Consider the following 144,179-nt stretch of genomic DNA (forward strand, 5'->3'; position numbering starts at 1 on the left):
ATGAAACACACAAACACACACGTAATCTGCCGTGAACACAGTTGGGATCAGTCATAGCACACTACGATCCTTCCAGCCTCGATGCTGGGCCGCTCCTCTTGTTACTGAAAGAATTTACAATTTCTGCCGCTACTCGCCTAACGGCGCTGATAGCCGACTCGTCCGTTCTTGGCGATGACGCTCCTAAACCACGTGAACCACAATTCAGAGGCTTTTGTTGTAAGTATTTATGTCTCTAAAAAAAGGTATGAACATTGCTCATTTCGGTTTGTGTCACTTTTACAAATTAGGTCCATTAAGTGTGGAACTACAGGATGGAGTAGATATGTACGGGACGAAGGTTTTGTACAGATTCCATATTAAATGGGAAAAATATCATGAAGAACCTTTATGGTTCTTTTACCTTCTTAATTTTTGTTCTCCACTGTCCATTGTATGAAGGCACGCATTGCATGAAGGCTTACGATCTCGTCACTAAAGATTTCAGATTCAAGTTTGGCAGGACTACCCCGAAAATGCTAACCAGAAACTTTTCGAACTGAGATAGCAACTCGGGGTCAAGAGATTCAAACATTCAATTCAATTCAATTCAATTATTCTTTATTGAAGGACGAAGTTCGGCGTGCGGCTATTCTGCCACCTAACCCCAATGAATAATATATATTACATACTAAAGACATGTAACAAACGAACAAAAAAGACAAAAAAGAACAAATACAAAAGTGAGCACAAAGGCTCGCTTACACACAAAAGAAAAGAAAAATACACAAAGGATAAAATATGTAAATATTTTTAATGTACGAATAAACTATGTTCAAGGATTGGCGATATGTAAGGGGGAAAGTAAAGAAGCAAAATAAAAATGTGTCTTCAGACCAAAGTGACGGGGCCCTCGAGTCTATGAAAAGCAATCACTGCACATTTGTAGTGACACGATGAGAATACTGCCTAGTTCTAGTGACACAAGCGATAAGCGACATGTGCAACTTGTCGATATGAAAACTTGCATTTGTTTCTAAAGGTTCGCTTCCAAGTGACAAGTGTCGCTTGTTGCTTGTCCTCCTTGCCTTGAAAACTACCTAAAATTAAATGAAACTGGGAACAGATCGTCCGAATGTCCTTTCAAACTTGAAAAATAATCCTTCCTTTTTTTTATTTTTCTGCCTAATCAGGCTCGTGACCACTTCAGAGCCGAATCGCTCTGACCAACCGCGCACCATGGTACCAAGAGGACATGATATTCGGAACCAATCCTGCGCTGCAGAACAAAACCCAACTGCATGTACCCCGCCTGTGCTTTTTGCCAATACATCTCCGCGGAATAGTCACGCTGCGCTCTGTGGAAGCGAACCGAGATTGGAGCATCGTCCAATGGCAACAAATCACTCCCATTATTTTATCAGATCCGCGCATCACATGCACGCTGTTATGCATCCGCCGATAACATATCACCGCGCGAGGGACGCTCATACGGTTCGCGCAGGGGGGCAGCGCTGAAATGATGTTGGATTCCCAGCGGAAACGGTTGGTCAAGTTCATGAGCTTAGCCAGAAACAACTGTTTATTCGACATCTGAGCACTGCATGTTTCCAATTAACCCCATTGTGTTATATCGCCATCCGATGGGCTGTGTATGGTTTCTGCGGAGCGGGATGTTGTTCGGATACTGTCCGCCAGATGTGGCCACCATCTGATTTCAAATTGAGTCAGCTTGCGTTTAGCGTTTTCATTCCCTGTTTGCTTTGCTATTATTCCGGAATGTAGAAATGCGTTTCCATGCGACATTTAAACCACAATTGGTAACGGATCAGACTGGCAGACAATCAATATTATCTAAATTCCTATAAATTACAGTTCTACCAAAAGGAGAAAATCTCTCTGGCGCTGCAGTCGAGGTTTCAAATCTACGCCAGCGGCGGGAAAGTGAATGATGCTGTATGCATTGTTTGTTACCGTCCCCGACTTGCCAAATTGTGCAGGGCTGTCAAACGTTCCTTGCCTTCTTCTTTGTTCACAGTTTCAAGTGTTTGTATATCGCGGAGGGGAAAAACCGCACACAACGTAAGTAGAGACGTAACAATTAACGTTGTTAATACAGGGTGTCCGGCTTAAAAGTATAATAAAATAAAAATTAATAACTTGGGAAGTAATTGAGATATTTATTGGCGGTTTGCTTCTACAAGTATGTTAGCTCAAAATGTTTTTTTTACATACCTAATACACCTCGATATGTGTACCATTAGTGGCGCGACAGACATCTAATCTGTATTTCACTTCTCTCCAAGTGTTTTGGAGCATTGCAGGCGTAACATTAGCGATAGCTGCACGAATGCGATGGTGTAGATCTGGTAGATCACGAACTGGTGTCTGGTACACTTGATTCTTGATAAACCCCCACAGAAAAAAATAAAGTGGCGTAATGTCTGGGCTTCTAGGGGGCCAAGCAATCCAGCGATCTGGGAACTCATGATCCAAGAAATCCCTCACAATGTTCGCAAAATGGCATGGTGCGCCATCTTGTTGAAAGATCACTTCACGAGGAAATTGTGGCACAACATACAGCTCGAACATGTCGATGTACGTTCTTGCATTAACCGTAGGCTCCTCGAAGAAGAATGGGCCTATAACCCTGTCCTTCAACAATCCACACCATGCAGTCACTTTCGGAGAGTCACGTTCCCACTCCATCACTGCGTGGGGGGTTCAGTTCCCCATATGCGGCAATTGTGCGTGTTTACCTTGCCGAAGTGTGAAATGTAGCCTCGAATGAATCGTTTTCATCAATTTTTGCCAGAATTGTCTCCGCGAAGTTCTTCCGTCGTGGCCTGTCCTCGGGCTTGATTTTCTGACGAAGATGCATTTTGTACGCCCGTAGGCGCAATTTTTTATGGACGACATCGTGTACTGTCGAACGAGGTAACTGTAACTGCGATAAAAGATGTATTTTGTCTTGTGGAATCCACACGTTGCCTTGGGGACACTATCGTTTAGAAAATAGTAAAAATTGTAGGCAATGCAAATGAAAAAAAAAACTTAAATAACTATAACTAAAATAAAAAAAACTTTGACTGTCTCAAATTATCACATACACAATAAAGAACTAGCAAGGACAATGAATCTCTTTGGTTTCCGAAAGCAAACAATGGAGACTGTACACCGCAAGGCAGATCATGAATTTCTACCTTCCATGTTATCTAAACTCAACGGCCTGTTGATCAATCAATTTTCAAAACGCTGCTCTTCTTGCTGGAACAGGGACGATTTCGGATTCGCGACGATCGACGTGACGAGGAAACCCAACGACGGAAAATACAGAAACAAAATTAACGACTTTCAAAAACGTTGCAACGTTTTTGAAAGTCGTTAATTTTGTTTCTGTATTTTCCGTCGTTGGGTTTCCTCGTCACGTCGATCGTCGCGAATCCGAAATCGTCCCTGTTCCAGCAAGAAGAGCAGCGTTTTGAAAATTGATTGATCAACAGGCCGTTGAGTTTAGATAACATGGAAGGTAGAAATTCATGATCTGCCTTGCGGTGTACAGTCTCCATTGTTTGCTTTCGGAAACCAAAGAGATTCATTGTCCTTGCTAGTTCTTTATTGTGTATGTGATAATTTGAGACAGTCAAAGTTTTTTTTTATTTTAGTTATAGTTATTTAAGTTTTTTTTTTCATTTGCATTGCCTACAATTTTTACTATTTTCTAAACGATAGTGTCCCCAAGGCAACGTGTGGATTCCACAAGACAAAATACATCTTTTATCGTCGTGCGGATCTAATGCTACTTTCCTAACTTCGTTTGTTGTAATCACGTGGTCTACACTTTGGATTCTTTGTTCTATACTTAGTATCGTCGATTGTGAGTAAAGGCAATCGATGTAATCGTGGAAGGTGAGTTTGTTCTCCACCGTATTCTTGCCCACACCTTTTGCTTTCTTCGTGACGCTACTCTCTGTTCTCATGGCATACATCTTCGAACGCAAACCCGCGAACTCGACAATAATATCACCGTTACATTCATCTTTCAGTTTACCTAGGACTTTTTTGTTACGAGATGGAATCCCAAATCTGTTGGGTTGAGGATACGCAGAAGTATCGAAATACTCAAGCATGGAAGGATTTTTTACGTCTTCGTATAGGTTAGGTGTTTGTATGCTGTAAATGAAGCTGTCGGTGTCCGTGTACAAAAGTGATATCTTATCATTGTAGAAGGGTTTCATCACGTCGTAATGAAATTCGAACATGTAAAGTTTCGACAAGTCGAGAACCGTTGCGCCAACGTAAATTGGTTTTCTGAATTTCATCAATTTTATATCTAGATTGAAAAGTGCCAAATTCTCGTTGTAAATTTTTCTCGACTTGAATCTAGGATCGGCTATCCACTTCCGACATTTATTCTTATCGGAAATTAATTTCACGTCTACGTGCTTTCTAACATTCTCCATGGTCTTTCCGTACACCGCATTGTTCATTAATTTAAAGAAGTCCTTGTCTAAATCAGAAGTGGCAGCTGTTCTATGTTGTGTGTTAGTTTCTATGTAAGGTCTTAACCACGTGGAATGTTTAAACTTCAGTATTCTTCTAACATTTACTATCTGAACACCCTTCCCAATCAAAAACCGGAGATTCTTGTAGTGGACGACGTATCTCTGTTTAGGGTCCAATGTTAACAAAAGCTTGTCCTGAACCGAGTCGGGTGGACATTTGATTTCGGGAGTCGGAGGCAAATCCGAAAACGTGTCGTGCAGGTGGTCGGAGAATTGGAGATCTACCTCTGCGAAGAAACCACACTCGCTATCGTCGAAATGAATAATATCTATCGAAGTGGGATCTAACCATTCGAATCCCCCGTAAGGAAGTTTCTGAACCATGGCATGTCCGTAGAGATTATTAACGTCGGCGTAGAAGATGTAATTCGATGCTCGATTTGAATCGTAATCTTCTTTCATGTGTACGTTATTAGCTTTTGCATGTCTCTGTACGCATTGCACCATTCCACCTCGTATCCCTCTTTCGATAAATAGCAACATGTCAACATCCGATATCAGTTCCAGCTTGACCTTTGTCTGGAATAACATTGCCGACCACGCTAATCCCGGTAGGCTGTAGAAATACGCTGGATCTAATTTATAAATATTCGTTGCCGTTTTCCTGAACGCTTGAAAAACATCCGCAAGTATCGTCACGTCTAATTTTAAGTATGCGTCGTGGTAGTCTCCGAGTGTCCTACATTCTAATTTCTCCCACATGAGTTGCGCGTGTTGGTATTCTTCGTCCGTGATTCCTTTCTCTCTGAGTCTGCTGTAAAATTCTCTTGGAAGTGGGAGAGCGTCGTCGTTAAATTTAGAACCATCACTAACGTATTCGTAAGGATAAATCCCTTTACGTCTAACGAGTTCTATGTCTACGTTGGGAAAACTAGCTCTAGTTATTTTAAATTGATCGTCGGTGAGTTTGTTCGCTAAAGCATCCAGGCTGGCAGAGAGAAATCTATACGAATCCAGGAAGCGCATCTCGATTGTTGTTTTCGTTCCCGGAATCGACACTTGCTTGCTGAGACTAATGTAGCGTTCTTCATTCTCGGCCAAGACACCTATACGTTTCGGATCGTAGCCAAGATGTCTCACCAGGTGGTGAAAATCATATCCGCTTCCGTTGTGAAAGAATATGGGGATGAATTTAGGTTTCTGGATTTTAAGATTGCACGTATTGCAAATTCCACCTATGTAGTTTCCGCTGAAATGATCGTGGTGGAATATTTTTTTGTTCTCATCAGTGAAACTTTGATCACATACCGGACACACCTCAGTGGAATTGTAATTTTGAAGTTCATTTTCAGTTAAAGGTGCCATCGGTTTTGATGTAAGCAGTACGCTACCAATTACCTCAACCTCCTCCACCATTTTTTCCAGGAAGTGTTCGATTACATTTGGCCCACGGTATATATATGCTTCATTTATTTTATCACGTCGCACAACAACATAGCCGAAACTATTAGGTTGATGAAGCTGGTACGCCGTTGTGGAGGAAAGTTCGGGATCGGGTTCGCAGTAGGAGAGTGGTTTGAGGAACGCCTCGAAATCTGCGACGATGATTGCGGGATGTTCTAACAATGCCTTGTGCATTTTGAATTCTTCGACTTCGTTCGTTTCGGGCATCAACATTCTAGCCGGTCTGTTGTCACCGCAATATATTTTATGTTCGACAAGTTTATCGATAGCAATTTGACGTCCGGTGTAATTTCGATAATTGAGTTGTTTTCGATCGTCGAACGTGGTTAGGCATCTCGGGCAAACTTCGATGCAATGTTCATGCTTGGTTGTTTGGCTTCCTAGTAATCGAGACATTGAACGAATTAGCGTGTAGTGATGAACATCCTCGTTGGAAATGAGAAGGAGATTTATTACACAAGCATCGTCATCGTCGATATCGCTTATCCTGACAGGATGCACGAGATATTTATCTGACGTAAAGGAATATACATTAATAGCGATGCGTTTTCCTGCACGATTTTCGAACTTTGTTATATCCGACAATGTCACCGGGTATTCGATGTCAGACATTACACTTTCAAATTCGGACTCGTATTGCTTGTAATGATAAATCCGTTCTGGATTATTTTTGCAATGAACAGGATGCAGTGCAGCCAACACACACCAGAGAAAACACTTGTTATCGCTGTTCTGTATATTTAACACGGCCCTCTTGTGTTGAATGTTCGGTGGAAGAGGAACGTAGCTAGATGCACGAAGAGGCGAGAATCGGTTCACGTAAACGGTTAACGTGTGAGGACTTCCACATAGAGACCATCCCGACCCTTTAGCCTCGAAATCGTCATGTTTCTTAACCAGCTCGTTGGAAACTTTATAATAGAAGTTGTCCAAATTTTCGACGTCAGCAAAATAAAGTGTCTGGTTTTTTGTACAATGATAAAAAATACTCGTTGTGCCATCGACTTTCTCGTATTCGGAAAACAGAACAACGTATACTTTTATAGAGTTGTTTTCAAGTTTATCTTTCAAAATATTTAGTACAGATGTTTTCGTTTCGTCCAAGAAACTAAGAATGTCACGGCCTGGTTCTGACTTAATTGAAAAATCCTGGAGTTGGTCGTTGAATGCAGATCTAATTGGTTTGCGTTCATTGGATAATTTAATTTGCTTGGAAGTGGAAGCTTCCGTATCTGCATTATCGATTTTCCTTTTCGATGCTTGTCCGGTCGATGGTTTGCAAATTTTGAGGTGTTTACTTAAATTTGTAATGCAGATCATCTTTCCGCATCGAGCACAAGGCTTAGAAGATGACGAACAATTAATTCTCGAACCTGTTTCGCTACATCTTGCCCTGTGTACCGATAAATTGTTCCTTGAGATTAGCTTCCCACAAGTAACACATTCAGTTTTATCATTTTTACGATTGAAACTGGTGGTGGATGCCATTGCTTTTTCAAAAATCACAGAAATCAAAAAGTCTAGTATATAGCGATACAATTTTCAGGTATGTTATTTATATAGAATTTTTTGAGGTGAAATAGAAAATGCACGATCACGTCAAAATTCAATCTGGTCGAAATTACTATGAAAAACCACGTGAAACACCTTTGAACTTGAAATAATAGATGGTATGTAGCTTCAAAAAAAAGTTAAATACCTATTTTTTTTTACAAAAACGAGGAGCGCTGCAACAGGACGTCCGTACTCTTCGGCTGCTCTCACGCCACGTTAGATATGACTCATCACATTACGTCATAACTTGTTGCAATATGTTGTGTAATAGTTTACTCCCTTATAGTTAATACAACGAAGAGCATTAGATATGAGTCATCACAATATTACGTAATAACTTGTTGCAAAAACGTTTTGCAATAGTATACCCTTATAAGTAATACAATTAAGAGGTACTTAATATGAGTCATCACAATGTTAGTTACATGGTTCTAGTTAGGATGATGATTTTTTTTGGTTTGTTGGATAGGGGTTGAAGAAGACTATTTGTTGTAGTGACCACAGTATTGTTTTTTTTTTTTTTTTTTTTTTGTGTTTTCTGTTCTCTTACGAGAATTAATATAAGTTGCCATAGAACCCTCCAATTCATGACTTAGGAAAAATCTGTTTGCGGATTCATCACGTACGCCTATACGTGAGTAAAATATGAATAGAACCTATGTTCGGAAATCCAAAATGGCGACCGGAAGTAGGATTATCTTAGAAACAGTAAGACTTAGGAAAAATCTGTTTGCTGATTCACCACGAACGCCTATATGTAAGTAAAATATGAATAGAACCTATGTTCGGAAATCCAAAATGGCGACCGGAAGTGGGGTTATCTTGGAAACGGTAAGACTTAGGAAAAATCTGTTTGGTGATTCATCAGGTACACCTATACGTGAGAAAAAGTATGAATAGAAGCTATGATCGGAAATCCAAAATGGCGACCGAAAGTGGGGTTATCTTGGAAACGGTAAGACTTAGGACAAATCTGTTTGCTGATTCATCACGTACGCCTATATGTAAGTAAAATATGAATAGAACCTATGTTCGGAAATCCAAAATGGCGACCGGAAGTGGGGTTAGGGGGCCAGGAATCTTAAAAAAAATATTATTTGTTTGTTTGTTTGCGTCACAATATAGGCGTGCACGCGCGTGTGTGTGGCACATCGTTCCCGAGAGAGAGGTTTACAAAGGTCACGATATACAAACATTTGACCGAGGCTTGGAAAATTACGATAAGGTGCATTCATCCTTCAAGAATAAAAAACTGCATTATTTACTCATCACGTTGTGTCAGCGCAATAAATAAGGCGCTGAACGTAGAGAGAAAATAAGAGTTTTTGAGGTTTGGTGAACCTCAATTAATAAAAATGAGTTTTTGAGGTTTTGGTAAGCTCCAAATAATCAAAGTGAGTTTTTGATGTTTTGGTGCTGTTTTCTACGCTGTGAAACATCGAAAGCGCAATAAATAAGGCGCGGAACGTGGAGAGAAAATGGGTTTTTAAGGTTTGGCGAGCTCCACCGAGCTCCACCGAGCTCCATTTTCTGTTGCAGAACCGGTCCACCTGCACTACTAGTTATCTTAGAAACGGTGAGACTTAGGAAAAATCTGTTTGCGGATTCGTCATGTACGCCTATATGTAAGTAAAATATGAATAGAACCTATGCTCGGAAATCCAAAATGGCGACCGGAAGTGGGGTTATCTTTGAAACGGTAAGACTTAGAAAAAATCTGTTTGCGGATTCGTCACGTACGCCTATACGTGAGTAAAATATGAATAGAACCTATGTTCGGAAATCCAAAATGGCGACCGGAAGTGGGGTTATCTTGGAAACTGTAAGACTTAGGAAAAATCTGTTTGCAGATTCATCAGGTACACCTATACGTGAGAAAAAGTATGAATAGAACCTATGTTCAGAAATCCAAAATAGCAACCGGAAGTGGGGTTATCTTGGAAACAGTAAGACTTAGGAAAAATCTGTTTGGGGATTCATCATATACACCTATACGTAAGAAAAAATATGAATAAAACCAATAGTGTTCGGAAGTCATGCAGGTTTGGACGTGACGACGCAGTTCAATAACATAGGTTAGACCAAGAAAAAAACCTTGGTGATTTTATTTCGAGTAAAATGTTGGCAACACTGCGAGAAAATAAGGCTTATGTCTTACAAGAGCAAACTATTAAGTCAAGCCTCACCGAGCCTCACTTCGAGCCTCACTTTCGGTTGCAGCTCTGTCTTTATGGTTCTACTCTAAAGTAGGTCAAAGCACGTAGAAGCTCTCGTGTAGTTTAGCACGGAAAAAAAAATGAATAGGTTAAGTTATATCACGTAAGATCGTGGCATTCGTACCAAGTACAAGTGGGAAAAAAAGAAAAAATAGGAAATTTTACAAAAACATCGCTAAACGCTAAAACATCGACAAAAATTTGTCAAAATATGTCAAAAACTGATTTTCAATTGATAAAAAAAAAGGCTACAAATGCATACCTACCAAGTACGAGTGGGAAGAAAATGAGATGCGGTGAAAATTGCACTGAAAAATCGTCAAACGCTAAAACATCGACAAAAAATTGTCAAAATATGTCAAAAAGTGATATTCAATTGATAAAAAAACACAATACCTACTAAGTACGACTTTGAAACGGCCAATATACACGATGTTTTAAGGCCACTTTATGGACAGACAGTTTGAAAGTGGCATTCGAACCACTATGTGTGCCTCCCGGAATCCCTTGATTGCAAGGTGACGACCTTATGACATCGAGAATGTCCATTTATATCAGAAGATTCACAATAGAGACTTTATATTATCCGTGAAAGAGATTAAAATGCACTTCTATTGTCAGGGATAATGCGTGGGAATTCCTTGTATCACCACCCCGAGTTACTTCGCACTTTGACCATTTCGCTATCGACATAGCCAAATTACTTACTATATACGTTCGCCCATGCCAGATTCCATCCAATACCTGACCGGTTGACTTACTAAGGTCGCATATTTGTAAAATCAGGATAATCGTGAAAATATTTGATTGATTTCGAGTGTTAAGTCCACTTTATGCAGAGTAAGGCTAACCGGGACTGGACCTACAGTTTTAAAGTGGGATCCGAACCACTATGTGCCTCCACAGGGAATCGGAGCCGGAATCCCTTGATTAAAAGGCGACGACGCTACCACTGCGCCATCAGGGAGGCCAATTCGTGAAAAGAGGAAGATGAACAGAAATACGGGATATGGAACTGAAGCTGATATAGAGGTATAAGGGATGACCCTTTCCGAAGATACTCACATGTCAACCTTCCTTCCACGTAGTACACCATGGACTACATTTTACAGAAACATGGCTCTGGCGACTGGACTCACGGCAAGTATAATCAATCCTATGTGAGACCTGTGTTGTGTGCTGACCATTTGTGTTTGTGATTGTCCTTTCATCAATTTAATTTTATCACAATTCATCTATATCTTCACGATTAACCAAACGTGGCAGAAAACTGAAGATAAATATACCAAATCAATCAATCAATCAAGCTAGTATGGAAGATACCATTCCGATATTCAACTGGATTTACTGAGGAAAAGAAAACAATAAATAAATTAATAAAACCCCTCAGTAACGACCGGAGGCATGATTCGAACCTGAATCGTTCAAAATACGAAACTGTCACCTCACTCGCTCACTTGAACTTGTTCGCTAACTCAGAACCAGAAGGAAATGACGAACAATAGGTTTTAAAACCTGAAATTCACATTATTTTTGCAGTTTTGGAAATCCAATTACTCCACATTTTTATATCTCCAAGGGCCTTTAAAAGGTTATCTTTAAAGCAGAAATTCCACCCCTGTTTCCAACGGCAAATAACTAGGAGAAAGATAAAACTTGTTACCAGGAGCTGAAATACAATATATCAAATAGACATGCAGCTTTCTCTTCTTCCGAAAGAGAGAGGAAGAGACAAAAGGAATGCGATATATCTGTATAGAGTTATAATTGCAGTTGGAAATTTATTACTTCACAGAGTGGGATTCTGGGCCAAGAGGGAGAGACTTTGTGTTATTTCTCCAAGTTCCGAGAGCTTCTCCACAAGTGCATCTATGAAATATATGACGTTTTCTTTATTAGAAACGTTTTAAGACTTGACGAATTGCATTTTTCCTGATTTTATATTTCATTTCATTTTTTTCTCGTTTCTCATTTTTTGAAAAGTGAACATTCTCTTCTGTCGCTACTCATTTTGCCGAACCAATATGAATTTGGGAGCCTACCAGTGGCGTATACTGGTTTAAGAACCTGGGCTATCGCACCCTATAATAGTGTTCTAATGGACAAACATTTGCTGGTGGGGGTGTTTTTGTTTTTTTAACTCATTTGGGGTGGCGGGTTGAAGTGATGTGACTCTGTGATTAATAATATATACCTCATAAATAAAACATGGAAATGTACACTGTCAGTAAGGAAAGGATTTCAAGAATTTCATTCTTATTTGCATAAATGAGAGGCCCATATTGTGAAATATTATGTACGCCTATATACGAGAATAAAAATAAAATTTCAACCTACCTATTTTCACGATTTTAAGTTCGGGTACTCCTTGTTGGCGCAGTGGTAACGTCGTTGCCTTGAAACTAAGGACATACAAGGAAATTCCACAACGATTTGGAGCTTATCGTCATTCGTAAGCCGAAAAGACAGCTTCTTAATCATGTCCCTCATTTCAGTTCACTACACAACACAGCACATATCATTCACAAAAATACAATCCACTCAATACTGTATTCACACGCTGCCTCTAAATAAATTCCACGCACCAAGACCACTCGACGCGATCTAGACTAGAACTGGTCCTTGTCATTTCGGTAATTTTTAGATGCACTAAACCATTCCCGCTCAGCCAACAATTTTCTACTCCCCAGTGTATCTCGAGTTGCTTGAAGGTCAACGACCTCTTTTTCAACTCTTCTGCAAGCGTTCAATGATGTTCTTGTTCCTGCCATGTGACACACTTTCCGCTTGCCTGCGATATTTTGGTTTCAAAATTCCCCATTCCTTGGAAAATTACATGCTGGGAAAAATTGGTTTGCAACATTGACCCAGACTGTTGAGGAAGTTCAGATGGTTTTCCCCCCGCCATATGCAACCCTGTTCTCTCTCCTGTAACAGTTTCGCTCCACAATTCCCCGATCCTGGGGAAATAACATGCTGGGAAAAATTGGTTTGCAACATTGATCGGGTGCTCTTTGTGGTAGCCCTGTAAAGCTTGCCCATTACCTCCGAGGAGTTGCCCGCCGACGGTCCAGCCGTCTCGCGAATTCAAAGAAAGCGGCCAATGTTTCCAACTCCTCTAAGAAATCAGGCTCATCTTCTTATTGAAATGAACAATTTTATGCACATTTTCTGATATATATTTTTTTCTGCATTTTATTCACTGAGTCTGGGCTTCGCAGATAGCCTAGGTAGCCCCGAATATACGCCTCTGGAGCCTACATATTGATATAATAAAGACTTCGCCTTCGACTAGAATGCCATTGGTTCAGTCGTTAAGGACAGTACTGCACTGGTAGAAATTACCGTAAAATTTACAATATTCTATCGTAGAAAACAGTCTGACAATTTGCAAAAACGGGAAGTAACTGTTTCTTATTTCAATATGAATATTTTATAATGATTATAAATTCAATGAATTAGGATAACTGTGATGTGGCCGATAATACTTTAAAAACAGTGATGGTTATTTTTACAGCAGTTGGATAGCAACGACAATTTACGGTCATTTACCTTCATTGCTTCAATCAACTTTTTACAGTTTAGAAAGAAAGTGAAGGTAACACCACCTATCTATGAAGATGGTGCTATGAACTCCGTGCTTCTGACAATAGTGAGTACTGTTATTGAGTTCATAATTAAATAATTTATTTTGCTTATGAATTTTGTAATCAATAACGTCCTTAATTTATAAATTTAAAAGGACAGAATAAGTTCGCACAGTTTCTGATATCAGTACAAGAGTTATATTTAAACCTAGGCTGAGAAACATCCCCAGAGACAGAGTTTGATGCCAGCAGGTGCGTCCCTGGATTGCGAACAAGAAATTTTGGCTATCTGTAACAGTCGCAGACAAGCATCAGCAAGATTTGGAGGAGGCAGATAAATATTGGGTGGCACCTTTATTTAGTAAATACTGTACACTGTACAACATAGCAAAGGCACTTGCACCCAAATACTCCAATATTAGTATTAACAAAAGAATTGAGGATTGCAACGGTCTACTCAGGTCAGACATTGCAGTAAAATCTGCAGACAATAAATCCTGTCATATAATTCACATTGCTGTGCCGTTTGACAGCAGAAAATAATCGTAGTTGAGGAACTCTCTAATCAAGGTTGGCAAGTCACCTGCGACGCTATTGTATTTGGGGGCTCTCGGATCATGCGATCCAGCCAATGACAGTATTATTAATGCATTGGACATATAAGCAAGAAATATTCACGGCTTATGAGAAAGTTGATTGTTAGTGACACTATTAAGTGGTTACGTGATATATTCATTGAACATGTGACTGGGGCAAGGCAATATTAGGAGGGATAATTCTGAGAAATTTGTTCGAATTATTTATTTATAATAGGTACTAATGCTTCTGTTTTATTTTTGCACCTGTATATTTGAATGTTTTAAAATCTATTAGAAAACCTTGGAATTTTTATACTTGCCTTCCTGCCTATGACTGGTATTTTTTCTATCTTGATCTAATGATGTTTTTACAATTTTTAAGCAACACTGATTTGTGTGGGTATTTTACTACAATTACATTTTGTTACTTCATATTTTAATGTCATATAATGTAATTTTTTCAACTATCTTATCTTATTCTAAGACAGTTTATGTTTACCTTTTCTGTCAGTAAAGTGTTATTATGACAATGTGATTCGATTATACACCGCATTACTTTGTCTTATGCTACTACTTGTTGCTGTTTAATTGTTTCTAAATGTACACCGTGTCCATAAATATACTGTCATACTTTAAAGTGGTATTACGTCGCTTTGGATAATCGTATTTAAATGAAATTGGTGACATTTGAAAGAAAAAACTCAAATATTTTTGTGCATGTCAACAATGGACACCAATATCAGCAATGGACAACAATGAACGAGATCAAACATAGAAACTCAAATAAATTCACTCCTGACAACAATGGACAATGCGGGTTCATTGTTGGATATTTAGCAGGCAGGCAGGTTACATATGAATGTTTTCCTTTAAAATTGTGTTGTTATTACAGAAGATTTAAGAACGTAGTTGGTGTGTTTTAGAGTGGCGTAGCATGGACATTTCGGGTGGGAACGCCAAGTCCGAAGGAAGAGTCGGCCCTTTCTTGCTTAATAATTTACTTATGGTATTAGTCGCCACAGGTATTATTTGCCTGAAGTAAGCTGGGTTTTCAATAAAACATCATCATTGCATGTTTTAGCTAGAAAATTAGATGCCTCACTATGCCACAGATGTTTTGAACTCTGGTGTTCTATACCTTTTTTTTATATCTTTCTGCATGACGCAAGTCATTAAAAACCTACCTGAATCACAAGCGCCTCTGCACAACAGTAGACATCATTGTTGTGGGCGATCCAACTACTGATTTATTTGGTTTATTTTATTTAGCTTTTCTACCGCTTTTGGTTAATTGCGAATATGAATATGAGTGATGATATTGATGAAGGGACACTGACAAAGAACACCCGTGCTCAAGCCGTGATTCGAACCAGGGACCTCTGTCGTCTTGGCGCACTGTGAAAAGCAGAGTGGATGATCCAAATATCGTACACTCTACTGACGTAACAGTGCCGATTAGTAATTCAGACCACTGTTTATTACATCTTGAGAATTCTGATAAACATTTTAAAATAATTTTCTCCAGAGACCATTCGATGTTAAGAGTTTTCAAATGAATGCTAAACATTTCCATTCACACAATATTAAGTACAGTAGAGCGTCGATTATCCGAACGTCGGTCAACCGAACGACCGCTTAACCGAACTGTGTACTCGCTCGCACCTGTTATTCTCCCACCCTACCGTCCATCATCCATGCGTATGTAATATGTACATATTTTTGTTTAATAAACTGTACCACATACTATATATTCCTACTAAAGTTGCCTTTGTACGTTACTTTGTAATACTTAAAGAGATGCCTGTTTTTATGAATAAATTTACTGCACAGTACTTCTTTTTGGCAAATAAACATGTACAGTTCGATTATCCGAACAAACCAGTTTTTCGAACACCCATGTCCCCCAATTACTTCGGATAATCGACGCTCTACTGTAGTTAGATAATAACGAAAAATACAATAAAAAAATAATAGTTTTGCGGGTTAAGTGGTAGAGCAGCCACAGGCTGAATTTCTACCACGAGGACTTCACCAACTTACTTGACAAAAACTGTGTTGATCTTTTAGTTTCTAATACACATCGCTGTTCGTGCGATAAATTATACAGTGCAGTGGCCATTAAGAAGCAGTATATTTGAGATTGGTAAAGTTACGTCAGTCAATATTGCGTATTGTAGCATCACATAGCACGCGTTGCATGAGCGCGAAGAGCGAAGAACGGGTAGGAATTCTGCCGCTGTCGTCTGCTTCAGAAGGCAGGAAGGGTCACATGAACCAATCACGGTAGACCTCTCGTACGTGGGCGTAAGAGAGGCCATTTACGCACGTGCTGTAGAAATCGAAGCTTTCCCTCCAGAAAGGCAGCAAGGAATATAGAGTTCTGTACGCCGAACCTGCTCGGCGTCCGGCCGGGAAAGGCATTGAAAAGAGATGCTAGAACGAGTGTTGAGAGTGGAGCGTTGCAAGAGGATCGCGAAAAATAGCTATTATAATGCCATGAAGGTCAAACATATATGAAATTAGTCACGTTTACTTTATAATCACAGCATTTAAGCATTTTTGAAATTTTAAATCTGGGAACGCCGGGCGTACGGGCGTACTATAACGCTACGCCACTGGTGTTTTATCATTCCACGCAGAGTTTGGTGACGATTCAGCGTGCGGATTGAAGTGGTTATGGCGACCCCACAAGAACGTAGTTGGTGTGTTTTAGAATATCATTCCACGCAGAGTTTGGTGAAGGTTCAGCGTGATTATAGGCGAAGGTTTCAAAATCAGGCTCCTTCACACACGTCAATTTTGAAGTGGTACCGGGATTTTGTGGATCGTGGCTGCATATGTCATCAAAGGAAAGGCTATTCAGGGAGACCATCTGTCAATGCGGGAATTGTGGAACAAGTGCGGGAGGCATTTGTTCGTAGTCCTAAGAAGTCTGTACGTAGAGCTAGTCAGCAGTTGAACATCCCTAAATCCACCGTATCTAAGATCCTGCGTACGTGACTGAAGTTTCACCTCTAAAAACTGCAATTAGTGCACAAGTTGAAACCTGATGACCCTATAAAACGGTTAGATTTCTCTGAACATTTTATGTTACTAATGGAGGATAATGTAAATCTGTAAGGAAAAATAATTTTCAGTGATGAGGCAACATTCCACTATGGTGGAAAAGTGAACAGACATAATGTAAGGATTTGGGGGAGTGAGAATCCACATGTAATTTTGGAAGTTGAAAGAGACTCCCCTAAAGTGAATGTATTTTGTGCCGTATCGAAACGTCAAGTCTATGGCCCATTTTTCTTTCGAGAGGCCACTGTGAAAAGTCCAGCTTACCTTGACATGCTCACTGAATGGTTATTTCCACAATTGGAAGAAAATGAAGGCAATACATTTATTTTTTACTGGCATTTACATGTTTGGAAACATCTGAATGAACGGCTTCCAGGAAGATGGATTGGACGTGCCGGAAATGATGATAATGTCTTCTACAATTGGCCGCCGAGGTCACCTGACTTGTCGGTCTGTGACTTTTCTTTATGGGGTTACATAAAAGATTGTGTCTATGTACCCCCATTGCCTCAAAACCTGCAAGAACTGCAAATTCGCATCACTTCTGCAATCCAGTCCATCCCTGTGGATATGTTGGAGCGTGTGTGGCATGAATGGGAATATCGCCTTGATGTCTGCAGGGCCACTCATGGGGGCCACATTCAATGTCTATGAGTTGTAAAATAAAATATTTGAGTTTTTCTTTCAAATGTCACCAATTTAATTTAAATACGATTATCCAAAGCGACGTAATACCACTTTAAAATATGACAGTATATTTATGGACACGCTGTATTTTTACTTAATAAAATTATTTTGTCCAGGCTGTGTGATCATTTAACATAGATAATATGAATATTATGGATGTTCTACTTATTTTACTTTAGCCAGACACTGTGGCCGTGTGGTTAGCACATCACGCTGCGACACCAAGGGTCCCGGGTTCGAATCCCGCTCGGGCTTGGTTGTTTGTGAATGTCAATTCATCAATTTCATCATTTCTTCACTCATCCCCATCTTCGCAAATTAGCCAAGAGGCACAAAACGCGAAGTAAAATAAACTCAATCAATCAACTTATTTTAATTTTGTTTCGTAATAATATTGTAACCTATATGGATTACTATTATGAACCTTTTTGCATTATTAATTGTTGAGCGATGTAATGGCATATGTAACTCAATGCTTATGTACAGACGGGATCAAATGAAATGTGCTTCCCTTTTCCTACCAACTCAGAAGCGAGTTGGAAACTCTTCATTGCTCCTGTATAGATAAGAAAGTGGGGGAGGGCAGTAGCAGACAAGGCCATCACGCAAACTTGTTTCCAGCAAGCTTTCTGTTGCAGTCTTGGCAGTTTGTGGAAGGATTTTGTGTTCCTATCCCGCCGCCCCTCTCTCTTTCTGTCCCTCTTTCTCCTTGTGTTTGTGTGTGTATGCGTGTGTGCGTGGGCGCCGACACCTGTTTCATTTTAAGTTTGACGTATTTTATTGCATTGACTAATCGCTGTTGTGACTGGGTATGAACCAGGTTAGCAATGGAGACATACTGAAGGATCAAAAATACAAAAATTCATGGCATGAGTAGTTAGTAGTAGTAAAGGTAAGGTAAAGTTCCTCGTCCGTATAGAACCGTGCCATGAAGGCACATTTAGGGGATGTGTCAGTAGGGCGCCGCAAATTCTCAAGTTCGACCATTTTGGAAGTCAATGATCAGCATCACTCTCCAGCCGTTTATACTCCCCAGGGATGTAGTAGAAACGAGAAAATATTTTTTTTTACATTTCGCGTATGTGACAGTATTCTTTGGATATTGTCTTGGAAGTGCCTGTTAACATCCTAATTTTGTTTAAGGATAAAACTGGCTGAAGGCCGCGAGTGTTCCTGAGAAGTAATGAGCATATCACATAATGCCCAATAGTTTGGCTTGCGTTTTTCGAAAATAATAATAATAAAAAAAAAAATATACAAATCAATTTTACGAATGCTTACGTCATTGTGACCATGGAGTGCATTTTGCACACTAACGAGGATCTGGCGTCTAGATATAAGGTCAGTATAATGGTCTGTGGGGTTTAGACTGTGTCCTATCCATCTACGTTTTTAGTTGTCCTTTCACAACTTTCATCTTAACACACCTTTCATTACCCAAAAGTGGAAGAAAAGCGAAATAAAATAAATAAATAAATCGGTCATTGTGTCCCTGCGTTTTTAAATTTATCACCATGACCGAAAATTAATGTTTCACTGATGTAATGCATCACTATAATCATGTTTGATTTGATTTGAATTTAAAATTTTGGGTGCTTCAGCACCACGGCTATTTTGCACCCGTCACATTATACGGGGTCCATCCCCTTATCGTTACATATAACAACTCTAACGTTGCATAACTAAAATCATAAAATATTAAAATCTTCTGACTTTCGTTAAAAGCTGAGGCTGTAAAGGAGCACTCAGCACAAGTAAGGACAAAATACAGGGCAACACAAACAAAATTATACTGGCTATGGGGCCAGTCGCCAGAGCTTCGTTAGTCCGCAGTCCAGGGTGTACTGCGTGGAAGTGAGGTTGACTATTGGGTGCACTACGTGGAAGAAACACCCCTTACATCATGTGAATTATTTTCCGTCATCATCGTTTGCATAGACTCTAACGCTGTTGTCCTTAGTGTAATTGATCTTATTGTGTGGAAGTTTTGATGTAGGCAAAATAATGGTTAGCAATAAATCTCAATTGATTGTTCGAAATTTAAAATATAATAATAACTCCGAGGTGACGCATATTAACTGTTCTTAGTTCGATGTCAAAGAACGATTTTTCCTATACATTAAAAAGGATTCCGGCCTCCGTGGTAGAGTGGTTAGCACAGCTTGCTTAATGACCGGCCTTGGCATTGTGTTCGTTGTGAGTGTCGCTTCATTAATTTCATCATTTCATCGACCATCCTCATCGTCGCGTTTAACCAAAAGTGGCACCAGAAGAGAATTAAAATAAAGCAAATCAATCAATCAATAGAACATAGGGTTTCCGGTTTCATAGAGCAGAATGCAAAGCACTCGGTCATGAAGGCCCTCAAAATTGAAATAATAATTGCAACAGAAAACCTGATATTAGAGTATTTGAAGAGTTTAGGCATATTAAAAATTTACGTCAACCAACAACAATTTCACCTGTATTGTGTGATATATGGTTCTGCCCTAACAATTGATTGATTGATTTGCTTTTATTTCACTTCGCTTTTTGTGCCACTTTTGGCTAATTTGCGAAGATGGGGAAGAGTGATGATATGATGAAATTGATGAATGGACACTCAGAAACATTCATGCCCAGGGCGGGATTCAAACATGGGACACCTGGTCTTGTGTATGGGACCGGTGGCCATCCACCGTCGTGAGGAAATTGGGGAGCTACAAATGAGTAGCGTGACGCGGTCACGGAAACCTATAACGACTGAAGACTTGTCTTGCTGACCACACGTCACCCCATAATTCCCACCTCGGCAGGTGGAAGTGAGGTCGGCAGTCGGTAGGTAGGACCTGGCCTTAAGGAATGTTGCGCCACGGGTTATCATTATTATTATCATCTTCAAATAAAGCAATAAATAATCGTCGCATCCTGTTTCTCAATCCAAAGAGAGAGAGAGGCTTGGGGGGGGGGGGGGGATAGGAACACAAAATCCTTCCACAAACTGCCAAGACTCCAACAGAAAGCTTGCTGGAAACAAGTTTGCGTGCTGGCCTTGTCTGCTACTGCCCTCCCCCACTTTCTTATCTATACAGGAGCAATGAAGAGTTTCCAACTCGCTTCTGAGTTGGTAGTAAATGGGAAGTACATTTCATTTGATCCCGTCTGTACTTGTTAAATTTTTATGTGACTTTTTACTGTTCAAAGAACTTGTTGATTCTCTTATTGAAGATTAGGCATACAAGTAGTACTGTAAATGTGCATTCTACCACACCCCTAATTTTTTTGACCTCTAAGAAAATCGCACCAAAACCTCAAGAACTCACTTTCTCTCCACGTTCCGCGCCTCATTTATTGCGCTGACGATGTTTCACAGCGCAGAAAAGCAGTGATGAGTAAATGCACTTTCTCATCCTTGAAGGATGAATGCACCTTATCGTAATTTTCCAAGTCCGGGACCAATGTTTATATATCGCGAGCTTTGTAAACCTCTCGCGAACGATGTGCCACACACACACACACATATGCGCGTGCGTGCCTCTCATTATTTCCGTATTGTGACGCAAGCAAACAAACAAAATAATAATTGTTTTTTTTTAGGATTCCTGGCCCCTATAACCTCGCCAGGGTGCGTGGTGCCCAACCAAAAAAGTAAAGGTTCTAACGGCTGCGGTTATAGATAACCAAACCTCTATAGAGTTTCACGTGTTTGTTTTTTTTTCTCTCAAACTTCCATGAAACTCTACAGAGGACCTCCGTAATGCATGCAACGTGTACTAACGACTCTAGTGTTATTTGATGTTGTAATTTTGGATATAGAGTTTTATTGTGAGATAGATAAAAAATTATGTTTATTATAATATTTTCTTGATGAAGATGGAGAATATGTGTGTGTTACAAATAAAGTTGCATGCTTTTTTTTCTAGTGTGTGTATGTGTATGTGTTTTTGATGTTCGACAGCATCTGAAACGATAAAAAAAAAATAATTTTATTGTTAATTTTCTCATGTAAAAACAACAAAAATTTTGTGCAAATTCTGTTTGTCTCGTGCTATAGTGCAAAAACTGATGAAAAAAAGAGATTGTAACTGATAACTGATGAAATTGACATTGTAACTGATCTGAACTAGTGAAATTCGTATTGTGCGATTGTAGGAGGAACGACAGCGCTCATGTGAAAACGCTGAAATAATAATAATGTAAATGGATAAAGCGCTTTAATTTTTCCCCGAAAAAAAAGCTTAGAATTGACATCCAATTATATTTCCAAGTTATCAAATTGACAAGACACAAAATCGATTCCCATTGAGCATTGCCAAGTAATTGTTGTGTGTGTCTGTGTGTGTGTGTGTGTGTGTATAAACTTATGTCATGGCCTACATGGTGCTCAGCTCAACATACGATTCCATACAAAAGTAGACATGAGAAGGTGCTTTCCGTGACGGCTACAGAACCAATCGAGTAATTCCTCAATGGAGCACGTATTTGCTCTCGTGAATTAACGGAATAGGTGTTACCATGGCAACAGAACACGATGTAAATGACACAGCTTTGGATTCAATATCGGAGAGGTTTACGATTTTTCCTCCTCCATATACGTGTGTGTGTGTGTGTGTGTGTGTGTGTGTGTATATATATATATATATATATATATATATATATATATATATATAAATTTCTACTTCGTTAATTTATCGAAATCTGGACCGAATGAAAAATATCATTACGTGAACATTGCTCTTTGGCGCAGCTGTTTTTTTTGTTTCTTTTTTTTTTTTTACACATGAACATGTTTCACAGCTAATAACAGTGTATTTTTCAACCCGGATGCAGGATTTGAGTTCATTTTCTACCTCCGTACCGTCACATGACGATGATCGGATGCTCCGGCAGCTAGGATTGCGACCCATGTTCTCATGTAAAGCCTTGGATCCTGGATTCATCACCGAACCTAATCTTCTTTTTGAACACGCCGATGAAATGCGGCATTCGTAACATGAAAAGCAAATATCAAATCCGAACAGTACCTGCCATATTGTTTCGAAGAAGGATTCGTAAAGCCAGAACAATGATTGTTAATTAGTACTGCTGCTTTTAACGTTATTAGTAACGGCTATTTTTCAATTCTAGTAAATATTTTCTTATTTTAGCACATGATCGATATGATTTTAGCACCTAAAAATACGGACCCTAGCTTCATTATTGCTGCTACTACTACTATTTAATATCATTACTATTTGCTGCTATGTCTTGTGTCTGTATAGAAGCCGAGACATCTTGTACCAAAGGTCAGAGCACTAATAATTTGTTTCTCTATTTACCTATACCTGTATCATTCTACTTTTCGTGCTCTCTTTTTCCTCAATTTATCTTTCTCTCGCTGTCTCTCTCTCTCTCTCTTTCTAGGGTCTCGACGATGAGGTAGTGGCAATTCCGTCGCCTTGTAATCAAGAGGTCACGGGTTCGATACCCGGTGGAGGCACATAGTGGTTCGGGTCCCAGTTTAAACTGTAGGTCCAGTCCCAATTAGCCTATCTGTGTATAAATTGGACTTAAAACAACTCCCCTTCTAACTCTACCACAATTGTGGACATTTCTTATGCAGGCTATTGCAATGGATAACAGGGCAAGTTAAATCTCTTTCTCAATGGCCTTTTACCCACCCTCGCCACCTACTAACAACACCTCCGTGCTGAAGGAGATATTGGAAGAACTGCGGAAATAACAACTCAACGCAAAAGCACAACCAGTTTTAAAGAGTAGAAAATAATTCCCCACAGACCCTCCCACCGCCGCAATTATGACGAACCAAAACTATACAATATTAGAAACATGATTTGCATGTGTCACTCACAACAGTGGAAGAAAATCAACGGAAACAGAGAAGTCAGGGCAGATATTCCTGTCCCTGCCAACTGACAGGCCATCGTGCTATTGGACATGCCCTAGATATGAGCTTACTTGATTGACGTAGCCATCTCTATGACATGATAGGAAGCTAATCAAGTGCAAGCTCAATAGACTAGGACTAGGACACCCATGATGTCATACGATACGATTCATCTAAACTACAAAAGTTTTGCTTGTGTTACCTTTGTGAATCTGGTATCATCGTATCTTGGCCGCTGAAAAATGTGTCTTCATACAGTACGCTGCCGCGTGTCTGAGCCTTAACTGCCTGATATTATCTTATCGTTGCAAACTTTAGTTTGTCGAAATTTTTTTAAAGTCCACTTTTCGCTCAGATAATTAATCCAATTTATGCACAGATAGGCTAATCGGGACTGGATCTACTGTTTAAAGTGGGATCCACCGGAGATCGAACCGAGGGACCCCCTTAATTAAAACGCGACAGTTATGACTGTATTCCAGACAATGGAAAGTTAGGAAAATACCATCTAAATCGGAATGGCTTAAATAATGCAGAACAAGATGCTTCGCATCTTTTAACTAAGATTACAACACGAGCTCAATATCCGCCTTGTAATCAAGGGGTCTCGGGTTCGATACCCAGTGGAGGCTCAGATTGGTTCGGATCCCACTTTAAACTCTAGTTCCAGTCCCGATTAGCCTATCTGTGCATAATTTGGACTTAAAACAACAACTCAACTCAACAACGAGCTCAATAGTTTCCAATTTCAACCGTACCTGATTTGAAAACAATAGTTATTTAAATGTTATTTAAACACAATACATATTAAGGAAACAATGAATGCAAAAGTTGAATGTAAATCGAGTGTAATGTCTAAGATGTAAGTATGGTTTGTAAGCTATGATCTTAGTCAACCTCCCTTACTTGTAGAACACCATGGGATACATTGGTGCAGGCTAAAGATGCTCCCACGTCTGGAACCGCGGCTGACTGCGTCAGAACTTGTGTTCTTGTCCTGTGTGTTTGTGTTCATCATTGTCCCTTCTTCCATCTCATCTTATCACTATTCATCACCATCATCGCGATTAACCAAAAAGACAGAAAAGCGACTAAATCTACATATTCAACACTTAAGTCGATTTCGACTGTGCAGTTATTTTTAAAGCATGTGTGTCTGTGTAACTTTTAATTGTACTTTAGTTCATCATCTTTTGAATAGGCTTACATGCTACTTTAAGGAATTAAATTCAATTTAAGTAAATCAACTATGCAACCTATCCACACACAAGGGAAGGCTGTCTTGTTATTTACTGACAGGTCATATGCGTTGTTTAAAACGTAGAAGTATGTTTAGTTTATTTTGTAAACTGCAGTTAAGTTACTCAGAGGAGACGGAAAACGAGACTATGTTACGCCAACACATATTTTAACGTTTGGGAGATTTAAAATGGAAGGATACTCTTCATGTGTTATGGCGTCAATTCTAGTAGATAATGCAATTTTAATTTTACAAAGTGGTTACTGACTAACCTGTATTTTTCGGTCACCAAGAGATTGTTGTTGGGGACATTGAGAGGTGCGGGATGCTGATTGTGTACGTGGAATTTTGGCAAATATAATGAAGTAGGGAAGTTCAATATTAATGTTATTGTTTTTTTTTAACGTGTGAGATATAACCTTATTGAACGGATATTAGTGGTAGGAGAGATTAATGATAAGCGGGAGAACCCGTCCACGTCTGAGGTGGTCTCATAGTAGGCCCATTAAGTCTCGTTTTTCGTCGCAAAGAGAGCTTAGGGTCATTTTTACCTTGACAAATGGCCAGAGAAACGTCACAAGCACCTTCGTCATTCAGGGACGAGACGAATTTGAATTTGAATCTGAATTTAAAATTTTGGTTGCGTCAGCACTTTGTCTATATTGCACCCGTCACCTTATAGGGGGTCCAGCCCCTTACCATAACTAAAATAACAAAACTGTAATGTCGTATAACTGAAATATTAAAAAGGGCCTCCCCGATGGCGCAGTGGTAGCGTCGTCGCCTTGTAATCACTTGTCACAGTGGTTCGGATCCCACTTTAAACTGTAGATACAGTCCCGATTAGCCTTACTGTGCATAAAGTGGACTTAAAGCAACAAATCAATCAATCAATCAATGACTATTAAAATATTCTGACTTTGGTTAAAAGCTGAGGCTGCAAAGATGCACTCAGTACACACGAGGACAAAAAAACAGGACAGCACACAGAATTATACTGGCCATAGGGCCAGTCGGCAGAGCCTCGTTAATCTTCAGAATTCAGTCTAGGTGTACTACGTAGAAGGGAAGTTGACAAGCGGGCGTACTGCGTGAAAGGTCACACCTTACACCCCCATAGACAAGACGAATTGGACCAAGTTTCACTACTGGCTCATATTACATTAACCCCTTGCTCTACTTCAAAACACTGACAATTCGCCAGTTGCCTTAAACGTCTATCACCGTTATATAAACAAATATCATGTTTCACAGAAAATGACATAAATACCAAGAGACCAGAGAACAAAGACCGTTATGAACCAGTCATGTAACAATAACTTTCTATTCAAACCAGATAAAAGCAATAATTACAGCCTCTACTAAGATAAGAATTTTGTAAAGTGATATTGTCTATAAGCTTCCTAAATAAGCAAGTCGATATAACCGGTATTGTTTTAATTGGATGCAATCCATCCAATTCAAAACACGATCTTTCTCTTCGCCGTCAAGTTTCAGATTTCTATTCAGATTCCTGAATGGTCAACTATTCACTAATGAGCTCTTTTCCTTCTCTATACCCGGATCTCACGTATCAACAGTATTACTAGAATTTCATTTACATAAAACACTACCCTCACAACAAAGGTGACCTGCTTATAGGTTACAGACACTCTACAATTAGTAAATGACGCGCCAGGTTCATTTCATGCACAGATAGGGTAATCAGTTGGACTTACAGTTTGAAGTGGGACCCGAAAGATTATGTGCATCCGCAGGGTATCATTATAATGAAGATTGCTACTGCCAATTGTTTTACTCCCACCGATAAACAGACCGATAGATTGATGTAAAACATTCTAATGAGATAACGTAGAATTTGGTACTTCTTTCTTTGTCGACAAAATATTATGTATGTACCTGTGGTAGCGTCTGAATACCGGTATTTATCTAGATACTGAGTGGTTTCATGTCGAGTCTAGCTTGCTCGATGGTCGAACTCGTCAAGTTGTCGACTTACGATCTCGCCACCAAAGTACCCGGGTTCAAGTTCCGGCCTGGGCAAGGGGGTGCTCTTTGCCATTGTCCTTTCATTACTTTCACCTAATCATCACTCATGTACATGGTCGCAAGTGGTAGAAAAACACCTGTAAATAACAGTTGAGTATAAAATAAATGGATGGATTTAACGGCAAGATTTGCATGGTGAAGATTTCTGGCTGAAAATATATTTCACATTTGGATGTGTATAAACTTCATCAGTAAGTCTCCATTTATATTTTTCTTATTTAATGTTGCTTTTAGGGAACCTTTTGCTAATCGCAACGACGAGGATAAGTGATGATTAGATTAAATTTACGAAGTGGCTCTAAAAAGAACACCTATGCGAGGTCTGGAATCGAACTCGGAACCTTCCATTGCGAGATCGTAAATCAGTCACTCAATGCTCTTTGTTTTTCAAGTAGTTCTTTGTCTATTTATATGAGAGACACATGGTGATTAATAATTCCCAAACATGATATTGGTATAAGGTTCTCGTAATCTAAAATCTCAAGAACATGACCGTTGATACAAGTGAATGTTGCAACTGCAAGGTGTGCATGGCAAAACTTACCTTAAAGAAATTCTACGTTCCTTGTTTATCTATACTTTTACGCCATGAAAATTAGTTTGATGTATTACTGAAAGCGACGGAATTCTGCTGAAGTTTCAGAACCACATGCAAGAGAGAGAGAGAGAGAGAGAGTAACTACGATGTTGACATTTAATACTCGTTTGCGTCAGTTCACAGAATCAGATCTATGCAATATGGGCTGCATACCGGTTTCAGAGGATTTCAAGGAAACTATTCTGCGAGTGACGAGAGTTTCTTGCGGTTAGAGTGATCATTTGTCACTTTTGAGGGCTGTGATAGAAAGAGGCCGTGTTGGCTCTTGAACCAATCAAGGAAGGTTGGTTACCATGGACGCGACTGGCGTTTTGTTTTGTACTTCAATGCCAAGCTTAACAGGGTTTAGCAATAGGAAAGGGAGTGTGTAGCTTAACCTTTAAACGCTTGGTTTCAAACAAGACCATGGGTGCACCCAAATTATGAGCTCCGGAAGACTGTGATCAAACGAAACCACCACCACGTGGCAGCAATTAACACGTCATATCTTGAAAACTAGAGATGATAGTTCAGTTCTATTTTGTTCGTTTATGCGTTAAGGTATAACATACTGGAATAAAAATATATATATATATATATATTAATTGCTAACATTTATAACAAATGGCATTTTGAAAATGTCGATTTTTCACTCCAAATATTATGCTGCATAACTTATGAATTCGCTGATATGCGTACTTTACCGTGTAATAATGAAAACAATAAACTTGTCCACAGCGTGTGGCAATTTAGGGGCCAGCGGCAAATGTACAGTTTTAAAAAATTACCGAAAATTTACGATTTTCTAACATTTTTTAATGTTTTGCTGTTTTTCAAATTTTGGGGACGGAGATTACATGTCCTCGAAGAGTGGTCTTTTGTCATGAGTCTCTGCAAATTTGATCCATCCAGCGTCCATAGAGCCGACGCTAGAAGCGATTTTCGGATTTTTTTCTCGTAAGATGGCAACACTGTTCCCTTATACATTGATATTACTTTCCCCTCTCAAGAAGTACCAGCCCCTGATTTCAACGCAACTTGCATGGTTGTATGAATGTACGTACCACTGCTACATACTACATTTTCCTCTCACTTTGGTCTATTATAGTGACCCGAGGGGCGCCGAATACGATTTTTTTGTGTAAAGTTTTAATTGTCTTCTTCATCTTCCTTTTACTTTCGTTATTGTGGGATAGAATGTACAAATTTCACCTCCGCTAAGAGTCCTGTCATTTTGAAAAGCGCGCGAGTGAAGAATCCCATTTGAAGAGGCTAAAACCCGCTTTAGAAGAAAGCATTTACTTAGCATTTTTTCTTGTCATTTGTGCCATGACCAAAATGCTATCGTGTAAAGTGAGAAATGTTCTGGCATTTCAGATGCCATGGTATTTCTCAAGGATAGGATCCGTTCTATTTCCGTAGCACTTTTCGTAGCATAACGAATCAGAAGCGACCTCTAGGTCGCGAGTACAGTTGTAATGGCGGCCGCGTGAGATGTAAACAACGTATCACGTATCACTTATAATATATATAAACACGATAATTATTCAACCTAGAGGAATTGCGCTTCGTATTAAATGGTTTTAGGTAGAGAAGCATGGCACTGATTAAATATATACTTTACAACGTTTACTGTACACGTATGGAAGAATATTTTAGTTTTTTCAATTGTAAACACCGTGCACTCGACATATATGGTGTAACTCGATGTGCCTATCGTGCTGTAAGTATCATACAATGTAATCTCAACAGCTAACCGAAATATTCCACGAAATGCTTACGTGTAAAGTGCTATCTGCTATAAGATTTTTTGAAGCATTTACATAGCATTTCTGCTAGCAAAAATGTTAAAGGAAATGCTTTCGTCTAAAGACGGCTTAACACACGAGAGAGGCTCCCGTCGGCCTCCTCCACATTCAAGGGGAGAGCCAGTTGCCTGGACGAAAGGTGGTTTCTGACTGAGTGTAAAGCAACAAAGAGACAACCTTGGACCCTCCCATTTTTAACCGAAAAGTCTAACTCTGTTCTTTCGTTGCGTGGATTGTAGTTGTTGCCGAGGCACCCCGATAACGTTGCAGCCACCATGAAGATCGTTTTCTCCAGACCCTATTGGACCGTAGATAATAAGAGAGGTGCAAGTTTCCGCAGCAAACTTGGATAAATAAATGCGGAACGAGTTTCCAATTCTGTCCCTTCTAATTCACAGCATTGGTGATCCTTGTTCTGTCTAATTAGCAAGTTCGTCTCACCGGATCCTTCCGCGGAAGCCTTCGGGGGGTAGGATGGGGTCACACCCAGAGCAACGGGAACAAAGCATCCGACCCTCTTTTTAGCGAGTAGTTAAACGCGGGGGACAGAATTGGTTTTGAGCCTTCCTTTTCATTCGTCTCCCAAGAATTCCCCTCCCAGTATGAGGGAACTTGAACAATTAGTTGAAACTTTTGTAATAGACATTCTGGAAAGCTGGGTTTCGAGGAACGGAGGGGCGAAAAAGAGATGAGGACAGCCTGGGGGTGGCCAGAAAAAGAAGGGGGGGAGTCTCTAAGACGCCAGCGAAAATGGTAAATGCCATTTAAGGATGCGCCAAGTCTTCCATTACGGTGTAAATTGAAACGTTTAATGCTAACCTTGTGTTTCTTTCACGTAAGGTGGCCTTATTTTTTTTAATCCCCTTTCTGTGCATACTTTTAGCTTTCTTTATCTTGTGCTGTCACTTTCTTCGATTACATTTTCCTTCTTTACTTTTTCTGCTTTAGTTCCTCTCGGTGGCTCAGTCGACAGTCCCTGGTTCGACAGAATGGTCTCAAGTGGATAAATCGTCTCTAGGGCTCCCCCAAAGATACTTGTGGGCAAGGGTTTCACTTATCACACAAGCCTCTAGCAACCCCGCCTTCTGACGTCATTGCAAATTAATTGCATTGTTAGGCTAAATGCCTTCATTGTTACGTTATGCATGTTAGGTTTAGTTCCCTTAGCATAAATAATACATTTGCAGTGTATTTATTGTAAGAGAACTAAACCTAACAACGAAGTCATTCCGCGCTGACGTCAGAAAGCGAGGTTGCTAGAGGCTTGCGAGATAAGTGAAGAACCCTGTGGGTATCTCTGGGAAAGGAGAGGGCCAAAAAGATAATGTGTGAGGTCCTACCTCCACCCTCCCTACTCTCCTTCATGCCACGGTGCAATGCACAAAGAGCCGGCCCACATGGAGAAGTGGTTAGCACATCGCGCTAACACGCCACAGGTCCCGGGTTCGAATCCCGGCCTGGGCATATATGTTTGTGAGTGCCCATTCATCAATTTTATCATGTCATCACTCATCCCAATCTTCTCAAATTAGCCAAAAGTGGCACAAAAAGCGATGTACAATAAAGCAAATCAATCAAGCAAGCATTGCACAAGGCTTTCACTAATTTCGTTACCGCCCTTACGAGCAAGCTGTGGCTGCTTTAATTTTTGTTAGTTAACTTCGCTTTTCTGCCACTTTAGACTAATTGTGACGATGAGAATGAGTAGTTATAATATGATGAAATTGATGAGGGGACACTTTCAAAGAACACGCCTATGACTGTATTCAAATCTGGATCCCCTGGCCACGAAGATAGGCAAGGATAAAATGAAAACGTCGCATGTTAATAAAACATTAAAATGCTGACCAAGGCAAACTTTTATAGTATAAAAAATATACATAAAAACGTAACTTTTCTACCCTCTAACAGGGTCTTCTTCAGACGAATATTCACAATAATGTTTTATGTATATCTTTTTATACTATAAAAGTTTGCCTTGGTGCCTTGCAGAGTGGTGCGACGGCATGATGTGACGTAGAGAGGACAATAAACGGTGGCCTAGGGGGGAGGAAAAGTAGAGTGAAAACGGAACAGAACGGCCCCCAGATTCGATAGACAGAACTATCCTAGAGGTGAGTTAAGAAACCTAAGTCTCCCAATAGCGGATGAGACATATAGTAGTTCGAATCCAATATTCAACTGTAGGTCCAGTTTCAATTAGCCTATCTATCCAAAAATGGACAAAAAATGAAACTAACTTTAAAAAAAATCTCAAAAGTGAAGAGCCATGCTGTTCACATGTTCAAATACTGTTCATATTCGCATCAACTCACAGACGTACAGATAACTCGAGCATGGTTTTTTCCGACGAATCCAATTATGTACCTTGTGTCGATAAAGATATACGCCTCTTTTTACACATTTTTTTTACGATCTTGTTCATTTTTAATCACAGTGTGTTTGTTCAGATAATGGTTGTTACATGGTAAATCAATTTATACAAATTGAAAAATGTTTAAATTAAACACTTACCACTACAACCAGTGTGTTCCCAGCATTCTTCGGTCAAACAGACCTGCAAGAAACAAAATACAACATTTAAAATGCAATAATATTTAGACATTTTTGTGGGCTCTGTTACTCTTGTCTTATATCCGGAACAACAATCATTTCATAAGTATCTTATATTAAATGTCTTCAAAATAAATAAAAGAAACACTTCCGTACAAAAAAAAAAAAAAATTACCAATGAAGTATCTGACATATAATCTGAGCATACTAATATTTAGTGATTCATGAAAGTCTGTGCTTTAAAAATCTCAAATTCGTTTATTTTGTTATTTTTCACATTCGTACTTACCTGTGGGGTTGGTTATTCCTGAGTATACAAAAAATGATCGATCAGACAATTCGATTTGCTTAGCACTAAAATGTAGTAGTAGGTGTGCGTTTATGTTTTTTCTTGTGTAGAGATTGTTATATGTTTGGGTGTATTGTGCAGTAGTTGTGCTGTGTAGTGTGTTTGAGTTTGTCTTGTGTAGTAGTTGTGGTGTCTAATGTGTTTGTGTTTATCTTATGTAGTAGTTGTGATGTGCTTGTATGTGGGTTTGTCTTGTGTAATAGCTGTGCTGTCTAGTGTGGTTGTGTTTATCTTGTGTAGTAGTTATGCTGTCTAATGTGTTTCTATTTGTCTTGTGTAGTATCGGTGGTGTGTGTGTATGTGTCTTGTGTTGTAGTTGTGCTGTCTAGTATGTTTGTGTAGTAGTTGTGCTGTCTAGTATGTTTGTTTTGGGTAGTAGTTGTGCTGTCTAATTTGTTTGTGTTTGTCTTGTGTAGTAGTTGTGGTGTGTTTGTGTTTATATTGTGTTATAGTTGTGTTGTGTTTGTGTGTGTCTTGTGTAGTAGTTGTGCTGTCTAATGTGTTTGTGTTTGTCTTCTGTAGTAGTTCCTCCATTCATATTGGGGGTTAGGCGTAGAGCTGACAACTCTGCACTGTAAAAAGCCATGTCAAGAATCAGCAATATAAGGCCATGGATGTTCCCAAGGTAAAATATTCCGGAGGTAAAATAGTCCCCCGTTCGGATCTCCGGGTGGGGACTACTTTGGGAGGTCCCTGGACTAAGGATAAGATCTACGTTAGGAATAAGGATATTAAATTAGGCACCTGGAATGTTCTGAGCCTTTACCGGCCTGGGGCATTTCAGTGTACAGTTAATGAGATAGTCAAGTATAAATTAGATGTAGTAGCTGTCCAGGAAGTTAGGTGGCCAGGAGAAGGGAATTGTAAAACTAAAAATTATACTTTTTTCTATGGTGGTACTGAAAATCATAATTTTGGAACAGGCTTTTTCATAAATAATAGAATTATCTCGGCTCTTAAAACAGTAGAATTTATTAATGATAGGATATCATATGCAGTTTTACAGGGTAGGTGGTGTAAAATTATTTTAATAAACATACATGCACCAACGGAAGATAAAGATGATAATACTAAAGATGATTTTTATACAGAGTTAGAACAGGTCTTTGATAAATTTTCTCAGTATGATATGAAAATTCTGTTAGGTGATTGTAATGCACAGATTGGCAAAGAAGAGACATTTAAACCCACCATTGGTAAAGAAAGTCTTCATGAATTAAGTAATGATAATGGTATAAGATTGATTACTTTTGCAACCTCAAAGAATTTAATTGTGAAAAGTACCACTTTTAAACATAAAGATATCCATAAATATACCTGGTCTTCTCCAGATGGTAAAACTCATAATCAGATAGATCATATTCTCATTGATAAGAGAAGGCATACTAGTATAATTGACATTCGTACACATAGAGGTGCTGACTGTGCCAGTGACCATTATTTAGTAATTGCTAAATTAAGAGAAAGACTCTCAGTGATAAATCATAAGCAACAAAATCTAAAAGTTCTAAAATTTGATACAGGAAAGTTTACTGATGAAAGAATTAAGATAGATTACCAAATTAAACTGTCAAATAGATTTGATGTTTTGCAGGATTTAAATGATGATGAAAATATAAATGAAACAGACGTAAATAAGAATTGGGAGCACATACGTAATGCAATAGAATCAGCAGCTAAAGAAAGTATAGGATACCATAAACCGAGAAAAAGTAAGCCATGGTTTGATAATGAATGTCATAATCTAATAGAAATAAGAAATCAGGCTAGACTTAGGTGGTTAAATAACTCTGATTATACAAATCTAAACAATTATAATAGAATAAAGCGAGAAGTTAACCGCACGTTTAGAAGTAAAAAAAGAGATTACTTGAAAAGCAAAATTAACGAAATTGAAACAAACAGCAAAAATAAAAATATCCGAGATTTATATAAAGGTGTAAATGAGTTTAGAAAGGGGTGGCAACCTAAAGTAAACTTGATAAAAGATAAAGACGGTGATTTTCTAGCTGACCCAAGCGATATTCTAAATAGATGGAAGAACTACTTTAATGACCTTTTAAATGTTCATGTAGGAGATAAATCAGAAGTAAATGAAGTGCACACAGCAGAACCTTTAGTTCCAGAACCTAACTTGACTGAAGTTAAAGATGCTATTAAAAGGCTAAAGAATAACAAAGCACCTGGCATTGATTTAATACCAGCTGAGTTAATTAAATATGGTGGAAATTCATTAATATGTCAAATTCATAAATTAATTTGTTTAATATGGAATAAAGAAGAAATCCCTCAACAGTGGAAAGAATCCATAATTGTTCCTGTGTTTAAAAAAGGTGATAAAATGAACTGCAATAATTACCGTGGAATTTCTCTACTCTCAACAACATATAAAATATTATCTAACATTCTTTTAACAAGACTAACCCCATATGCTAATGAATTTATAGGTGATTATCAATGTGGATTTAAACGCAACAGATCAACTACAGATCAAATTTTTCACATCAGACAGACACTTGAAAAAAAGTGGGAATATAATCAAAATGTCCATCAGCTATTCATTGATTTCAAAAAAGCATATGATTCGGTGAAAAGAGATAAATTATATAATATATTAGTAGAGTTTGGAATACCTAAGAAGCTTGTTAGTATGATAAAAATATGCACCAGTGAAACAGAAAGTAAAATTCGTGTGGGTATTAATATGTCTGACAAATTTACAATTCATGATGGGTTAAAACAAGGAGATGCATTATCTCTATTGCTCTTTAATTTTGCCTTAGAATATGCTGTTAGGAAGGTAAACGAAACTAAAGAAGGACTAAAATTAAATGGTGTGACTCAGTTGTTAGCATATGCAGATGATGTAGACTTACTGGGGGATGATGTGAATACAATTAAGAATAATGCTGAAATATTTTTCAAAACTGCTAAAGAGATAGGTTTGGAAGTTAACAAAGAGAAAACTAAATATATGCTTACAGGCCGAAAACAAGTGTTAGGTAATAATCAAAATTTAATTATTGATAACAACTCGTTTGAACCAGTTTCCAAATTCAAATACTTAGGAGTAATATTAACAAATGAAAATTATATTAAAGAGGAAATAAAAAGTAGGCTTAATTCAGGAAATGCATCTCTTCATAAACTTTTGTCTTCTCGTTTAATATCTAAGAAACTAAAAGTTAAAATATACAAAACCGTAATTTTGCCTGTAGTATTATATGGGTGTGAAACTTGGTCCCTTACATTGAAAGAGGAACATAAATTGAGAGTATTTGAAAATAGGATCCTTAGGAAAATATTTGGACCTAAAAGGGATGAGGAGACAGGTGAGTGGAGAAGGTTACATAATTTAGAACTACATAATTTGTATTCATGTCCAGACATTATTAGAATAATTAAATCAAGAAGACTTAGGTGGGCAGGCCATGTGGCACGAATGGGAGAGGAAAGAGGAGTTTACAGGATTCTTGTTGGGAAACCTGATGGTAAGAGACCTGTAGGAAGGCCAAGACGAAGATGGAGGGACAACGTCGAGATGGACCTAAGGGAAATCGGTAGGGATGGAAAAGAGTATATAGATCTTGCTCAAGATAGGGACAGATGGAAGGCCTGTGTTGCTGCAGCCATGAACCTTCGGGTTTAAGAAGGCTAGAGAGTTAGTTAGTTAGTTAGAAGAAGCCATGCAGGTGCCTAACGTCATAAGCCAGAGTATGTTTGTTCCACGCATTATATAGTTATTAATTAATAAAAGGGACATTTTATAAATACGGTATGTTCTTTCAAAAGTTTGTCGGTGCTCATTAACACTACTATCAAGGATGAACAACCACCATAACCATCCCGAAAACAGAGGCGAACCTCTCACACACATTTTCGAGGGTGTTCTGGTGCAATTTTCTTTTGTCTTCATGTAAGTCACACGGAGTCAATTAAAAAATATTACAAGTACAATTTTACATTGGGCATGTGTAAATAATCTAAACAATGATGATCCAACATGCATATCTGCAATGTTTGCCAAACAATAAACTAGATTTCATGGAATGGTATGACGTGATTGTTTCTTTTTCCAAGTCTCGTAGATACCCAATCGTTTTCACGATCCTCAGTCAAGACCGAAGTTTTCCTCGCTCGTCAAAGTCTACATCTGCAATGTCGAGGACTAGTGCAAGGAAACGAAAGTTGGTTCCCCCAAGAACGCCCTGCCTAAGTGTGCATGAGGATGCAATGTATTAGAACGGTTAGCTCTCCCGCCCTTTCTTTGAGGCCGCATATTGCTTTCGCAGTTTTTTTAATTAGTGGCCGTTATCTTGACAATTTCAGACCACCGTTTCATTATGGCGGCCGAATATAATGAGAACCTCCTTTCGTAGGAAGATCTGAGGCAACGCGTGTCTCTAATATCGAAGGAAATGGGGAGCCTCGAGGCATCGCAGTTATAACGTTGGCGAAGGATAACGAGGGTTTTATCTCTTCAAAATTTCTTTCACATGCTTCAAGGCTATTTCGGCTAGTTTAACGTGAAAGAAAACGCGGAGAGATATGGCGACGAGTTTTATCAGAAACATATGGATTTTTCAAAGGGGTTGAATTTGCTCCTGCCCTATAGCAAATTGTTAACTTTCTCGCTTATGGTCCGACCAGTCATAGATTCGTCCCCAGAATTTCAGTGTTGACCCAGTATCGTGAAGACAATAAAAATAAGTATTGGGCTTCGGTCTCGAAAGCCAGGAAACAGCGTTGACCACGTGCCACCCAATGCAAAAGCCATATGATATACTCCGGCCCTCGCAGGTTTTGAGACATGGAGCTTAGGTTAATACTATTTAGCGTCACTCTTCCGCCACTTTTGGCTAATCCCGACGATGAGATGAGGATGAATGACGATCAAACGAAACTGATGGACGATTACAAAAAATACCGATGGCCACTTCAGAACTCGAACCGAGAAACTTCGGTCCAAAAGGGGCTGCGTTGGCTGCGCTAACCTCTTGACTTGCTTGGTTTGACCCTCCCACACACACTGAAATATACTGAATTCAGTAGATTGTTTCTACCTTTCCTGCTATTAATTGAGATGGTCCAGTTCCTGTTTAGTTTTCCAGCTTTCAAATCGCGTCTACAGTCAATGATTTTCTTTTTCTTTTTCTGAAAACTATCTCTACATTGACCAAGATAAATTTGAAAGTCATTGCTCGGAAGGCAGACTTTAATTTAAAATAGATTGTCTCAGGTTAGATCGGCGATGATAAGTATAAAACATAGATTTCAATGTTTATATATGTATATATTTAATATTTACCATAGGCAACACGTAAAACAACTGTCGTGAGCCCACTGATTTCTTAAAATCAGGATCACCCTTAAGAATCAGACCTTCATTTTTTACAAAACTGGCCAAAAAGTGTGTAATTATGACCTGCACACACAAGACTGAAAATGTATATACAGTGAAAGACCTAAAACGTTGCAATACACGATATAAACAAAAGTTTGACAGATTTTCCGAACCACTAGTATACACCCTCGACCCCAATATATGATCGATTGATTGAATTGGTTTATTTTGCTTAGCTTTTCTGCCGCTTTTGGCTAATCGCGAATATGGGGATGAGTGATGTTATTGATGAAGGGACCAATGCCCAGGCTGGGATTCGAATCCAGGACCCGTTGCGTCGAAGCGCTCTGTGCTAACCACTGCCACGGAGTCCGGCAATATATGTTCGAAGTTGTGAACTTCAACAAAACATATTTTGTATTATATTTCTGTTTTTATATGTTAATGAATTCTATTTTTTAAATGACGTATATCACATTGAATTAATTTGTGAAAACTCGCAAAAATAGAGTAAGTACACTTTTACAAGCAAAGTAGATAGCTTTGCTATTTCTATCTCATTGGGGATCTATCAACTGATCCTAACCACCACGTGTGCCCACGTGTGGTTCCGTGTACCCGGGACCACTTGAATACAAGGCGATGACGTTACCACTACGCCATCAGTGAGGCTCATTGTAACATTATATTGGATGGCAGTGTTCCTGACATAGGATCTTTTTAAAAACATAATTGAGTTAACGTCGCTCTTTTAAAACTGTGTAAATAAGGGATATGTTTGATACTGGAAATTAGTATCGAGTCGTGAGACGATCACTCAATCCAAGATAATGATTCCCTGATCAACTCCACGGGTACGCCACTATGAAGTGATTACGAACTTCATCAGTGCCATCTTGGCGAAACCAGCCTCCTCAGAACTGAATCTTCGAGCAAGCTGTAAACATTACCCCTGACATTTTCCGAAGGGCTTGCGTGTGGCGAAAAACATGCCTATTTTTCAAGATATTCCTCGACGTCGAAGGCGGATGGTTGGCGTCTGGCAAACAAGCTGCCGCGTTGAGCATCCCAGGAGTATAAAAGGTGGAAGAAGTTCGTGGGTGAAAACTTAACGACAGCCCCTTCACAAAAGCACCCACCTGACTGCGGAGGATCTTTTCCAAAGGTGGGGTCCTCGTGGCAACGGCAAATGAGGATGGCAATTCCACGCTTCATCTCCCTCCACAACCCCTGCTTATTGATCTGATCAACCTCCGCGAAGTATCCAGTTTCCTTTTGGGATTCTTCGTCTCCAAATATCCCGCGGGGTTGAGAGCCCGAGCGCCGAAGAATTATCCTAAGACGAGATTGTTTTCTTTGCTCCATCTTTAGACGATGGTAGTGACGAAGTCAAACATCTTCATCCTGTAGAAGGCTTCTTCTCTCTTTTAACTTCAGGCGGTTTACAAAATGATACCATTATCTTGCTCTCTTCTACGAACAACGAGAATTTCCATCGTCAATTATGCGTGCGTTATCTCTATCCTTACGATGCAATATCTTTGTAGCCTTTATGAAGATTCAAGGTCCTTTTTCTTACAGTTATAAATGGAACAATACTTCTTGCTTATAGCTTTTCATACTAATTTCCATATCTTTGAACTATTACCACGTTTTACTTTCCTCTTCTCTTTAGACTAATCGCGACAATCAGATTGAATGATGATAAAATAAGATTAATGATCGAACACTCACAATTGAATACATATTACCAGACAAGGATCCCAGAACCTTCTGTAGCGAATGCGTCACGGACCGTCCTTCTGTCATCCAGCCTCTGCACAAGAGAATCATAATTATATTAAACTAGCTGATTACCCGACGTTACCCGGGTATTTATTTATCCCAATTTTCTATTAGACAGGAAAGTAATGAATTCTACCTATAGTGTAAAATGTAACTAATAATTTTATTTGTAAAAGAATAAAGCTATTTGGGATTAAATGTCATCGTGAATGTCACCAATTATCTTAGCGACCCCGAAAACGATGGATTCCACACTAATATCGGTCGTTTTCGATACATGTCACCCCTTCCCACCCACACCCCTAGGGGTGCCAGGGGTGTCCTACCCCCAAAGTATTTATTTCCAGATTGTAAGTCATATGTGTACCAAGTTTGGTTGAAATTGCTCCAGGCGTTCGAGAGTTATGCCGGAACAAACATACATACATATATATACACATACATCCATTTTTATATACAGGATGAGTCAAAAGTCCCGATCACTTTTCATGTTACTGAAGTTGATTTTATTTTTTACAGGTAATATAAACCATGCTCACTAGAGAATAGAGAATAGCCAATTTTTTTTGGGTATGAAAAGGTTAACGTATGCTGAGGTGCAGGCGATGTTTTGGCGGAAATTTAGCAAAACTGCTGCGTCCAGGGCAAATATCAGGATCTTGAACAAATTTCTCAGAACAGGATCTGTACTGGATGAAAGACGTTCAGGAAGACCATCGACATCGGCAGAAAATGTGCATAGGATGCAGGACGCAATTGAACGTAGCCCTCGAGCCTCAACACGCAGACTCAGCAGATAGATTGGTGTATACCAAGCATCCGTATGGGCTACATCAAATCAAAGGTTTACCAGGTGAAGATGAGGGGGGTAGTCCGGAATCGAATAATCGAATTCAAGCTGCTGCGGACACCATTACACCAGAAACTTTGCAACGAGTGTTTATTTATTTATTTCCTTCAACAGAGAAATTATCTCCTTTTACAGAAGGTAGCCAATAAAAATACAAATAAAAATACAAATACAAAAACAAGAGAAACACATAATAATACAGTGAGACATAGCACAGGTAGAACACATACACAAATATAATGTAATATAAATTACTAAACTATACTATAAGATCATATAACACCCAATTAGCAATTTAGAAGCGCTTCACCCAAAACAATACAGAACAAGACCAAAAAAAAACAAAAAAACATGTCATTTTTATTCACATGCAGTGATATATTGCTAAGTATAACACTAAATCTTATAATTTAAGTTGTAAACACTTGTCTTAATATTTTTTTGTACTCATTGATTGAGATACTAAAATCAAGATTAGATTGCAATATAGATATTTTGTTGTACGCAAAGGACATTCTAAATAATGGCGAATTCTTGAATCTTTCTGTTTTAGGAATATCATAATACATCAATTGCCGCAGCCTTAAGCCACATTTCTTTGCATTGAAACATATCTTTTGGAGAAAAATAGGGTTATTTATGATGCCATTCATTGTTTTGTACAGAAATATTTGTTGTGTTATTTCCCTTCTATTAATAAGACTTTCATAATTAAACTCATTAAGCATTGTATGATAAGTTATTATAGTATGATGGTACATTATACTTTTTGCAATACAAATATCTTAAAAATCGTTTTTGAATTCTTTCAATTACCAACTCCTGGGATTTATAATATGTAAACCAAACCTTAGAACCATATTCAAGCTTACTTCTAACTAATGCATTATACAAGAGAGAAATACTGTCTACATTAGTTAGATTCCTATTATTTCTTATAAGAAAACCTAATGATCTAAATGCATTGTTTACCATGTATGATACATGTTTGTTAAACATCATATTACGATCCATAATAATGCCTAGGTCCTTAATAAAATTTATTCTTTCAAGCTCTTCTCCACACATAAAATATGAGATTTTAGAGGTATTTATTTTACTTGATAACTCCATAAAAGAACACTTCTTGATATTAAAATTAAAGTCATTGTTTATACTCCACTCATACACCATATCTAAATCTCTATGAATTTTCCTAATGTCTCCATCATTATTAATTTGTTTATAAATCTTTATGTCATCAGCATACATGAGACATTTAGAATATTCAATTTGTAATGGTAGATCATTTATAAACAATACAAAAAGTAGTTGTCCAAGATTCGATCGTTGTGGTACACCTGACTTCACAATATATTCAAACGACTTCGATTGTCTATAGGTTACATATTGTTTTCGACCGTTAAGATATGAGGCCATGAGAGCAAGAAAATCACTAGTCAACCCGAAACTTGAAAGTTTGCGTAATAAAATATTGTGATTAATTGAATCAAAAACCTTAGCAAAATCAAGATAGATCGTATGTATAGGAAATCGATTTTGAAATGCTGCATGAACATCTTGAACAAAATTAATTAAATTTGTTGTTGTTGACCTTCCAGGAATGAAACCATGTTGATTTTCATTTATGTAACATATACTGTGATTCCAGATTCTTGTGTACAATACTTGCTCTAATATTTTGGCGGGCGCACAGAGAATTACTACAGGTCTATAATTTTCTATTTTACAGTTGTTTCCTGACTTAAAAATTGGGCAAACTCGAGTTTGTTTTCCAGATATTCGGAAAAGTTTGATATTTTAGAACTAAATTGTATATAAAACAGAGTGGCTTCTTTAGTATCTCTGCACATGCCTTTAATAAATAGGGTGGAATTTTATCAGGACCACTAGCTCTCTTAGGTTTCAATTTCTTTACAGCATCAAAATATTCTTTATCAGTAATTATATGATTTGATATAGAATATGATACATTCCTTTTAACATCATCATGAATATCATATGAGCTTATACCTTTCGCATATACAGATTTGAAAAAAGACGCAAAACTATTTGCTACACTTTGACTTGTTTCTAAATTTCTATTTTCAAAAACCATAGTCTGTTTAGTACAGTTATATCTCCCTCTTTTATTTTGTATAAAGTTCCAGAAAGATCTTGTATTATATTTTTAATATTTTCTTCGGTTTCTTTAACATACCTAGAATAAGCCCTTCGTACCATTGTTTTAACTATTTTTCTTGTTTCTTTATATAACATGTTATTTTCTTCAATGCATTTCATGGATTTCCCAGTGTCTTTCATACATTTCCTATAATACTCTTTTAATTTTAATGTTTCTATAATCTCTTTTGTAAACCAACAGGGATATTTATTATTCCTGTAAAATTTTCTTTTTGGTATAGTTGAATCAAATACAAAATTTATTCTATCATAAAATAAATTAATAGCTGTTTCCACATCCTTTAATTTATATAGAGAATTCCAATCTGTATCGCGCAGCATTTCATACAATTTTGGCAAATTAGCCTTACAAAAATTATAATCCAATACCACTTCATTTTTTGTATCATTTCCTCTTTTTCTTAGATTTAATTTCATAATTAGAGCTGGATGGTGTAGATCTTCTTTAACAAGGGGTAGATCCTCTTTACTTACTACCATGGTACTATCATCATTAGTTAGTACTAAATCTAATGTTCTATTGTTAACATTTCGAACATCATTAATAGAGTGTAAGGAGTACAAATTCAAAAAAATATCTAATGCTCTATAACAAGGCCCCCTTTTTGAAGTTCGTATGAAGAATCAATTATTAATGGGAGATTGAAATCCCCAGCAATTATTACATTACTACCTTGTAATTCTTCGTTATTTTCAAAGAAATCGTAAAATGCTGTGTATTGATCAATACCACTGTTTGGTGTGAAATATACGGTAACTATATAATAAACTACATTTTTTAGATTTACTTTGACACATAAAGAATCAAAATTATCGTGTAGAATAATATTCTTAGACATAATATTTTGCTTAATTGCTATAAGTACTCCACCACCTCTATTCCGATCTAACCTATCATGACGATAAATTCTATAATTATCAGTAAATAACTCATTGCTATATACACCTTTATGTAGCCAAGTTTCAGTAATAATAACTATATCATATTCATTTGCAATGTTATTTACATAAAATTTTTGTATCTTTGTGTTGAGCCCCCTTACATTTTGATAGTAAATTGTGACATTCTCAGAATTCGCCATTACATTAACTTCTCCACGTCTTCAATTGTTTTCAGTAATATTATATTTTGATCATCTTGATTTTTCTTTAGTTTGATATTCCCTGCATAATCAACCCATAAATAAGCATAGTTCTTAGCATTTCTAATTTGTCTGGCCTGACTAAATATACGCTTTCTATAGGGAGTTAAAGATTGATTAATATACACCATGTCATTACTTGAGTAACCCAAGTGAGAAGTATTTAAATTTCTTTTTACTTTTCTCTTCTGAATAAACATATCTTTGTCCGACCAACTGTGGAGCGGTGGGAATTGTGCCTAGACAAGGGGGGAGGTCATGTTGAATTACATTGATTCAACATTCTAGGGAGGCATTGGATTGATTTGTGTTGTTTTCCCATCAATAAATCTGTTTTTTTTTTATACTTGAAAATCGATCGGGACTTTTGAATCACCCTGTATATAGATAGATAGATAGATTAGCCTACTGTACGAATAAACACCAAGTTGTATATCATAGAGCGCAACCTTTTTGACGGCACTCGTTCTAAATTTGCAGTTTGTTTCAGATTATCAGTGCCGACTTCCATGGCGGAGTGGTTAGCACAACGCGCTACGACGTTAGCGGCCTTGGGCTCGAATCCTGGCCTGAACCTGGGTTTTCTTTGAGAGTGTACCGTCTCATCAATTTCATCATATCATCATTCATCCCCATCGTCGCGATTAATCAAAAGTAGCAGAAAAGGAACGCTAAGTAACAGAAATCAATAAATCAATCAGAATTGCAGCGTTCCATACGACAGAGCCAAATTCAAATTTTTGCGTCGCTAAAACACAGGAATCAGGTAAAAAATAGTACTCGTACAAAATAAAATAATATATTATTTTTTATTTTGAAAATAGAAAAGTAAATAATATGTGAAACACAATTAAAAGATTATAAATTGAAACGTTCCAAAGTCTTTATAGCCAGGTATTTCGTTTTATTCTTTAAATTAACTTTATTAATGTGGACTGGATTTACAAGCACCGAAAATTGTAAAATTGACACCATAAATGGTAAAAATAGACGCTTAGAAAGACATTATAAAATTTTAAAAAATGTGTATAAAGAATGATCTTGTCGAAAAATACCCAAATATCAACCAGTCTTCCATCCTGGTTTGTGTTTTGCAGACTAACGACGCTCTGGTGTCTAGCCCCAAATATAATATAAAGTGCGTCCTGTGTACTGGCGATTGACATCAATGTAATCTTATCATATTTCATCCTCATCTTCGCGATTAGCCAAAAGTGGCATAAAAGCCAAGTAAAATAAAACAAATAAAATTACGGTACCCTAATAGGTTTTGAACATGAACTTGTTTCAGTTCAACATCAACAAATAATTAACTTCTACAGCGTACTGTAGAAAGAAACAAAGCGAGAGAAAGAGGGATAAAGCAAAATAAAAGGCATTTAATGCAAGATTTTGAAAAATATGGTCAGGAGCCTGTAATGAAGGAGGGGTCGCATCTGAGTATGCAAAGTGGGGAGTTGTCTTGATCGTGTGCTGCGTACAGGTCGGGCTGTGCAGTGATAGACGCCGACGACAGACAAGCCACACAACGTGACCTCGTTTCACGATGGAAGCTAGAATCCAGGGTGTAAGTACTGTGATGACGTGTAGTTATTCTGTTATCAGTACTTCGTAGTCTCGTAACCCAGCTCGTCCGTGATCCACTCCTCACATTGCAGAAATTTCAAATAAGTAACGTTGAAGGGATATCCAGCATTAAATGATTGAGCCTTCCTCGCAACGAATAGGTAGGGTTACTAGACGTGCGGTTTTTCCCGGAAATGTCCTACATTTTGGCCTTATGTCCGGCGTCCGGGAGGAATTTGAAAAATATCATAAATGTCCTACATTTTGAGCGTCACATATAATTAATTAGGAAAATACGTAACAAAAAAAAAATTATGCAAGTTACAAGTCTATGGACTGCGCTTCCAAACTCAATAGTAAAATTTATTTTGATTCAGTCACTGCCCAAAAAGAAAAAGTTTGTCCTGCTAGAAAACAAACGGGAAAACGGAAGCAACTAATGAACAAAGTTTTGGGACCACTTTCTGATGATGTCACTGTTCAATGCCTGAGCAGAATTTCTTGCCTTGGGGTTTATACTGATGGAACAAGGTGTTTCCCATTCTTGTTCAATATTTCGATTATAAAGCAGGGGTATAGAGAACAAAGTTATCCAGGGTGTCTGCCAGTCATGGAAGTCAAGAAAAAGTAAAGAAATCAACAAGTAGGTCAAGAAGTCAATAAAAAGGCAATAAATTATTCTTGTGGTCAAGAATGTTTGCTATCACAATGACTGATTGGTTGATTTCATTTATTTTACTTAAATTTTTCTGTCCCTTTGGCTAATCGCGAAGATGAGGATCAATGGTGGTAAGATAAGATGGATGAAGGGACAGTCACAAACATATGGAGAACCGAGACAAGCCCCACATAAGATTATACTGGCTGCGAGTCCAGACGCCAAAGCCTCGCTAGTCTGCCAAAAACAGTTCAGGATGCATTAATAGATAAAGCAGGTCTAATTCTTTTCTTCAATGCAGCATCAGTTTTCATCTTATCTGGCCCTTTGGTAGGGGTTTTCATTAAATAAATACTTATTTTCATATTTGCTAATTTCCAACTACCTAAGTAGGGGTCGAATAAATAAACGTTAAGAAAAACAGAAAAAAGGTGAAGAAAGACCCAAAAGAAAGTCAAGAATTCTGGATTTGTTATTTTGGAAGACACCCTGTTATTGAACTATAAACTACCCAAAATGAAACTTCTGGATCCATTTCAAATTACGGTAATTGCTGAATATTTGTTTGCCATTACAGGTAATAATGCAAATGTTGAGAGAGTACTAGAGGACTACATCAGCACAACAGTCTCACGAGAGAAATTATATTTTTCATAATGTCTGTAAAATGCTTTGTACTGGTCCCTATAATTTCAGAGTTTGATTGTCCACTCTAACATAAGTATATTTTAACTAAACCTGAAGTTTTGAGAAGTACCACTTAAATCATGATTGCAAGTTTTGAAATTTTGCATTTAAAAATTCATTAAGAATTCAATTTTTAAAACTAAAAAGTATAATTTTTCAATTGCTTTCTAATGTGTTTTATAGAAATATGTGTTATTTATTGAGAATGTTTTGTGTCCTACATTTTGACTTAATGTCCTACATTTTGGGACAGCATGTCCTACATTTCCCTTACAGCGATCTGGTAACCATAATAGGCTAAGCCGATGAAGTGGCATAACGTGAGAATATACATATCGATGAAACAACATCAACGAATGTAAAACATTAAAGCCTACGTTTAACTGAAAAGGCATAAAAAGCGCAAACTAAACAAACTCCACACCCTACGTATTAACTTGAGAATCAACGGTGGTCATGGTATCAGGCGTACAGTGCCTTGGGTGCTCTTGCAGTTGTCTGTCTTGAGTACGACGTTCATTTGTTCATTCTCCCCAAGGCCATCTATTGCTTCAATTTTCCTCGAAGAGCAGGCTGTGCTGGAGGTTGCTGAATGGGGAAAGAGTCGACTGTGGGTCTTGCAGTACGCACGAGATTTCCACTGGCGTTGACTAAGTTCATTAGCTCTATGTTAATTTCATATTGTGATTGAAAGTTTACAAGTAGTTTTTAGTTGTTATATACCTGATATGATGTCCTTTTGACTGAAAAAATGCTGACGTCCACTCAAGGGTCTCCCAAATAGTTAATGATGTTCCTTTGTAATCGGTGATACGGTGATACAGGTGAACTTGCTTTATAGCCCACTGCTTTGTCTTACAATCAAAGACATTTTGATTCTAGTCCTGGTATGGGTTTTGTTTGTGAGCACGTCAATTTTTCATATTTATTATTCATTCTTATTGTCACGATTAGGTTAAAGAGAAAGGAAAGTGACTTGAAAAATAGGTTTTCCTTTATAGCGTAGTAGTGGTTCCTTTCTGATGTAATCAGAGGGTTGGAGGGGCCGTTTACCCACTGTACTCCCTCGAGAATAACATCGAATTTTCTTTTATCGACAGATTTCAATGTTTAACGTATTGTAAAAGTGCTTCCAGCTTTAGGAAAGCACAACTAATTGAGATATTTTATGCCAAAGAATGGCCCACGGAAGTAAAAACCTGCATTTTCGGAGTATTTTCGCCGCTTTTTGTTAGTAAAAACTGTTTCTATGTACACTAAAATAGCGAAAGAACAAGTCGAAAAATAACTATCAGTACCAAACTAACAATCCTAACCTAACTATGTAAAATTATATCTGCTGTTGTGGAAAGTCGTCTTGGGTGCTATATTCACTTGCGCAAAGCGTTCGGGCTGTTCTGCTACACGGTAAATTAACACGCTAAGGTAACAGACGTATGGTACTAATTTACTATTCCACAAACAGATTTCTTCATTTTTACACAAGAAACTACTTACGCTAATAAGTTCCTGTAGCATTGTTTAACATCTGGAAGGTGTTTTCTGTCATGTGGAAATGTATCATAGCGGAAATTCATTAGTTTTGTTGAAAATTAATTCTCCGACTCACAATAGCCTTTGGCGCGTACACCTCCGTAAATTATTGCGCGTCATGTTTGTGTTTTGTCGATTGCACGGTATCCAACCACGCCATGCGCTGGTAAAGTAAACGTCACTTCCGGCGCTGTCGCCATAGCAACGGAAGACCTGGCTTAATACAACGCGGTCCCCGTACTTTCTCCATGCAGTTAGTATGGAAACGGATCGCGAGGGATACATTTTGTTGTAAGTGACAGCATTTATCAAAGAAATTGGTACTATATATCTTACACCATTGTAAAGATTAGATTCAGAAGAATACGTAGATAAAATACAGGTTTCTTGGAGGCGACAAGTTAAAGAAAAGATGGAGAAACAAATCAGGCATTTTCCTAGAAAGTGACCGACAAACAATTAACCGGAACTTACGATTTCTTCGCTTTAGCTACCATAGGCTTGCTGGCGAGTAAAGGAACGTGAAGTCACATGGTTCTTTGTCTGCGGTCAGATATGTATTTCTGCTTTGTGTGCGATTGCAAACATCAGGCACATTTCCTGCCCTCTGCACCACTGGGCGTTAAAATATAGTAAAATGCATTTTTTCGCTCAGAAGAATATATGTGTAGGGCTATATTAGTCCATCATAGTCAATGGATATCCCCAGAAATGTTTGTAGGGGTGGTCAGGCCATTGACAAATTTGAATAGTAACAGTAGTACTGCTTGTAGTAGTAGCACAGACAAAGAACATACTTCTTTGTCGGTGGTGTTAGTATTAGCAGTGCTTAAAGTGGCTTCATTCAACAACCGGAACGCGAACCACAATGAATAGACACAACTACTGCCACTACTACTAATAATAACAACAACAATAAATGTTAAGGTAACAACGGTATTAATATTAGTATTAGTACTCCATCCAAACTAAATATATATACACACAAGCTCTGTCACGTCTGTTGTTTCAGGAAATTTGGTTCCCATTTACATCTGAAAGGAATAGCACTTACCAAAATATAATATTTTTCTAAATACTGAATAATCATAACTCGTAAATGAGCGAATACTATCCGGAAATATTTACTTCCATTTATTATCAAGGATTGACATAAAATAATGTAATTGTTTCTAAGTGATTTTATTTATCAAAGTACACAACTGACAATGGTAAACTTACAGCAATAGGAAATAATTCTCCTCTAGAAGCTTATATTCTCGCTTCTGGGAAATTCACCCCTCTTCCAAGGTATGCATATCACTTTGGATATTTGAGGACTATCCAACGAAAGATTTAACATGTGATAAACCTGTCGCCCTGGAATGCTGGCGCATGGAACCTACTGACTGCTCACCGACAGGAGACAAATTTAGTATAAGAACAGTTTCTGTTCCTCTTCCTCTATTGTTTACAATAGGAATTCACGTCATAAAGGATTGACATTTGTACAGTTATTAAAAAAATAAAATAAATGTCCAATGCCGCAGCAGGAACTGTTTTACTGGAACTGTTTGTCTCACATCAAGAGCGTCCCATCAGCTCCGCTGAATTCTCCAAACTGAGCCCCGCTGTGGCTGGTACGCTGGGATCACGTGACCACAGCGGGGCCGCAGATTGGCTGCGGTTTAACTGATCGGATCTCTTGAAGGAGCATCCGCTTTATTTTCATCTGAAGGTACATACAAAACATGAAATTTTACAATGGTATACACTACATGTGCTAAATACAACAATTGTGGTACATGACAGACGCGCCTGTTAATACAGGCCACAACATCTTGGTTATCGCAATACAAAAGTAATGGTTCATCAGGAACACAAATTAAGGCACCCAGAGCCGCAAGAAATTCGGCTTCGAATATAGGCCAAGGTGGATCCAGAGGCAGCTGGAAGAGTACAATGCCTGAATGGTCCACCGCCGCAATTTGCGTGGGAATAGCATCACTATATACCAAACGTGAGGGTTGCCAGTGTCTTTGTAGCTGGAAAGGTAGCGACATAGCCTTCTTCATAAGTGAAACTGCCCAAGATTCTCTATCCATAAGAATAGCATAAGTCAATGGATGTGACAACGAGGTGGTAGGGACCAGTGGCGTCGCGTGCGGTTCACATACGGGTGTTCACAATATTTTTTTGTACTGAATGGAGATTTACTCCTCTCCCTTGTAACTTCATCTTCAATTGAAAAAGTAAGAATAACAGTTCAACTTATTTTCAACTATTTCCCACAAAAATCACGCTATATTTGAAGTAATACATTTTTTTTATTCAATTAACACCCTTTTAATTACGAAATTTACAATTTGTAATGGTTAGTGCAACCTAATTAGTATAACATGCAATCTCAGGTATGTACAACGCAAGACTACCATACTTCGCAATCTACTTTCTATTTCACCGACCATATGTTAACCAACCACATTCATTCAGCATTGAAAGCACGTGCATCGTTAGCGGGACAGAGGGCAGGACGCGTCCAGTCCAGAAAAAAAATATTTTGTATGTAAGATATTTGGGAATTATACAGAATGACCTCGCCCCGCCCACAATAACTCGGTTGGGATGCTTATGATCAATGTAACATTCCATATGTTCCTTCTTCCCTCGTGTTTCGTATTTTCCCTCCTAGCATCATTTTGCCATGGTTCAGAGAGATTGATTTTTGACCATTTAATGCAAGGGTTCTCAAATTTCTTTGCTTCACGGGGCCCTTAGCGTTTCAAGATTTTTCCGCGGCGCCAAGAATGTAGCCCTCTCTAACACTTGCATCAGTCAGTTACTTGTAAGATTGCATGCCTTAAGTTAAAAATTAAACACGTATTTCAAATTCAGAAACATTTCATATGTAAAAATGTACTAAATAAGCACATATTTGAAACATCCATAGCCCTGACTAACAATTCAGTGAAAATATTAGAACATTTCGCAGCGCCCCTGCGCCCCTCAGGATGCCGCGGCACACTCTTATTATTAACATATTTACCCGTCGTTGCCTTCTAATCGAGGGGTCCTCGGTTCGATACCCGTGGAGGAACTTAGTTATTCGAATCCCACTTAAAACTGTAGGTCCAGTCCCGATTAGTCTTACCGAGCATAAATTGGACTTAAAACACCAAAAAAATCAATCAAACATATTTACCATCCTTGATCTTATTGCACGAAACTAATCGTTCAAGAGGCAGTCTTTTTGTATAGCTAAGTGCAAATGGTAACAAACGCCCAGAATGTGTCCTTTGCCCATCCATGCTTCGAGTGAATTGTTCAATTACAAGAACTGTCCGATGAAAAAATTTTACTGTACAAAATCCTCCAAATAAAAGACCCGCAATATCTCTATAACCGATTTCAGCATCTTTCCGACTTTCACAGCCACAACACCAGATCGCGCGAAAGGTCTCTGCTGTCCATTCCACTCCACAAATCCAACTTTTATGCAGATTCTTTTACTGTTACCTCAGCAGGCCTTTGGAACAAGTTGCCACCTGAAATTCATGTCTCTTCCTCAATTGTGACGTTCAAAAAATTGTTAAAGTTACACATATTATACAATGAAAATTAAATGTTTGATTTCCCTATTAATATGGCGGGTGCAGAGAATGATAGAAGGACGTAAGGCACTAAAATGAATTAGAGTAATAGTTAAGATGAATTATCGTCAAAGTATACCGTTTTGGACTGTGTTTTAAGTATGTATAATATTGGACTGTGCTTAAGTAAGTGTAATGTTATGTATTTGCTTGTACGTGTGTAAGGGCAAAGATATGTATGTGTGTGTGTGAGTGTGTGTGTCCGTATCTATAGGTTAGATTACCTTTCTTATATGTAATTTCTCTTTGTATTTTTTATTTCTCTGTAATTTTTTATATATTTTTTTCTTCCCTTTTTTTTCAATATTTTAATTATTTCATATTCAATTTTTTTGTAAACATGGTCAAGTGGAAGAAAAGGCTCCACAGCCTTAACTTCGCCATGTAAAAGAAGACGAAATAAATAAATAAATAAATAAATAAAAAAGAATAACAATTCTCTTTTAGATATATTAAAATATTTTTTAAATGTATCTATTACAAACAAGACTACTTACTGATTTGTCCGAATAAGTGGCTAAAGAACACACTCTAAATATGCACTTTCAATTATACATTTGCACATGAACTCCCTCCTGAAGGATAACCGGCCGAAGCCTGTAATTGAGCTCTAGATATTACACAGAAAAAAATAAAATTCTCACTGTGGGTCGAGTAATTGAACGCCACACACCGACGCACAATGCACTTAATAATGATATCAAGAGAAACTAAATTCTACATTATGCTGGCACTTACCTTTATAGAGGATACAGTTCCTTTAGTAATTTCTGTTGCAACCACTGTAGTGAATTTTACTTGTATTCTACCTCTTGTACAATGTAGAGGTCCGGCTGGTGAGGGCCCATCCTTTTTACTTCAGTTCGTTCTGCTTCGCTCATTCGCGAAAATGGAGTTTCTTTCAAACTCCTAACAGTATTCATAGTGTACAAAACACAACACTACACTACACACACACACACGGCACAACACACACACACACACGCACGCACGTCTGAAAGCCAATGCACATAAAGTCACCCAACCCCTTGCCAATAAATATCGCTCCAACAGTCGACACCACTCTAACCGCGTTTTGCCGGTTGCCGCCAAAGAGCATAGGCTTTTTTATTGCCCCGCAAAAGGAAGGGAACTTGACCTTTCCAAAAATAACGTGTCCCTTGCAGGTCTCCCACAGCAACAGTGTTGCCAACAACTGAAACGCAGAAGTTGCTAAATCTTCAACATGCGCTAAAAGTTGCTGAATCAAATTTACTGGTGAAAAATGCAAAATATATTTTTAAAAAGTGCTGTAAAGAACAACTTACATCAGGTTTATCCCAACCAATAAATTAAATTTCAATATTTGTGCGTTTATATGTAGATTAAAAAATAACTTAATTTCAAATGAGATAATTTTATGCATATTTCATTTTAACTTTCTAACTTCAAAGAAGAAAATATTATGTGTAGTAAAAATGCATCTCTAGTATTCTGAAAGTTATATTTTGTTCTTCACAATAAGCATATTCCAATAACGTAGAGAATAGTAAAAATAATTTACTAACATCAATTAAATTTTTTTACGGTAACAGCTATTTAGGCCTAGGACTCCATACTATTCTGAGTATAGTTACCAGAAAAATGCGCGTTCAATTGATGTAAATGTAGTCGGCACTTTCCTTTGCAATTTAATTCGGTGAGAGTTCTTCTTTTTTTTTTGCATTAAAAACGTCGATTACTAAAAAAAGGTTGCACAGTCTGAATGGCCCTTAGCCGCACATGCGCAAATCATATAAACCTTGAAAGATATGTAACTCCTGCAGACTACTTTCTAAAGAAAAGTCGCTCGTCACTATTCCGTGAACTTTAGCGCCCACTGGAATTTAAAATCCGCCAGGTTTAGCGACTTCACACTAAAGTTTGCAACTATGTAGTGCAGACCGTCTCGAGTTCCCCTAGGCATGCCTTGTATATGCTGCACTCTGGTGCCGAATGCAAGAAGTATTGCCGCTTGAATCCGGGCTCCCAGCACCATATGTTCGCACAGCCCAGTGAACACTTCCGCGGTATAGTGGCCAACAGCCCGTTAGCTGCCAGTTCACAAAACACAACACAGCAATTGTGTTCATCGCAACCGTGCAACACAGGAGTCAGTGTTACCAACTATCTAAAAAAGTTATCAGACGTGAAAGACGTCAACTCCGAGTAAATTGTGTGTATATATTCGAACATCAAAAAAGTATTTTTTTCAATTAAATATGTGTGTGTGTGTGTGTGTGCATTTAATATGTACGTAATTTAAAACATATACATGAGTGTTCACGTGCTCATGCGAACATTATCACGCGACGCGCCTGGTAGGGACCACCCAGGTTAAGAACCCCGCTAGTACCTGTCTAACCCTTCGAAATCGTAAGGCCTTGCGTGGAATCGTACGAATCAAGGGTAGACATTTTTGGAGCACTGTCACTGACTGGGTCGCTAAGTTAACGAGGGTCCCGAGATACGTCACTTCTTGGGTAGGTGTAAGCACTGATTTCTTCATGTTAAGAGCTAACCCATCACTTTGTAATCGGTGGGGAATGAGTCCCAGCTGTTCTGGGGCTCCCACGAATAGGATATCATCATAATAAGTAGCCACTGATATCGAAAATTCGTCTGCAATGGATTGCATGTACCTATCTGTAAAGGTTTGCATGTAATATGGGCCCCATGTCCAACCCATGGGACACGGAACGGAAATGTGTTATTGTCATATCCGCGTCCGGCTCCTTTGGACACCACTGGTATCGTTACGTTCTTGTATCGGACTTAGTTTCTTAAAGGCTAAGGTAACAGCTAGTCCGTTGCCTGCGATACAGGTCGGAATCTTTCGTTCTAATCCTCGAACGGCTTGTTTCTATTTATTGGTTAAATTTTCTCGATGGTGTCGCTGCTTTCTTGATCACAATTCTTACATTTGATATCACCAGCTTTGTGTGATACCGCTATTCCAAGACGTAGCTTTGCGTAGGATTTCTTGAAGTTGCTGTTGCCTGCGGAAAGATCAAAATGCTTATTAGCGGTGAGAAAAAGGTACCCGAGTGAAAACCACAGGTCGCCTTATTACAGACTCTCCTGGTGAGTTGGTCCTAGTTGGGTTTAGGTCAATACCACGTCCCCCTTCCAGGTTTCCTAAGTGATCCTCTCAGCTAAGTCGTGATCCAACGGATTAAAATCCTGACTTGGAGGGACTTGGGAGCGGAGTACATACGAGTGAAAACCACATGTCTCGATATTTCCTGTGATATTTCTATCAAAATTTCTCGTTTTTATAGCGGAAGTTTGTTGATTGCGTTGCTAAGCGACTTTCAGCTGTTTGAGGTAACCAAGGAGAGAATTTAGCCTCTAGCCTTTCTGGCTATTCATAATTTACAAGTAATATATTAAGATTATTCTTTAATTTTTATCAGTCCTTTTAATTTATAATTTTCTATACTATTTGCAGCGTTATTTGTTTTGTTAAAATATAATTTCCATATGTTCATATTGATCTCCATAACATGCTGAGATTTGAAAAGCGGCCGTCATATAGGAGCGTCCTGAACATATAATCTTGATAAAGCGGCGTTCCTATAGGTGAGTCCTTGTAACTATTGACATGAAAGTAACTCTCATAGAGGGGTACTGTCATTATTGTGAAGTAAAATACGTCTGTTACCTTAGCATGTTACTTTACTGTGAAGCAGAACAACCTAAAGGCTTCGCGCAAGTGAATATAACACTTAAAAAGACTTTTCACAACAGCAGCTATAATTTTACGTAGTTATGTTAGGATTGTTAGGTTTGGTGCTGATAGTTATTTTCGGGGTGTTCTTTCGCTATTTTAGTGTACATACAAATAGTTTTTATTAACAGAAAGCGGTGAAAGTACTCCGGAATTGCAGTTTTTAACTTACGTGGGTCATTCTTTCGGATCAAATATCTCCGTTATTTCTGCTTTTCTAACGCTGGAACCACTTTTGCATTACGTAAAACATTGAAATCTGTCGATAAAAGAAAATTTGACGTAATTCTCGAGGGAATAATACAGTGGGTAAACGACACAGTTTTGTTTAATTTTGCTTCACTTTTCTGACACTTTTAGCTTATCACCAAGATGATGATGAGCGATATGATGAAATTCATGAAGGGACACTCAAAGAACTCCCATAGCCAGTCTGGGTGTTGAACACGGGATCCGTGGATTGTTCTTGTATTTGTATCTTTTGTATTTTGCGTCGCCTTCCTGATGTCGAAGTCATAGCGTTGTCCCTATGTACTAAAGTGTTCGATCGCGGAGGCAGCGTATAGTGTTTCGGATCTCACACTTGGTCCATTCCTGGTCTGTGCATAAAGTGGACTTAAACAAAACTTTGACTTTGAACAGAGGATATGAGGAGGGGAGAGGGGGATTGTTTCCTTTCTGGGTTTTCTTTCCCAGGCTCTATATTTCTAAATTCTTTCAAAGCTGGGAATAAATTTCCTTCCTTCTAAGATTATATCTACTATCATTTTTTACATACTATTTTTTAGAACTTAAATTTAAAGTGACAAACAAATAACTTGCACGATATGCGGAAATAATAAAAATTCATTTGTATTTTTTTTTATTCAGCAATGCGCGACATTGACAAAATAATGAAATTAATGAAGGGACACTCACAAAGAATCTTCACTTCTTTTCCGGTATTCGAATCTGAGAACTTAGGTGACGAAGTCAAAGGAGACTACTTAACTCACTCGGCCACCGAGCTGGCTTAAAAAAAAGTGGTCTGCGGCTTTAATAAATCTATCATAACAAATTTTGTTCCACTGTAATGAATTCTATTACGTACGTCATCATTACTCTTAAAACTTTCAAAACGTTAAGAAAAATATACCATTGTTCCCCCGCCCACAACCCTACATTTGACCTAATTCGAACACTGCGTATGTTCCTCATTCACCGGAGTAAGTACGTGCCAGCAGGTGCATACCGTGCAAGCAGAAGGATTGGACCATTCGTGGTGAGTGATGTTCAGCTGTTTGTTGCTGCCAAGTCGTTCCAATTGCTTCATTTTACCTAGAGGCCGAGGTTATGCTACCAGATGTTTAAGGCTTGCTGTATCAGGGAGGAGTCCAGTTGAGTAAGTCCATTAACTATAAATTGATATGGAATTGCGTCGTATGAATTGGTCGCCTTTTTATTGTCACGTACACACACAAAGGAAAGGCACCAAGCTTAATTTGTCCACTTCAAATACATCAATTGATACAACCGTGCGCCTAATTGTTGTTTTTGTTGGTTCGTTTTTGAGTAAAACTTCTGGTCCGATGCATTATTAATTAGAGTTGCAATAAAACTGGCTTTTTTGAATTGACGTTTTTTCTCGATAAAAAGCCGGCCTTTTTTTAAAAAAACAAACAACGAAATTTTGGCTTTTTACCAATTGTGGTTAACCTGTTTCACTTGTAGTGTTGGTTAAGGGTTTGGAGGTTCATAATGTCACATTTTGGAACTAAGCTAAATAATTTTGTATGATGTGACAGCCAGAAGACACATATTAGCCATTTCTTCTGCAGTGGATTCCAAAGAGCTGCGAAGGGGGGGAAGGTGCCAAATCTTGTTGGACAAATACAGTTTACTTTACGTCCCTGATGGTATAAAGGAATGTTGTTCCAGGTTCAATCCCAAATGGAGGCACAGTGGTTCAGGTAGCATTTCAAGCTGTACGTCCAATCACAATGAGGATATCTGAGTATAAAGTGGATATAAACAAACAACATTTTACTGACAGACAGCCAGATATTTTTTAAAAAATAATGTACTTGTTTTTGGTCATTTTTGGCCAATGTACTTCAGTGTCTGCCTCAGTTTTAATGTCAGATACCATACAGATATATACAGGTATATATACAGGTATTTGATACTAGTGTAGTGTTTATCAACTTCCGGCTGTGGCCCCGTACCAGGCTGCGAGAGTTCATTAGATCCAGTGATTGCCAACTTTATGAAACCCTATTTTATATTTGTCAACAAGCCGAGTACCACGTGGTATACTTTTTATTTATTAATATTTAATTTAAAGGGTGCATATTAATGTATAGTTTAAAAAATTTAGAGGGGGGTAACATTTTTGAGCAGGGCATCAACTTTATGAAATGAAGTTACTGAGCTCTGATCTCGCAACATTAAGAACCATTACACGAGGCTTGTTCCGTAACCAGGTTTAGCAGCTATTACATCAATACATGATACACTTGAAAGCCAGAATACAAATATTTTATGTTAAATATAAATGTAGAGGGGTTTGATACTAGATTTTTAATTTTAGATATAGTTCAAGATAAAACGGTATCACTGAGGGTATATATTTGATACGTGTGTTAAAAAATGTAGCAATATTTTCTTCCTTTCTTCTTTTTACTTTATATGCACGTTCCTATGCCAAATTCAAACATTGAAAGTTATGTTAGTATACTATTAGATTCTATTTAAAAATATATACAGAACTACACTAAGTTATGTGGGTGTGGATATTTTTAATAAGCCTACTAAAATATGAAGATTACACTTGTATAAAACCATCCATTCAAAATAGCCGGCATTTTTGGAACTACTGCTTATGTCTATCTGTGAATTCCATGTTGAAAGTTTCATTTTAAATGTATTAATGCGTGTATTTTCATAATAGAGAGATAAATGAAAGCTGTGAAACAATAAAAATGCAGTCAAGTAATGTATTTTCATCGATTTGAAACATTTTGGTGAAAATAGCCGTGAGAAAAAACTCGTTAGATATTGTTAGGTTAGGCGTGTTAGATTTAATGCTTTCAGAATTTACACGTGTTTTCTTGACTTTGTGTACCTTCATACAACGATATTGTGTTGTTGTTTTTTTAAATAAAAAAACAAACCAATCCTCACGTTGGTTTAATGTTGGTTGTTTGCGCTTTTCACAAGTATTCTTTTCGGTCTGCAATAATATAGCGGAAAATTCATATTTTAAAGGTATGCATGCATATTTCTTGAGGATGGTTTTCTGTTAGATGTAATTGATCGGTTTTATTTGGTTACGAGAGTTAGATTTAATACTGCCAGAATTTATGCGTGTTTATTTTTTTATGTTTGTGCATACAATTACACTTCGTTAAAGGAAAATGCTCAAACTGCTTCGGAATTCGAGTAATTCAACGAACGTTAGTTACATTACTAGGCTAAATATATCATTTTATTTCGCGTGTATTTATTTATCCCAGTTTTCTATTAGACAGGAAAAGAATGATTTCTAACTATAGTGTAAAATGAACTTGGAGCTAAACGGCATTGGGAGCGTCATTATTCATCTTAACGACCCCGAAAACTATGGATTCTAAACTAATATCGGTCGTTTTACATGTCACCCCATACCACCCCAAATCCTAGGGGTGCCAATGTAACTAATTTAATTTACAGGTAAATGTCTTCATGAATGTCACCAATTAGCTTAGCGACTCCGAAAAGTATGGATTCGACACTAATGAAGGTCATTCTTGACATTCTATTTTTTACACTTTATTTTTCACCACCTCTCAGGCCACATCCTGATAGGTGATGAGTTTGGAGTTGAACGGCATTGGGAGTGTTACTATTCCTCTTAGCGACCCAGAAAACTATAGATTCCACACTAATATCGGTCGATTTATTTCATTTTTACATGTCATCCCCTTCCCACCCCCAACCCTTGGGGTGCAGGGGTGTCTTACCCCCACATATTTCCTTTTCAGATTGTAAGTCAAATATGTACAAAGTTCCATTGTGAATGTTACCAATTAGTTAGCGACTCCGAAAACTATGGATTCACACTAATGTAGGTCATTCTTGACAATTCATTTTGCAACCCCTCTCACCCCCCATCACGATAGGTTATGAACTTGGAGTTGAGCGGCATTAGGAGTGTCATTTTTCATGTTAGCTACCCCGGAAACTATGGATTCGACACTAATATCGATCGTTTTCGATTACTTTTATGTCACCCCGTTCCCACCCCCACACCTAGGGGTGCCAGGAATGTCTTGGAGTTGAACGGTATTGGTCATCTTAGTGACCCCAAAAACGAATATCGGTCGTTTTACATGTCACCTCCTTCTCAACCCCACCCATAGGGGTTCCAAAGTTATCTTGGAGTTGAACTGCATTGGGAGTGTCACTATTCATATTAGCGACCCCGAAAACCATGGATTCCACACTAACATCGGTCGTTTTCGATTATTTTTAAATGCCATCCCTTCCCACCCCCATCCCTAGGGGTGCCAAGGGTGTTTTAGCCCCACAGTATTTCCTTCCAGGTTGCAAGTGATACGTATACCCATTTTGGTTGAAATCGCTCCAGGCGTTCGAGAGTTATGCCGTAACAAACATCATCCATTTTTATATATTAGAAGAAGAAGCAGATTAGATTGCGCACTGGAATTGTGTGGCTGTTGTCGACTAACAGGCCTTTCGTTCAAGATCTCTTGGCGTCAATATCTGGTAGGATAGAAAATTTCAGTGGTCGCGTTCCAACATTTTACTGTGGGTCTAGTTACGATTAGTCTGTGTTGTTAGGTTCAAAAAAGTTATTAAATGAACATTTTTTGTTTTAATATAGGCCTCGTACATGAAATGGAGTCCCGATGGACCAGTTCGTAGGGTGTATGACTTCTACGGTGGAGACCCTGGAGTAGGTGATTTCATGTGAGGAATTTTTCAGTTTTTGTCCCTGCGAAGGTCAGCTCTGGGTTGGACCCTACTTGTAATACAAATGGGTCCAACCACAAGAGTTAAAGGCGTCTGAATCATATGGTCTACTCAATGGCAGAGATCTTGAATGTGCGGAGCCACACCCCCATTACGGCTTCTTGCAATGTGCCAGGGGGCCGACCTCACTGTCAGAGCGGTTAGCATAGCGCGCTACGATGTTAGGGGTACAGAGTTCGAATCCCGGAGTGGGTATGTTGTTGATTTGGTGTTTTAAGTCCACTTTATACACAGTAAGGCTAATCGGGACTCGACCTACAGTTTAAAGTGGGATCCGAAGCACTATGTGCCTCCACCGGGTATCGAACACGGGACCCCTTGATTACAAGGCGATGACGCTACCATTAGGCCATCGAGGAGGCCGGTATGGGTGTTTGTGAGTGTTCCTTTATCAAGTTAATCATATCATCACTTATTCTCATCGTCGCGATTAGCCGAAAGTGGAAGAAAAGCGACGCTAAATAACAAGAATCATATCAATGTGCAAGGGAAGACTATTACTATAACTATACCATATATGGCATTACCTGTCAGCATGTTCATCTCATCTTAACACTTGCGTCTACGTTCAGCACTCGTACAGGCTAACGAGGGTCAGGTACCTTGAATAAAGACAGGATAAATTATGGGCACTGCATTGTCCTGTTTTTGTTATGTTGGCATTTACCATAAGTGTGGAGGTTTTAGGCATCATACTCGCATATATATAAATATATATTTTAATAAACGAGTTTTATGGAAGAATATGATTGTTATTGTTCGAGCTTTGCCCATTTTGTATTTAAAGAGCATGTCGAAAATTCGCAAGATGTTGACGGAATCACGATTTAATTTCGGATTCGAACTCCGGCCTGGGCATGGTTTTCTTTCTGAGTGTCCCTTGATCAATTTAATCATATCATCACTCATCCAAATCGTCGTGATTAGCCAAAAGTGGCAGAAACGCGACGTAAAATAACCTAATTCAGCCATTGAGTAAGTCAGGAATCACAATTTTAAAAATCAATCGATCGATTACTAATTTGTCCAAATCAGAAAGAATTAAAAAATGTACTTTCAATATCTGATATTTATCACTGATCATATTTTAAAAGTAGTTTTTCAAGAATCCGAAAATAATTTCGTAAAATGCATTTTCAATATCTGATATTTAACATGGATGAAATTTGAATATTAGTTTTGCAAGAATCCGAAACAATATAAACTGCAAGTTGAATATCTGATATTTAACTTTGATGAAATTTTAAAATTAGTTTTGAGAGAATTCGAAAGTATAGCTCTCAGGATGTTTTCAATCTAAAACACTAGTCTTGAAGTGAAAATCTATTTTTAAAATCGACCAGCCACCTATTTCCATCTGCTGGTGAAAAAATATTGCTTTAATCTCAAAGAGATCACCATAGAATGTAACCAAACAGAGATGGGTAACTTGCAACGTAGAGTTCGTCATGAACCAATTCCGGTAACCATGGAAACGCAGGAGATGAGGGGAAAATATCTTCGCTGTATCTAAAAGGGCTCTGATACAATCTGACAGCGTGAAGATTCAATAACGTTGCCGGTTGACCTTGGGTGGCGGAACATCTTAAAGAAACAATGGATCCTGCATCGACTGGCGGCTGCAAAAGTGCATCAAATGTCCCTCGTTTCTTTAGATTTGTCTGACCATTTCATCCTCTGTGCAGGGCCTTCCAGATAGCATCGTGGCCAAGGCTGTTGCATTGTAATAAAAGACCAGGTTCAAATTCCGGTGGATGCATATGCACATAGGTAAGGATTTTTCTTAAAACTTAAGGTCTAAATAACTATCTCTCTAGCCTTCTTATGGCTGCAGCATCTGCACATATCCTGGGCAAGATCAATCCAATTTTTCCCATTCTTACCGATTTCCTTTAGGTCCATCTCAACGTTATCCCTCCATCTTCGTCTTGGCCTTCCTACAGGTCCCTTACCATCAGGTTCCCAACAAGAATCCTGTAAACTCTTCTATCCTCTCCCATTCCTGCTACATGGACTGCTCATCTAAGTCTTCTTGATGTAAAATTCAGGTCTGGTCCCGATTATCCTAACTGAAATAAAAGTTTGCCCAACTTTTGTCTCATCTGTACAGTCAAATTTGTAGGAATTGTTCAGATTTAATTTTACAGCATATTTGTCTGGCTAATGTTAATAGGTTCAGTCGCTCTACAAAATGAACGAATGTAAACCATTCTATATAAATCAGAGACCTGTAACGTAGCGCAATTCATTGGTATTTGTCCCCGTTCCGCGTTTTTTCCGTACCCGGCCCAAGTGCTGTGGACCGTTCCAAGGAAAATACCAGAATCAATTGGTAAGGCAAACAGTAACGCTTCTGCTATACCGTTCCGTTCGTACCCGAGAGTGTTTGGGGGACGACAGCTTTGGGTACACAGAGTGGAACGTTAAAATACCCGTACCAGAAAGCATGGAACTTGTTCCTTCTCTGAATGCCGGTTCCGTTACGGTACGTACCTCTCCTTAGAATCATACCGGTACAAATTCATTATGGGTATACCTGAAACTTTGGGATCGGGAACAATTGTAACGAAACCTATTTTCAACAAATCAAATGGTATTAAATGGATCAGAAAATATATGTCACGTAACTCTTCATTTAAAAGCTTTCGTTGTTGAATTCTTGAAAAATCGATAATAACTAATATTAATGGAGGTAGCAGGCAATATATATATATATATATATATATAAATAAATATGGAATCTTGAGATTTGTTATTAATAATGTTGCTTTTATATAACCAATACACATAATATTAGCGTGCAAGGTGATGCCAACATATAAAAAAAAAACTTTTCAAGCAAGATATTGAAAGTTCGACATGATGATAGTTTATGTAATTAGAATATTACCAACTAATACATCTGGAAAAAAGGGAAAGTTAATGTAAGCCACATTGAGAAATGTTACCATCTAAGTTACAGATCTTAAATTCGGATTGGTTTTCTTCTCCTTGTAATCAAGGGGTCCCGGGTTCGATACCCGGTGGAGGCACAAGTGGTTCGGATTCCACTTTAAACTGTAGGTCCAGTCCCGATTAGCCTTACTGTGCATAAAGTGGACTTAAAACAACAAATCAATCAATCTATTAAATTCGGGTTGACCTGGCATTGCCAATCAATATGATTTTGGTAAAACTGGAAATTAGACGCCATATCGAAAAATGTCACTTCTTAAGATAGAGAAGTGAAATTTGGTTTGAGGGTAGCATATGCTAATTAGAGTATGGCAATTCAACATGATTATGGAAAACTGGAAGTTGATGGACGCCATATTGAAAAACGTTACTTCTTAAGACAGAGGAGTGAAATTCGGTTTCATGGTAGATTATGGGAATTACAGCATGTCAAATCAACATGATTGTTGAAAACCTGAAGTTGTTGGACACCATATTGAAAAATGTAACTTCTTAAGATAGAGAAGTGAAATTCGGTTTGATAGTAGCTTATGGGAATTAGAGCATTACAAATCAACATGATTCTGGAAAACCTGAGTTTGATGGATGCCATATTTAAAAAATGTTATTTCTTCAGATAGAGGATTGAAATTCGGTTTGGTGATATTATGGATATTACTGCATTGGAAATCAACATGATTATGGACAACCGGACGTTAACGTAAAAATTTTACTTTAATATTCGTCTTTCCTTTGGTGATTGCTTATGATAATTAGAACATGGTCAATTTATATGATATTATAAAACCGGAAGTCGATGGACGGCATAATGAAAAATGCATTTTATTAAGATGAAGAAGTGAAATTCGGTTAGATTATTGCGCTTGGTAATTCGAACATGGACAATGTATATGTTGTTGTAAAACTGGAAGTTGGTAGATGCCATGTTAAAAAAGAAATAGCTTTGAGTGTCGATTTAGTTTTTATTTATTAAAAATTAAATATGAATTAAATTAATTAAAAATTTCTGCAACTTTTACCATTTGCGTCGACGATGATGAGTGATGATTAGATGAAATTCATGAATGTGAATTGACACTCACATAGAACACCTATGTCAAACCTGGGACTCTAACTTGGCACTTCGTCAACTATAGCACTTTTACATTGATTGATAATAGTAGCCCTACATGTACAAATTGACATTTACATTTTACATCTAATCTCACAGTTTTACTCGTTCCAATCGAGAAGTTCATGTTACAATTCAATGCTTTGTGACGTATAAAAATTTGGTGCTTACTTGTGTGTCACAATGTGGACATTATCATAAGTCAATTAGTGGAGTTACAACAAAAAATAAATAATTTTCTTCTATGCTTAAGATTTTCACATTGTGTTGGTTCTAGAAAATTGAGGCAAATATTAGTTTTAATGACAAGAAAATATTATGGCTTGCCTTTCCATTTGGAAAACTATTTCATCTCATCAGACCCTAAATATGAAATGTTTATTGAATGATAACTCCCATATCTTTGAGCACAATTATACACATCACATTTCCATAACAATGCAAAAAAAAATCCATCTCTGACCTCAAAATACCGTCTTGTGTACATACAAACACATCCGAAACACAACAGGTGCTTCTCATTGGAAATTCTCTAATTCCCATAAGCTACCATCAAATCCAATTTCACTCCTCTATCTTAATAACATTTTTCAATATGGCGTCCATCAACTTTCGGTTTTCCGGAATTATGTTAATTTGCCATGTTCTAATTCCCATAAGCTACCATCAAGCCAAATTTCACTTTTATATCTTAAAAGGTAAAATATTTCAATATGGCGTCCATCAACTTCCGGTTTTCCACAATCATGTTGATTTGCAATGCTTTAATTAGCATAAGCTACAGTCACACCGAGTTTCAATTCTCTATCTTACGAATTAACGTTTTTCAATATGGCGACCAGAAACTTCCGGTTTTCAAGAATCATATTATCTGTCATGCTCTAATTCCCCTAAACTACCATCAAACAGAGTTTCAATTCTCTATCTTACGAATTAAAGTTTTTCAGTATGGCGTCCATGAACTTCAGGTTTTCCGGAATCACGTTGATTTGCCATGTTCTAATTACCATAAGCTACCACCAAGCCGAGTTTCACTTCCCTATCTCAAAAAGTAACATTTTTCAATATGGCGTCCATCATCTTCCGGTTTTCCACAATGATGTTGATTTTTCATGCTCAAATTAGAATAAGCTACCAACAAGCCGAGTTTCACTTCTCTATCTTAAAAAGTAACATTTTTCAATATGGCGTCCATCAACTTTCAGTTCTCCAGAATAATGTTAATTTGCCATGCTCTAATTCCCATAAGCTACCATCAAACCGAATTTCACTGCTGTATCTTAGGAATTAATGTCTTTCAATATGGCGACCATCAACTTCCGGTTTTCAAGAATCATATTATTTGCCATGCTCTAATTCCCATAAGCTACCATCAAATCGAATTTCACTCCCTTATATTAAGAAGTAACATTTTTCAATATGGCGTCCATGAACTTCCGGTTTTCCGGAATCACGTTGATTAGCCATGTTCTGATTACCATAAGCTACCACCAAGCCGAGTTTCACTTCTCTATCTTAAAAAGTAACATTTTTCAATATGGCGTCCATCATCTTCCGGTTTTCCACAATGATGTTGATTTTTCATGCTCTAATTAGCATAAGCTACTATCAAACCGAATTTCATTTCTATATCTTAAAAGGTAAAATTTTTCAATATGGCGTCCATCAACTTCCGGTTTTCCACAATCATGTTGATTTGCAATGCTTTAATTAGCATAAGCTACAGTCACACCGAGTTTCAATTATCTATCTTACGAATTAACGTCTTTCAATATGGCGATCAGCAACCTTCGGTTTTCAAGAATCATATTATTAGCCATGCTCTAATTCCCCTAAACTACCATCAAACAGAGTTTCAATTCTCTATCTTACGAATTAAAGTTTTTCAATATGGCTTCCATGAACTTCCGGTTTTCCGGAATCACGTTGATTTGCCATGTTCTAATTACCATAAGCTACCACCAAGCCGAGTATCACTTCTCTATCATAAAAAGTAACATTTTTCATTATGGCGTCCATCAACTTCCAGTTTTCCACAATCATGTTGATTTTTCATGCTCTAATTAGCATAAGCTACTATCAAACCGAATTTCACTTCTATATCTTAAAAGGTAAAATTTTTCAATATGGCGTCCATCAACTTCCGGTTTTCCACAATCATGTTTATTTGCCATGCTTTAATTAGCATAAACTACCGTCACACCGAGTTTCACTTCTCTATGTTAAAAGGTATAATTTTTCAATATGGCGTCCATCAACTTCCGATTTTCCGCAATCATGTTGATTTATCATGCTCTAATTAGCATAAGCTACCGTCAAACCGAATTTCACGTCTCTATCTTAAGAAGTAACATTTTTCAATATGGCATCCATCAACTTCCGGTTTGCCACAATCATGTTGATTTGCCGTGCTCTAATTAGCATAATCTACCGTCAAACTCAATTTCACTTCTCTACTTATTCTAAACGTAATGGTGCCTACTGCGCATGCGTCTTAGGAACAGGTTGCCTGAAGGACGAATATCGACCTTCTGCGCATGTCGTTGTAATTAGTATAGTGTATTAAACATGAGCTTGTTAAAACTAATTGTTTATATTGTTATTAGTTTGCCAGAGTGACGGTGACGGTGATCGAAATTCTTGCATAGCTGATACCATTATTAACTAAATAATAAATAATAAACTAGATAGTATATATACATATTTTTAGGATAAATAATTATCCAGAAAGATCACGAATTACTTTTTTTCTAAAGTTATTATAATATTTTTTTTTAACAAAGAAGTGTAATTTTATCGGTATTCCATTTGCTGCTGTGGAATTTTGATTGACAGTAAACTTAGTTCGGATACGCTCAGTATGTTATGATACGTACTGTAAGTTTCTGTTACAAATGTTACCCGCTTCACCCATTTCTATCCACGTACCGGTATTTTAATAACAAGCGCTGGTCATAGTGCTTCAGTACCGGTTACCAAGTTGTGGTTGCATTTCGTACCCGGTAGGCACTGTTCAGGTACAGGATGTACGGATACGATCGTACCCGTTCCATCCGAGACCCGTTCCTCTCAGTACCTGAAGCGAATGGGTCGATGAGTAACGGTACACCTAATTTACCCAGGTTGTAGGTAGGTCCAATCTGTCCGGTACTGTGTGGAACGCCAATGCCATTGTAACGCATATCGATAGTTCCGTTCGTAACTTGACAGCGTTACAAGTTGGGTTACGTTACAGGTCCCTGATATAAATAACACTGTAGTACTCGTATAAATTGCTTAAAGATAAAGACGGTAATAACAAACACCAGTTTTGAAATTCTGAAACACGATTAATAGGGGCATCCCGATGATGCAATGGTAACGCATGCGTCTTTAAATCAAGGGGTCCCGGGTTTCATATCTGGTGGAGACTTATAGCGGACATTGCTGAGAAATTCCCACCTGAAAGCACACTCTCATTGGGTTGCACACGAACCTCCGTCGTGGTAGTCAGACCTCCTACCGACTGGCTCTTATATACAGGGTGAATCAGGATGGTACCATGGGACAATTTCATCATTAGTGCAAATAGCAAGAAATGGAGAGACAGGAAAGTTGTTGGAAATATGCGAGTTACACCTCTTTCCATACTAATAACAAAGTTGTCCTATGGGACAGACTTACGAATCATCCTGTGTATGGGTGTATAACACTGAGCAATTTCATCTCACTGGAAAACGCAACATCCCCTCGTTATATGGGAAAGGAAGCGTGCATCTACCTACGTTAATTACTCTCAATTCCTGTTGGTGACAGAGCCTGTCAGTTACACTGGGACTATTCCCCGCGCAACAGATATAAGCCGCTGCGTTTCCCGTCATCCTCAAAAGGTTTTTTTTTTACAGGAAGCAAAGAGAAAGTTTCTCTGGAAAATTCCCGTATTTACCGTTGGTGGGTTGGGAGGAACGTATAAGCTATAAGCGAAGAGTTCGGAGCGAATTTTATCAGCGTGGAAGCGTCCCGATAGTTTTTATGGTGGAGTGAGTCGTTATCAAAGTCCCTGCTTTTAATTAGCAGGTACTTTGTTTTGCGTACACGAGAGAGCACATATCAATCTCCCACATTTTCGTAATTATCCACCACTTAGCCATTAGCTGTGTGGTAAATACAGAGGTTCCATGAAGCAGTAGCTACATTTGTGTTGAAAATGTATAAAGAGTAAAGTTGGAACATACACTCCGACTTGGTTGGCGTTAAATTAATATTGAGTTCCTTACTTCATGCCATCTATACCCTGTCCTGGTTATCCCTGGAGCACGAGAAAGAAAAGAAGTCTCTGCGGAAGCAGGCTAGTGATGAGAGGGAATGGTATTAGCCCCGTCTAGTTGGCTGCACTTTTTGACCTCGGTGCAATGCAGGTGATAGAGTGGTGCAAGGAAATTACGTTCAACCAAATTGACGGAAAGCGGTGTTCAAGTTCAGAATATTCAACAAATGCCTGTCTGCTGCTTTAAAAGGTCATTTGATTAGTTAGCACGCACCACGTGACCATACACCAAACATACACCGGTTCGAAAGGTATTGCAGGCGGTGCAGACACCAAATACACTACTTGACTCGAAATCAACGAACTAGACGCAAAGAGAGTCAAAGCGAGTCAAAAAGTGTACCCAACTAGAATGGGGGCTGCAGTAACCAGCCTTCGAGTAACGTGTACTGCTTCGCTCTACCCACTCACCCCACCTCCCTTCTCTGCGCGGCCTTGCTCCAGGGATAACCGGGACAGGGTATTATTGCGATAATGATGGTGAAATATGATGAAATGTGATGGGATGACAGTTCATCAAGGAGCACTCATGACCAGCAGTGGTGACGACTTCCAATAACTTTTGTGAACAGGAATTTTACACGACTCTCGCATTTTCAAATGAGTCTATCTATCCCTTGGTGCAAGGAGTCCCAGGTTCGATTTTCGGTTGGAGCCCCACAATTTTCATGATGTCCCGGCATAATGAGGACAACTACTTGAAAATAACTAGTAGCAGACTCGAAATCTGGAAAACAGCGACGATGGGACTTGATTCTCTGATCACGCGTCAGCCAGTGAAAAAGCCTCTTGGCAGGTTTCGATTATCGGAACTCTTTTCTGTCATTGAGTTGTTACTCTCTCTCTCACACACACACACACACAATATACACGCGCAGAGCGAAAGAGAGAGAGGAAGGGGCTACTTGATTAGTGATGGCGCAAACTTTAGAAATGAAAAGTACACACCAGAAGAAGCAATAAAACGTAACAGTCAGCATGGGTCCGCAAATAAACAGTTTTCGAGACAACGGCCGATGTATGACTGTAGTGTTACGATGCGTGACTGACGTGTTATCTGATACCCATGCTTACAGGCACTGGTTTCCTTGCACACTTGTTTCATTTCGACGTTTAGCACTGTATTCAACTTTGCATCATACGATTTCGTACAAGCAGACAAATAAAATTTTATTTCCTCTGAGGCGCGTAGGGTTCGAGATACCTCGGTGTGCGATAAACTTCAATACACAATGAATCCTTGACCATGGGGACAGCAAAAGCATCAGAAACATCGGAATAAATCTACATCAATGCTTAAAAGTTCAGTTCCACACAACATGAATGAAAACAGCGTTAGGTCCTCCGAAAGTGGCATTTTCATGTATTAAAGTAAATAATAATATTTCTTCTTTTCAACTCCAAAAATCCTTCCGCACACACCATAACCTATCTCTGCGATTTAAACTTTGATCTTATTCAACTTTTATTTGCAGGGGAAGGGGTGATGGGAAGAGTTGAAGCCCTATTTTTCCTACCTGTGTGAGATAAGTTCTCATTGCACCATAGAGATAAGGCCTTACAGGTGTCGTGTCGTTTGCGCCGAGGCGTCTTATCGGTTCATTTCCGCTGTGACATATGTCAAGACCTTCCTTGGCTGGTTTTCGCACAATCCAGAGTGGCATCATCGCCGCGCGCACGTGTGTTTATGCCCACATGGTGCATAGTGCATAAAGTGGACTTAAAACATAAAATCAAACGTGTGTTTATGACGTTGCAAAGCTGTGTTTATACTGAAATGTTAAACATATCCAGAGGTCAAATATGAGTTTTCTTTACTTATTTCAAAAGACGTTACACAGTATTACTTGTATCAATTTTATTCCACAACACAAAATACATAAATCAACATCAGCATATTAACTATTGTTAACATATTGCAAGCATTCTACAAGTACTACGTAAATGTACCCTTGGGAAGAAACGTAAATGTGCCAGTCTATTGCACTTAATTATTAAACATTATAAATACAATGTTATTTTTGGCAAACATTATACAAGTAATAGCTACGTATATATAAACACAATATTTCGATACACTTGCACAACAACAATACTAACGTTATTTGAATCCTTGTAGGTATGTAAATGCTCGATGGCATCCTCGAAGATTGCCCGAGCTTCTGCACTTCGAAAGAACACACTCAACACGTTTGTCCATTTCGATGTATTGATATTTGTGTGACAGTGGAAACACGTTTCTTAACACCTTAAATACTGCGCTTTCAAAGTCTAGCTTGATCACTTTCGGATTAATCTCAGGACAGTAGTTCTTAATGAATGAAAATAATAGTTGATAAGTTCTTTCCGTTTTGTCCGGAAGTAAAATATAAACTACTGGTGCTACGTTAGTAGCAGTATTCGTACTACCGATGTCGATATGAAGGGTGTACAGCTGATAAAACTGTTTGTAGCAGACGCCAAATGTGCCATTTAAAAATACGGTTTCTGAGGCTGCTAAAACATCTTTGAATCTGACACTAGCAAAAACTAACAACCGCTTTCCATTTTCCGTGCCGTCAAGGTGAAGAAATGGAGAACCGTCATTAAAATACTTCAAAGATTCTGGTAAAGTGATCTGCATCTGGTGCATTTTTTTGAACACCTAAAATTGATTTCCTTTTTCTGTTCAGGTACACTTCTGTCTGTCGTAAACAGGAACGTTACTAACAATATCCAAACCTCGGTCTAGACATTCATCCATTTCTTGTTGGAATATTTGCCAAGCAGGCGTTAACACTTCTTCACGAACACTCTTCTTGAAATTCGTGAGTTTCTTCTTAATTTCAAGCCCAGCATGGTCTGGCACACATGTATGTTCTGAGATGCGCACAATTCTTCCATTTTTGACGATTAACACACCTCGACATTTAGGGTTATCCTTTCCTTGTAGATCCCTCCTATATACTTTCATCTTACATTCATTTATCAATCACCTTCCTTTTCAATCAAAGATAAACACAGCTGGAGCTGGGCAACGTCATAAACACATGTACGCGCGGCGGTAATAAGACTCCGGAAAACCCACCAAGGAAGGTCTTGACATTGTCGCGGCGGAAATGAACCGATAAGAAGCCTCGGCGCAAATGACTCTGCGCAAGCGACACGGACTTGGCCATTTTTTTGGAGGTGATGTGATCAACACTACGTTCTGTCCACCTTTACCTCGAGGGTTGCTCCCAGGTACGGAGAGCTGCAGATCGGGAAAATTCGCTTGCTAGGCCCGCCTGGCTGGCGAGCGGGCGAGTAAAACTGTAGACGTGAGGTTTGACCCGTCAAGCATTGAAAGCCCACGGGTAACTGGAAGGCCTTGCAAGTCGATGCTCGCTTATCTTCAGCCAACGCTCATTCCGGTTTTGCACCGTCTCCAGGTACGTGAGTCACGCAGTCACCGTTGCCAACTTTTAGATTCTAAACTGGTCAAGGATCACTTATAATGTACATCACGTTTTTATCAATTTGAAATTGCAAACATTTATTCCTTCGTAAAAAAACATTTGTATCACTCACACCCAGTGGCGGCGATTGGATTCTAAACTAGGGGGGCAAGGACAGTTTAATTTCCCTTGGTACGTAAGGTTGCCGTGGTGCAAAAGTGGCAAAAGTAGAGGCAACTACCCTCTCTTGGCCCCGCCCTTAATCGCCGCCACTGCTGACACCTGTAAAGGAGTACGAACCAAGTTTCGCCAAAAGAGCCTTCGTAAATATTTTGGAACTTTGTGTGACTGGTGGTTGTTCTACACGAAACATTTTTTGGGGGCGCAGTGTTGGCGTCGTCGCCTTGTAATCAAGGGGTCCCGGGTTCGATATCCGCTCGAGGCATATGGTGGTTCGGATCCCACTTTAAACTGTAGGTGCAGTCCCGATTATCCTTATTGTGCATAAAGTGACAAAATAACGAATCAATCAATTAAACAGATTTTCTCTCTGGTGTAATTGCCCATTCAATATCTGATTTAGTTGCTCAAGATGACCTCCCCCTGAACACTAAGGCACGATGGTCGATAAAAAGGAACATGAAATCAGAATTTGCATTATAAAAGGTTTTTGAATATTGTCATCTCTTTCAACAAATCGTCGTTCGTTCATGTTGTTGCTAGTTATCTAGTTCTACAGACTGCATTGATACTAATACGATGCAAAATATTATTGTTAGCTTGTATCTTCATACGAGTGCAAATAGCAGCCAATGCTATTTACACCTTTCAACAAACAAACTACGTATAAATGAAACCGAGATTTACGATTTCAAGACCAGAAAAGTGACATAAAATGAACAAGACACACAAACCTATTTCAAGACCTTCGAAACAAATTTGATTGATTAATTGATTGATTTATTGTTTTAAGTCCACTTTATGCACAGTAAAGCTAATCGGGACTGGACCTACTACAGTTTATAGTGGGATCCGAACCACTTGTGCCACCACCGGGTATCGAACCCTTGATTACAAGGCGACGAAGCTACCACTGCGCCATCCTGGAGGCCGAAACAAATTTGATAAATATGTGGTAGTTGGTTTAACATAACAATGAAATGAATTTGAGAAGTTGCAAAATCTTAGGTACAGTAGCGTAGCAACATATCGCGAGGCCCTGGGCGAGAATAGAATGCAAGGACCCCATCCGTGATTTAAGTTTGTAATATCAATGCGAATCGATACACAGTCATCACGAAAACGTCAGCAAATTATCATATATATATATATTATAGCCTAATATTAATAATAACAATAATTATAATAATAATAAAAATAATAAATTTCTGACGAAAATTATATTTAATAGTACGCGACAAATAATTTTACACGTGGCTCAGTTACAGTAACACTAAGCTGGAATTTTCATTAACCAAAGCAGTAGTAATAGTACGTTTTTTAAGATGTTCTTTAGGCAGTAAGACAACTGAAATAGCTATCCTTAAATATGCTAAACTTTTTTTAAAAGAAACTCAGAAATACAAACTAAGTATCTAAACATAACCTACATACTATTTAATGAGTCGTTCTTTGTTTCCTCATTTCAAAGTTTGTAGGATGAAAATTTCAGAAACGATGGCTTAAGTAGAAAATATCAAAGGACGCACATAAAATGTCGGTGCTTGATAGAGCGGGGGGGGGGAAGGGGGTGCGCTAAACCAAAATCCTGTCTAAGGGCCCAAAATATCTACCTACAAACTATTCGACACAATCGGTTTCAACATCAACAAATCTTAAAACGATAGTCATTTGCCCCATAAGTGTGAAATCTTTGGTGTAATCAAATGTTGATATTTTCTTGTCAGAACACAGTTTCCGACATTCACTACGAATGTTCATGTAACAATTTATTTTTTTCGTCTGCCATCTTGTATTGTCTTGTTTTGTTGTTCCCCCGCCCCTTTTAACAGCTGGGTGGATAAAAATAAAGATTTTTATTTATAATTTTTGATATTTCTTTCAGTACTGTATCTGAAACTTTAAGTAAATAAATAAATACATTTGAATTTTTTGAATTAGCAATTTTGACTTCGTTGCACATTAATTGCACCAGTTAATTTTTAGGACTTAAATAATAATAATAATTGTTACGTCTTAACGTTCTTGTAATATTAAATATTTGATGCATTGGCGCAACAAATTCGTAAAGTACGCGTCCGAAAGAAACAAATTTGGTCCCTCATGTACAGTCAGATTCTCACAGGAAATTTATGTAATTACTTAGAATGGCTGATTGCGGCTACACTTACATTAATAATTATACAAGTCGATGCTCTCTCTATCTGTGAATTCTCACATATTACAACATATCTTTCTTTGGTATTTATGTATTCAAAAGAATAAAATACAAATACTTACTTGTCCCATGCCCGCCCCTTTTAACACCTGGGTGGATAAAAATAAAGATTTTTATTTATAATTTTTGATATTTTTCATTTAAATCGATCTTTTCTTTTTTTTAAAAAAAAACACGCTTAAAATTGCTTGCATGTTTTTTGGCACCGTACACATAGACATATTTTTTATATAGAAATACTTTTTCTGATTAACGGACCTGTAAAATATTTGAACAGTTTGATTAAAGCAAATAACAAATTACATGTAAATATGCATTTCTCTGTTTCTGGAACTGAACATCAACCTAATATGAAAATGTTTGTTGAGTGTGTTAATGAAACTTATAATTTCAGTAACTTTTCTTACAGTGAAAATAAAATATTCTGGATGTACTTTATAATTTTAACTTTAAATATTTTTTGCAGTCTTCGTAGCAGAATTTTAGTGTTTTTAATCAGCTGCAATATTTTTTACTGTTTAATGATAATGACACTATTTAAGGTTTAACATGATTAGTATTTTGTATATTATTCTATTTAAAAAATGTGCTATTTTTGTTTATAGAAATTATGGAATTTTAAATCTGGAAATTTAAGTGTTTTTTTCAGATGACATATTACATTTATTTTCGTATGAGATTCACCCCATCAGTACATATATTTTGTTTCCTCTATTTCCTTTCTTAGAACATTATAAACACCATTAAATCATTACGAAATTAATGTACTTTCACAAAAAGTGATTCTGACATCTACAAATTTCTTGTGTACATTATTCTGTAATTTTATATAAAGTGATTTCAATAAGTGATTTTCTGAAATAGAATTCCCCAATTTAAATCTTGATTTAAATCAACCTGATTTAAATCAAACTACCTTGCTTAACAGAAAGCTGGCTACTGGGCAGCGAATGACACTTTTACATTAGATGTTGCCGTTTCTCGTTCAAGAGTGAGAATACTGATGCCGCTAAATTTGGACTGAATCATACCATTTTACACTATTTTTTTATGGTTGTTACGTGAAGAGTAGGAAACAAACAGAAGGCGATACAGGATACAGAGAACGCTGGAAGCTAGTGTAGAGCTATCAAGGAGAAGAAACTTTTGCCAAAGCACTTTATTTCAGATTTAAGCACATTTCTGAAACGTAGAACTTGATCAGGAAATTCGGAAGATAAATCAATTCGTGCCCGTTACAGAGGCAATAGCTGCATCTGAAGTTGTAGGAACGAAGGAAGAACTGCTAATATTATACATGTCCTTCTTCAGTTCAAAACAACGGAAGCATTTAAAGGCGCCATACTTTTGCTCCGAGGCAGTTAGAGGTGCTTTATCATTAATATATTCAAATCGGGTAGGCTATGCAAGATCACGAGATAAAAGAAAAGCAAAGACAAAGGGCTTTTTATTCAAGAATAGAATAAATGGATAAAAATGTCCAATCATTTTTTGCATTAATGTTTCACATGAGAAATGATAATTATTTTGACTTTTCGGGGCCCCTTAGGATTAGAGCTCTCGCCCGCCTCTCATTTGACGTATTCATTCAAATTATAACGTTAAACTAGAATATAAAGCCAGATAAAAATAAAAGGTTTTAATTGTATTGCCCACAAAAATTAGCTTTTTCTATTTTTCTCATTTCCATTTATTAAGTTTTTCGTATCAACCTCATGGGACGCGAGGCCCCTACATGCGCGAGGCCCAGCAGGGTGGTTGCCCATTTCGCCCACCCCTTGCTACGCCAACCTCAAGGCACCTGCGCCTAGCAGAAATTCAAATATTTCCATGTGTAGTGAAATATAATGGCCGTTGGCAACACTGACAGTAGTCCTCGCGTCTACCTGCAAGAACCAAATCGAGTCTCACGGGTCTTCTTAGGACCCGGGTAAAGAAAAAGCCTGGCAGTCATCGAGACCTGTGCACAGCTGTGACGTGAAGCCCGCTTGCGCGATGTCGAACACCTAGGCTTGACGTGCGTGTTGCATATTATTGTAGGCGCGCCTCCTGGCAGACTGTTTTTTTCCGGGTCTTGTGCAGGTCTCTACGGTACTCCGTATTATTTGAAGCTGGGCGAACCCTAGAGCCGCTGCAGGGATAAGTTCGGCAGAGGCAGCTTGTGTATACATGTCTCCAGCGCCTCCCTAAACAAACGCCTACTTTAGATTTTCCAAGCGAATAACAAACATGGTGGTGCAATCGACGTTTTTGTCACAAAGGGAAACAGATCTAATATTTTGGCGAGTATTCGAATTGTGCTCCCTCTGGCGCGCGAGTTTGCAGTTTAGAGTAACGCACTTAATTTTTTCGTTCGTTCAGTCGAAGCCTGCAGAGTATTGAAGTGCAAACATAGATTCCAGCCTCGCCAGCAACGGGATTTGTGTTTTTGTCCAACCAGTAACATCGACTTCTGGAGTTGAAAATGCAATTGAAACCGATGGACGGACAGCGAAGACAATGCGAGAGGGACCAGCTCTTCTCCTCTTTCCCTCTATCTTTCGGTCTTTGTTTCAGTGTCCGGTTCTTCCATCAATAGCAAATGGCCCGAAAGCTCCTCTCGCTCCCCCCGTCCCGCCCATCCGAAAGTTTCTGTATTTGATTTCGCACCGGGCGCTGGCAAACAAACTCACGCGGTAAACAGAAATCGGGAGTTAATGGAGTAATTTTACGCACCAATAGTCTCCCTCCACAAGGATATTCTCCCCTGAGCATCATCCGCTGTTTTCAGGCAGGCGGGCACGCACAGAATGCGTCCCCCCTGCCCCCTCCCCAAACCCCGTCTTTAGCCTTCAACATTAACACTTCCCAAAGTTCATGGCAAATCATGCATTGCAATCCACTCGGATCGGGGCGCCAGAGGTAATTATAAAAGTTAGGGGTGGATAAAAAATGGCATTAGCTCGCTCGCGCACACTGTAGGGGAGAGGCGAGGATTTCAGGATCAAGTATACTTGGCTTGCTTTTCACAACATCCTATACTCTGTCCCGATTATCTCTGGAGCAAGGCTGCGCATAGCGACAGAGGAGGAGGGGGAATCGAATTGGCAGAGCGAAGTAGTACCCACTGCTGCGAAGACTAGTAACACAAGTCGCGGTTTCCCCCTCCACGAAATCCCGTCTCCTCTCACTTGTTCATTGGCGAAACCGTCTCCGTCACTATTTGCGTCTGACGTCACAAGACTGGTGGTGGTCTGACGTGTGTGAGCGGAGGGATACGGTGCAGCGGTCGCTTGTCTAAATGCGTTTGTGGTTTGCTGACTAACATCACCATTAGGTACAGAAATACTCTGTCCCAGGAGTCTGTGGAGCAAGTGAACGAGAACAAGTCTCTGCGCAAGTTTCGAGGGGGCCTAACCAATGGACATGTGAGAGCGAAAGGGATTGCATGAATGGCAACAAGTCAGCAGATACCAGCCGTTTCCAGCAGCGCGCACTGCTTTGCTCGGCCTATTCACTTGCTCTTCTTATTTACAGTTATGTGCGGCGTTCCTTCGCAGATTCCTGGGGAGTAGTATCGTTGTATCACAACTGAAGACCACAGGGAAAGAAAGTGCTTTCTCAATGTTCTTGATTTTACTGGAGAGCACGTTATTTCCTTGTTAAGAGCATGTTCTTTCCCTGTATACGCAACCAAAACCTATTTGTATTGAAAGAAAAGATACGTTCTATTCTTGTACAATTGCTTCACAGAGCTATTTGATAGCACTTTTACTTTACCTCGATTTGGCTAAATATGGAGAAAGCACGTTCTTTCTCTGTGGTCTTCAACCTGAAATATTGTATTACTTGTTACTCGTGATTTATGCAATCAAATAATTTATTTCGTCATCCGCCATAAATTTTTGCAAGTATTCCTTAGTGATATTTTGCTAGAAGTTTAACCTTTAGAATTCACCTGATTTCCAAGTTCTGAAAAGTGTTGATAAATTCTCACGAGAGAGAGGAAGGTGATGGTAAAAAGACCCCCTACATCCGTAAGGAATTTTTGGGAATATCTTGTCCCCTGAAAACTATAATATTATAACATCACTCAACATAGCACGAACACACAGAACCCAAAACGTGTCAATTGATACAAATATATATATATATATATATATATATATATATTTTGATTTCAATAACACGTTAACGTGCATAAATTGCAAGTGATGCACCTTTTAGTCTGTCAAAATACACATAGAAATGTATTAAAGGGTATTCTTATGAGATGAAGTTCCGTGTGATGCACTAAAATGCATCAATTTGGAAGATCAGACAAGATCATTTCGAAAATAACAAAATTACACATTTACCTGTGTCAATTGATCCATTACACATTTAGCTGTATCAATTAATGCATTAAAAGTGAAAGTTTGTTATCTTCGAAATGATCTTGTCTGATCTTGCAAATTGATGCATTTTAGTGCATCACACGGAACTTCATCTCATAAAAATACCCTTTAATACATTCCTATCTGTATTTTGACAAACTAAAAGGTGCATCATTTGCAATTTATGCACGTTAACGTGTTATTGAAATCAAAATATATGTGTCAATTGACACGTTTTGGGTTCTGTGTGAATAAACCTAACTTTGAGTGCGAACTGGTAACTTAATTGTTCCTTTACAACATCTTTACCTGCAGCACTATACAATAGTTGTGCTCAATTATTCCTTTTTCTAACCTGCAAGAACTTACCTTGTAATGGTATACGTCAGCAGTGTCAAATTAACCAATATTCAGAATAGGCTTTGAGGTAACGCTGTGGCGAAATTATGCGTCTCAAAGCAACGTGTTCTGTTATCAGTTTCCTACTGTTGCACAGATTAATAAAATATCGGCATAGTAATTATTTCTACAGTGCTCACGGTCAAGTCGCCCGTGGCACTTGCTGCAGGCAAAAGTAGATGCAACTAGATTGTCATCGCTAGCTATGTAATAAAAAAAGCTCGTACAATTACATTAACAGTTACAATTGAAATGAGCACACACCTTGTTACAAGCGGTGTCGGAAATGTTGTCCCCTTGCATCCAAATCTTTACGTCATCTTTTGCGAAATTGCTTCAACTTCTCTCCCGATATTTTCTTTCAATTCTTCTAATGTATGGCTTAAGGTTTAAAAGCTAGGTAGCTCGGCACGCAGACGTGCATGTATGTTTCTTGTGCAAGGCGCCGGAGGGATTTTTGAGGAGCTGTATCGCTCATAATATAAGGTCCCACAACTTCAATATAGCAGTTATTTTGAATGGTATGGCTTTATCACAAGCACTATATTGCTACGCGCAAGATTCCTGCATGCTTCCATTTGATTAACCCATAGGATTTCTCAAAAGGCATATTTATTTGTTTAAGGTGACTTCAGTCTTACAGCAGACAGATTGGATATGATCGAGTTTGTAATGAGTGACAGTTCTTTATTTGGTTAGTCATTGTGTTATTTACCGTAAATTTTCATACAACGCCTAGTTTATGAATATAGGTTCTTCGATAATGAGACACTGGGTTCGAGACTGAGACATTTGCTACAGTATAGCCGCCAGCACAAACATTATATGGAAACATAGTGAAGGCTATAAATTAAGTGCACGCCATTAAATAACAATGAAAGCAAACTCTTTCTATTGGAGAGTCCGTGCGTATCTTCCTCTTCTGTGATTGGTAAATCGATTCCCATCAAGTAAAAAAGATGATGAAGAGGAAGGAAGGGCGGGGGGGGGGAGGGTATGCAAAATTTCTTGAAAACCCTCCACCTTAGAGAGATGGGGAATAACAGCTGCTTAATGACATATCTCCTTCGACCCTCTCGCCCTAAGAGGAAATTCATTTCAGATTTAATTTCTCCCATTTTTCAGCGCAGCCCGCCCATCCGTCAAACATAATAGCAGTAAACATCCGAGGGGAGATTAAAAGTGCGGAAAGGAGTGAAGAAATTTTTCAGTTCAAGTGTTCCACTCTGATAAAGGAGCCTGTAAAAATGTATGCCCTCGCCTCCTAATGCATTTTCCAGCGGGGGTGGGAAGGGAGGGTTGGACCTCGACCTCGTATGTGCATAAAAATGCATCGCGTCATCCGGATCCGGATTGTTTTTTGGGGGCAGGGACCTCCAGCCACCAAACGATTTTTAGGTTGGTAATTATAGCGACTGCGAACCGTGCACCGTAAAAAAAAAAGTCTCGGTCAGTTTTTACAGCGATATCGCTTTACAGTCCTCAAGCGTTTTTCACGGTTCGCAACGGTTTTGGCGCTGGACGTTACCGAGCTATGAAAAGTTGCCAGCGGCATGTAAATTTCCGGCACGAACAAAATCGACACTAACACTCTCGAATTGTACAGTCACGGACACTTTTGTGTTGTAGTAATCCCATCAGTGGGGTTTTTCAAGCCAGAAGTGTCCATGGCTGTGTACCGACAAGTTTTCACAGCGTTTTCAAGACGTCTTTCTTCCAGGGGCTTCCTCTTCACGCTACGATACCTTAACAAGGAGCATTTGTATCTTGCTTGTACGCAACTGCGCAGGACATTTCCATGGTTGCCACTGGCGGTTATTCTCTCTGGCCCCGTGCTAAAACGACAGAGTTCTATGCAAACAATATCAAGTTAGGTAAAAGCTGTCAAGGTGAAGACATGCATACTTTTACTAAGTATTTTTTAAATATATTTTCCATCTGTTATTTCTAATTTGCAGTTAGACATCGAGATGAAAATGAGGCACACGTTTATAACTCAAGCCAAGATGGAGAATGAAACAGAATTCTGTATCCAGGAGACGAGACAAGGTGTATCGTTATATTCTATACCTACACAATGCCTAAAAACATTGCAGTTCATTACTGCAAATGTACCTTGGTGACTCGTTAACTTTAGGAGTTAGCGTCTTAGATATCTACAAACATTGAGTTTCTAGATGGGTTAGAATTCTGGTCAAGGAGCATAAGAAGTCTACTACTTCCGCCGGCTTCCGTTGCGGAGTTGTAAGCACATCGTACTACGACGCCAGAGGCCCCGGGTTCGAATCCCTAGTTGTGGGTGTTTTTTGTGAGTTCCCCTTCATCAATTACATCATGTCATCACTCCTACTCATCTTCGCGATAACCAAAAGTGTCAGAAATGCGAAGTAAAATAAAGCGAATCAATTAATCTATTCTAATTTAGCTTTATATATCCATAAATATAGTGAGTATGGGTTAGAATTCTTGTTCATTCTGGGGATATTCTAAGTCGTGTAACTTAGCAGTAAAAAGGGCCCATTTCTTAGATTCGATACGCTCTACCTCAACGGCTTAAAGCAGGATGTACCATACAGTGAAAGCAGGCTGTTGTCAGAGTCCATTATTCTAGGAAATGAGATACAAATTCAAAATCAGGAAATTGGATCATTTCATTTTATTTTAACAGTGAAATAATTCATAGAATTTTAACAACCCACAAGTAAATCTATTTCTCTACTCAATTTCCATTTTAATTATGTAAAAACCTGTCTTTATAAATCAATCATCATACATTTGAACCCCCAGTATATTAAATTGAAGGGCTCGGTTGCAAAACATTGTAAGTGACATTTTGGTTATTTCTGAGTTCATTAAGAAAAAGGGTCATTAGAAGCTATACTGTAGATAAATTGTTTTTGTTTTGAGCTTACCAATTTCAGAAGGCTTCACTGAGTCCAATGCAAATCGTATGACATGGCAATTTCACTCGAAAATTGAAGGATAGCATATTTTACTTTTCACTTCCGATGTTCTACACCCAAGCCCTTCAATTCATATATTATTGGGGGCAAAGAGTGGATAGTGAGTGCGACCATACGACCGAGAATTCCAAGTAAGGATTCCTCAACAAGCAAACTAATATAAATTCAATAAGAAGTTAGAATAAGCGAAAACCTAAAATACAACAAATAAATTACCAAATAAACTACGTATATAATTTAAAGGAAGCCCGATCTACGTAAATTCCCCATCATATTGCCACACATACCCGTGTACGAGCTATTGCTCTTTTCCCACAGTAACAGTTGCCTCAAGACAAAGCATGCTCGTTTCCTCCTAGAGGCTCCGAGCATGTCAGCCAACCAGCTTCAGGCATGACGTCATGCAATGTTACCAGCATATTTTGTGGGCAGAGGGTTATAGTCGGAGATATCTATCAATAGGGTTGTGTGTGAAGATTTATTTCATATTACTCCATCCCTTATAAATTTTCAAACAAAAAGGAACCTTATCATTCGTACAGATAACAGAAGAATTTATTATATATCAACATTTAGGCTAATCACCTTTCCTTTTGCACTGCAAAAAAGTTGACTAGAGAAAAGGCGGTCTAAAGCTTCCTGCCTTCGTGGCTGATTTGCTGGCACATCACGCCACGACGACAATGATTCCGAGTTCGAATCCTTGCCTGGCCTTGGGTGTTCTTTGCTGTTGTCCAGTGATGTGCGTCTACGCGTAAACAACAGTAGTCTACATTCTGCGCGTAGACTATTTTATGCACGTAGATGACGTAATCTATGTAAACAACTTGGCGAAAGGTGATAACTTAGCAAAGCGCGCTGTACAAATAAAACCAAATTATATCGCGTGTCAGTTGCTAATGTGTGAGAAACTTTCATACTCTTCCTTGTAATTTTGAACAATTTCTCACCAACGAAAAGTTATCGTAGGAAATATTCTACTATTTTACGAGAAAAATACTACTTTTGCCTCAGGACTGCCATCTGTTGTTTTTTTTTTTTGCATACGATTTATCTTCTTCCATAGTTGATGAAAGAAGAGAAGATAAATATAGTTGTAAATAGGATTCTTGTCAGTTCGTTAGGAACAAATATAGTTGAAAATGTCACTTTCCTTTCATGAAAGCCTTGAAAATTAATTTTAATGCACTTTAGATTGTCTACGTATTCTATGTAAATACAACCCAATGAAATCTACGCGTAGATTACGTGTAGACAACGCATGTAGACGTAAACTTATAGTGTACGGCACATCACTGCTGCTGTCCCTAGAGACCTGCACAAGACCCGGAAAAAACCCGTCTGCGAGGAGACGCGCCTACAATAGTATGCAACACGCACGTTAAGCCCAGGTGTTCGTCATCGCGCAAGCGACCTTCACGTCACAGTTGTGCACAGGCATCGATGCCTGCCAGGCTTTTCTATTACCCGGGTCTTAAGAAGACCCGTGAGAGTCGATGTAGTTCTTGCAAGTAGACGCGAGCACTGCTGTCAGTGTTGGCAACGGCCATTATATTTTACTACGCATGGAAATATTTGAATTTCTGCTAGCCGCAGGTGCCTTGAGGTTGTATAACCATTGGCGTAGCAAGGGCTGGGCGAAGTGGGCGACCACCCTGGGCCTCGCGCATGTAGGGGCATCCCGTCCCATGAGGTTGATACGAAAAACGTAATAAATGGAAGTGAGAAAGATAGAAAAGGCTAATTTTTGTGAGCAATAAAATTAAAACTTTTTTATCTGGCTTTATATTCTAGTTTAACATTAAAATTTGAATGAATACGTCAAATCAGAGGCGGACGGGAGCTCTAAGCCTAAGGGGCCCCGAAAAAGTCAAAATAATTCTCATTTCTCATGTGAAACATCAACGCAAAAATTGCTTGGACATTTTTATTCATTTTTCTTCTGTCTCGTGACCTTGCATAGCCTGTCCAATTTTAATATGTTAATGATAAAACACCTCAAACTGCCACGGAGAAGTATGGGGCATTTAAATGCTTCTGGTGTTTTAAACTGAAGAAGGGTATGGATAATATTAGCAGTTCTTCCTTCGTTCCTACAACTTCAGATGCAGCCATTGCCCTCTGTAACGGGCACGAAGATGATTTATCTTCCGAATTTCCTGATCAAGTTCTACGTTTCAGGAATGTGCTTAAATCTGAAATCAAGTGCTTTAGGAAAGTTTCTTCTCCTTGATAGCCCTACACTAGCTTCCAGGGTTCTCTGTATCCTGTACCGCCTTCTGTTTGGGGGAAGGGATAAGTAAGTATTTGTATTTTCTTCTTTTGAATACATAAATGTCAAAGAAAGATATGTTGTAATATGTGAAAATTCAGAGTTAGAGCATCGATTTGTATAGTTATTAATGTAAGTGCAGCCACAACCAGCCATTCTAAGTAATTACGTAAATTTCCTGGAAGAATCTGACTGTACTTGAGGGACCCAAATTTATTTCTTGCGGACGCGTACTTTACGATTTTGTTACGCTACTGCGTCAAATATTTAATATTACAAGAACATTAAGACGTAACAACAAAATGAGATTCACAGTTGTTATTATCATCATCTAAGTCCTAAAATTCAAAGTTAACTGGTACAATTTATGAGCAACAAAGTCAAAATTGCTAATTAAAAAAGTCAAACTAGCTGTATCAATTGATTACACCAAAGATTTCACACTTATGATGCAAATGACTATCGTTTTAAGATTTGTTGATGTTGAAACCGATTGTGTCGAAGACCTTGAAAGTAGATACTTTGGGCCCCTAGACAGGATTGTGGTTTAGCGCAGCCCCTTCCCCCCGCTCTATCAAACATAGACATTTTATGTGTGTCCTTCGATATTTTCTACTTAAGCCATGGTTGGTGACATTTACATCCTAAAAAATTTGAAATGAGGAGACAAAGAACGACTCATTAAATAATATATATGTTATATTTAACGGTTCTTATTTAAGGATATTTCAGTTGTCTTACTGTCTAAAGAACATCTTAAAAAACGTACTATTACGTTGTTGTTGGTTAATGAAAATTCCAGCAGCGTGTTAATGTAGTTCTGCCAAGTGTAAGTTTCTCTGTCGCGTACTATTAAATATAATTTTCGTCAGAAATTAATTATTATTATAGGCTATTACATAAATATAATAATTTGCTGACGTTTCCTTGATGACTGTATATCGATTCACATTGATATTTCAAACTTAAAGAACGGATGAATCCTTGCATTCTAATCTCGCCCAGAGACTCGCAATATGTTGCTACGCCACTCTACCTAAGATTTTTGTAACTTCTCAAATTAGTTTCATTATTATGTCAAACCAACTACCACACATTTTCCAAATTTGTTTCGAAGGTCTTCAAATAGGTTTGTGTGTCTTGTTCATTTTATGTCACTTTTCTGGTCTTGAAATCGTAAATCCCCTCCCGGTTTCATTTTTACGTTGTTCGTTTGTTGAAATGTGTAAGTGGCATTGCCTGCTATTTGCACCCGTATGAAGATACAAGCTAACAATAATATTTTGCATCGTATTACTATCAATGCGGTCTGTAGAACTAGATAACTAGCAACAACATTTTTTTTTGTACCGGATAGAGAGTCTGAAGAAAACCTTGCTAGAAGGTTGAAACGTTACGTTTAGTTTATGTTTTAAAATAAAATAAATTTTTGCGTTGGTCAGCATATTGAGTTTTTCATATCATGGAAACAAGGATTAATGGTGTTACAACAACATGAGCGAGCGACGATTTGTTGAAAGAGATGACAATATTCAAAAACCTTTTATAATGCAAATTCTGATTTCATGATCCATTTTATGGACCATCGTGCCTTAGTGTTCGGGGGGGGGGGGGAGGATCTTGAGCAACTAATTCGGATATTGAATTGGCAAAATTACACCAGAGAGAAAATCTGTTTGATTGATTGATTCATTTATTTGGTCAATTTATGCACAATAAGGCTAATCGGGACTGGACCTATAGTTTAAAGTGGGATCCGAACCACCATGTGCCTCCACCGGGTATCGAACCCGGGACCCCTTGATTACAAGGCGACGATAATACCACTGCGACATAGGGGAGCAGCCCCCCCCAAAAGTATAATGTAGAATACCCACCAGTAACACAAAGTTCCAAAATATTTACGATAGCACTTCTTGCCAAACTTGGTTCGTACACCTTTACAGGTGTCAGCAGTGGCGGCAATTAGGGGCGGGGCCGAGAGAGTGTAGTTGCCTCCCCCCGACTTTTTGACACTTTTACACCACGCTAACCTCATGTATCAAGGGAAATTAAACTGTCCTTGCCCCCGCCCCCCCCCCACTTTTGCACCTTGGCCCCTTAGTTTTGGAACCCAATCGCCGCCACTGGGTGTGAGTGATACAAACGTTTTCTACCAAGGAATAAATGTCTGCAATTTCAAATTGAGAAAAAGGTGATGTACATTTTAAGTGATCATTGACCAGTTTAGAATCTAAAAGTTGGCAACGGTGACTGCATGACTCATGTATCTGGAGACGGTGCAAAACAGGAATGAGCGTACGCTGAAAATAAGCGAGCTTCGTCTTGCACTGCCTTCCAGTTACCCTTGGGCTTTCGATGCTTGACGGGTCAAAACTCAGGTATATAGTTTTACTCGCCCGCCCGACCAGCCAGGCGGGCCTAGTAAGCTATTCTGACCGATATGCAGCCCTCTGGCTGTCCCATCAATTTCATCATATAATCACTCACACTCATCTTCGCGCTGAGCCAAAAAGTGGCAGAAATGCGAAGTAAGATAAACCAAATCAACAACAGCGGTTGACTGTTTAAAGCCGTCAATTGAGGCTTTCATCAAACTATCGTAAAAATGACCACAACTGTTTTATTTTTAAGTATTAACGGCTATTATATAGTTAACTGTAATTAATGTAACTATAATTCTACAAATATATTTAAGGTACAGACAACTAAATTAATTTGATATTTTTTTCTTATCTTCACGCTGTACTATAGGCCCTTTATACCGACACCACATTTACTTCTTATCTGCCTACAGCAGAGAGGTGAAGACAGTAATTCGCCTTCACCCACGAGAAAAACGGTTGCGCACTTTTTTCCTTGTAAAATAACAAGCAGACTGTTAAGTTTTAACTGTAGAATGTTGTTACCTCTAACGGTGTGTGAACTATTATATTTGGCAACTTCTCACTTTTTGAAATCCCATTCATATTGCAACGATGAATTAACCAATATAAACATCCCCTCTATATCAAATAGCTAAATGGTAGGAAAATTAAAAGCATAAAGGTCTACACGGCAGACATTGTAGAATTTGTCAAATGCATTACGCCTAGCAACCAACATGTATAACAGGGGCTTTTATTAGTCGAACAGTGTATAATTTCTTTCCCGCAGATTTTCCTGTGGATTATAATGGTCGCAAAGCGATGATTTGTATTCCCAGAGAACAAACAAATTTGGCTCCCCACCCCTTCTTTTCAGCCGAAGGTACCCCCAAGGGACCACAATAACCTGTACCTTGTCTCGTTTTGCTGGAAGTTACGTTCACGTAGAAACCATCGACCAGAGGTTTTAATAAATTGTTACATTCATCATTAAACGAAAAAGTGCGTTTTGCAGTCATTGAAATGGGCATCGTTTACCCACGCTCAATGTTTTCCAAAACACGATCCTGTTTTTCTTTTCTTTTTTTTTTCTTTTGCTTTTCGCGGCGTGGACAGCTTTTGGTGTGAAAAAACAATAACTGTGCACTGGAAACATGTGGAATTGTAAATGTGGCAATATTCATGTATAATTTATGTTTAAACGTACGATCGGAAAGAATCGAAAGCAGAAAATATTTCCTAATTTTTATGAGCTTGTTTGTTGAATATGAAACCGCCAAAGGGCAATTTCCATGAAGCACGGTGTTCATCGTTACACACATCTGTTGCACATGTTAGTCCGAGCTCAAAACAACAGGATGATGATTTTCTGGATTGCGTAATCATCTTTCTTCAATTGCCATGTGAAGATCATGATCGGGTATTATTGCTGTTTGAAATATAAGTAGCAGAGATTTGCAGATCAGTGACGTCACGTCAGTTGCAGATTCTCACCGCCCGGAAAGCCTTTTTCTGATTGAAGGTTTATATTGAACTCGTTTCTAATGTCGATGGCTTAATTTTAGATGTCAGGGTGGGCGATTGCATCTTAGTAGAAGCTCTGAGTTCACAATGAATACACATGCCCAGGCCAGGATTCGAACCCACTGTGCTAACAACCACCGCCACGGCGGTAGGAAAAAGAGAGAGAAATAATGAGACAGAGACGGGAAGAAGAAATAAATAATGAAAAGCATAAAGATAATGGAAGAAAGATTCCCAGAAGAAAGAGAAATATGGAGAAACAGGGGGAAAAAGTTTAAACAAAAAATAATTAAGAAAACAAAGGAAGAGAGAGAGAGTTAATTTACGACTTTGTTCACATGGGGAAGTTAAGGCATTAATGCCTTCTCTTCCATTTAACCATTAATTACAGTGGACATTTTTATTTTGCAATTAATTATATACAATTATGAAATGAAGATAAATGAAGAATAAAAGTAATAAAATAGAAATAAAGTAATGCAAATAAAATCAGAATAAAAAATAAAATGAAAGTAATACAGTTTCTATATGGAAATAAACACACACACCACACCTACAGAGAAAGCAAACTACGTGAGCTAAAAATATTATGCTTTGTTATAAAGATAAAATGAGAGAGAGAGAGAGAGAGAGAGAGAGAGAGAGTAAGATAGAAAAGAGAATCAGAGGAAGAAAAGATAAAAGATATGAAGGCAGGGGGAAAAAAAGACTGAGAAAGAGAAAATCCAAACTCACCTGGAACTCGTATTTAGTCTCACTCGAACGAAAGTCTACTGTTGCGCTATAACACCACAATTTTGAGTCTATTCTCCAAGAGCGAAGATCTTTCCTACAACCACGTTCTGGTGATGATTGTACCCTTCCAAAAGGCTAGACTGCAACAACCTAATCTACACCTAACTCTTTCTCACGAAGGCACTCCAAGGGAAGTCATTCGAAACTTAGGTACGCAAGTTTAAATTCGTTAGCACAGGTTCTTGGAACCGTTGGAACATTTCATAACCGAAGCAACGAACCAAAGGGGGCACCCCCGAAGGATTTCGTCCAGGAGCAGAACTCCCCGGAAATCACTTTCTTTCGGAATTCCACCCCACCCCTTCCTGTCTCCAATTCCCCACCACTCCTGCAGCCTGCGTAAGTCGTTAATGTAAGAGACGTTAATTTGCATAAGCGCACGTTGGGAAACAACTTTTGGAGTTTGGAACTTTAAACCTGCAAGGTAAGAAGGAGGAATTCATCTCCTTTCTCTTTGCGGTTTCCCAAATTGTCGTGAGGCTTTGAACCTCCCTCCAGAAACCCTCAACCCCTCTTTTGCAACTTCCCTAAACAACTGTGGTTGTGTCGCAACCCCGAGGATTACTACGAAAATCGCGACCCATGTGGCAGGATGCTTCAATATTCATCTCCCTCCAGCAGGCAGCTAACAACGAAACAATTACTTTCGTGCAATTAATAATCCAACTTCCTCCATTTCTTGAAATGGATGCATCGTGGAATCATATTCCTCTGATCTGAATTAGTGAGCAAGCAGGGCAGGAAACAGTATAAAAGCTAACTGATAAATATGGGCTGGCAATACCAACCATTATCGCACATAAATACGTGTGTGTGTGTATGCATATAATACATCCCCCCCCCCCTTCACTCTCACACTCACACACACAGTGCGTTCCGCTTAGAGGAATCGAAAAATAATTGATAATTTGATGTGTAAATAATGGTTTGTGAACACAGCTTTTTAGATACCTTGATGTATAAACTCTGAGAGTTTACCAAAATGGTCACTGCAACTCGATGTGCGCGCTTTAAGTTGTCCTGCAGACATGTAAACGGTATTCAAGCTTCTGCAAAATGTTCTGTAGCATCTGTGGAGTGGCTAGCGCAGCTGCATTTGTAATTCTTGCGCATGCGCAAGCATGTGTATTTACTATTGGTGTATAAATAAAGTCGGAGAGTTTATGTATCTTGTAAAATGAAAATAATAACAATATCTTCCTCTGCTTATAAACGGTGAGCATTTATTTCTCGATCCCTAGAAGCGGAACACGCTTTGTGTGTGTGTGTGTGGGGGGGTGTGTGTGTGTGTGTGTGTGTGTGTGTGTGTGTGTGTGTATATATATATATATATATATATATATATATATATATATTTGTGTTTGTGTGTATGTGTGTGTATTAAGATTATTTGGGAATATTCTTGTCAAGAGTGATCTTCTGGGAAGGAATTCAGAAGAAAACCCCTGTTCCACATGGTACACAATTCTTGAGTTACCCGCGTGCATTTGTGTCGACCAGCGAACTCTCCGTGCGGTGCAAGTTTCCTCGCCTACACACTGCACCTAAAGGCCAGTAAGCAACAGAAGAGTGAGGAAGCGTTGAGAGGTTAAACATACTGTGGAGACATTTGAACAGAACCACCTTCTGCTTATTTTGCGATATTTACAATGCCACAGCAAACTGCTACTTACAAACGACCGACAAAGCCTCCGGCCTTGCTCACTCACTCCCTTCCACTTCTCTACGGTTTCTCTGCTCGCTCTGCAGTTCGCACGAGAGCGCTGTTCAGCCAATACGGTGGGTTGACAAGGCATGTAGTTAATACTGGAAATACCATTCTTGCAGCAAATGAGGCTGTGGTTTTTTTCATGCGTGTGCTGAATACCACTTTACAGTATCAAATTTTATCACCGGCGTAGTGATTTTAGTTCTTAGATGTATTTTAGTTTAGCATGCAATGTTAATTGGATATTATCCATACTCTAGTGCTTTCAACTACACTGATTATAATTCTACGTTTCGGTAGAGCACTTCTTTACTCGACGCCATCGGAATTTTGTTCTAATTAGTGCCCCACTTATGCTACAACGTATAACTTTCGAGGAGAGTAGACCACATTTGCTTGAATTCTACACTGGTATGACTCATAGGGTTTTGGAACATTGCTATGAAGGCGGCTTCTTCGATTTTCCTTGGTTTCCAATTTGGTTCCTTGTTTAAGTTTATTCATTATTAGGAGTACAACTCCGTGATATTTGTTCTAGTCAAAATATTTTCTTTCTTTAATTCACTGGCATCATTTGAGGCCAGAAGGTTTATCCTGGTACAGTTCCCGCCACTGTGTGGTCTGTCGTCGGCGGGCTGTTGTTGCCAAACATGTTTCGTGCAGACATGGCCACTGACCTTGTTGTGGCGCGAATCGCCAGAAAAGTTAAGCAAATAATATCAATGAGTTATTCATATCCTTGAAATAAAAATAATTTGCCATCTATCACCTGCTCCCACTGTGTCGATTGCCTTCCCCTCCTCTACGCTGTGAATGTATCCAAAAAGTATTTAAATTCCCCTCGCGAAGGAAACAACAAGTTCAAACTGGCAGAAAACAAAGTACGTGCTGTCTCCAGCTCATCTGTCAGTGGATGGAAGCACCTACATGATAGTTATTAGAAGGAACTGTGCCAAGAACTATCTATAGTTTGTTTTGACTAAGGACCTTACAAATGCCACATTAGGGGAGGAGTTCAAGTAGCCCTAGCGCTAACGCACCCATTTAATAAGTCAGTCAATAGTGAAACAAGTTTCATATTCATGAGTGACGGATGGTCGTTCAAGGTCTGGTATATAAGCAGTGCAGTATAACACAGTAAAAACCCTTAAAGGGAGAATGTATCTCTGAAGATGCATATAATATAGGAGCCTCTATACGGCCAGCATATTGAGATTTCTCGCAGGAGTTGCAATGGGTCTTACAATAAATATACTTGTAAATATACAAGTATATTGCCGCATCTATTATATGTGACTAAATTTAGGGAATGAAAATTGAACGTATCCTAGAAGATTCATTGTCCACTTTAGCATAATTTGATTTTGGGACAAGATTGTAATGCATATATGTGATATTGTTCACATATAATATTATTGTTTCACTAAGGTAAAAAAAAGGTAAAGTGCTCCCCTGTGCATAGCACCACGCCATGAAAGCGTATAGGGGGTGTGAGGGTAACGCCCCACACTTTCTTGATCCGGTCGTGAGTGGGAGTGATGTGATCAGCATCACGCCCCTGACCGCCTTTACCCCCCAGGGTTTCCCCCAGGTACCCATGTTATTCGACGCTGGGTGGGCGCCGGGGCCGCTTCCAACCTTAGAAAAGTTCCCGGATTTGAACCGGCCGGGGATCGAACCCGGGACCTTGAGCATGGTAGTCAGACGCGTTACCGACTGAGCCACCGCATCTTTCAATAATAGTTACATCAAAATTCTATTTTATTGTCCAGGACTATATTCTGTACATAATTTCAATTGTGTTATAAGATTTATAAGCTTTTCTATATTACTAAAACATTAGAAATTGATATTATTATTTCATAATTCACTCTTCTTTTATTTGTTGGAAAAGGTAAGGAAAATGAAACAATGTTGGCTAATTATGGTGTTGAATTTGATTCATAATTAGATGAAATGTATAAAAGGACACTCTCAAAGGATCACATGTGTCGGACTGGGATTCGAACCTTTGATGGCAAAATGGCGAGTTGACCTCTCAATGGACATGCTTACAGAAATGGAAGATTTTATATTACTATACAGGCGTACAAAAATATTTTTCAAATTCGAATTATTCATTATATTTCTTTAGGAAATTCAACTTTGCATGTTTTATGAAACTCTTAGAAGTAAGGAAAAATTATGAGTATCATTCTGCCTCACATAGAATTTGTGACTTGGGAAGTACTTCAAGTGAAGGTGAAGATGCTGCAAATCACTGTGATCCTATATTAGTTGTCCCCATGTTTCATTTTTGGAAGTCGGTTGCCATTATCCGCTAAAGATATTTCGACGTAAATTGAACACAGGAAGAAAAGTGTCCACGCATCTCTTAAAGATGCTCCATCACCGCCAACTAGAATATGAACCACAACCACTTTTGCTGAGAGACCACTTGCTCACTGGTTCATATCCGATAGGATGATATCTAGATCATGTGGTGGTGAGGGGCACGAAGGATAGATATAAAGGACAAAATAGGGCACTAAGGGTAGATGTAGAAACTGCCCCAAAGGACAAACACCGGAGTCACTTGAACAGGTAGAGAAAGATACCGGTTTTCCCTCGCCGGGGTTCGAACCCTGGCCTCTTGCATGGTAGTCAGACGACGTACTGACTGAGCTACCGCGGCTATATTTTTTATTACAATAGCATATAATAATAAAATAATTTCCAAATTTTCATTTTGTGAATAAATATAGACAAATATATGTTCTGTTTTTGTATGCTAAAACATACATTGCGCTATGTTGTCAAAATTTTCCACAAAGGGACTTTGTATCTCTAAGGATACAACAAAATTGGCAACGTTGCAACAGGAATTTATAAATTTTATATAACTTTGTCATATTTGATTTTCAATGAGTCTGATTGTAAAGTGTCATATTTTTCTGGCAATTGGAACATATCTTGCTCCTTTAAGGGTTAAGAGGGAACAATCTTTTCCAGAATTATTTCTATTGTATGTAGTCACACCAAAGGACGTTCAGTCGCACTTCATCTCGGTGCAACTGGCCCCCACCCATTCCCTAGATTTTAGATGCAAACTGCTTTGATTGTGCTTGCACAACCACGTGAAGCGCTGGAAACGTTGAAGTCTTGTTTCCTGAGCGTTGACACCCTCCTGACGCGCCGAGTCAGCCTCACTGGAGAGAAAAAAGAGGAAAAAAGTCTTTGAAACGAACTTCACGGGACAAAACTAATTAAGGAAGCGAGGAAAGTGAGTTTGAAACCTTGTTGGGCTTGATTGAGACGGGGGCCAAATGCATTTAGCGCCCTATTATTGCAAACGAAAGGAAGGCACGCCTGCGATAAAATTTTCTCCCTCATAATTCAGTTTGTTTCTTCACTTATCGATCAGCTAAATTTGTTTATGCTAACCTGATGCAGGCAGCCCGACCAGTAATAAGGGAGGAGGAGAGACTACTCACTTTCAAGGGGCAGGGATGAACGCTCTTAATGAAGCAGGAGATAAATGAGAGCGGATTGAGAAGTGGAAAGGAACGGGTGGATGTCTCTCAAGATGCTGGGCTTTAATTCAGTTTCCATCTGCCGGAATCTCCACTGAATTCCGTCGCAGCGAGCTGGAGGTCTTTTTGGAGAAAGCTTATTTCGGAAGATTCTTGCTTGCTCTCATCTTACGGGCAAATGCGAAGCGAGCCTAGAATGTGACCTTGAAGAGTTTGCTCCGCCCAAACTCAGCTTTAAGACCTTCTGCGCATGCGCACGAGGTTACGGAACTTGTCTTTGCGTATACTTTTCGTTGCAGGCTCTCACGTAAAATTATTATAGGTCCGCTGACGGCTTCTCGTTTAAATCCATGTGTGTTACGGATTTCAACACGGATTCATTATGTTCAAGGTAACTTCGGCTGTTGTCTCTGTATTAGATGACGAGCTAGTAGGAAGAAAGAAAATAAATAGGAAACTAAATTTTCTAATAAGTATGTAATTGATCTAATTTTCTCTATTGTTACGTTTTCTTCCTGCTAGTTTTTCCACCTAATTCAGAACCATCAGCCGCCAATGGTTCCAGGTTCATCCACCCGCTTCCCAAATAAAATCCTGAATTTTTTAGTCTATTGTAGAAAGCCAAGCACATGGAGATTCGCATACATACTCTAAAAGGAACTCTCAACCGATATATATTATAATCGGGAATAGCATAACGGTTATTCGAAAGGAGTGGATTATATAAAATTCTGGCACATGCCGAAATTCCAGTGGCTGCTTAACAGAGAGAATAGTTTAGAAGCAGCGCTGTGTATTAGGGACGGGTTTTCACCTGCGGCTAGAAAGCAAGGGGAGAAGGCGAATCCGTTTTGTGTCGGTAAACAAAACAGCTCTGGGCCTACAACAGACTGCAAGGCGTGCTCTGAGAAGCGGAAGATGGTATTCACTGGTTGATCTCCCCGGGGAACCTCTGTCTTGGGAAATCATAGCAATTAGGGAGCATCTCGCAGGCCCTCCCGCCGCATCCCGATGTTTGATCTTGGGAGGGTCACGTATTAGCCTTCCCGTGTCACGTCATGCGATCCTCCTCTGCAAGGGAGCAGGGCCCGGAGGTGGGCCGGGAAATCAATGGAATGCATGCTCCCCTGTTATGGCTCCTGCTACCTCTAAACCATAGAATTCTCAGCCTTTGGCTACGCCAGTTCTCCTTCCCAAAAATCTTTGTGCGGTGGCTTATAACCATATGATGTTTTTGGGCGGAGATTAGCAGTTTATCAGACAGGTGTCAGTCATGTTACGTCAGAATAAAGATAGATAATTGCATGGTGGCTTGCTAGAGTGGCTGCCCTCCTAACTTACAATTCTGTTTAGGATGCATATGTGGTTAGGTGTAGAGCTCTTAGCATTTAGTTTTGGTGTTGGTGGAAGCTGGGTGCGATCCGCACCATACCCGCTAGAGCATCACTTCATTGCTGACTGCCTGCAAAGAAATTGGTGAAGTAAAATAAGTGCGTGCCAAATGTTTAGTTTTAGATATAGTTTGATAACATATTTCTTGGTCCTGGGGAGAGTTCTGATCAAGGAGCCGGTAATTGAGGACCTCTACGGAAAATACATCCACGTCCAAATCTTCAAATTTTACAGGATACACGAAAGAAGTGATAATGAACTTGTTATTGGAAGTATGAGTACCATTTATTTATTGAAAGTAAAACAATGTATTTCCAACATTTTGCATGAAAATAAATTGTGACATGTTAATACAGTTTAATAAGATATTATTTTAATTGTAAAATTACAAGCCCTTTTTTCAGCGGAGACATTAATCTATTATGAGTTAATAATATTCTCCTCGCTTGCTATTGGTCGGATCGGCAAAACGAAAAATACAACGTGGTAGCCCAAAACCACCTCTTTCCAACGTGACTTGATGGTTTGTTCCATCTCAAATATGTTCGGCGTTAAAAATCCACGAAGCGACCCATGTTTTCGGCACCGGTCGAACATTGAAAAGAGCATTTTTTCGGATTATATAAAGCCCTGCAGGCAGAGTTATTACAATAAACCTCCACGTTACTGAAAATCGAATGTCAGATTGTTTTACTGTGCTCTTTACGGCCTATTTTTGAGAATTCCAATTCATTTGTATGTTGTATTCAATATGCTTAGGTACAGCCTGCTTCAAGATATGCAAGTGGTAAGGGAGATTGTACGTACGCTTGGAATCATATCACGATTCTAGTGACTACCTAGCTTATCTTAAGCTCCCGCTGTTATTTTTCTATTTCGTCGCTTTTCTTCCTCTTTAGGCGATCGCGACGATCATGATGAATGATGATTAGATGAAACTGATTGGAGATCATGAGTCCTGAACTCGCGCTGGGCCACCAAGGTGACAGCTTGCTTTGGTGTCTCATCATGAATTTCTCGTGTAATTTTCATAGAAAGGTTTCAACCTCTACAAAATAGCAAGTTCAAACAGAGACCCAGCCGGCTTGTTTGTATTTGTATTTTGTTATTCAGCGTCGTTTTTCTGCCACTTCTGATTGATTGCGACGATGAAGATGGGTGATGAATCATTATATAAAATTGATGAAGGGACACCCACAATGAACACCCATGCCCAACCCGAGACTCGAACCCCAGAACTTCGTTGGCGAGATCGAAATCGACCACTTAACGTGGCTGGCCACTGAGCTTGTTGGTAAACTCGGGATATCACTGTTGAAGATTCCTCGCCTGTCAGTGTCTCCTCATAGATTTCTTCTATTATTTATTCATACTCACCGGGGCGATTAACCTTAAGCAGGCAGGAAAATTACATAAAGATAAGAAATGAACACCTTAAAAGTCCGACAAAAATTACAGGACAGACTGTATGCAGCTCAAATTTACATAAGATATTGTATCAACTGTTATTTATAAAACTATCTCAAGGCTGCAACTCTGATCAAGTGAGCTTCAAAACGACACTTTTGTCATTTTAAAGATGGTACCTCCTGTACACACTTGCACTTGAAGAGAGTGTTTCTTGCCTTCTGTCAGCCTACAACTTACATAAATTTCCCGGCAAATGAAAATTCAATATCTCTGGGCATGCTTATCACACCAGCAAGTTTAGTAATGGAGGAGAAAGTTGAAGAATCGCCTCAGTTTGAAAGCAGATGGTTGGAAAGGCCTTCGCAGTGGCTCATAAGTGACTGCACGTGGACCCCAAAGACATCTTATTCTTGAGATATACGGGCACTAGCTCAGTAGAGTAAATATGTACTTCTGAGGCCAACTTTGATTTCTTGACTAAACGACCACAAAAAGTTGAAAAACTCACTTTCTCTCCCCGCCCCGCGCCTCATTTATTACGCTGACGACGTTTCACGGGTGCAAAAAGACAATGATGAGTGAAAGAGGAGCTCTCCTCTTCTCCTCCTCTCCTCTTCTGATCTTCTCATCTTCTTATTTTCTCATTTTCTCATCTTCTCATTTTCTCATTTTCTCATTTTCTCATCTTCTCATCTTCTTATTTTCTCATCTTCTCATCTTCTTATTTTCTCATTTTCTCATCTTCTCATCTTCTCATTTTTTAAGGACCAAATGTTTGTAGATCGTGATCTTCGTAAACCTCTCTTCTTATCCTCTTATTTTCTCATTCTCTCATTCTCTCATTTTCTTATTCTCTCTACCTTTAGAATATTGTCGTCAACATTAGAGATGAAGTTGGAGTGCTGGAATCAAGGGGGCCAAATGTTTATATATGGTGATCTTCGTAAACTTTTCTCTCGGGGGGGAAAGATGTGGCATATACACACGCGCGCGCGCTCTCATCTTCTCATTTTCTTATTCTCTTATTCTCTTATTTTTGAAAGATGAGTGTATTTTATCGTAATTTTCCAAGTCTGGGACCAAATGTTTATGTATTGCGACCTACGTAAACCTCTCCTCTCATCTTCTCATCTTCTCATTTTGAAAAAATGAGTGCACCTTATCGTAATTTTCCAAGTCCGGAGCCAAATGTTTATATATATCGTGACCTTTGTAAACCTCTCCTCTCATTCTTTTATTTTTGAAAGATGAGTGTATTTTATCGTAATTTTCTAAGTCTGGGGGACCAAATGTTTATGTATTGCGACCTACGTAAACCTCTCTCTCGGGGAGGGAACGATGTGCCACACACATACGTGCGCGCGCTTATATATTGTAACACAAACAAACAAACAAATAATAATTGTTGTTTTTTAGAATGCCTGGCCCCTATAACCTCGCCAGGGTGCGTGGTGCCCAACCAAAAATGTAAAAGTTTTCTAATGGCTGCGGTTATAGATTACCGCACCTCTGTAGAGTTTCACGTGTTTTTTTTTTTTCCCCAAACTTCCATGAAACCCTACAGAGGACCTCCGTAATGCATGCAACGTGTACTAACGACTCTAGTGTTATTTGATGTTGTGATATTTTTGGATATAGAGTTTTATTATGAGATAGATAAAAATAATTATGTTTATTATAATATTTTCTTGATGAAGATGGAGAATGTATGTGTGTGTTACAAATAAAGTTGCATGCTTTTTTTCTAGTGTGTGTATGTGTTTTTGATGTTTCGACAGCATCTGAAACGATAAAAAAAGAAATTTTATTGTTAATTTTCACGTGTAAAAACAACAACAAATTTTTTTTTTGTGCAAATTTTCTGATTGTCTCTCGTGCTATAGTGCAAAAAGATATTGTAGCTGATAGCTAATGAAATTGACATTTGTAACTGATCTGAACTAGTGAAATTCGTATTGTGCCATTGTAACTGATTGTGCTAGTGCAGAAAATTTCTTATTGTGCAAGAAAAGATGTTAAAAAACTTGTTAAAACTGCTCTGTGACCCTCTCATTCTTCACGTCGTAGGCGAAGGACTTCTCTGCAATCAGGATGACACTGCATAGGGTATCCTCGGGCAAGGCATCGTGGAACTCGCAGACGACCTTGATGTTGGTTCGATCGTTGACCACCACCTGCTTTCTCTTAGATGTGTTGATGACGGTCATGGGTCTCCGTGCTTTGAATTCGCTGGGCGTGTAGTACATGTCCACACTTCCCTCGGTCACGCGTTTGTAAGCCGAAAACGCTTCGTAAAGTTTGAGGTAATCGTTTTTGGTCACGTCAAGATTGTAATTCTCGCGCGGGAACACTTCATTGCGTCCATTCTTCAGATAAACGTTCTTGATCTTGCAGTCGTCGAATTTGCTGGAATCTTTTTCCTGATTTTTGTCCCTCCCGGTCTGAAAGAGCACTACGACGAAATCTGGCATGTCGAACTGTATGTTGTTGAACTGCGTTGTCACGTCGAATTCCATGTGACTTCCGGACGCCATCTTTTGCACGCACTGGTAACCGTGAAAGTGAATCGGCACCTGCGGACTTTTCAAGATCTTCGCTTTGTACTTGAGGGCGTAGTTCGTTTCGTATTCCACCACCGGCATTCTCAATTCCATGCTTCGGATGACACATTTCGCTGCTTCGGGTAAAGTGTTGGCTATCGGCGTGGTGCCGTCCGGACCCAAAGTAGCGTATCGCATCAGTGCGTCGTTGTCGTTGGCCGCTCTTCGAAACGTAACGCGCAGTCCTCCCTTCCACATGATCTCCTTGTAGTCCGAGAAGAAACCAGGCAGCAGACGCATGGGAAAGAGCACCGTGTGACTTTTCGTCGATATTTTGGTCCCGGCTTCGAATCCTCCCGCCTGATAGTATGCTGCGTCTGTTTTGGATAATTTCAATGTTCCCACTGCCGTCGACGTGATGCCTGGATAATCTATTCTGTCAATGACGGTGTTGTGTTTCCTCACCTCCACCTGCGAGAACAGGTGAGGCACGAAGTTGTCCACGAGTATCAAGTTTGCTGCTGCAGGAAACGCGTCTCCGCTTTCTTTCTTCACCACGTCGAATTGAAGGTAGAGGTCCGCTCTGTGAGGATGAATGAACCCGTCGCCTACGTCCACGTCGTATTCGATCTCCCTGTTCGCCTCGTTGAGATTGGCGAACGTGCGACGGTTGGGAGGGAAAGATTGCAATTCGTAACTTTCGATTTGCTCCATTTTACATGTATGGTTATTTATTATACGTTGATCTCCACGATGGCAGTAGTTGTTGCACCTGCGAAATCTACCACGTCTCCTTTCTCGTTCGTCACCACCAACTCTATGTCGTCTATGCGGTTGGGACATACTGGAAAATAGATCGGCGAAGAGGGCGTGTAGATGATCGGTTCCATGAATTCGGAACTTGGTTTGAAAGTGGCTATGATTCCCGTCTGCTTGTGACTTCCTAACAATCCGTCCGAGGATTTCGTGATCATACCTTCTGCCACGTTGCAGTGTACGTTCAGAGTCTCTATGGCCAAAAATTTAGGAATGTTTGTTGCCACATGCTTGATGCCAGCTTCGAGTTTTGTGTTGTTCTCGAAACCTAAAAGTTCTCCTATGGTGCCCAGGTCCACGGTCTCCGTCGCCGACAGGATTTCCACTCTGTGCGTGACCGAATTTTGAGAAAGGTACGTGCCTTTGGGTAACTGAGCTTGCAAAGTGGAAAGATTGTATTGTCCTGGCGTGACGACGATGTGTTCGCTTCCGACGCTAATTTTGTTGTTGTGCTGCGTAACATTAGGTATGAGGTACATGCTGTAGAATGCACGCAGAGCCACGGATTTAGGATAGACAATGTCGTCGTGCAGCGTGAGTTTCAAGATTGAAGATTCGCTCGTGAGATGGAACACGCCCATCCTAGTGATGCTGTTTCAGGTTCCACAGTACTTTCTGGAAATCTTCCACCGTAGGGTTATTTATTTTAGAGAGAAACGCGAGCACGGAGAGGCAGAGATGACCGCAGTTCACGTCTCCGAAATCTTGAATGCGTTCGTCGTTGTAGTATATGGAGGTTTTGCTTGTTTTCAGATAATGAACTAAATTTGTAGGTGGAACACCTCCGAAAGAATCGAAAACGAATGCTTTATCATTATCGTTTTTGTGGTAACATATCCAATGCGTGCCTGGATTTTCTTGACCGTCCAAGTTGACTACTCCACATTCTCTTCTTTTGACGCTTGAAGGTAACGAGTCGGACATAAAAACTCCTCTGAAGTGTTTGATTTGTAACGGTTCAATCAGAGATTCAATGTCTCGGTTGGTGAGTGCTTCTGTTTCTTTTTTTTATATTTCTTCAAAGCATCGAGGTTGTTTTTTTGTTTTTTGGTTATACCTTTCCCCTTCTTCTCCATGGCCAGGTTGTGACGTTTCTGTTCTTCCAATTCCGCCTTGTTCTTCTTCGAGTCGATGACGGTTTTCGCAATGGCGGCACTTCCGCCGGCCAAACTTCCAACGGCCCCCAATGCTGCCAGGATGGCCGGGATGCTGAATATGAAACCTCCGATCTTTTGCTGTTTCCGCGAACGCTGCAACCTTTTCAATTGAGGTGTGCTGAGCAGCAATTTCATTCCGTGTCCTTTCGACAAGCAAGAACGTTTCTTCTCGCGTTGTTTCTTGGTGAGTAACCCATCGAGGGTACCTAGATTTTTTAGATTCGAATATGGTATCTGGTACACGACACCCTTGGGCTTCATGTTGATGCTCTATGTGTTATTTTCGCGGTATGTTATTTATATATATTCTGAGATTTTTTCTTGTGTAGTTTTTTTACGGTATGTTATTTATATATAAATATTCTAAGATTTTTTTTCACGGTCCCGCGGTCGCTACACAAATTCTATTACGTGCTTTGTTTTCTTGCCAAAAAGTTCCTTTGTCCCCTTGTACACGATTCGAGTTTTGTTCTCGATTAAAATAGATAGCTTCTCGTCCGATAACATATTAACATATCGATCTGGTAAAAATAAACTGTATTGTGCGTTGAGCAACAGGCGTACCTTGGGGCCATACTGGGTAGAAACGATTGAACCAGAAGTTATCGTGTAAGATTTGTCGACTTCCAATTCCCGAATTTTTACATACTCGACTGACAAATTTAGCATTTGTTTTAATGCTTGGAGATCACTCATTTTTTCAGTTGTCATATCGAAGAAGAGAAAAATTTCAGTGTGGGTGTTAGAGAAATTTAATTGTTTTTCACGATGTGTGTTATTTATATATACCGAAGATTATTTTTTTTTACGACGCATGTTATTTATATATCAAGTTTTTTTGACACGTATATATATATATTATTATTTTTTAACAGAGGAAGAAAGTCCGTGCTTCGGAAAATGCGATGATGTGCGTAGTGATATCTTCCGTCTCCTGCATAGACTTGTACCAATCATCAGTATACCGTCTTCTTCCCTGCCTTGCCTCGTACAGTTCGTCCGACCTATCGTTCAATTTCTCCCCTGCAGCCGAAAGCAGAATGTTGAGATCACCGCACCTCAGGCCGCTGATCTCCCGAAGAAGGTCCTTGAGAACCATTTCACAAGGGATGCGAAATTCCGGCGTCGTTCTTGCTATGATTACAAGTTTATTAACATCTCCGTTTACTATCTTTTTGAATATTTTAGATAGTAGTTCGTGCGGCAAATCAGTTATGCAAGCCATGTTGTTTTTTTTTACTGTATGTTATTTATATACCCCACCCCAATTTTTGTTTCGTGTTCATGGCGATGGTGGTACCCAGTGCGGCGACCCGTTCACCCAACGATGCGTCTCTGCTGACGAATCTTTCGAAAGCTGCGTGCTCTAACTTTCTGTCTGCTTCGTGACGTGCATCCAGATCCATCTGTGTGGTGTTGTATGCGATGTCGTGATCTTTGCATGCCGCGTCCAACGGATTCACACCCTTGTCTCCTCTCTCCAATCTTTTCTCGAGTTTGGTACCCGGTCCGCAGTACTGGTAGCCTGGTAAATGCATCTCGAAAGGTAACTTGTTGATGATGTCGTTCACAAGCCCTTTTCCTTCGGCCACGTTCCAGAATTTAGGAGGCAGCGTGTTGATGATTTTGATGAGGTAACCTATGCCCTTGTCATCGTTCACGATGAAGTTGGAAAGTTTCGTGCTGATCATGTCCACGATGCCAACCTTCTCGTTGTAGAAATTACGGTTGCCTGCATTCTCCTCGCCGGCTATCACCAACAATCGGTCCACGAGTTTCCTAACGTCGTCCACCCAAACGAATTCTTTGGGTAACGTGTTGTAGCGTTTGACCCCGCTGCCTGTTTTGACCTGGTTCCAAATCGGTTTGATGAGATTCCTGTACTTCTCGCCGCTGCTTGATTTCACCCTATTCTGCGAGGCGTCGTTGTTTTGGTACAAGGCATCCGTCATGATCAGAATTTCCTTGTAACTCTGGTAATCTTCGTCGGTATAATCTTTCGGCTGCTTTTTGGCAACAAGTTCCCACAGTCCCACCGTACCCGGATACCTGTTCCAACTATCCTTGTCGCCTAAATTGACTTTAATGTCGTTGCCTTCGAAAGTTACCTTCGATTTCCCAATCTTCCACACCACACCGCCACCTTCGCTGGTTTCCATGCTGGGATACAATCCGAACACTTCATCCTTGTCGAATTTCCCTGTACTCAAGTAGTCTCGTGCCAAAGGTCCCAACTCGATTTTATCCGAAGACGACGACGTGCTGCCTATGGCTCGACGTCGTGCCGGTGCATCCTTCAGTTCGAACGGCGTCGAAGGAATGCTTGAAATGGGCGTGGGTACGGCATAACTTTTAGCTGCGAGTGGTACGAGTTCATTAATCAAATTTTTATTTTGTTCCGTGACACTTTTAATTTCTTTACCTAGACCGCTGATGGCATCGATCACAGGTTGATCCTGACGTTTCTTCTCTTCGTAGAATCCGCGATTCTCGGATTTCCAACCTTTGAAGCGTTTCGCGAGGTAATCGCGAAGCTTGAGATTTTCGTCTTCAATTTTTCGTTTCCTCATGACGTTATTTATATACGTCGTTTCTCACAACGTTGCAACGTTTAGAAAGTCGTTGATTTTGTTTCTGTATTTTCCGTCGTTGGGTTTCCTCGTCATGTCGATCGTCACGAATCCGAAATCGTCACCGTTCCAGCAAGAAGAGCAGCCTTCCGAAAATTGATTGTAGTTCATGTCCCCGCCTACGTAGTCATCGTACGCGTGCTTGAGGTTGGTGTGATCTTGACGAAACAAACATATGAAATTAGCATTGTCGCGTACTAACTGTTTTGGAATTTTGGAAAACGTTTGAGCTAGGTAGAAGCAATCCATTCCTTTGTGACGACCTTGCGTGAAAAAGTTGCGAATTTCATTTTGATTTTCCAGGATGGCGTCGTCGAACAGAACGACTGAATTTTCACGACAATCGTCAAGTGGTTTTATTTCCGAGGCGAACGTTGCAATGTCCAGACCATCGTACAGTTTCATCAGTTGCTGGTATTTGGATTGCTCCAAACTTTTCGAGAACACGTACAGGTGCCTGTTCTTCCAATCTAACCAATTCGGTGCGAGGAGAAAATTGTCCACGAGCAGTGTCGTTTTCCCACACCCCGAAGGACCTACGATCAAACAGCGGATGCTGTCGGGAAGCAATTCACCGTTCTTTTTCTTCGTTTGACTTTCCGAATTAGGTAAACGTTTCACAACATTCCACGTACTCATAGAATCACTTCGTTTGAATCGATCCAACTTGTTTCGGGAAGTCCCAGCCATTTCACCAAAAGTTTGTTGCCTCTCTTGCGCAAAACTTTTTCAATAAGGTACGTGTCGGGGTATTTAGTTTTAGAGAGTTCCTCTTCATAGAAGCGCCCCAATAAAATTTCACCGCCACTGTCCTTTATTATATACGTGTGACGGTTCCCGCGTAGAACTCGAACCACGGTAAAAAGTTCGGTGCTCCAGTTTCGTGTGAAACCCCTGTCGAACGTTCGCTTCAATTTACTGACCCTCACCTGTTCTCCAATTTTGTATTTAGCTTTTTTTGTCGTGGGTGTGTACTTTGGGCAGTAAACGCTAGAAATTAAACGTTGCTCGTCAGACCTGGTAACGTCAGCTGGCTTCATGCCTATCGTTGCGTGCCGTGTGTGATTATAGTCGTTAACAAGTTCCGGAAGAATAGTGACCCACTTGTAGCTTCCCTGAAGCGTGAAGCGTGACCACATGCGCGATTTCAGAGTGCGATTGAATCTTTCCACGATGCTGGCCTTGACGTCACTGAAGGTCGAGTAATGTTGAACGTTGTGTTTCCGAATAAACTTTTGGAATACGGCATTGTAAAATTCCTTCCCTTTGTCCGTGTGCAGAAACCGTGGTCGTCTGCCGCCGCTTTCGCGAAAAATTAATTTGAATGCTTCCGTGACGCACGTTCCCGTTTTCGCCTTCAAAGGTAGAGCCCATGCGAATTTCGAAAACGTGTCTATGACGGTGAGGAGGTACTTGTTGCCCTTGTTCAATTTATGTACGTTTTTCAAATTGCCGCTACTCATCTCCACGAGGTCGCTTTGCCAGAGGTCGTCGATGCCCTTGGTTACCACAGCCAAACGTTCGTAGTTGCGGCGAGCAGATTTATGCAATTCTTCGACGATGGCTTGCCTAGACATTTTTTTAAAGATTACGTTTCAAGAGAAGCACAAGCGTGATGGGATTCAAAGAGGGTGGCACTTCGCTCGTGTTTTGAATGATCAGCTTATCGCCGGCACTCACGTCGAAAACGGTGAGATCTTCGTCTTCGTGTATTTCATATATGTTGCGCGTTTTGTTCCAACGTGCCAGAGGAATGTTTCCTGCTTTCTGGACACCACGATTCGATATCAAAGTCATGGTGGGAACGCTAGCTTTTCTACCGTGAGACCAGTACGAAAATTCGTTTATCTGAATCGTGCCATCGAGGAGAAACTTGTAGTACGGATGATAAGGATGCAACATGTACAGTTTGTTACCTTCGACGAACGTGGAGATTCTCTGTTGATTGGGTACGCTGTTGATTTCGATGGCTTGCAGAGAATGCAGTTTAGCGAATTTAGTATCGATGCTAACGAGGTTGCTGTGAAGCTGACCCAGTGTGTTTTGTACGGGCACCAAATGCTCGACTATGGTATCCGTTACGGTAGAAAATGACGGTTTGATTTTCACTTCCACGTTCAACTGCTTGTAGCTTTCGTTGAGTTCTTGCAACTTGGCACCGAAAGAAGCCAGCGTCGATTCCTGCGTGGATTCCAGCACTCCAACTTGATCTCTGATGTTGACGACAATACTCTGAAGGTTCTCGACTTGATTCAATTTCGAACTTTTCTCGGTAAGATCGTTCACGATGCTTCGCATCTCTGTAAACTGCGTGTGAAGATCGGCGACGCTCTGCGAAGTGGGCAGCGTCGTCACCAGCGAAGCAAGTTCGTCTCGAATCTGTTCCACGTTCGCCGTTTCCGTTTCCAATCGTTTCAGCATACGTGATATGTTTCTTTTCAAAGCATGTAATTCTTTGGAGGTGGGCAGATTGGCCACTTTACTCTCGAGATCGCTCAACGAACTTTTGATGTCGCTCGATTCGGATAGTGCCGTCACCGCCGTTTTCAATTTTTCCAAATCTTCGCTCGAAGGTACGCTCGTCCGTAACGATTCCAAGTCACCCTGTATGTTGTCGAGTACGTGATGAAAATGAGCAAGATTGGATTCGACGTTCAAATTTTCTAAATATTCGATCTTCTGCTGAACCGTGATTAACGTGTCCTGAATACTCGTCAACACACTTGCTTCAGCGTGAATATTTTTAATTTCTTCGTTGATCAACTCCAGAGACGCCTGAAGCGTAGCGATGGTGGTTTGAATGTGTTCGAAATCTTGATAGGCCTCCAATTGAATTTTTATGTTCGCGACGCTTTTACCGATGACCTGCAGTTCGTCCGACGATGGTAGGTTCGTCATTGTATCTTCCAAAGTCTGCAACTTGGATTTAATTTCTTCCAACGTGCTGGTGAATTCTTCTTGTAATTTGGAAACGACGACATGCAAGCGTTCTGCGTCTATATCGTTCACGACGGTTTGAAGTTCAGAGAAATTCTTTTCTATTGCGGAAGTTCGTTCTTCGATTTCGAGTTTCAATTTTTCCAAATCTTCATTTTTCGCTTGAAATTGCTGTAATTTGGCCAAATCATTTTGAAGCGAATCCACGCTCAACTGTATATTTTGAACGTTGTCGTAAGAAGGTACGTCGACATAATTTTTTATCAGCGTTTTCAGTTCGGAATCGATTTTCAGAATGGGGTCGAGACATTGCGTTTGGAGCGTAGCGATTTCCGACTCTAAACTTTTGTTTAAGGTTTCCTGCAAAGCGATCAAATCGGTCCTCAACTTCTTAACTCGAATGTCCAACATGAGAATCTCTTCTGCGTGGTCCACAGGCTTGGTGTTGCCGAAAATGTCGTTAGGCATTTTGTTAACGGTTATTTATAATAGGATAGACGATTCGTAATTCTACGAAGAGAGGAATAAGTTTGTCGTAATCTCCGAGGAGTTCCATGTAAAGATAATCTCCTGCAGATACATCGTACGTAATGTTAGAAAGCATCTTGTCGTGCTTGATTCGAAAAATGTTCTTGCCGGTAGAAATTTTGATTTCGCCTGCGTTCTCCGGATTCACGGTGATTTGAAGTTTCCCGTCGATCGGAATTTCATAGAAATGTAAATTGTTATTAAAAACATAAAACATCTTGCCCACATCGTTATTTATTTCCGTCCATATACTATTAAGATGTACAATTAGTAGGCCATTGAGTTTAGATAATACGGAAGGTAAGAGGTTATTAGAATTTGGTGAAGGAGTGTCCATCTTGCTTTCTTTGCGAAAACCAAAGAGATTCATTGTCCTTGTTAGTTATTTTAACACATTAAGTGTTAATGAAGTCCGCTGTGTTTTTGAAGAAGAATAGCATAGGGAGGAAAAGAATGAAAGTGGAAGCCCTCGGGCGATGAAAAGTTGCAACCTGTTATTATGCTGTCAAGCCCGCTCCAAAACGAGGCTCATTAAATTCAACTCTTATTTTTTATCGCCCGAGGGCTTCCACTTTCATTCTTTTCCTCAATATGCTATTCTTCTTCAAAAACACAGTGGACTTCATGGCTATGGGGTTATGGTTAACACACGTCACATTTATCGCTTCCATTGTAGTGCCCCCACTCTCGCGTGTGGATTTGACAATTGAGAACACGTAACTTGTTGTCCCTTGCATCCAATGCTACTTTGGTTACGCGCGTCGTGTACAAATCATGCAATTTACTTGCAATGCGATGATCGGTGCTGAGTTGCCTTTTACCATGAAAAAGGCATTCTTTGTAGTCTTGGATGCTAAATTTGCTGGTACTTATTTTTCCCACCCCCTTCGCCTTCTTGATCTCTTTTTCTTCTGTAATCTTTACACAGTACATTTTGGCACGAAGCCCCGCAAATTCGCTGATGTACTCCCCGCCAACTTCATTTTTGTATTTTCCAATCGTCATTTTGTTTTCTGCCGAATGCAAGTGATGGCCTGATGGTAAGTTGCTAAAATCAAACAGATGCTTCATCTTAGTCAGATCATCTTCGAGGCTTGGTGTTTGGATTAGAAAAATGAAGCTATCCGTGTCAATGTAACATATTTGGATGTTATCTCCATAAAAGGGTTGAAACTGATCGTAGTACGATTGGTACATGTGCAATTTTGATAGTTCAAGGACAGTAGCACCTATGGCAATCGGCTTGTTGAGCTTCACCTGCTTCTTGCTCCTCTCGACGAATACTAGATTCTCGTCGAAAATAGTGAAGTTTTTGAAGTAGGGGGACGCGACGATCTTCTCAAATTTCTTTTCGTCCGTGACCAACGTTGCGTCGATGTAATTACGCACGTTCTCCATCGTCTTGCCGTAGATGGCGTTATTGAACAGTTTGTACAGATCCTTGTCTGCAGGCGATGTCGATTGCGCTCTGCGTCGCGTGTTCTCGGCTATGTACGGTTCGAGCCACTTGCTCTGTCGGAACTTCAATCCTCTATGAACTTTCTTCAACTGCAAGCCGTGACTTATGTAAAATTGGAGGAGTCGGTAGTGCAGAACGTAATTCCGCTTGTTCTCCATGCTTAGTATGAGTTTTGGCTCCGATCCTCCAGGTGGCTTCTTTTTGGAGGGGGCCAGGGCCAATCCATGATGTTTCTCGTGAAGTGTTTCGGGATAATCGAGATCCACTTCCAAGAAACAGCCCCATTCGTTATCTTCGCTCCAGTTGAGAAAATCCTCGCAGGAGAGTTCCTCTTCGGTCATCCACGCGTAGTCGCTGATGGGAAGACACTGGGACATGGAGTGGCCGTACAGGTTGTTGACATCCCAATAGACAATATAGGTGTTGGGCTTCGATGCATCGTAACCAGGCGTATGAGGGTTGTTTGCCTGAGCATGGCGTCGGGGACATTGGACGATGCCACCGCGTATCGCACTCTCCATAAAAGCATACTGTTCCTTCTCTGCGATGAGGCCCAGTTCCACCTTGGTGTATTTCATCATCGATTCCCAAGTCAATCCCGGCGTGGTGAAGAAATACGCAGGATCCAACTTGTATATCGTGATGCATCTCTTACGAAACGATTCGAAAATATCCATCAGGAGAGTCACGTCCAATTTCAGATAGAGATCGTGATAATCGCGAAAAGTTTGGCAATTGAATGCCGTCCATACACTACGAGCGTGTTCGTAGTCCTCTTCGGAACAGACGTCCTCCGTGAGAGAAGAATAAAATACCTCCCGGGGTGGAAGTTCCGTCTCGTCAAATTTGTCGAAATCGTTGACGTACTCATAGGGGTAGACGCCCTTGCGACGCAACAGATTCAAATTCTCATCTCTCCCCGAAAAACATTTTTGCTTGGTGGCCACAAGATCTTCGTCGCCAAGTTGAGATGCAAGGCTTGCGAGGCTGGAGGACAGGAAATTGTAAGAGTCCAGGATTCGCACTTCCACACTTCCTCCTTCTTCGAGAGGGATCCACACTCTCACTGTAATATACTTCTCACTCGTTCTCGGAATGATGCTGATTCGAGAAGTTATGTTGTGGAGCTCTTTGACGAAGAGATGTGTGTCGTACTTCTCCGTGTAGTGCAGAAACACGGCAACAAAATGCGACTCCTTAATTTTAAGATTGCACGAATTACAGATGGTGCTTAGAAATAATCCATTCTGGTGGTTATGGTGGACGACCTTGTAATTTTCGGGGGTGAAAGCCTGGTTACACTCCTCGCATCTTGTCGCCGCGTCATGTCTCTGTTGTTGTTCTGTTGTGAGAGCAGGTGGAGAAACGTAAGAGCCTTTCAGGCCGGGTGCAAGTTCTCTCGCGCATTCTGCTATCTTCTCAACAAAATGTTTTGCCGCATCGGGTCCGCAATACAAGATGACATCATTCAATTTTTCTCCGTAGATGGAGAAACTGCAAGGCTCGTGGTGAAAAATTTGGGTCGTGCTTGAGGTAGAGGGATCAGGGTCGCAAGACGTCATGGGAACTTGGAAGCTTTCAAAGTCGGCATAAAGGACGACGGGATGGTGGAGAAGAGCCTGGTGTTTCTGAAATTTCATCTTGGTTCCGGGTTCCGGCATGACATCTTCGGGTTCTGCATTCACGGAGCCAAAACACTTGTGCTGTTCTTTCATCTTCTTTCCCTCGCGAAAAATTCTCAAGCATCGATCGCAAATTTCGATCTTATCGTGATGCTTGGTGATCTGTCTTCCTACTAATCCTGAGAAATTCCGTATCAAACTGTAACGACCATCTACAAGCAAGAGTCGAATTACATTATTCTGGCTTCTAGCAGGTCTTAACACACGAATATTGCCGGAATCGTCAACCCCAAAAACAGAAATATCGATATCTTCTCCTTTTTCCTCCCTATAGTTTTTTAAAAATTGATTGATCTTATTCAGGGGCACAGGATAGGAAATTCCTCTCATCATATTCTCGTATCTTCCCTCGTATCCTCTGTAATTGGACAGGCGTTCGGGGTTAACATTATTAGCTGGGTGTAATGCGGCGATGACAGACCATAGGAAACTCTTCTGATCATTACTTTGTATGTTCAACACTGCATTTTGCTTTTTTTGTTTTTTTGTTTTTTTTTGAGCGCTGCGTAATGGTTTGAAATTGCAGACTCGAAGTTCTAACATGTGGTTGTGACCGCAAAGACTCCATCCACTTCCTCTACCTTCAAACTCTTCTTGTTTTTGTGTCAGGTGCTCAAATAGCCGTGTCACTATCTCGTCAAGATTCTCGTTATTGTCATCGTGTAAGCTTTCACACCCTACGTAAAAGCTAAAAGTACTTGACTCGGACGAGACAACTTTCTCATACAGCAGGGTCAAGACGAGATGAATTTTAATTGCAACATTGACGAGGCAATCACGTAATTTATCGACTACCAGAGATTTCACGTTGTCGAGGAAGATGCTGGAGTCATACTTTTCATCGCTTCCAGATTTATAGGTCATGATGCGTGCACTTTTATTCAAAGCACCGCATTCATGCCCATCAGTGCGAGATTTCTTTGCCGGCGGGACTACAACATCATGATCCGGTCGACGACATTTTTTCAAATGCCTGGCAATATTACGTTTAGAAATTAATATTCCGCAGTTGCGACATGCCACTTTAACGCAAAGACCGGAGGGACCTGGTTGCGGTTCCATTTTTTCTCTCTGTTATTTATATATATACAGAGAAATTTTTTTTGGGGGGGGTTGTGGTGGTGGTAGTGGAAAGCACACTGAAACAGAAGAAAAAAAAAGTTGAAAAATACTCGACATTTTTTCCTTCCACATATATATCAGACGCGAACAGTATGTATGTATGTATGTGTGTGTGCACTGTTGTAGGAGGTTAAAAATATGGGACATGTAAGTGTGTGTCAATTTTTTATGGCTCCTCTGAATATGTGTGTGTCAGACGCAAAACAAAAATATTAATATATCATGAAAATAAAAACTTACCTTTCAAGAGAGATAGAGAGAACTTCAAAATAAAAACTTGTAGCTCACTAAAACTTCCACGATGATGTATACTGCTAGATAAACAATTAAGAATACTGAACTGCCACGATTGACGTTCACCTTTCAAGAGAGATAGAGAGACTTCAAAATAAAACTTGTAGCTCACTAAAACTTCCACGATGATATATGATATATGTATACTGCCAGACAAACAAATTAAAAAATACTGAACTGCCACGATTGACGTTCACTATGATAATAATATACAAAAGAAGAAACTGGTACGTTATATAGGAACTCCTTTTTTTCTCCTTCTCTCCTTCCTACTCCACGCAACTCTCTTTGGTGAAAACACAATGAGCGCTATAGTCAATATTCTAGCAAATAAAACCCTTGTTGGCTGATTCATTTATTCATGCTATATTTTTTTCAACAAAAGATTTTATGATGCACACAATATCCTGTGGGGACAAATAACAATAAACGGGACGTTGATAGTTCCACCCATGTATGTATTGTCGATCATTTCCCCTCGGCCTCTATTCCACGCCCCGTCAGGGTGTGGTGTGTGAAACAAACGATTCCCAGTATAAAACTCAAAAAGCGGAAGTTGCTGCTGTGTTTGCTTCCGTCATATTCCCCTCTGATTTTATTGTTATCGGGGATGTGATGGATTCTTCATTCAGAACCGTGGGAAAGCTGAAAAAAAATAGAATCTCTTCGGGCGAAAGAGGATGCAAGGTGAATGGGTTCGGGGAGGGGTTGCTGTGGATAGTTTGGTCCGTGATGAAAATGTTACATTGGGCGACGAAACACAATTGCTCCACAGTGGGACAGGAAAAATTCTACCGAGCGTCGCTATCCACGCGAACATTAGAAATTGCCTGAGTGCCTTGGGGGCTTGGCATAGGATTATCGATTTTTGTTTTTAGAGAATAATTTATGTAAGATTCTAGTATCGAGAATAAACAATATTGATTAAATTTTTGACAATATTTACAGTACAAATCTAAACTCGTAATGATTTCGTCGCCACCATGCACCCCCGGCGAGGTTATATAGGGGCCAGGGATCCTAAAAAACAACAATTATTATTTTGTTTGCTTGTTTGTGTTACAATATGGAAAATAATAAGAGGCATACGCACGCGCGCACGTATGTGTGTGGCACATCGTTCCCTCCCCGAGAGAGAGGTTTACGTAGGTCGCAATACATAAACATTTGGTCCCCCAGACTTAGAAAATTACGATAAAATACACTCATCTTTCAAAAATAAAAGAATGAGAGGAGAGGTTTACAAAGGTCACGATATATATAAACATTTGGCTCCGGACTTGGAAAATTACGATAAGGTGCACTCATTTTTTCAAAATGAGAAGATGAGAAGATGAGAGGAGAGGTTTACGTAGGTCGCAATACATAAACATTTGGTCCCAGACTTGGAAAATTACGATAAAATACACTCATCTTTCAAAAATAAGAGAATAAGAGAATAAGAAAATGAGAAGATGAGAGCGCGCGCGCGTGTGTATATGCCACATCTTTCCCCCCCGAGAGAAAAGTTTACGAAGATCACCATATATAAACATTTGGCCCCCTTGATTCCAGCACTCCAACTTCATCTCTAATGTTGACGACAATATTCTAAAGGTAGAGAGAATAAGAAAATGAGAGAATGAGAGAATGAGAAAATAAGAGGATAAGAAGAGAGGTTTACGAAGATCACGATCTACAAACATTTGGTCCTTAAAAAATGAGAAGATGAGAAGATGAGAAAATGAGAAAATAAGAAGATGAGAAGATGAGAAAATAAGAAGATGAGAAGATGAGAAAATGAGAAAATGAGAAAATGAGAAGATGAGAAAATGAGAAAATAAGAAGATGAGAAGATCAGAAGAGGAGAGGAGGAGAAGAGGAGAGCTCCTCTTTCACTCATCATTGTCTTTTTGCACCCGTGAAACGTCGTCAGCGTAATAAATGAGGCGCGGGGCGGGGAGAGAAAGTGAGTTTTTCAACTTTTTGTGGTCGTTTAGTCAAGAAATCAAAGTTGGCCTCAGAAGTACATATTTACTCTACTTAGCTCAAAGTCGAAAATATACGTAGATCAGCAATAGGTCTGTGCTAAAATGCAGCAAACTTGTGCAACCCTACATACAAAAATCTGTAGATAAGAAACAAAAACAAACCTCGTAGAAAGGGGTTGAGTGGAAATGTTCCTGCTTAAGCGAAAGCAAAATACGCAAATTGTGTGTGTTGAAACCCAATCCACCTTCTTGGCGGAATGGTTATCACATAGGGCTACGACGTCGATGACCCCGGGTTCATATTCCGGCCTGGACGTGGGTGTCCTTTGCAAGTGTTCGTTCACCAATTTCATCGTACCATTACTTATCCTCATCTTCGCGATTAGCCAAAAGTGGAAGGAAAGCTACGGCAATTAACAAAAATTAAATCAAACCTGAATCTAACGTCAGCACTTCAGAAATAACATAAAATACGTTAAAGGTAATAAGACTGCTGTCTGTAAAAGGCGGATGAAAGCTAACTCATGCAGAGTCGAAATAAATTGTCTATAATTGAGAAATAATAGCAACAGAGAAAAACAACGGAAGAATCTGAACACTGAGAAGATAAACACATCTGAGGTAAAAGATGCAACCGATCTTAATTCGTTCAATGTGTATATATATATCCATGGTTGTCTTAAGGATATGCTTTCTTTACACTTAGCAAACCATTATAAGCTATCCTGCTTTTGTAGGGGAAATTTCACCTCCCTCTTCGGAATCCCACCACCAAATCTCCTCCCCTCGTGTTTCGATTCTGGGCGCGGCGGTTTCCACCCCCGAGCAAAGTGGCCGCCATCAAAATCAGTCGGGAGCCACTCGCCGCAGGTGTTGAACGAAACCGCAATCCAATATTAAGCTGATGTCGATGCCCTCCCGCATTCCGAACGCCGCTGCTTCCAAAAGCCACATAATGAATGCTTCGCATGCCGAAAGAAATTGGAGCTGCAGTCAAGATCACACTTCGCTGAAGCCCTCGCGTCGAGAATGCTCCAGTATCAGATACATCGACAACCAGCTATATTGAAACAAGTTGGGACTGTGAATCGTGATCGTAACAGCTATTGGCCGCGCTTTCCAGAATTCACCAGTGTGCATCAGACTGGTGCACCAGAAATGACGTCAAATTCGGTGAAATACGGAAAGCTTCATGCTGCAGCAAATGGAAGCTAGATTCGGAATGTGCGCGCATATTCACGTTGATTAGGAAAAAAATCACTGATGGTGACTAAATCACAGAAGATATTTCATAAATGGATGCTTTTCTGCATGTTGTAGCAGAAGACGGACGCATGTTTTGATGCATCGGCATACTTTATTTCACTTTGCGTGCAAGTATTAAAAATGTCGACAGTTTATACTTGCAACCAGTTTTTTCGCCTTCCGTGCAACAAAATCGGCGTGACATTCCGTACTACTGCCTACAGAACGCATATCATGAAACAGAACACGTTTCAGTGCAGACGACGCCATTTTGATTCACCAGCCGCACCAGCTCTTGAGGCTGGTGTAAATTGATGACGTCATGGTTTAACCTGGTGAAAGTTCTGGTGAGCACCGGTGAAATACGGAAAGTCGAAGGGTGCATCAGCGGTGCACCAGCGCGTCCACCGGTGGATTCTGAAAAGCGCGGCAGGGTACTAATTAGATCCCACATGGCGACATTTCGTTAGTTGCTGATTCTTAAACGAACAAAGGAGAAAATCAAGTCTGATTTACCTTGTGTGTTGAAAAATACCGCACGCATCAAACCTTAATTACTGGTTTTGAGGACCTCCCTGATGGCGTAATAGTAACATCGTCGCCTTGTAATCAAGAGGTCACGGGTTCGATAAGCGCTGGAGGCACATAGTGCCTTGGATCTACTATAAACTATAGGTCCAGTCCCGATTAGCCTTACTATGCATAAAGTGGACTTAAAACACAAACTCAACTCAACTAAACTGGGTTTCAACTCCTCCTTAGGGTCTTCATGTGAAAGAACATGCAGGTTAGAACAGGAGTCGACCACTTAACGCTAAGTCATCGAGTTAACTAACATGTATATGTTGAAGATTGACTTACGAAGGCATTTTGCAGGGAAATCTTGTCAGCTAATCGTATGAACACAAATTATTCTTAAAATGAGTGAAGAATACAGTCGAAACTCAATGCAAGTTGATGATGGAGTAAATCTATGCTATTGTCTTCTGACCTACTTTTGATTTTCTGCTGTTGATTTGGTTATTCTGAGTCCCTTTTCTGCCTCTTTTGGCTGCTGGTGACGACGAAGTTGAATGTTGATAAGATGAAATTAGTGCAAGGACAGTCACAAAGACAGATGGATAGGAGGCAACACGGGCCCCACAAAGGATTACACTGGCTGAGAGTCCAGACGCCAGGACCTTACTAATCTGCAAAATGCAGTCCATCGTGTACTATACGGAAAATAGGTTGACATTTGGGTGTGTTCAGAAAGGGTCATCCTTTCACCCTAGAAGAGGAAAACGCTGAAAAATGTTCTTCGCCGTTTAGTTCATTCTACCGCTAGGTGTCTGCATAAAAATTAAACAACTGTTTGTTTTTGTAGTGTGCCATGTGAAATAAAAATTCATTTATTGTAGTGTTCCACACTGTATGAACGCAAGGACACCTAGCAGTAGAATGAACCAAAAACCAAGCAGACGGCACAGAACATCCTTTAGTGTTTCCTTCCGCTTCTAACACGACGTCCTTCCTTATGACCCTCACTAGGAATTAAAGTTTTAATTTGTTTCTTTGTAATGTTAAATTCGAGGAGTCTGCTTCATTTCCTCGGAGATATCGATTGTGGAGTTTGATTCCCAAAGTCCGATCAAGAGTCCATAACATTTTGTTTCTGTTTCCAGTAATTGGTTTGGATTATTAGTTCAATCAGAAAAACAAATTCGGAACTCAGAATATTTAACACAAAGTTGGTAGTACGTATATTTGTCTTTCTATTTTATGTCGCTTTTCGCTTTTTGAGACTAAATGCAACAACGAGGATCAATTGCTATTTGAGAAAATTGATTAAGGTATACTCACATCTCCCGCTAAATTCAGGTTTCAACGTGGTATTTTCTGACGTCGACGTGTTCAAGTGTCTCTCCATGGACATACAGTCGAACCATCCTCGAGAGAATCATCCGCCTCGGTGACCAAGCGCGTTCTCACGGTCAGTACTCTCGCACAATCGATTGGTTGATTTTTTTTACTTCACGTTTCTGCCACTTTTTGCTAATCGCGAAGATGAGGATGAGTGAGATAGTATGATGAAATTGATGAACACTCACGAAGAACATCCATGCCAGGCCAGTATTCGAATCCGGGACCCCTGGAGTAACAGCGTGCTGTGCTAACCACTCCGGCACAGAGACTGGCTCGCCTAATAAACATTCACAGCATCTTTCTGTTTGACACCTCGTTAAAAAGAAATACTCACTTAAATTAAAGAGTATTTGAAAATAAAATCCTTAGAAAAATAATTGAACCTAAAAGGGATTAGGAAACAGGTGAGTAGAGAAGGCTACATAATTTGTATTCATGGGAGAGGAAAAAAAGAGTTTACAGGATTCTTGTTACGAACCCTGATGGTAGGAGACTTGTAGGAAGGCCAAGACGAAGATGAATGGATAATGTTGACATGGACCTAAAGGAAATCGGTAAGGATGGAAAAGATTGGATTGATCTTGAGCAGAAGGCTTGTGTTGCTGCAGCCATAAGCCTTCTGCTTTAAGAAAGCTAGAGAGTTAGTTATTTAGCCTCGTTTTGACCTCAGGAATCCTTTATCCTGGATTTTATCCTGAATGTATGGAACCATACTACACAAGCTCACATTTTAGACGGATGGATTAAATTTGCAAATATGATCAACAACATGTATGACCAAATCTGGTGGATATCTCTGTGGTATGTCTGAGTTAATCACATAGTAAAGCTTTTTGTTTTCTAGCCGCGATTTTACAGGGATTGTCGCCTTCTCAGTCTTATCGACATGTCTGGTGTTGTTGTAGCTGGACGAAGTAGAAGGCTTTATAACTGGATCAGGATTCCCAAAACAATATGTTCAAACTTTCACCGGATCAAAATGGAAGAAAAAAAAATAGTTCACCTGAAGTCGCGACATGATGCTCTAGACTAAACAAAGAGTATCTATTTTCTGTTTTCTCTAAACTCACCACATTTTCACATTCACCTCGTCGCAACATTCCCTCACTTCATCCGCAAGTTTACATTAGATAATCCTCGCATGAAGTTCTGCAGATTACAGAACTTTGTGGAATTTTAATCAAGAATAACATTCGACAGCCTCTAGATTCTCAGCTCTTTCTCTCTTCTCGGAAAACCCCTCTAGCCTCCGGCTTCGGAGGAATTTGTTTTTATTTCAAACCATAAAGAAATGTGTGATGAGTAACTACATATTAAACTTCAGTAATGGGCACAATTTGTCTGCAGCGTATCCAATGACAGTAATGGGCGTATTTCTTGCAACGACTTTCCCGTGTGGTTTCTGTCTTGGGCTTCATGATCAGAAGGTAGCGTGCATAATAGGGGTACACCAACGTGGGGTAAGCCCTTGTCAACTTGCAGACAGGCATCTAGTCGGCTTAATATATTTGGGAAGTTAATGGGGAAGCAGCGCGTCTAATATTGTAGCTTTGCCCACGTCATTTTCCGGAATTATCATGCGTGAACAGCCAGACATCTTGTATATTGAACACAAGGCACTCTACCTTTCATACCAAGCTACAACGATTGATAAAATGGTGAGACTGATGGGCAGTGTACGATTTAACTGGGGGATGTCTCGATTCTCCCCCTCTAAAAAAAATATCCCCGGGAAAATAATTTTATTTTTATCCCCTTCAAAGAAAATGGAATTGAAAGGATATAGTATAAAATTACCTAACAATGGAACAAACACCATTGAAAAATAGCACATTGTTTACTTGGTAACAGTGTCGTCGGGTGCAAAGATTTGACAAAGAACTAAACATGAAGGTAGGTTAGATGGACATTAAATTTGAACTTGGGTAAGAGAAATTTAGTCAAGTTATCTCAGTGCTACTACTTCAATACCTTTCTTTGGGTGCGAGTTTGGATTTTCTTAGAATGTACTGTAAATATAGTACTGTTTCTAAATAATCTGTAAAGCTTATCAAAAGATTTAATATTAGGACCATTATTCTAATGTGCTTATAACCGCAAGGCAGTAGTTTAGTTTACTGACTGATAACATATTCAAGTTTACATACCCCTAAAGAAACACTACCATCTCCCCGCGAACGAAATGAAATCATAAATACACGACTAACTGAACATCCCCGCCCCCAAAGCAAAAAGCTTAATTCGCACAGTGTTGATGGGTGTTATAACAGCAAGGGTCATCAGGTTGAACATGTGGAAATACATGTTGATACGCACATGGGAAAGGTAGCTAAAGCGTAATCACCTGAAGAAGAAACACACGTTAATTGTAAATAATCACCTCATTTTAACCAAAGCAGACGTGTCTCAAGGAATAAATGGTGCTCCGAGACGATTGTGCAACTTCCCCCTCTAAACAAATTATGCGAGAGCTCGGTCCTAACATTCCAAGATATTCCTTGATTGAGAAGTGCACATTAAAACAAAATATTGGAATTATTGTAGATTTAAAATGTGACAAGAATAAACGAAATTCAGATATTCGCTTGTCTGATATATTGAGTTTAATAGTATCCTCATGAATATAATAATAATAATAATAGATTATTGTTTTGTAATAGCTCATTCCGATTAACACAATACTAGTCAGACTCCTGTTTTTTTCTGCAAGGGCTTCCCCGATGGTGCAGTGGTAACCCTGTTGCCTTGTAATTAAGGAGTTCGGGATTTGATTCCCAGTTGAAGCGACATTGTACAGTTGCCTACTTTAAATTGTAGGTTCAGTCTCAACTAGCCCATGTGATCATAATTTGGACTCAAAAACTTGGACAATTGCACTGTAAAAAAATCTTCTCCTGCCACTGCTACTATAATTTAATTCTGCATTAAAAATCACCAACTTTATAAAAACTTTTGGCAATGAATAGATCGCTGAAGACGTTGGGAACTTACAGCAAAGTTGAATTAACCTGGGACATGCGTCTTAGATAATAATTTCTCCACTTTTTACAGTGTAGCAATGATGCCTAGAAAGATGATGATTTTGTACCTATCTTCTCCTTCGTTGACCGTAGTAGAATCTCTGTTCTCCCTAGCAGCAAGTGTGGGTGGAGGACTCAGAGTTCTTCGCTACATCCAGAAGGAGCTTTCCCTCATCTGTTATCGAAGTCTTGTATTGATTTCCACGCTGCAATCTTCTCCCATTTAGGCCTCCGGATAAGCCACGCACACAGAAAAACCAGAAGGAATTCCTTGCCGTACCTAATGCGCCTTCCTGGGAGAAAGTCGAATCGGTTTTGGCAATGATTTACAATTTAATTACTCAGGTTTTGGTAACGAGGAACTACTGCTCCATCCTGGGGAGTTTCGAGATAACAGAATAGGTATTCCGATGTGCTTCCGTCGTGATCAATTTACTCGGTCCAGCGGGTTGATTGGAAAAGCTTTCATGTTTCTCCTGAGGGAAGTTCGGGACTTCAAAGGATCTTGGGAGGGGGATATTGACATCGACTTCTCTTTGTTTAAGCGGTTCTAAGAAGGATACTCTGTGTGTGTAACTGGACTTGGGTTTTGGTATGTTATGTGGTAGATTTCGTAATGAATAAACGATGGCCACGGATAGTTGCAAATGTAGACTGTCCACTGATATTGTAGACATTTTAAGTCTTATTTAGGCATAAGAACAAAATTTTAAAATTCTTATTATGTATGTTATTACATAAATAAAATATCGTCGATTTTAAATTTTTTAAAAAAATCATATTTTTAACCCAATTTTAACAATATCTTATTGTGTTATGGTAGAGAAACATATAGGTAATAAGTGTTCTTGCTTCTATCTCATTTGCTGCCTCTTAGGGCTACTCGCGACGATGAAAATGAATGAATGACGATTAGATGAAAGTGAAGGAGAGGGAGGGGGCGTCAAGGCCAAAACTCAAACTCGAAACCTTAGATTGTGCGAGTCGAGTAGTGGGCTCTATCGACCAAAAGAGAAAAAAGAGTCATAGGCATGACAAATTAAGCAATTTAATTCCAAATTTATCTAATAGTCGTATGCATGCTTAAGGTACATATTGATTTAGTTTAGCAAAAAACTGACACGGATATTTTTTTCGAGTGCCCCTTCATGGAAAAAAAAGTGAAATAAAAAAAAATACAAATGCACGGTGTCACACGGAATATCGAGCTCTTTATTAGTTTGTAGGTTTGTATTTATATTATACCACACAAGTATGCCAACTTTTATAATTTATAAACTACAAATCTACTAATCAACCAATGGCCACAGGAACCACAGCACTGACGGTACTGAGGGATGAGAGTCAATCACCAAAAGTTTTATGGGGTCTCTTTGTGTCCGACCGCGGAATTCAGGAAGATCCGGTGTATATATAATTGTGGTTCTTCTTGGATATATTTCATATTTTGATCAATTTGTTACATGCCTACTCTTAAAACAACAGCACGATCGAAAACAAAGAGCATTGCAGCTTGTTTGGTCATTCAATTTGCTTTGCGTCAGAGTTTTCTTTCGTAGATTTTTGAAGAGAGTTTACCTGTGTAGATTACTGAAGAGAGTTATTCTTGTGTAGGATACTGAAGAGAGCTTTTTCCTTATGTAGGTTACTGATGAGAGCTTTTCTTGTGTAGATTACTGAAGACAGTTTTCTTGTGTAGATTACTTATTAAGAGAGTTTTCTTGTGCAGATTACTTATTAAGAGAGTTTTCTTGTGCAGATTACTTATTAAGCGAGTTTTCTTGTGCAGATTATTGAAGACAGTTTTCTTGTGCAGATTACTTATTAAGAGAGTTTTCTTGTGCAGATTACGTATTAAGCGAGTTTTCTTGTGCAGATTATTGAAGACAGTTTTCTTGTGCAGATTACTGAAGATAGTTTTTCTTGTGTAGATTACTGAAGATAGTTTTTCTTGTGTAGATAAATGAAGATAGTTTTTCTTGTGTAGATTACTGAAGATAGTTTTTCTTGTGTAGATTACTGAGGTGAGGTTTGGTTTCTTGTGTAGATTATTGAAGATAGTTTTTCTTGTGTAGATTATTGAAGATAGTTTTTCTTATGTAGATTATTGAAGATAGTTTTTATTGTGCAGATTACTGAAGACAGTTTTCTTGTGCAGATTATTGAAGACAGTTTTCTTGTGCAGATTACTTATTAAGAGAGTTTTCTTGTGCAGATTACGTATTAAGCGAGTTTTCTTGTGCAGATTATTGAAGACAGTTTTCTTGTGCAGATTACTGAAGATAGTTTTTTTTGTGTAGATTACTGAAGATAGTTTTTCTTGTGTAGATTACTGAAGATAGTTTTTCTTGTGTAGATTACTGAGGTGAGGTTTGGTTTCTTGTGTAGATTATTGAAGATAGTTTTTCTTGTGTAGATTATTGAAGATAGTTTTTCTTGTGTAGATTATTGAAGATAGTTTTTCTTGTGTAGATTATTGAAGATAGTTTTTATTGTGCAGATTACTGAAGATAGTTTTCTTGTGTAGATTCTGAAGAAAGATTTTCTTGTGAAGATTACTGAAGATAGTTTTTCTTGTGAAGATTACTGAGGTAAGGTTTCTTGTGCAGATTACTGAGGTGAGGTTTCTTGTGTAGATTACTGAGGTGAGTTTTCTTGTGTAGATTACTGAGGTGAGTTTTCTTGTGTAGATTACTGAGGTGAGTTTTCTTCTGTAGATTATTGAAGGGAGTGTTACTTGTGGATATTTTCTTGTGCCGCCAGGAAAAAATATTTTTGGAAGGAGAACCGCCCGCGGTTTTGTATTCACAGGAGGATAGAAGTTGTTGTTCTTCCTGTAGTAGATTCCCTTGAGAGAACCGAGCAATATGATCGTTTGATCAGCCTCCCCTTTTACTTATAGTATTAGGGTGCGTCCCCTGTGACACGACTGGTAAACAACGGAGGGTCAATAGAATCAAAGGACCAGTGAGGAGGGAGCTACCGACGGAACTACTTCTTTGTCAGAGGCACATCTCTCCCCCATCCCGCCTCCATCTGTTCAGAAGCAGAAACAGGCTGTGCAACGCGTGTGGATTTAGTTTGGTCTTCGTATAAATGAGGGACAGGTATTCATTCATCAAGTGATTCTTTAAGGTCTCAACAAACGCAAATCGAAAGGGAAAATATTGAAAGTACAAAGCATGTTCATCAGATTCTTAAAAATTTTAAATATAGTGTTTGTTACAAGCTCACTATGAAACAATAAAAAGCTATTTCAACCTTGACTCTTCACATAACTGAAGATAGTTAATAAGGCAAGAGTGGGGAAAAAAGGGAATTCAAACACTCTCAAAAGAGGTTTTAGTTTCTGGATTATTGTAGTTTTTTCTCGATTAGATTATTGTAGAGAGTTTTTCTCGGTTAAATTATTGTAGAGGGATTTTTCTCGATTAGATTATTGTAGAGGATTTTTTTCTCTATTAGATTAATGTAGAGGATATTTTCTCGATTAGATTATTGCAGAGGACTTTTCTCGTTTAGATTAGTGAAGAGGGTTTCTCTCGATTAGATTATTGAGGATGTTGTTACGGTCTGCTAATTTAATAACTAACTAATTAACTCAATTAACTCAACTGAACTGAGCTTAGCAACGCAACAACGAAGAATCGCTCGCCTCACCTGCTGGGCAAATTAAACATTACATGAAATATAATACGGTCAGGATAAGTGCCTAACAGTCGGAGTTACCGAGAACAAACCTAGGAGGATTTGATTTTAAATACCTGAAATGACGTTACATAATACTACGGTGTTTCTGAATATACACATATATTAAAGCACAGATAAATAGACATTACATCTTGCCCTCTTTCACTCGATCTCACATTCATTCCCTCATTCTATGGCATATCGCGACAATATGACAAATACAAAGGTTAGATTATTTACTACTTTGACCATACTCTTGCTATGTCTTGGCTACATTGCCTATTACAATTTATCGTTTAGGATTTTAAGCATAAAGTGAATAATTGTTCCTTGTGCGAACCCCTTCTATCTTTTCTGAAGGTATAAATATATTCAATGAACTATTGTTTGCTGTTAACATAAACTCTCATCTTTAACATTGATTACTTCCGCCGGAATACCGATGCCTAGGGATGCCATAGCACTGATTTAAGTTAAGCAATGATTTGATTCACGCAGATTCACGGTAGATAGTCGTCATCTTTCTCACACACGCACATGGTTGGATCTTACCTTCGCTGCATTCCCTCTGACCTGGGTTGGGTGAAAGTGGTCCTACAGTTTTGGAAGGCCCCACACTCCATCGTTGCACCTCGCGGTTATCCTGGTTGGCGACAGTGGATCAGTCGGCGGCTCCATCTGGCATCATCGGATCCTGGTGAACTTCGCAGGGACGTCCCGGACGGTACACGTTCATTGTCGACTCCATACGACAACTTGCGCAATAATAGGTCAGTTCTTCGCGGTCACTCGTAAGTACAGATTCGTGACTTGGGCGGTGAGACGAACATACGCGATGAGCCATTCGCGGTTTCACATGGATATCAAATGTTATTAACTTTTACTACTTAGGACGTTGTTTCGGACGATTGACACGGGTGGACGTGTCTGGCGTTATTCTCACATAACCACACGTATGTGCACGGATGCGTTGACGGCGAGGGTGAGAAGGACCCCCTGGTTCTATTCTGCTCTACTCCATGGCTCTGAAACACTCACTCGAGGAAAACAAATCCAGACCTCGCAGCTAGGTCGCGCGTAGCTCACACTCCGGTGGCGATTGTAGGCAAAACTGTGCAAAACTGTCTCTCGCTATTCCAAATCATCCCTTTTATTCCAGATTTGAACGTAGTGACGCTGTACCCTCTATGATCAGGTGCTTGTTTATTGTTTCTGGTGCTTTGACCGTTGTCCTCCTATCCTGGTCAATGCTCACTCCGGTCCTTAACCTCTGGTATCAGCCCCTCGCGCAGAGATTAGGTTAAATCTTCCTCTATTGTATTCAGTCACGGAAAGCAAGGGCAACTCAGTAGGGTAGCGTCTCCCTTTCAATTCAACGATGAATCTTTAATAATTCATAACTCCCGTATTTCTGTTCTGATTAGGCTCAAGTCTTGGAATCAGTACTTTGATGATGTGTTCTTCCGCTGGTTGAAATCTCATCCAATTCGGTCCATTGGTTTAGAAGTTGCATTTTTCTTGTTATTCCCATAAGAATGCATGTAAATCCGAATTCGGGCGAAAAACGGTGGTTGAGCAAGCTAGTGCTGGCTAAGACAGTTCGCTAGACACCTGTATTCGCGACGGATATTAATATTATTAATTGCAATTAATTCCTACTAACGGGCAATTAGATTAATTACTTGTCACTCAATATTTGACCGTTATAACATTTTTCTCGATTAGATTTATGAAGATGGTTTTTCTTGATTAGATTATTAAAGATGTTTTTTCTCGATTAGATTATTAAATAAAGTTTTTCTCAATTAGATTATTAATGATGTTTTTCTCGATTAGATTATTAAAGATGTTTTTTCTCGATTAGATTATTGAAGATGTTTTTTTCTCGATTAGATAATTAAAGATGTTTTTTTCTCGATTAGATTATTAAAGATGGTTTTTCTCTATTAGATTATTGAAACAGGGTTTTGTCGATTAAATTACTGAAAAGGGTTTTTCTATATTAGATTGTAGTAGTGCAGGTGGACCGGTTCACAAACCGAAAATGGGGCTCGGTGGGGCTCGCCTTAATGGTTTGCTCTTGTAAGGCATGAGCCCCATTTTCTGGCAGTGTTGCCAGCTTCTTACTCGAAAAAATCACCAAGGTTTTTTTTTTGGGTCTAACCTAGCCTAAAGCAAGGAGCTGGCAATCTTGCTTGAGGCTCGCCTTAATGGTTTACTCTTGTAAGGCATAAGCCCTATTTTCTCGCAGTGTTGCCAACACCTTACTCGAAAAAATCACCAAGGTTTTTTTTGGGTCTAACCTAGCCTCAAGCAAGGAGCTGGCAACCTTGCTTGAGGCTTGCCTTACAGTGCATAAAGCAAGGAGCTGGCAACCTTGCTTGAGGCTTGCCTTACAGTGCATAAAGCAAAGTTGCCAACCTACTGGTACTTTTGCCATAGCCTTTTACAAAAAAGAGAGAGGAGAGAGAGAGAGGGGGAAGAGTTAAACAACCGACAGCTGCCAACACCCACCTACAGCCTTTTTTTTTCTTGGTCTAACCTAACCTAAAGCAAGGAGCTGGCAACCTTGCTTGAGGCTTGCCTTACAGTGCATAAAGCAAAGTTGCCAACCTACTGGTATTTTTGCCATAGCCTTTTACAAAAAAGAGAGAGGAGAGAGAGAGGGAAGAGTTAAACAACCGACAGCTGCCAACACCCACCTACAGCTTTTTTTTTTCTTGGTCTAACCTAACCTAAAGCAAGGAGCTGGCAACCTTGCTTGAGGCTTGCCTTACAGTGCATAAAGCAAAGTTGCCAACCTACTGGTACTTTTGCCATAGCCTTTTACAAAAAAGAGAGAGGAGAGAGAGAGAGAGGGGGAAGAGTTAAACAACCGACAGCTGCCAACACCCACCTACAGCCTTTTTTTTTCTTGGTCTAACCTAACCTAAAGCAAGGAGCTGGCAACCTTGCTTGAGGCTTGCCTTACAGTGCATAAAGCAAAGTTGCCAACCTACTGGTATTTTTGCCATAGCCTTTTACAAAAAAGAGAGAGGAGAGAGAGAGAGGGGGAAGAGTTAAACAACCGACAGCTGCCAACACCCACCTACAGCTTTTTTTTTTCTTGGTCTAACCTAACCTAAAGCAAGGAGCTGGCAACCTTGCTTGAGGCTTGCCTTACAGTGCATAAAGCAAAGTTGCCAACCTACTGGTACTTTTGCCATGGCTTTTTACAAAAAAAAGAGAGAGGAGAGAGAGAGGGAAGAGTTAAACAACCGACAACTACCAACACCTACCTACAGCTTTTTTTTTTCTTGGTCTAACCTAACCTAAAGCAAGGAGCTGGCAACCTTGCTTGAGGCTTGCCTTACAGTGCATAAAGCAATTTTTGCCAACCTACACACACTGGGCAAGGAGAACCGGCAACAAACACGCACTGCCGTAAAAGAGAGAGAGAGATGGGTGGATGGCAACACAGTATGTGTGTGCGTGTGTGTGTATAATATGTAGCATTATTAACTAGAGTGTGTTGGCAACCCACTTACAACTAAAAAAAAAAATAGAGATGCCAACGTTGCTGTAAGATGAAGAGAGAGAGAGAGAGAGATTTATGGCTGGCAACAGTGGTGAGCGAATGCATCTTATTGTAAATTTTTTCCAAGTCCCAAAAAAAAAGAGAGAGGCCAATGTTTATATATCGTGACTTTTGTAAACCTCTCTCGGGGGAACGATGTGCCACACACGCGCGCGCGCGTATGTATTGTGACGCAAACAAACAAATAATAATTGTTGTTTTTTAGGATACCTGGCCCCTATAACCTCGCCAGGGTGCGTGGTGCCCAGCCAAAAAAGTAAAGGTTTTCTAACGGCTGCGGTTATCTACAACCGCACCTCTGTAGAGTTTCACGTGTTTTTTTTTTTTCTCAAACTTCCATGAAACTCTACAGAGGACCTCCGTAATGCATGCAACGTGTACTAACGACTCTAGTGTTATTTGATGTGGTGATATTTTTGGATATAGAGTTTTATTGTGAGATATAGATAAAAATAATTATGTTTATTATAATATTTTCTTGATGAAGATGGAGAATATGTGTGTGTTACAAATAAAGTTGCATGCTTTTTTTTTTCTAGTGTGTGTATGTGTTTTTGATGTTTCGACAGCATCTGAAACGATAAAAAAAAGAAATTTTATTGTTAATTTTCACGTGTAAAAACAACAACAAATTTTGTGCAAATTCTGATTGTCTCGTGCTATAGTGCAAAAAAAGATATTGTAACTGATAACTAATAAAATTGACATTTGTAACTGATCTGAACTAGTGAAATTCGTATTGTGCCATTGTAACTGATTGTGCTAGTACAAAAAATTTCTTATTGTGCAAGAAAAGATGTTAAAAAAACTTGTTAAAACTGCTCTGTGACCCTCTCGTTCTTCACGTCGTAGGCGAAGGACTTCTCTGCAATCAGGATGACACTGCATAGGGTATCCTCGGGCAAGGCATCGTGGAACTCGCAGACGACCTTGATGTTGGTTCGATCGTTGACCACAACCTTCTTTCTCTTAGATGTGTTGATGACGGTCATGGGTCTCCGTGCTTTGAACTCGCTGGGCGTGTAGTACATGTCCACGCTTCCCTCGGTCACGCGTTTGTAAGCCGAGAACGCTTCGTAAAGTTTGAGGTAATCGTTTTTGGTCACGTCGAGGTTGTAATTCTCGTGCGGGAACACTTCGTTGCGTCTATTCTTCAGATAAACGTTCTTGATCTTGCAGTCGTCGAACTTGCTGGAATCTTTTTCCTGATTCTTGTCCCTCCCGGTCTGAAAAAGCACTACGACGAAATCTGGCATGTCGAACTGTATGTTGTTGAACTGCGTCGTCACGTCGAATTCCATGTGACTTCCCGACGCCATTTTCTGCACGCACTGGTAACCGTGAAAGTGAATCGGCACCTGCGGACTTTTCAAGATCTCCGCTTTGTACTTGAGGGCGGAGTTCGTTTCGTATTCCACCACCGGCATTCTCAATTCCATGCTTCGGATGACGCATTTCGCCGCTTCGGGTAAAGTGTTGGCTATCGGCGTGGTGCCGTCCGGACCCAAAGTAGCATATCGCATCAGTGCGTCGTTGTCGTTGGCCGCTCTTCGAAAGGTGATCCTCAGTCCTCCCTTCCACATGATCTCCTTGTAGTCCGAGAAGAAACCAGGCAGCAGACGCATGGGAAAGAGCACCGTGTGACTTCTCGTCGATATTTTGGTCCCGGCTTCGAATCCCCCGGCCTGGTAGTACGCTGCGTCCGTTTTGGATAATTTCAACGTTCCCACTGCCGTCGACGTGATGCCTGGATAGTCTATTCTGTCTATGACGGTGTTGTGTTTCCTCACCTCCACCTGCGAGAACAGGTGAGGCACGAAGTTGTCCACGAGTATCAAGTTTGCTGCTGCGGGAAACGCGTTTCCGCTTTCTTTCTTCACCACGTCGAATTGAAGGTAGAGGTCCGCTCTGTGAGGATGAACGAACCCATCGCCTACGTCCACGTCGTATTCGATCTCCCTGTTCGCCTCGTTGAGATTGGCGAACGTACGACGGTTGGGAGGGAAAGATTGCAATTCGTAACTTTCGATTTGCTCCATTTTCACAATGCGTGTTATTTATTATACGTTGATCTCCACGATGGCCGTCGTAGTGGCACCTGCGAAATCCACCACGTCTCCTTTCTCGTTCGTCACCACCAACTCTATGTCGTCTATGCGGTTGCGACATACCGGAAAATAGATCGGCGAAGAGGGCGTGTAGATGATCGGTTCCATGAACTCGGAACTTGGTTTGAAAGTGGCTATGATTCCCGTCTGCTTGTGACTTCCTAATAATTTGTCCGAAGATTTCGTGATCATACCTTCCGCCACGTTGCAGTGTATGTTCAGAGTCTCTATGGCCAAGAATTTAGGAATGTTGGTTGCTACGTGCTTGATGCCAGCTTCGAGTTTTGGGTGGTTGTTCTCGAAACCTAAAAGTTCTCCCATGGTGCCCAGGTCCACGGTCTCCGTCGCGGATAGGATTTCCACTCTGTGCGTGACCGAATTTTGAGAAAGGTATGTGCCTTTGGGTAACTGAGCTTGCAAAGTGGAAAGATTGTATTGGCCTGGCGTGACGACGATGTGTTCGTTTCCGACGCTAATTTTGTTGTTGTGATGCGTAACATTAGGTATGAGGTACATGCTGTAGAATGCACGCAGAGCCACGGATTTAGGATAGACGATGTCGTCGTGCAGCGTGAGTTTCAAGATCGAAGATTCGCTCGTGAGATGAAACACGCCCATTGTCGTGATGCTGTTTCAGGTTCCACAATGCTTTCTGGAAATCTTCGACCGTAGGGTTATTTATTTTAGAGAGAAACGCGAGCACGGAGAGGCAGAGATGACCGCAGTTCACGTCTCCGAAATCTTGAATGCGTTCGTCGTTGTAGTATATAGAGGTTTTGTTCGTTTTCAGATAATGGACTAAATTTGTAGGTGGAACACCTCCGAAAGAATCGAAAACGAATGCTTTGTTATTGTCATCGTTTTTGTGGTAACATATCCAATGCGTGCCTGGATTTTTTTGATTGTCCAAGTTGACTACTCCACATTCTCTTCTTTTGACGGTTGAAGGTAACGAGTCGGACATGAAAACTCCTCTGAAGTGTTTGATTTGTAACGGTTCGATCAGAGATTCAATGTCTCGGTTGGTGAGTGCTGCTGTTTCTTTTTTTTAAACTTTCTCATCACGCCATTTCCTCCTTTCTTCTCCATGGCCAGGTTGTGACGTTTCTGTTCTTCCAACTCGGCCTTGTTCTTCTTCGAGTCGATGACGGTTTTCGCGATGGCGGCACTTCCGCCGGCCAAACTTCCAACGGCCCCCAATGCTGCCAGGACGGCCGGGATGCTGAATATGAAACCTCCGATCTTTTGCTGTTTCCGCGAACGCTGCAATCTTTTCAATTGAGGTGTGCTGAGCAGCAATTTCATTCCGTGTCCTTTCGACAAGCAAGAACGTTTCTTCTCACGTTGTTTCTTGGTAAGTAACCCATCGAGGGCACCTAGATTTTTTAGATTCGAATATGGTATCTGGTACACGACACCCTTGGGCTTCATGTTGATGCTCTATGTGTTATTTTTTCACGGTATGTTATTTATATATAAATGTTCTGAGATTTTTTTTTCAATAGATGTTATTTTATATATACTCCGCGTAGCCCCGTTACACAAATTCTATTACATGCTTTGTTTTCTTACCAAGAAGTTCCTTTGTCCTCTTGTACACGATTCGAGTTTTGTTCTCGATTAAGATAGCTAGCTTCTCGTCGGATAACATGATAGCGTATCGATCTGGTAAAAATAGACTGTATTGTCCGTTGAGCAACAGACACACCTTGGGACCATACTGGGTAGAAACGATTGAACCGGAAGTTATCGTGTAAGGTTTGTCGACTTCCAATTCCTGAATTTTTACATACTCGACTGACAAATTTAGCATTTGTTTTAATGCTTGGAGGTCACTCATTTTTTCAGTTGTCATATCGAAGAAGAGAAATTTTCAGTGTGCGTGTTAGAGAAATTTAATTTTTTTTTCACGATGTGTGTTATTTATATATACCGAAGATTATTTTTTTTCACGATGTGTGTTATTTATATATATTTTTTTTTCACGATTTGTATCGAAGATTTTTTTAACAGAGGAAGAAAGTTCGTGCTTCGGAGAACGCGATGATGTGCGTGATGATTTCTTCAGTTTCCTGTTTGGACTTACGCCAATCATCAGTATACCGTCTTCTCCCCTGCCTCGCCTCGTGCAGTTCGTCCAACCTCTCGTTCAATTTCTTCCCCGCGGCCGACAGAAGAGTGTCGAGATCACCGCACCTCATTCCACTGATCTCCCGAAGACGGTCCTTGAGAACTATTTCGCATCCCATGTGAAATGCCGGCGTCGTTTTAGCTATGATCACAAGTTTATTAACATCTCCGTTAACTACCTTTTTGAATATTTCAGATAGTAGTTCGTGCGGCAAATCAGTTATGCAAGCCATGTTGTTTTTTTTTACTGGATGTTATTTATATACCAGTAGTGGGGTTTGTGGTGGGGACAGGACGAGAAAGTACGAGCCCCTCTCCAGCAGCTTTGCTACACTTAAAACTTGCTCAACATGGTTACATGAGCTTTTTGTTCAAGCGTGGAGCTCTTATAATTCAAGATTTTTGTAAAAATGCCCTCGGGAATTTTTCAGAAAGTACGAACCCCTCTCCAGCAGATTTGCTATACTTAAAACTTGCTCAACATGTTCATTTGTTTAAGTGTAGCACCTGCCTAACCCAAGAGTTTTGTAATTCGGAAAGTATTAACTCTCCTCAAGCAGATTTACAAAAATTGCATCAGCCAGTCTATAAACTTGTATCCATACCCACCTATACATATTTACTTCCAGTTTAAGTTTAATTGGATACTATTCAATTTGCTTATCTAATATTAAAACAATGCAATATGCAGAGCCTACCTCTAGAATTGCTTCGTGTTTGCATGTTCCCTCCCCCTCTGCGTCAGTGTGTGGAATTCCCGAGACGGTAGTATTGATTTTTTTCCTCAGCGCCAGTATTTACAGAAATTCCCGATTATTGCATCAGCCAGTATTGTAAGACTGACTGAGGGGAACAGACGTGTTGATACAGTGCTTCTCATACTTACTGGTTTAAATTCATATTGAGCAATATAAAATCTGTTATTTGTTGTAATCCACTCATATTTAGAGTCAAGCTTATATTTGTCCCAGCCTGTTATACATAACAAGGTTATTGCCATTCAAGATATGCATGTTCGTGCAGGCATTTGCGCTGGGTCAGTGTGAATGATTTTCCACTTGTAAGCTATTGGCTTTACAACCTGTCATAAGATTAATATTAATAATATTAATCCATAGAGATTAGATTTGAATCCCAGGAAATTTTATATAAATACCAAAGCCAAAAATATTAAGTGTATACACACATACACACATACACACACAAACAAATCACACAGCTGAACCCAACTGATATTTTTTATTCAGTATAAAGTTTTGAATTGAAACCCAGGAAATTGTATATAATAAACAACAGCAAAAATGCCGAATCAAAAATATTGCAATCAGTGCAATAAAAATATATCCAGCTCTAATTGGGCCAAGCATCAAAAAATTTGTAATCCAGACAAATACAAAACTCCCACAAAAATTTGCCCCAAATGCAATAGAAAATATAACATGGAATATTTCACATATAAACATAAAGATACTTGCTCTGTACAGTCATCAACATCTGGTCTGAAAAGAAAGCACGAAGCACCTCTTAATGCCAGAGCAGCAAAACAGCCACGCCATGCACCTATCCGTAGCAGTTTTAATGCCCAACTTAGGGATTACCGGTTTGTATCAGAGCCAAGATGTGGTATTAATAATTTTTTGAACAGTGTAAATCCTGATGTGCAGGCAATTCTAAATGCACAAAATGGCTCTTATAAGCTCTCCCTCAAATTGTTTGTACAATATAAGAAGCCAAATGGCACAAAATTTACACATCGCCACTTAACAGAAACTGTACCTGTATATTCAAATACAAATTCAGACAAAATAATAAGCAGGCTGATAGATCAATTGAATATCAAACACTCTGAATTTGCGGCAAAAGAGTCAGGATGGAGCCTATGCGGTTCATCACACAAGCTCTATGTTAATATTTCTGAATTCACTCCATTACAAGGATCCACTTATGTGCCATTACCTGCTAATATCAAAAACAAAAGAGCCGTGGTCAATATAAAAAACACCGACCAGAAATGCTTTTTGTGGTGTATATTAGCTGCTTTGTATCCAGTTTCAAGCCATCCTGAGAGAATAACTTATTATAAACAACATGAGCACGATTTTGATGATGTAATGGAGGGTTTGGAATATCCAATGTCTGTTCAGAATATTGATAAATTTGAAAAAAGGGCCAGGCACATCAATGGCAAACAATTATCTATTAATGTATTTATTTGTTCCACTGGCAATTGCCCGATAGCACCTCTCAGAATCAGTACAATTGATGATGAATCTGCTATTCCGATTGATCTGCTCTTAATTGAAGGAGATGATACATACCATTATACTCTGATACATAATCTTGAAGCTTTGGTGAGAACACAACTAGACAAATATAAAAAAATATTCAAGTTGTGCAGAAGATGCTTAACTGAATTTGATGGTAGAAAAATGGTGAATGGTGTTTGTGAAGAGAGTGCAGAAATTGCTAAAAACAAGTTAATTGAGCATCTGAAATACTGTGGGAACCATAAACCTGTTCATATGGTGATGCCCAATCCAAGTGAAAAAGCAGAATTCAAAAAGTATGAAGCCTTGTTGGAACACCCAGCATATATTGTCTGTGATTTCGAATCGAACCTCAATCCTTTTGCATTCTGTAGCCCAGATCCAGAAGAATCTTCAAGTACACCATACCAGCAACATGAACCTTCCAGCTTTTGTTATGTGGTTATACGGGATGGTGTTGTTATTAAAGAATATTCATACAAGGGACCAAATGCCATCAAAATATTTGCACATAGAATAGAAAATGTGTGCCGTGACATAGCATCTAACATCTTATTAAAATCAAAGCCTATGTTGCCTTTAACAGAGGAACAGATTGAAGATTTCAACAATGCAGAAAAATGCCCGGTATGTGATTCTGAATTTTCAGATACAAATATCAAGGTGAAACACCATTCTCATACAGATGGTCGATATATACAGGTCCTGTGTAATAGCTGTAATATTAAGATCAAGAGACCAAGATTTATCCCCATATTTTGCCATGGAGCATCCAATTATGATTTCCATCATTTGATCAGATACGAGGGGTTTGACAAGCAGAATTTAAACATTTTATCTGAAAATGATGAAAAGTATATATCTATTAGCAAGATAATTAAAGTTGATGGTGTTCCTATTCACATAAGATTTCTTGATTCTTACAGATTTTTATCTGCTGGCCTGGCTACACTGGTCACTCAATTACCTGATGATCAAATAAAAATCACACGTGCAATGTTTCCAAATCAGGACCTGAAATTAATTAGGCGGAAGGGTGTATATCCATATGACTATGTCACAGATTTTTCTAAATTTGATGAGTGTTCCCTGCCACCACAACAAGCATTTTACAGCAAAATCAGAGGATCTGGAATCACTGATGAAGATTATGACCATGCTCAGTTGATGTGGAAGGATTTAGAATGCAAGACATTTGGTGATTATCTCATGGCATATTTAAAACTTGATGTCACTCTCTTAGCTGATATATTGCAAGCATTCAGAAAATCTTCCATGCAAAATTATGGACTGGACCCAATATATTTTTACAGTGCCCCGGGCCTAGCATGGTCTGCAATGTTTTTCAAAACTAAAATGCAATTGGATCTGATCCACGATCAAGATAAGTATCTGTTTATGGAGGAATGCATAAGAGGAGGGATGGTGCAATGTTCCCAGAGATATGCCAGAGCAAATAACAAGCATATGCCTGATTATGATCCAGCACGGCCATCAAATTATATACTTTATGTGGATGCAAACAACCTCTATGGTTATGCTATGATGGATAAACTGCCATATGCAGGGCTTGAATGGGTTGAAGATTTCAATATTGAGGATCTTAAGGACTTTGATGACAGTGAATATGGCCTCTTCTTAGAGGTTGATCTGACAATTCCAGATCATTTGCACAACAAATTTTCTGATCTGCCCCCAATTCCCGAGGTTCAGTGCTCACCTGGTTCTAAACAGAAGAAGCTCATGATGACACTGGAACCAAAACAGGGATATGTCATATATTATAAAAACCTCCAGTTCCTGATGAAACATGGTGTTCAAGTGACCAAAGTTGGCAAAGTTTTGAGGTTCAGGCACTCAGAATGGTTGAAACCATACATTGATACAAACACCGAGCTTCGAACATCTGCAAAGAGCCAATTTGATAAGAGCTTGTTTAAATTGATGGTCAATTCAGTGTATGGCAAAACTATTGAAAATGTCAGGAAACATACCGATGTTAAAATAATTACTGACCCCAGCCGGAGCAAAAAATTGGTTGCAAAGCCCAACTTCAATTATAGAAGAATTTATGATGAGCACATGGCACTTTTCAACATGAAGAAAACAAAGATTAAGTTTGATAAACCTATTTATGAAGGGGCTGCGATATTGGAATTGTCCAAATTACATATGTTAACATTGTATTATGATGTGCTGAAACCTTTTTATGGTGATCGTGTAAAATTATTGTACATGGACACGGATAGTTTTATTCTTGATATTCAAACAGAAGATGTTTATCAAGATATTGCACAGCCTGAATTGTTTCAATACTTTGATACCAGTGAACATACAAAGATTCAACCCCACAACAAAAAGGTGCCTGGCAAGTTAAAAGATGAGACACTTGGTGATGTTATTGTGGAATTTGCTGGGTTAAGTGCCAAGGTGTACAGTTTTAAAACATGTAGTGCTGTTGTCAAAAAGGCCAAGGGCGTTGGCAGAGTTACTGTGGAAAAAGATCTCCAATTTGAAGATTATAAAAATTGCATCAAATCCCAGAATTCAATCAGAACATCAGAAAATAGAATTCAGAGTGAGAATCACTTGCTGACTAGCAATATTGTAAGAAAAGTGGCTCTGGACCCACATGATGACAAGAGATGCATTTTATCATGCGGCATGCATACTTTACCTTGGGGGCATTGTGATTTGAAAAGTGGCAAACAATGCCCAATTACAGAGCATGATTTGAAATAAATAAACATGCCTATGAACTTATTTGGGTTCAAAAAACAGGCTATTATGGACCTGCCCACACCACAACCCTCTCCTGATTTACAATCTGTAATGTCTAAACTGAGTGGCTTGTTAATTATTCATCTGAACAGCATACTTACAGATAATGATGATGAAACAGGTAAAACATTGTACATATTTAACAATAATTTAAATCATTACCAATTACCTGTAGGTGGGCAATTGCAATTTATTACAACCCCTGAGGGTGATGTCAAGATTTCAGTAGGGAGAAATATTTACAGAATTAAGCACTCAAACATGATTTCTGGCACTGTATATACTGTTTCTGCTGGTGACTGCTTATATATTGAGGTCCCTGGATCATATGACAAGCTTATACCCTTTTTTATAGAATTAAGAATCAGATACTCTATAATAAATAACCAGTAAAACAAAAATGCCTAATGATATATTTGGCCATACAAGACATGAAGATCACAGTGATGAGATTCTGATGCTTGATGTCAGAGTCAAGAAATTAAGAAGTGATTTACAAGCTTTACAAACCACACTCAATGCCAGTCTTCAATTAGAAATTACAAATTTACAATCACAATGCATGGACCCTCTTCTTAAAATTGATTCTGAACTCAAATTGTTGCTTCAAAAATATACTGATCTGGCAACATTAGATAATTTTCAAAGTTTAGAAGAAGCTGTAGCAGCTCTTCAAGCCAAATTTAAGACCCAGGCTAACAACTCTGTGCAATTGAAACAACAATTGGAAGAGCAAATAAATAATGTCCAGACACAGCTCCAAACAATTGTCAAAAGCATAAAATCACAAGAAGATTTTGATCTAGTCATTTCCACTCTAAAGGAACAGATTCAGTCACTCCAAATACCTAATCTGGATCCTCTGCACAATGCCATAGCCGAGGTTAAAGAAAAAATTGAGACGCTTGAAAATTTTATGAACAATTTGCCATCTTCTGATGCTTTGAATGCAATAACTCGGAGTGTAGCAAACATCAAGCTGCAACTTGAAACATATGAAGATTTTGGAAAAATTCAAAGTACCATAACCCATCTTGAGGGTACAATAGCAGCAGTGCAAAGTGATTTGACAAATGTACTTGAATCCAGATTGCCTGGGATTGTAGATACCCTTGTCAGTGTCCAGCAACAAATCACAAAGCTTGAAAACCTCAACACTGAATCTGAACTATCTCATTTTCATCATTTGATTGATGATATCCAAACAAAACTTGAAATTTTACAACAATCCACACCCTCTCAGGCAGATATAGCCCTGCTCCAAAATGCCATGCAAAATGTGGCTGATGCATCTGAATTAAATAATGTGAAATTGGCACTTGAATTTTTGCAAAATACAGTATCAAATCTTCCCACATCACAGGAACTTAAAAATATTAAGAGGGCAGTGAATCGCATATTGAAATCAGAAGATATCAAGAATATCCAGACAGAGATCAAACATCTCACTCAGACAGTGGCCACTCTACCAACCAATCAACATATTAATGAACTGCATGCCCTGTTTGAGGATATCAGAAGACAGGTCCATGATCTTACTGCTCAAAATTCAAAATTGGCAATTGTTGAAAATTTGCAACAAATTGTATCTAATATCAAGCAACAGCTAGGGACCATGGAATCCAATCAAGCAAATGCTCTGTCTGTTTTTGCCACCCAGCTTCAAGAGATTGTGCAACAATACAAGAAACTTATTGTGGACATAAAAATCAAGCCAGGCCACGATGATGTTGTTAGGACCATCAATGAGCACCTTGAATCTGTAACAAGCAGATTGCTTACAGCAGAAAAAGAAATAACAGGCATAATCGAGAATCCAAAACATACAGTAATTCTTGAATTGTACAGCATCCCCAACAAAGAATATGATTCACCATTTACACCAGGTGGCAAAATATATATGCTGTCCCCTGCACAATTTTATTACCAGTTTTTTGTTGGGGGCACATTGAGACCAATCAAGATCAAATATTGGCATCAACCACAGGCACACCACTACCCTACCTTATCAATAACAAATGCTGAGAACAAAGTGAAAATCACCAGTGTAGAGTTAGAGGATTTTACAGACCCCAATACATTAGAAACAGCATATGTTGAAGATGATGGCACTTTGGAATTTAAAATACAAATAGGGGACAAATTATATTTAGAAAATCCAGCAGTATCAGCTGCTGAACACCCCATAGTTGCAATATTCTTGTTTACATACTATGTCTAGACAAATTATAGTTGATGAATTACACAGACAAGCCAGACATAATTATAAGAGACTGCCAGTAGTGACAAAAGGCATAGATGATTTATGGCAGAGCGACTTGATTGAAATGGCAACTGGGCAGTTGAAAAACTTAGACAAAATCAACAAGGGCTACAAGTATCTACTCACTGTGATAGATACATTTTCAAAATTTGCCTGGGCTGTGCCACTCAAATCCAAGACTGGAAAATGTGTTACAGAAGCTTTGAGAACAATCATCAATCATTCAGGAAGATCACCGCGCTATTTGCAAACAGATAATGGCAAAGAATTTTATAATTCAGTGTTTCAACAATTTATTAAAAGCCAGGCAATAAAACATTACTCGAGTTACAGTGATCTCAAGGCCTCAATTGTAGAGAGATTCAACAGAACCTTAAAAAATCTTATGTATAAACAATTTACACTTCAAGGTAATTATAAATGGCTTAATATTCTTCCAGAACTTCTACATAAATATAACAATTCTGTCCATTCCACAATCAACATGAAACCCTCTGAAGTAACTTCATCTGATGAGCAAAAATTGATCAGCACTGTTTATTATCCTAGATACCAGCCAACAACAAGAAAGGCCAAATTCAGGGTGGGTGATCAAGTAAGAATCAGCAAATATAAGCACTTATTCAAAAGAGGCTTTACAAGAAACTGGAGCACCGAATTATTTACAGTGGTTCAAGTTAAACCTGGGACCCTTAACACATATATAATAAAAGATCATCGAGGAGAAATTCTCAAAGGCAGGTTCTATGAACAAGAGCTCAGCAAAACTAAACAGCCTGACACTTATCTCATAGAAAAAATCATCCGCAGAAAAGGCAACAAGTTATTTGTCAAATGGCTGGGTCATCCGGAAAACAGCTGGATCGATGCAGACAAAGTGATAATATAAGCACCTGGGATGTTATAAAGAGGCTGCCAGAACCTGAACAGCAGAATAAGAGAAATGGCAAGTTGCTGCCTGATAATATTAGGTGTCTTATTGTTGGGCCATCTGCTTGTGGTAAAACAACACTAATGGTTGATAATTTTTTATTAGCCCCCAACTGGTTAGACTGGAAAAACAGGCACTTGTATGTCTTTTCTAAGAGCTTGGAACAATTAAAATATCTGCAGCTGATGAAGCTATATGATGGATTGGATATTGCCACTTTTGAACCAGATGTTAAGCCACTTCATGAATGTCTCGATAATTCTGTTGTTGTGTTTGATGACATTATACTGGATAATCAAAACAAGGTTAGAAATTTCTTTACACAGGGGCGGCACAAAAACATTGATTGCTTCTACCTGGCACAGACTTTTTCAAAAATACCGAAGCAGCTGATCCGAGACAACAGCAATTTTATATGTGTGTTTCATCAAGATCATACCAACCTCAAACACATACATGATGAATATGTAGGTGGGGACTTGAGCTACAATAATTTTTCCAAGTTTTGCAGCAGGTGCTGGAACCAGGACAGTTATGGGTTTGTCACAATTGATATGACAAGAACACCTAATACTGGTAAATACAGAAATAAAATCAACGATTTTCTAGACGTTGAAACATATATAAATAACCATGAAACGACCAGTCATTGATGATCTTAAGTTAAGAGATTATCTTGTAAAAAGATTTAAGGGATGGAAATCAGAGAACCGGGGAATTTATGAAAAACACAAACAAACAGAACAGCCTGTAATTGATGCTATTAATAATTTAGGTAAGAATATCAAAACTGTTACAGAGCAAAATCAAGATTTGATCACAGAGCTTGTACCTGTAGCTGCAAGGAACATATTAGATTATCCATTCACCCCACTTTCCAATATTCATACACCTAGTCCTGTTGCTCCTAGAAGAATTGAGGCTAGTCAGGATCCTATTGAATTGGGTCTTCTTGCTCAAAAATATTTAACTACACCTAAAGACAACAAAGATGAGGTGTTTGGCTTATATGCTGACACAGAGCTTGATGGGAGCATCATTCATAGAATTGGCAATTTCAGAGTAACTTTTATGGGGGATGATATAATTGTATATTCAGAATCTCGTCTCGGAGAAAAAGGTGCTTTTGTTAAGTACACCGGCACACCTGGGTTGTGGGAACTGATAACTAGGAAAAGGCCTGGCAGCTATACAGATCAAGATTATGAGGATTACAAAGAAATATTAATAAAATCAGATGCTCTATACCAGAACAATGATCCCACACAAAAAAGAGTCAAGTCTAGCAGTGGAGCAAAATACAATAATTTAATCAAGCCCATATGGTCACAAATCAAGACTGGCAGTGGAATCAAACAATACAACACCCTGCCTAAAGAATTTGTGTGGGTTGATGATGTCAGGAAACTTGTAGATAGGTTGCTGGTGATAGCTGGGGAGGAAAATGCTGGGAACCACAATTTTTACAATGAAAAGGTTGGAATTATGGACATGATAAGCACAAAATTGTCTAATTTTATAGTGAATGACCCTAAGGGGATTGGATATCTCATAAAAATTATTAATACTCTACCCCCCAAATTTTGGAATATTTCTGAGGGTCGGGGACTGGTTAATGACATTATAAACAAGCTGCCATTTGAACTACACATTCCAGGCTATCAGTATTGTGGTCCAGGCACAAAATTGGATCATAGATTAAACAGAGGGGATCCTGGTGTAAATCCCCTAGATGCTGCTTGTAGAGACCATGACATAGCATACAACACACATTCTGATCTTGACAAGAGACATGTTGCAGACAAGAAATTAGAAGAGGCTGCATTTGGTAGATTTGTAAGCAAAGATGCTTCTTTAAGTGAGAGAATATCAGCATTGGGAACCACCATAGCTATGAGCACCAAACAAAAACTGGGGTGGGGTTTGTGAACATGTATATAATAAACCCACAATGAAGGCCAAGGGTGTTATGTATCAAATACCTTATGCAGGTCTTAAATCTCTTAAAACTATTGACAGTCTTTTAACCAAAAAGCAGCGCAAGAAAAAAAGCTCTTGTATTGCAAAGGGACATGGTATGAAATTGTTGCTTAGTACCCCCCAATTAAAAAAATTACAGCAATCAAGAAAAAAATTGCATACAGGGGGATTCATATTTACCATCCCTGCCATCTTAGCTGCTCTCGGGGCTGTGGGGAGCTTGGCTGGGGGGTCAGCCGCCATAGCAAAAACAGTAATAGATGCCAAGAAAAATAGGGCAGAATTAGATGAGCAGAGGCGCCATAACCTGGCCATGGAGAAAAAAGGCAAAGGTGTTAAGAGAGCCATGAATAAGTTTAAAAAAAACATGAGCCGCTTACAAACCAAGATATTGAAGCTTTAATCAAGCCACTGGGCATCAAACATTTTAGAGGTGTGTACATGTCTGATTCTTTACCAGAACAACCACTCAACAAAGAGTGTGGCATTGTTAATTTGGATGAGTACAAAAATCAGGGCACTCACTGGATCTGTTATCTTAAATATTTAAACAATGAGGCATTTGTGTTTGATTCATTTGGAGGTATTCCTCCTGAAAATTTAGTAAAATATCTAAAATCAGCTAATCTTTATTACAATAATGCCCGTGTTCAAAACTTCAAAGATGTTAATTGCGGACATTTGTGTTTATCAGTTCTTAGATATATGTCTCAAATAAATAAACCATCAATTGAAAATTTTCAAAAAGCCTTGTGGTATCTGAAACATCATGGGGGTATTCCATCTCACCAGCCAAAATTCAATATTGAAACTCAAATTGCATGATGACATAGTGTATCCCAAAACAATAGCTCTCAGAGCATTTTACGGCATGTACTTGATCCCTAATATTACGCACCACAACAACACAATTGCAGTAGGGGATCAAAAAATTGTCATCACTCCAGGGCAATATAATCTATCCACTCTAAATGCTCACTTACCCAGAGGTGTGGTGTTAAGTCAAAATTCTGTCACTCACAGAGTAGAGATTGTATCTGCTGCAGAGACAGTGCATCTGGGTACTATAGGAGAGCTGTTGGGATTTGAGAACAACACAAAACTTGAACCAGCCATCAAACACACTGCTATTAATATACCTAAATTCTTAGCCATAGAGACTCTGAATATTCACTGTAATGTGGCCGAGGGTATGATCACCAAATCAAATGGCATAGGCACTCACAAACAAACAGGCATCATTGCAACATTCAAACCTAATTCCGAATTCATGGAGCCCATCATCTACAATCCATCCCCAACATTATATTTTCCTGTGTGCCATAATAGAATAGATAACATTGAATTGATGGTCACTAATGAAAAAGAAGAATTAGTTGATTTTGCTGGAGCCACAACAACTGCTATCATAGAGATTAACATTTAAATAAAAATACATACAATGGAAAATATTGAGAGTTATGAGCTACAATCATTCCCTCCAAACAGGAGGACATTTGCAAATTTAAATCAACCCAACACGGAGGTTGAGGTTGATCTTGATGTAGGGGACGGCTTTATACACCCCCACAGAGCAGATCTATACATCAAATTTGATGTTGTAAAGCTCGATGGTACAGATTACCCGGCAAATTCAAATATAAGACTTGTAGACAATTTTGTACCGCATCTGTTCTCTGAAATTGAGATCAGAAAGCATGGCGTTGTTATAAACAGAATAGATTATCCCGGCATTACCTCCACAGCTTTGGCCACATTAAAATTATCCAAAACCGAGGCTTCTTACTACAAAATAGGTGGATTTGAGGCTGGTGATAAGATATTATCCAAAAACCACACAGTGCTGTTCCCCATGCGCCTGTTGCCAGGATTCTTCTCGGATTACAAAGATATTATGTGGAAGGGCGGGTTAAGAATTACATTTAGAAGAGCTGCCAATGATAATAATGCTTTGATGAGGTACAGTACATTAAACCCTACAGGGGAAGCTATGCCTAATACCTTACCAGATGCAGGCAAATGCATTATTCAGACTATGGAGTTAAGAA

Source organism: Lepisma saccharinum, chromosome 3 (assembly GCF_977018435.1).
Source record: "Lepisma saccharinum chromosome 3, izLepSacc3.1, whole genome shotgun sequence".
Taxonomy (NCBI): Eukaryota; Metazoa; Arthropoda; class Insecta; order Zygentoma; family Lepismatidae; genus Lepisma; species Lepisma saccharinum.